The sequence below is a fragment of the Phocoena sinus genome, chromosome 10, assembly GCF_008692025.1.
Source record: "Phocoena sinus isolate mPhoSin1 chromosome 10, mPhoSin1.pri, whole genome shotgun sequence".
In the NCBI taxonomy this organism is placed as follows: Eukaryota; Metazoa; Chordata; class Mammalia; order Artiodactyla; family Phocoenidae; genus Phocoena; species Phocoena sinus.
Window position 1 is genome coordinate 10,467,987 of NC_045772.1, and position 137,201 is coordinate 10,605,187.

Consider the following 137,201-nt stretch of genomic DNA (forward strand, 5'->3'; position numbering starts at 1 on the left):
AGGTCTGACCGGGACATTAACAGCAATGATAACAGCTGCCACTCGGTGGGCACGGCCGCTGTGACTGGTGTGCACGGAAGCGGCGCCCTCGTGACCTCACTGAATCCCATTTATCAATCGCGGTCTCAGAGGGTGATTGGAGCACGTACGCAGTAGAACCAGAAATTGAACCCCGGGCTTGGCTTCAGCTCTGTCGTTCCCGTACCATGTTCCTTTGGCGCAATTTTATTATTTTTTAAGCTTTTATTTATTTGCGATTAGCTATCACACACCCCTGGGAAACAATTCAGAAAAGCACCTAACATTGAAATCCCTCCACCCCCGTCACTCACCCTCCAGCCCACTCCCGAGGCAACCGCTGGTCCAGGTTCTTGCATGTCCAGGGCCCCCTTCCCACTGCGTTTTCTCACGCTGTGTGTGCGTGTGCATGCATGTGACTCCTCCCCGAGAGGTTTTGAGCATCTCTAAGCACGTACGCCAACCATACCTGCTGTTATCTCTCTGTCTCTCTCTCTCTTTATTTTTGTATCTTTGTCTTTATTTATCTATTTTATTTATTTTTGGGTGCATTGGGTCTTCGTTGCTGCGCGCAGGGTTTCTCTAGTTGCGGTGAGCGGGGGCTACTCGTCGTTGCAGTGTGAGGGCTTCTCATTGCGGTGGCTTCTCTTGTTGTGGAGCACAGGCTCTAGGTGCGTGGGCTTCGGTGGTTGCAGCACGTAGGCTCAGTAGTTGTGGCGCACGGGCTTAGCTGCTCCACGGCATGTGGGATCTTCCCGGACCAGGGCTCCAACCCGTGTCCCCTGCATTGGCAGGCGGGTTCTTAACCACTGCACCACCAGGGAAGCCCTATTTCTCTTCTTTTACATAAATAGTGGCACGCCCCACACCCAGATCTGCACCTTGCTTTGTTTACTTCACAGCACATCTTGGAGATCTCTCCACATCAGCACGTAAGAACGTCCTCACTGCTTTTTATAACTGCTTGACCCTGGAGCAGTTATAAAAAGTTATAACTGTTACAAAAAGTTATAAAAACGTGGTGGGGAATTTATTAAACACTTCCTACTCCCAATGCGGCCGTGAATGTTCTCGTACAGGCGCAGACTTTGACTGAATGAATGGATCAGTGAAGGAACGAGTGAAGGGGAGAGAGGATGCCCGAGGTTGGGGCCTGGGTTGTGGGGGGATCCTGGGCGTGGGGCCAGAGATACCTCCAAACCTGTCTTTCTAAGGAAATGGGAGAACGTGAGAATCTGCTGGAGTCCTGAGGGTCACTGCCAGCTGGGTCCCAGGTGAGGGTCTCTCGGCAGGACCGCCTCGGCTCCTTGTCAACAACGCAACAATGTCACACTGCTGGTGAAGTGTGCCCGCCATGAATCACCTTTCACACCTGCTTGGCCAGTGCAGCCAACCGCCCCCCTCTTGAAGCTAGAGATGCCTCCGCTGAGGTCACCGGGCCAGTGGGTGGCCAAACCAAATGAGCATCTTTGGGATGCAGGCTACATGCCCTGCCCTGATGGGGGAGCTGGAGACACAGAGATGGCCACTGACCTCGTTGAACCATGAACCACAAGGGAGCTTGGAGACAGTGGCCGACCGGGTCCAGGGTGCCAAGAGCTGGGGCGGGTCTGGTTTGGGAGTTCGGGGAGTGGAGTTGGAGGTCCAGGCAGGGATCCACACTGCAAGAGCTCAGGGACTTTGAGAAGGTGTGATTGGCACCCCTCGTGACACAGGGGGGAGACTGGAGCTGCCGGATGGTGAAGGGGCAACAATTTACGCAACTTCTTGCCCTTTCTAGGGACCTCCAACCTTCCTAGCCCCCTTGGGAGGAACCTCTTGATCTGCTTAACTAGGGAAACTGAGGCAGGAGTGTGGAGGTGACTTATCCAAGTCAGCCCAACAGAGGTGCACCCAGACCCCCCCCCCCACACCTATGCCCCAAGGAAGGGACCCAGGGCACCTGGTCTCGGGGCAGTTTCCAATGAGAAGATCTTGGTCAGCTTGGGAAGCCCCTGGTGCTATGAGAGCCACGGACCTGGACTCCAGCTCTGTGACCTCGGCGCTACTGAGTCCCAGCCCCCTCACCAATAAAATGGAGGTAACTGCGCACCTCCCTCACTGGGCTGTTCAGGGGACTAAAGGAGATAGTGAATGCAAATGCCTATTCCAGGACCTGGCACACAGTAAGTGCTCCACAAAAGGTAGATATCTTTCTGTTTGGGCAGGTGGCCTGAGTAAGAAGATTTGGGCGCTGGAGCCAGACATGCCGTGATGTGACTCAGTAAATTACTGACCTTGGTGAGTCATGTCCCCTCTCTGATCCTCAGTTTCCTCCTCTGTAAATGGGCTCAGCCCTTCAAAGAGTTGTTGTCTAAAAGTCTGCTCAAGGCAGGAGCTCCCTCAATGTGAGCTCCTCCTTTCCCTGGCCTCAGAGTCCGCTTGTAAAGTCAGATGGGACGCTGGGATGACAGGGATGACTCACAGTTACAGCCTAGGCTCTTTTATGTGCCAGAAACTGCCATTAGCTCCTAGCACCTCAAGCTGGTTGCTGGGCTTCCAGGCTGATTTACGGGGAGACCCAGACTTTTGCCCTTTGGCGTGGGAGTGAGGGTGAGGCTGAGGCTGTGGCTGTGCCCTGTCTTGAGGGTGCCTGGCTGGGTAGTCATTCACTTCCAGTCAGTCAGTCAGTAAGTCAATCAACAAACATACATCATACCGAGACTCCATGTGTTCTGTGCTGGGTCCTGGGGAAACAGAAGTGAATCAGAGCTGGTCCCTGGCTTGAGGGGCTCACAGTCTAGGGGAGCCATGTGGAGAGAACATGTCAAGTAGAAGGGCTGTGGAAGCCAGAGTGGGCATCTAGCCCCATCTGGGGGACCTTGGAGGTGGCAGGTGATGACTGATCTGAGTCCTGACTCTACTGGGTCTCCCAGAGGAGGGGCGGGGAGTGGACAGGTGCATGTGGAGGAGAGGGGTGAGGACAGATGAGTGCCTGGCTGGGCACCCTTAGGAGCTGCAGGTGCCTTCGTGGAGTGGAAACCCAGAGCCCAGGGATCCTGAAGGGGCAGGGGCTCATGTGCTAATACTTGATCCTAGGGCAGCAGGGGCTCAGAGCAGGGTTTCACAAAGGGAAAACCCTGTTTTAGAAAACCCACACTGGTGGTGTGCAGATTGGATGGGAGGGGAAAAATCAGAGGCTGGGGACTGGGATAGATGCAGAATGAGGCATGGGCTTGGGGACAAAGATAGGCAGTAGCATCCAAGGGTGGTAAAGGGGTGGCCAGGAGGAGAGGGCAGTACCCCACGGCCACACTGGGCTCCTCCCAGACTGCCAGCTGCCCCCACCTGCTGGGGTCGAGACGGCGCAGGGGCAAGTTGGTGAGAGCTTGCTAATAAGACACTCTTTTCCAGAGGATTTATCATAGAGCCCCTGAAGGGGTCTGGCTTTGTACCTGGCAACACATCCCACCCCGAGAGACGGGAAGTCTCAGGATGCCCTGAAAAGTGACAAGTGGGGATCTGCCAAAATGGGAGGAAGAGGCCTGGATTCTCACAGAACATGGGGTCGGGGTTTGGACCAAGTTTAACCAGATCTCCTGGGAATGGCAGGGGGCAGGGACAGCCAGCTGACTTCTGAGTACTAATAATAAAATAATAGCTCCTGTTTTTGAAATACTTACTGTATTCTGGGCCCCATGCCATGCATTTTACTTCCATCATTTCACTTAATCCTCATCACCACCCCATAACAATTACAACCACCACAATGAGGACTAACATTTTAATTGCATTTTACTCTGTCCCAGGCACTCTTCTCAGCATTTTATATGTATTGGCTCATTTTTGAGCTTCACAACACTCCTGCGGGGTATGAAGTACTATCCCCATTTTACAGATGAGGAAACTGAGGCACAGAAAATTTGTATAACTTGCCCAAGTTTGCAGAGCTAGGAGCTAGGATATGGATGGAGGGCTGTCTTGGTCCCCTTACCCCCCGCCACTGACCTCAGCCCTTACTCCTTCCTCATCCTGCCTCTCTCAGGCATCATGGGATGGGGAGGGGAGGGTCTGCATCATTAGTGCCTTCTGAGGTGACATTGCCCCCCACTTCCCAGAGGAGCTGCAGGTCCCTGGAGCTGAGGGTGAGATGGTCCCAGAGCCCCTGGATGGGGTGGGCCTGGGGTGACTGAAGCTCTAGGCCTTAGAAAAAGGAGCCAGAGTAAAGTCTGACAAGGTGTAAAGAGTAAAGGTGACAAGGAAGTGACAAAACTTCTCTGTCCTCCCCTCACAGCCTCTGTCCCCCTCATGGCTCCCCACCCTCTGTGGCCTGACGAAATTCAGTGGGCCCTTGGTGGGCCTTTTCTCCCAGCCCCAGTCGGCCACTCCCTTCTCAAAGCATCCGCTCCCTCCGGTTGCTGGGAACCTACTTACTGCTCTTCCTTAGGGTCCTGTCCCCCTCTCCAACCCCCCGCCCCCACCCTGCTACTTGCCACCCTGAGACCAACTCAGAGCCTTCACCAACCCCCCCCGTGCTGATGATCCCACAGCCCCGTCTTTGCCCAGACCTCCGTCCTGAGCCAGGGCACCGCCCACCTGAAACTCCCCAATGGCTCCCCACTGGGTTAAGAATGAAGCTAGAGGGACTTCCCTGGCGGCGCAGTGGTTAAGACTCTGAGCTCCCAATGCAGGGGGCCTGGGTCTGATCCCTGGTCAGGGAACTAGATCCCACACGCATGCCACAACTAAGAATTCCCACGCCACAACTAAGGAGCTGGTGAGCGGCAACTAAGGAGCCCTTGAGCCGCAACTGAGGAGCCCACAAGCTGCAACTATGACCCAGTGCAACCAAATAAATAAATAAATATTTTTTTTTAAATTATTTTTTTATTTATTTATTTATTGCGGTACGTGGGCCTCTCACTGTTGTGGCCTCTCCCGTTGCGGAGCACAGGCTCCGGACGCGCAGGCTCAGCGGCCATGGCTCACGGACCCAGCCGCTCCGCGGCATGTGGGATCTTCCTGGACCGGGGCACGAACCCGTGTCCCCTGCATCGGCAGGCGGACTCTCAACCCCTGCGCCACCAGGGAAGCCCCAATAAATAAATATTTTTTAAAAAAGAAGAATGAAGCTAGAGCTTGGATGCAGGGTCCCCACCCTCCTTGCGGATTGAATTCTATTCTAGCTCTGGCCTGTTCCTCTGGCCTCATTTTGGATCCCTGTACGCACTCCAAACTCCAGCCAAACCCAGCTGCTCTGTCCCTGAATGGGCTTTCCTTTCCCATCTAGTGCCTTTGAATGTGATGTTCATTTGACCTGGAATACTCTCTCCACCCTCTTAGTCTAGCTAGTTCCTCCTCAGCTCCAGGGCCCCCTCCTCCAAGAAGCCTCCCCTGACCTCCCAGGCTGGGTTTGCTGCATCCTCTGTGCTGATTGTGGCCTCTTGTAAGTAACTGAAGCGGAACAAATTGGAGGGAAGACAGGGCCTTGATAGCAGCCTTGAGACTGAGGCTGCCCAGGTCTGGAGTTCCCAAGAAAGGCTTGGGTTGCAGACAGACAAAAACCAAGGACAAGAGATCAAAGACAGAGATCAAGCTTGTCACAGGAAAACATGTAGAAGGAGAAGACAGGAGAGCTGAGGACAGACCCTGGGGAACCCCAACATTAGAGGGCGGGACAGAAGAAGAGAATTCTCAGGAGACTGAGAAGAAGGAGGTGGAGAGTTAGGTGGAGAAGCCAGAGCACAGAGAAGAAAGCTAGCTCCCAGTGAATCACCCCCCAGCATCCATGATCAGGGGCTGTCCCCTCCCCTTGACTATGGGCCGGCCCTGTGACTTGCTTTTTTTATTATTATTATTTACTTATTTATTTTGGGCTGCATTTGGTCTTCGTTGCCGCGCGTAGGTTTTCTCTGGTTGCATCCAGCGGGGGCTACTCTTTGTTGCAGTGTGTGGGCTTCTCATTGCGGTGGCTTCTCGTTGTGGAGCATAGGCTCTAGGCACGCAGGCTTCAGTAGTTGCAGCACGTGGGCTCAGTAGTTGTGGCTCGTGAGCTCTAGAGCGCAGGCTCAGTCGTTGTGGCGCATGGGCAACTAAGGAGCCCTTGAGCCGCAACTGAGGAGCCCACAAGCTGCAACTATGACCCAGTGCAACCAAATAAATAAATAAATATTTTTTTTTTAATTATTTATTTATTTATTTATTTATTGCGGTACGTGGGCCTCTCACTGTTGTGGCCTCTCCCGTTGCGGAGCACAGGCTCCGGACGCGCAGGCTCAGCGGCCATGGCTCACGGACCCAGCCGCTCCACGGCATGTGGGATGTTCCCGGACCGGGGCTCGAATCCGTGTCCCCTGCATTGGCAGGCGGATTCTTAACCACTGCGCCACCAGGGAAGTCCAGTGACTTGTTTTTTATTAATTTGATCGGAAGACGTGCCACAGCACTTCCAAGCCTGAGTCATAAGAGGCTTGTAGATTCCACCAGCATCACTTGAAACTCTCTAAGGGAAGTGAACTGCCATGTAAGAAGTCGGACTACAGACTGCCCTGAGACTGCCATGCTGTGAGGAAGCCCAAGCTAGCCACGTGAAGTGGCCACGTGGAGAAAGGGAGAGATCTGTCCTGTGGCCCCCCAGCTGCCACCTTCACCCCAGCTGAGGCACCAGATATACGAATGAAGAAGCCGTCTTGGACGTCCAGCCCAGCCACCAACGACAGCAACTGCAAAACAGACACCAAGAGAATGGTCCAGTTGAGCCCAGTCCACCCACGGGGCCAGGAGTGATAATAAAAAACTGTTTTTCTAAGCCATTAAGTTTACGTAGTTGATTACACAGTAATAGATCATTGAACCAGTTGGTAATTTAATACCTGAATAACCCTCTGTGGTAGACATTATCATTCCCATTTAAGAGATGGGAAAATAAAGCCCAGAGAGGGATGTGACTCTGTGAGATTCATGTAGCCAGCTGGAGGCAGCAGTTGGGGTTTGAACCCCTATGGGGTTGTCTGATACCCCACCCTGTGCTCTTTCCGTAGCACATACTTGGCTGTCTGAGGAGGCCAGACCTAGCAGCCAAACCTTGTAGTTTCGGCCAGATTCCCTGTGTGACAGGTTATTGGGGTTTTCCCCAGGAGCCTCACCTGGGCACCTGCTGGAACCCTGGATTTTTTTTTTTAATTAGATGTGATTCACACAGTCAAATGCACAAATCATTAAGTGTGCAAAATGGCAAATTTTTACATGTGACCACTACCCAGGTCAAGATACGCTACACTTCTGGCACCCCAGAAAGTCCCCACTAGTCAATGTGCCCCACCCTACCCGGAGCCCAGATGACTATCACCATAGCGACAGTTTTGCTCGTTCCTGAACTTCCTGTAAATGGACTTTTCGTGGCTGGCTTCTTTCACTTACATTATGTCTAGAAGTCTCAACATGCTGTTGCATGTAGCAGTAATTTTTTTTTAAATTTTGCCCACGCCACGCAGCATGCAGGATCTTAGTTCCCCAACCAGGGATCGAACTCGTGTCCCCTGCAGTGGGAGCTCGGAGTCTCAACCACTGAACCGCCAGGGAAGTCCTAATAATTCTTTTTTTATTGCAGTATTCTAATGAATGAATATGCCACCATTTGTTTATTCATTCTACTCTTGATAGACGTGTATTGTTTTCAGATATCGGTTACTATGAGTAAGGCTGATATGAATATCTTTGTACTAGTCATTTTATAAACCTAAGCACTCATTTCTCTTGGGTGTATACGCACAAGTGGAAATCCTAGGTCCCAGGGTAGGTGCGTATTTAACTTTATGAGAAACTGCTGGGACACAGCGTAGGTGCGTATTTAACTTTATAAGAAACTGCTGGGACACAGCGTAGGTGCGTATTTAACTTTATAAGAAACTGCTGGGACTTCTAAGATCTCACGTAGTGTGCAGTGCGGCCAAAAAAAAAAGCCGACAGTTCCTCACTGTGCTGGTACCAAGAACACTCCCACCAGCAGTTCGTGAGAACTCCAGTTTTTCATATCCTCAGACACTTGGTATCATTAGTCCTGTTAATTTGAGCTATTTTTTAGTGGGGTGGGGTAGAAGTGATCTCTCATTGTCTTTAAGTGGTTCAGGTGGGGCACCTGTTCATAGGTTGGCCAGAGTTTTTGGTTTGTCCAGGCAGCCCTGCCTGAGGAGAGGGTGGCGTGGGAGGGAGCCGGTGAGGAGGACGTTCCCATAGCCCAGGTGCTACACAGGCAGCCCGAGTTGGGCTGAGGGAGTCATGAAGACAAGAGGATGGACTCGAGGGAGGTCTGGGGATGCTGGCGGGAGACAACAGAGCGTGGTGAGGATGGGCAGGGCGCTGGACTCAACCGGCTGGATACGGGGCTGCCCATGGGATGCTCCTTATGAGACAGGAAGTCCTGAGGCAGGGCAGTGCCAAGCCTGGGTGATCTGATGGCTCAGGGTCCTGGTTCTTCTTTCTTTCTGCTCGGCCATTTTTAGCACATTAATGAGGCAAGATGGTGGCAATATGGGGACTTCATCCAACAGTGTCCAAAGGCTGGGAGAAAGAGGCCTCCCTTCCTTGTGCCCCACCCCGCTTTTGGCCGCACCATGCGGCTTGTGGGAACTTATTTCCCCTACCGGGGATTGCGCCCCGGCCCTCGGCAGTAAGAACGTGGAGTCCTCACCACTGGACCGCCAAGGGGTTCCCTCCTTGTGCTCCTTTTTAAGATCAAGGCAGACCTTTCCAGATGACCCCCTCCAGCCCTCCACCCCAACCAAGACTTTCCCTGGCATCTCATTGGCTGGAACTTCAACGCATCCCATCTCATTCCTAAACCCATCACTGGCAAGGGAATGGGGCACATTTCCCCCACAGCCCACAAGCTTACTCCCCTGCGGGTCATTCCCTGAACGTACCAGGAAGTTCACAGGGCATCTGATCATGCTGTTCCCTTGGAACTGGAATGCCCTTCCCGATTTTTCCATCTAGAAAAGTCACATTCCAAAGCCACCTCCAAAAACCCTCTCTGCCCTGTGGGCTGGGCTGGGGGTCTCCTCTGGGTTCCCACAGCCTTCCGGGACCCAACCCAATGTGACCTGTTTTTGTGGCCTCGGTGCAGGGTAGGGCCAGTTCTTGTTCAACTCTATACACCCAGTGCCCAGCCCAGAGGAGGTGCCCGAGGGTTGATGGGAAGCGCATGGGGCCGGCTCAAGTTATCCCCTCATCTTCATTACCTTCGCCACAGCCCTGCAAATCGGAGAGCCCAGGCTGGACTGGCAGTACCTCGGAACTGGGGCCTCTTCTCAGCCCCACGTGAAGCCACAATCAGCACAGCCAGCCAGCAGGGATGAGGCCTCCCGGCCTGATGGGCCTGGGGTGGCCTCGTCCACTGCTCCCGCCCCCAACCCTGCCAGGGCTGGACAAGCCCTCTGGGCACAGCCTCAGTATAGGACTGGGGCTGAAAGGTACCCATCTGATGGAGAAGCAGATTAAGGCTCTTAGAGAGGGGCGTGGCTCGCCCAAGGTCAATCACCGGCAAAGCCTCAGCTCCAGTCCTCCCTCCAAGGCTGGGCCCAGCGCCCACTCCCGGGCTCCTCAGACGGAGGGGCCTTGTTAAAGGGCAGATCCTGACTCAGTAGATCAGGGCGGGGCCTGGACTTGGTGTTTCTAAAAAGCTCCCTGGTGTCACTGCTGTTCCTGCTGGTCTGCAAACCCCACGTGGAGCTGCAAAGCCTGGTGGAGGAACCAGATTCTCAACCCCACCCTCAGAAGCCCACATGCTGCCCCTTCAGGAAGGGTGGAGCGCTGGCGGGGGCGGGTGGTGAAGCCACTTTAAGAAACCCCAACCTCCATTACCCTCCCTGCCCAGCCACCCAGGACACCAGAGCTGCCGGAACATTTTATTAAGTTAAGGCTCACAGAGCAGGAGAGAAACGCCTGCCTGCACGGGGTGGTCCCCGCAGATCCGTGCCCAGCACCCCTCAGAGGAGGGGGTGGGGCCATGGAGACAGCTGCTGGCTCCCTTTGTCCATCTGTCCCTCTGTCCAGAGTCCCAGGGAGTGGGTCCCCCCAGGGCAGGAAGTAGTTAGTGGGAGGTAGGGTAGAAAGAGGGTGGCTGGCTCCCGGCCTCTCCCAGCAGAGTCAACCCTGCCATAGCTGCTGCTGGGCCTCCGCTAGACCCCGGGCCAGGCTGTGGGCCCAGAAGCCCAAGCAGGCGTCTGGAGACACAGGGGGAGCCAGTGTTATAGAGGCACACGCCACCAGGAATTGCTTTTTAAAAAGTATAAAGTATTTGGGGGAAAAAAAAAAAAAGGAAAAAAAATCTATATAAAAATCTCTTCACATATAAAATCCTGAAGAAGGTGCAAGGTAAGACCCAGTGCTAGGGGCGCGCTCAGATACGCAGAGGACGTGTGTGCGTGTGTGTGTGTGTGTGTGTGTGTGTGTGTGGACGTGTGTGTGTGTGTATAGTGGGTGTGAGTACATGTGCGGCCCACAGAGGGTGGGGAGAAAGCTTGGCTTCTGACGTCCATCCAGCAGGGAAGGAGGGAGATTGGTCCCCTTGGGCTGGGGGTCTGCAGCAGGGCTGGACCACGAGGACCTAGAAGACAAGAGTGGAGGAGTCTACTAATTAGAAAAGATACACACACCCCAGTGTCATAGCAGCACTATTTACAATTGCCAAGACACGGAAACAACCTAAGTATCCACTGACAGATGAATGGATAAAGTATACATATACAGTGGAATATTACTCAGCCACAAAAAAGAGTGAAATAATGCCACTTGCAGCAACATGGATGGACCTAGGGATTATCACACTAAGTGGAGGAAGTCAGACAGAGAGAGACGAATATCTTATGATGTCATTTATACATGGAATCTTAAAAAAAAATGATACAAATGAACTTATTTACAACACAGAAAACAAACTTATGGTTACCAAAGTGGAAAGCAGGGGTGGGGGGAGGGATAAATTAGGAGTTTGGGGTCAGCAGATACACACTGCTATATATAAAATAGACAAATAACAAGGTCCTACTGTATAACACAGGAAACTACATTCAATATCTTGTAATAAAATATAATGAAAAAGAATGTATGTATGTATTTCTGTATATAACTGCAGCACTTTGCTGTACCCCAGAAACTGACACAACATTGTAAGTCGACTACATTTCAATTAAAAAAAACAGTGTGGGAGTCTGGCTTAGGCCAGGCAAGGGTGGCTGGCAGGTCCTTCCAATGCCTCTTGGCCCCAAAGGCTGGCCAGATCCTCTCCTCCGGGCTTCTCCCCAAGCCTGGCCCACAGGGTGGCCTCTCCGGAGTGCCTTAGGAAGTCCCCAAGGATGTGTTAGAAAGAGGAAGCTCCAGGTAGACAGGGCAGTAGGAAAAGGCATCATAAAAATGTTTCACACCCTGCCAAGTCAGGGATGACCGTGAGCAGAAGTAGGACAGAGCACGGCCTCCAGTGATGTCCGGGGTGTGAAGCACGGAGGAAGGAACGCTGTGGGTGATTAGTGATGCGCGCCGTGCTGCTGGGTCTAATGAGGGGGTGGCCACACCGGATTTGCCGCCCAAGCCCAGGCAGATCAGTTAGGGCACTGAAGCCCAGAGGAGGAGTGTGGACTGCTCGGGCTGTGGCTGTGGCTCTGTGTTAAGAAGCACCCGCTGTCGGGGCTTCCCTGGGGGCGCAGTGGTTGAGAGTCCGCCTGCCGATGCAGGGGCTACGGGTTCGTGCCCCGGTCCGGGAAGATCCCACGTGCTGTGGAGCGCCTGGGCCCGTGAGCCATGGCCGCTGGGCCTGCGTGTCCAGAGCCTGTGCTCCGCAACGGGAGAGGCCACAACAAAGAGAGGCCCGTGTACCGAAAAAAAAAAAAAAAAAAAAAAGAAGCACCCGCTGTCACATGGCGGGGACAGGGCGAAAATCAGACCCTGAACTCACTGGCCCACCTCGGCAGACACATGCTTAAGTTTACAAAGCAGCCTCTGGCTGAGTCTGACAGGTCCCCACGACAACCCCGAGTCGCTGGTGTCACTGCCCCCATTTACAGAAAGGGATACGGAGGCTAGGAGAGGGAAGTGCCCTGGCCCCGATGGCAGGGGGAGTCAGGTGTGGATGAGCCTCAGCTCACACCGCCAGGCCCCGCGTGGCCTCAGCCCCGCCCAGCCCGGGGCGCCCACCTCTACTCGGCCAGGCTGTTGCGCACGGCCTCCTTCTCCTGCAGCGCAGCCATGGCGAGGCGCAGGTGCTCTTTCAGCTGCTCGATCTCCCGCTCCGACCGCGTCTTAATGTGGTTCAGCTCCACGTACACGTCCTGGTACTTTCCCGAGGTGAAGCGCCTGTCCTGGGGGGCGGGGAGGGGTTGTGAGGGCACGAAGCCCTCCTTCCTGGCCCTGCCCACCTGCCGGCACAAAGCAGCCAGGCCCCTCCACTGCCCCCACGGCCTCCTCCCTCCAGGTGGCCCCCCTAGGTGGCCCCCGGCTCCACCCAGTGACACAGGTTTCGGCGTCATTTTCATCCCATTCAAGATGACAGCTGAGGCCCAGGGAGGTGAAGCTTTTGTCCGAGACCAAACAGCAGTGAGTGGCTGGGAGGAGAACCGGGTCAGCCTGGCCCAGTGCTTGGGCCCCTTCCATGAGTTTGGCTCACACACACTTCAGAGCCACCGACATGCAGCGGGTGTCAAAGACAAAGGGACATGGCACCAAGGGTGGGCCAGACTGGGCCCCGAATCCTGGTCCCCCAACTCCCAGCAACACGGCTTATCCCTCACTGCAACGCACGCTGCACACGTGCAGGGGTTTTGCTCTTGCCCACGGCTGTCACCCAGCACCCAGCGCAGTGCTGGGCACATAGTGGGTGCTCAATGAATATTTCTGACTAAATAAAAGCAAATGTGGCGTGAGCAAGTCTCTTACCTTTCTTAGCCTCAGCTTCTTTGTCTGTAAATGGGAATAGTGACACCTACGTGGGGGAGGCACGGGGAGAGCCTGAGGAGGCCAGGAGTGGCCGGCACAGAGCAGGTGCTCACAAGATGGGACACAGCTAGATCCAGGGGCTCCCCACCCCGCCGACGCCCTGCCTCGGCCGGCCGGGACTCACCTTCTGCATCACCTGGAGCTCATCCCGGAGGCACTGCACCTCCTTCTTCAGGTACTGCAGCTCATTCTCCTTCACGCGCAGCAGCACCTGGGGTCACAGGTGCCAGGCTGATGCAGGGCCAGAGGCCAGAGCTACCCTGGCTCACCGCACCCCTGAAGCATGGCTTCTCTCTGCCTCAGGCCCCTAGAATGCAGCTCCCAACCTGCACCGAGACCCATGTCCCCAGGAGCAGACCCCTCCAGGAAGTCCTCTCTGATTTCTCCTTGCTCTCTCACCCTGTCCATACAATGTGAGTGGGTAGCTTATGGTCACCTCTGCTGTGGCCTCAACACAGCGCCAGGCGCTCCACTTCAGGGCAAAGAGCACGAAAAGAAGCCATAGTGTGGCCCTAGGGTGAACCAGAGTGGGCTGGGCTTCCTCATTAAGCCCTCCCCGAACCCTGATGAGCAGGTACTGCTACCCTGACCTGACCAAGGAGGAGACAGGTTCAGCCAGGACGAAGGAGGCTTAAAAGCTTAGACTCTGGAGCCAAGTTGCCTGGTTCAAATCCCAGCTCCCATACTGACTAGCCATGTGGCCTTGGGCGAGACACTTGACCTCCCTGAGTCTCAGTTTCCTCACCTATAAAATGGGAACAGTAATGGCATCTTTCTCACAGGACTGTTAGGAAGCTTCAATGAATTAGCAGATATAAGGGCTTACAGAAGTGCCAGCCACAGAGTAAAGCTGTATATACATTTTTGTTAAATACAACAAAAGGCTAGGGTGGCCCTGGGATCACATACACATTTTTTCACCCCGGCTTCTCCCAGTAACGGAGGTGCTAGCTCCATTTTATAGATGAGCCACTGGGGCTCAGAAAGGTGAGGTGACTTGTCACGGTCCCACAGCAGGTGGGTGGCAGGACCTACCATGGGAGGGCTTTCACCCAGTCAGCCCACTAGTGCTGGGTGCACAGCAGGCGTCCTTCCTAGCTGCCCCGTCCTCTCCCGGCTACAGGGCAGACCCAACCTGTCTGGATACACTCCCCACACCCAGGCCCCAAGAACCAACTGGGCGGCCTGGCACAAGGGGTGGACGCACCTCCAGCTCACAGGAGCTCCGCTCGCTGCTGCGCCCGCAGCCGTTGCCGGTGCCCTGTGAGGCGATGAAGCTGCGCAGCCGGTCAATCTCCTCGGACAGGCGGGCGTGCAGCTCCTGGGAGGGGTGGGAGGGTCAGCGCAGGGGCGCCGGGATGCCCACGCCCCACCCCCACCCCAGCGGGGCCAGGCCCACCTGGTTGTGGCGCAGCAGCTCCTGGCCCTCCTGCTGGCAGCGCCGCAGCGTGTGCTCGCGCTCCTCCGCCTGCCGCGTCAGGGCCCCAATCTCCAGGCACTTCTGCGAGTACTGCTCTGACAGCACCTGCAGCTCCCGCTTCAGTGCCTCCAGATCTGACCTGCCCAGGGCAGAGGAGGGGAACGATGGCCCGGGCTCTCTCGCCCTCTGCCGAGCTGGGTCAGGTCACACAGACTCAAAGCAGCTTAGGGCTCCTGGTTCCCGCCCTAGTTTTGCCTTCAGCCAGCTCTGGGGCTGTGAACTGGTGACAGCCTCTCTGGGCTGCAGGCGCCTCCTCTATGAGGGGATGGGTCGGAGAAGCCCATCTCTAAAGCCTCCATAGCCCCAACATTCCACAGCAGAGGGGCACCTACTGGCTGATACTGTAGCCCAGCTCTAGGGAGACACTAAAGAGGGGAAGAGAAGGGTGGAGACTGAGACTGGCTAAACAAGAAGGGGCCTGAGAACTGCCGTGTGCACTGGCGTGCGGGTCTGGCTGAGGTCCCACTGCTTCTGTTCCCGGTGCCATGCGACCGGAGCAGGTGTCTCAGCTGGGGGCAAACTGACATGCCCTCTGCCAGGGGTCTTAGCACAGGTTCCCCCACTCATAATCAGCAGGGTGGACAGCTGGGCTCCTGGCTCAGAGGGAGCCCCTGTCCCCAGACCGCAGGGCCCAATTGCCATCTTACTGGTGCTGTTTCTGGAGGCCATCTGGGCCCTGTGGGAGACTCTGTGTCTTGCTCAGCTCCCGGCTCAGCTCCTCCTGGTAGGCCTTCTTCATGGCTTCGATGGCTGGAAGCAGGGCAGAGAGGTGGAACGGAGACTGGGGAGGGGTCAGCAGCAACAAGCTCCACTTCCTCCGGGACTCCATATGGAGACAGGAGCAGAGAGTGGTAATGCAAAGAGCACTGGGCCGGGCTGTGTCATGGACTGAGTGGCTTTGGGTAAGGTGTTCAACCTCTCTGAGCCTGTCTATCAAGGGAGGATGACAGTGCCTGTCTGATGGACCCTGCTGGGGAGACACCTCAATGTCTGACCACTGGTACCTCTTGTTAGTGATTTCTTGGTAAGACCCCACACAGTCCTCCCTGCAGAGCCTGGAAGGTTCTTTAACAAGGTCCATCTGCCTGGCCCAGCCTAGTGGTCAAGAACGCAGGCTCTGCGGTCGGTACAAATCTGTGTGACTTTGTGCAGGGGACTTAACCCCTCTGTGCCTTGGATTTCTTATCTGGAGAACAGGGATGACAACAGCACCTTCTCTCGTGGGTTGTTGAGAGACATGTGTAGAGCAAGCAGAACAATGCATGGCACAGAGAGACACTGGCCCCCACTGGTTTATTTTCAGGCTGTGAGCCCCCAAGGACTGAGTCTCTTTCCACGCTCAAACGGGGTTGTTGTGAAGATTAAACAAGTCCTGGGCTTCCCTGGTGGTGCAGTGGTTGAGAGTCCGCCTGCCGATGCAGGGGACACGGGTTCGTGCCCCGGTCCGGGAAGATCCCACATGCCGTGGAGCGGCTGGGCCCGTGAGCCATGGCCGCTGAGCCTGCGCATCCAGAGCCTGTGCTCCGCAACGGGAGAGGCCACAACAGTTAGAGGCCCGTGTACCGCAAAAAACAAAAAACAAAAGAAACAAGCCCTCACTCATAGTCTTAGCCAGAATTCCAAAATCCCAAAGCTCTGAACACTGGACTCTTTTGGTGGCGACCCCCAACCTGAACGGACACAAGGCTATTTGTGATCATGACTATCCCACTTAAGTGTGACTTTGAGAAATTTCCAAAATTTGCCAAAACCTTAGTGCTAGATTTCAGGGTGAAGCCCAGACCCTGCTGGGAGAGGATATTTAATATGCATACCAGGTTATCTTCCTAAAATGCAAAACGCACTGACCCCAGGGTTTGGGATGAGGGGCCCTGGGCTTGAGTGCTTGAAGCACTGGCAGGTGGTTAAGTTCCAGATCACGTGGCCTCCTTCATCATTTCCATTATTCTGCAAACCCTATGAAAGTGTCTAGGATGCCAGGCACACACAGCAGGTGTACAGAGAGGGAGAGTTGGCCAGCATCTTGGGCATTCCTGTTTCTGACTTGGGAGAGCAGAGGGAAGGGTTCAGAGAATGGCTTTGCAGTCAGAATGCTCTGAGCTCCAACGTCAGCTTCTGCCACCTCCAAGCTATGCCATCTGGGACAAGTCGCTAACTTCGTTGAGCCCCAGTTACCTCATCTGTGAAATGGGTTCACTCCCTCGGGCACTGCAAGGACTAAGGTTGCTCACGTGGGTAACGGGCTTGGTAAATCCTCATACCTCTCCCCGCTCTCCCCAGGGTCCAGACCACATGCCAAGTGAGACGGCACTCCTATGAGAGCAGGGTCTATGGCTGAGCGGTCTCTCCCCAGCACACGGCACGGGCCTGGACGTGGAGTTGCAGCTCAGGGCATGTGTGTGGCTTGCGGGGGGCTTCCCAGTGGCCGCAGGCCCCTGAGGGAGAGGAGTCACAACCCATGGTCTGTGAGTTGGGGTCTTTTATTGCCTCGGTTTCCTCTTTGCAAGCAGGGTTAGAGGCCAGATCTAGGGGCTCCTGACCCCTCACCCCAAGTTTGGCACTCAGGCCCTCACCTCTTATTTACAGGCCTCCCGAATCCAGTCAGGAGCAGCCTCAGCTTGGAGGTTCACGGGGCTGGGCCCCACTGTGCCGCTCCTGCCCAGGGACCTCACCTGAGGCTGTGGCTGCTGTCTCCTCGGCCAGGAGCCACTCCTTCTCCTGCTGCAGCCGCTGCAGCTCCCGCTCGTGGTGCCGCTGCAGCTCCTCCATCACCTGCTGGTGCGAAGACTCCATCTCCGCCAGGCTGCGTTCGCACGCCTCCTGCGGGTGGGAGGCCAGGCTGTCACGGGGCTGCCCCCATTGCCTGGATGGTGGCCCCTTCCCAGCCTGTGACAAGAAGTCTCAGGGGCAGGCCTGCCCTGGTCCAGGCTTCACCACCTCCTCCAAGACCCTGGCATCATCGGCCTGTATCTGCCCCTGCTCCCCGCCATCCACAAACCTCACCCTGTCATTCTCCTGCTTTGAACCCTTCTGAGCCTCCCCCATCCCACAGAGCCAAGTCCCTGCTCCAGTTTCTGACCCTGGTGGTCTCATCCCTGGCCCTCCCCAACCAAGAAGTCCCATAATTATAAAAAAAAAAAAAAAACACAACCAGTTCATGGCATGTTCACACCTCTGAGCTTTAGCTCATGTTCCCACTGCCTGGAACATTCTTTTACAACTTTCTCTTCCTGGGTAATTCACTTGGCCAGCAGACCAGCTTAAAGATCCTCCTAGCTCTGACTCTGGGCAGCCTCTCCCCTGCCTCCAAAGGCTCTACTTCTGCCAGATCGTAAATTCCCCCAAAAGAAGGAAGATTTGATCCAGCTCAGAGCCCCCGGGATCTAGGCTACGGCCTGGCTTGTGGCAGGTGCTGAGTAAGTCAGCTGAAATTAATGGCTTACTGCAGAATGGGGCTGTGTAGACAAGACAGGCACATTTTTCAATGATTGATAATACCCACTGCTGGGAGAGTCAGCCGCGACCAGGTGCGTGGAGGGCAGTTTGGTGGCGTCATCTAATTTTAACGACCCCTTCACCTAGGAGGTCCACTCCTAGGAATGATCCCACAGAAAGTCATATGTGTACAAAGACTCTTGGACAAGGGTATTCCCTGTGGCAAGGTTGGTAACAGATGAAAACTGGAAATAATCTAAATACCTAACAGGGAAGCCCTTAAATAAATTATGGGATTGAGTTTTACAGAGGACCCAGGCAACTGTTAAAAGACAGAGCTGCCCACATGGACTGCTGTAGAAAGTGTCCCAAAAATTAGGTGATGAAAGCTGGTTTCTGACAATACACATGGTGGGACCCCAGTCACGGACACAAGACACTTAGAGCTGTAGGTCTGAGTACATGTACATAAAAACACAGAGAAAGGTATGGAAAGATACTGTGGAAAGTAATGGTGCCCCAAAGATGTCTATGTCCTACTCCCGGAACCTGCGAATACGTTACCTTACATGGCCAAGGAGAATAGAGGTGCTAATCAGCTGACCTGAAAATAGGGAGATTATTTTAGATTATCCTCTGGGCCCAAGGTAATCACAGGGTCCTTGGATGTGGAAGAGGAGGCAGGGGAGCAGAGGGAGAGGCAGAAAGGACTACGGAAGGAGCTCAGTGGGAAGTGAGAAGGACTTGACTCTCCTTCACAGGTTCTGAAGGTGAAGGAAGGGGCCACGGGCCAAGGAATGCAGGCGGCTGCCAGACGCTGGAAAAGGTGAGGAAATGGAGCCTCCCCAGAGCCTATGGAAGGGAATGCGATCCTGTGGATGCCTGGATTTTAGCCTGGCGAGACCTGTGTTAGACTTCCACCCTACAAAACTGTGAGATGATAAATTTGTGTCTTATGTTAGTGGTAATTTGTTACGGCTGCAACAGGAAACTCTATAGATGTGCTCAAATGGTAACCAAGGCTCCCTGGGGTTGGGAGCAGGCAGAGGAAGGAGAGTTCACGTGTTTGTTTCTAACCTTTTGATTTGCTTGAATTATTTTTGAAAATGTAAACAAATTCATTATATAATTTAAAAATGTTTAAGATCATTAAAAAGGGAAGGGGAAGAGCCAAGGAAGAAACTGAGGCACGGAGGGCCAGTTAAGAGGCTGCATTCTCCCCCATGCCACAGGGCACCTCACGGCCGGTGGGGACTGACCCCCACCTCGCCAGCAGCCATATCTGGGGGCTGCATGGGCCAGTTTGGGGGAAGGGCAAGGGTCAGGTCCCCAGGGTCCAGGTGTTCTGAGTGGTGGTCAAGGGATACCTGTCCCACTGAGCCTCTGTGCCTGTCCTCTGTGTGTGCCCCCAGTAAGGGCAAGAGAACATGGCTCTGGAATTCCACAGACTGGGTCCTAGTCTTGGCTGTACCATGGAGCGAACTCGAGCAAGCTCCTTTCCCTCTCTCAGCCTCAATCTCCTCATCTGTAAAACAGACCCCATAAGACCAACGCAGGAGGGTCCCTAAGGTAAGTCAGCGTCCACCTGTAGAGATCACCGACCTGTAGAGACCGGAGCACTATGGGAGGTGGGACTGCTGTTCTTAAAGAGCTAGATCAGGCAGGCAGACCCGGCAGCCAATAGGGCGTCTGGAGGCTGACGTCAGGAGGTGGGAACCAGCCCACGATGAGGGGCTCCCAGAAGGCCAGGCGCTGCTCCCTCTGACCTGCCTTCCCGAGGGCCCAACGTGTTGGCTGCCACCTCCGACATGGATCAAAGTAGATAAAGAAGTACCCGTGGCCCCCACTGCAGTAAGCACCCACGGGGTGAAGCGCCAGGCCCCCGGCTGCTGTCCTGTGGTGGCAAGCCCCACAAGCTGGAAGAGGGGTGCCCACTCGGCCTGATACCAGGCTGGGGAATCCCTCCCCTGCTGTCACCTCTCCAGGGTCCAGTGACTCTCCGGCTGCCTCTCCAGGGACCCGAGGGGATGCAGATGGCTCGGCTCCTCTCCTCTGGTGCCCCTCCCCCACCCCGTCTCCCCATTATGTCCTTCTCACCCCCCATTCCTCCTGCCCGTCCCAACCGAGCAGGACGAAATGCTGACAGCCTTGGGATGCCCAGTGGGCGCCTGGGGACCAGGAAACCTGGACTGCAGACACAGGTCTGCTGCCAGCTGCAAGGTCTCGCCCCCTCTCTGGGCCTCAGTTTCCCCATCTGTAAGCTGAGAAGTCAGAGCAGTGCTTTTCAAACTTCATTTTAGTGACAGAAACCTTCTTCCAAAGGGAATCTAATGCAGGTTCTAATAGTAAAATGGACAAGGATGGAGCTGCTCTGGTACTGGTGACTGTGAACGAACCCACCCAGAATGGACCCTCCACAGAGCAAAGTCTGAAGCCCTCTGGATGGGGGTCTCTGAGGTCCCCAGATGCCTCAGGTGGTGGTGGTGTTGGACCTCACCCTGTCTAGAGATGCCCCACCTTCCTCTGGCCTCAAGGGAGCCCTGACAACACTGGGCCCTCCCTTTCCCCCTTCCCCATGTCAGGTGATCCCCAAGCTAGGCCTCTATATCACACCCCAACTCCCCTTGGCCCTGGTCTCCCTTCAGCTGAACGTTCCATCAACCACTCAGCCCCAGACGGCCCTTGGCCTTGCATGGTGGCCCCAGCTCCCAGCCGCTCCCCTCTGCCTTCCTCGGGGCAGTGGCCCAGCCTTAAGCTCACCTCCCTCCACATGCCCTCCTATATCCCTCTCTTCTTCGGCAAAGTCCTAGCTCCTGATGCTGGCCCTACCCCCTCCCAAGCCCCCTGCACTCCAACCCCACCTTCCCGATGTCACTGTCAGACCCCAAACCTCCTCAGATGTGTGGGATGCGATCCCAGCTCCTTAGCTTGGCAGTGGGGGTCTCCGCGATAGGCACCCACTGGCCCTCCACCTCCTGCTGCAGCCCACGCTCCCACCCACAGCTCCAGGAAGACTTCCTGAGAGCCCCACGCCCCCTCAGAACTTCTAGAAGGTCCCCCTGCCCAGAGCCTGGGATCCCAGCATTCTTTTTTGCTTCAGTCAAGGGCGTGCTGGCTGGGGGCAGCCGACTGTCAAATTTTTAGGAATTCTGTGGCACGGTTATTTAGCATACCCATTATTAGAAATTATATAAACTTATAATTAATTGTTACATTAAAAACAAAGCTGATACTCAAAATTCATCACTTCCTAATTATTTCACTGCATTTTATTAGTAGCTATGCTTTGAGGTTATCTGCGCCTCCTGTATCTATAGGGTGGAAATGTCATTATGACGGCGGGCACACAGCTTCCCAACTCTGTGTTCAGGGACATCAGCCATAGCGGGAGTATTTACACCATGGAAATTGGTAAACGTTACAAATCAGGGCTTGATTTATTGTTTTGTTGATTGTCCAGATTTAAGCAAGAGATGAGAAAAAGCTAAAAATGCTCACAGTACAGATTATACTTCAAATCGGCGCGCCCTATCTATGACCACCACGCTGTGCACAGAACAAAAACCTGAGAAATATTCTTCAAAGAGTATTCTCAAATAGTCGCAACAGATGACTATCCTCTAATTCAGCAAAGAAGTTGCGATGACATCGACCGAGTAAAGTTTCAACATTTGTCTTGCTGTCTCACTCATTCACACAAACAAGAAGGCCAAACGACATTCGCGTGAGAACGACACTCGTTTGTCGGCTGGCTGTGGATACGAGCATTCGGAAAAAATCAATGAAAGTATTCTGAGAAAAATCAATTTGCTATACGGAATTCACAATAAAGAACATCACATACTTCTCATTTGTAAGCTGCACACTAAACATGCTTTACGTCAGTGAAATTTACCATGAACATATACAAGTGTGTCAGTGTGTACACACACACGTATTTTTTCTGGAGAGCTAGTTGTCCCAGGCATAACAATCAAAAGTGTCTCCGGACACGGCCAAATAGCCCCAGGGGAACAAAATCAGCTTGGTTGAGAGCCGCTGTCCTAGGCAGACCATGCGTCTCCCGAGGGCCACTGGAGGCGCCCATGTCCCGCAGACCACCTTGCGCAGGGCCTCGGCCTGGCAGGCATGGGCAGGATTTCCCTGTGTTTAGGGAGCGACTTCCAGGGGCCTGCCCATTAGGAATCCCACTCTCCACCAGGCCCCCTGTTCCCAGACGTGCAGGGGAAGGGGTCTAAGTACAGAGGATCACGGGGGGTCTCACACACAGGCTCTGCAGTCAGCCTGACCCGAGCTCAAATCCCACCTCTGACATCTGCAGGCAGGTTGACCTCAGGCAAGTCACATAACCTCTCACAGCTCAGTGGCCTTGTCTGTAAAAATGGGCACAGTGCTCACGTCCACCCGCTGGGGAGATTAAATGAGATGATGAATGTCAAATGCCTCACACGGGTTCCGGTACACAGGAAGGGCTCCCAGAATATTAGCCATTTTCTCACAACATGGCAACCAGAAACCTGCCCCCACCCCCAACACAACAGCTTCTTGGCCTTACCTGTGAGATGTAGCCTGGGGGGATGTGGCCGTCCTCCTGGGACTTGGGTGCACTTTGAGGAGCCTCCCCTTGGAGACGCCGAGCCTCCCCTTGGAGACGCCAGACCTCCAGTTGGGCACGAAGGGACTGGACCTATTGTGGGGGTGGGCAGGAAGGCGAGGTCAGTGAGGGCCTGAAAGTGGGGATGTAGCTGATGGGAGGAAGTGGCCCTCGTGTGGAGATGCAGGCAAGGGGGACATTCTAGGTGTTTCCTGCATGGCCAGGTCAGAAACCCAGGAGAATGCTGGCCCAGAGTAGGCTCGATAGGGCTGGGAGCAGGACACCGCGGTCACCCCCACGTTACGTAGGTGGGGAGAAATGCCTTGGAGCCTCAGTTTCCCATTAGTAAAACAGTGATGAGGTCTACCCTATGGGACCATGAGACTGCTGTGAGGATTACATGAGCCAATGGAGGTAAAGAGGGCCTAGCACAAGGCTTGGGATGCAGAAGGTACTCAATAAATGGTCTCTCCCTTCTCTTCCTATTCCCTTCTATGTGACTGCTGAGGACAGAACTCAGATGGGAAAACAAAAACAAAAAGTCCCCAAGGTCCAGGAAAGAAGATTCTAGTTCATAAGGAACCGGGGGGGGGGGGGGGGGCGGGGGCAGGGTGTCAGTGGCTCAGGGGTGAGCTCCCCATCACTGTAGGTATGCAAGATGAATGCCACAGAGCGACTGCAGGGATAGGAAGGGTGTCGGTAGGGTGAGGAGGCTCCCAGAGGCCACTGCCGCCTACCTCCCTCTCCAGTGCCTCATGGGTGTCGCTTGGGGCCCCCCGGCGCTCCCCGCGGCTTTGGTTGAGCAGGGCGGTGAGAGGTACCCGCTTGTTCTCCCGCAGGGGCAACTTCTCCAGCTCCTGCCACTTCTTCTCGATCTCCTCACTTAGCCGGTTCTGCTGGTCCTCAGTCAAGGGGGCACCCAGGCCCCGGCGCGGACCCTCGCCGGCCGGTGTATCCGTGGCCCTGCTGTCCGTGGCCTGGAACCACTTGCGTCGCTCCTCGGAACGCTGGGCCAGGTCCCGCTCCAGCTCCTCCTGCTTGGCCGGGCGGTCGAGAGCGCGGGCCGGGGTGCGGGCCCGCTGCGGGGAGCCCTGAGTCAGCGGGGAGAGCTCCACGTAGTCCAGTGACTGCCGCTGCCCGTCCACCTTCCGGGGGCCGCCCCAGCCGATGACCTCAGAGCCTGCCCGCTGCTCCCCCACCTTCAGGGAGCCCTTCGGGGTGCCGTAGCTGTGCAGCGTGTTCTCCTTATTGCAGTCTGAGAGCCTAGGGGGCCAGCAGAGCCACATCAGGCGAGACCTTGCCCTCTTGGTCCCAAAACAAGCACTTCCGCAGTGTCGCCCGTGCACCGGGGCCAGGGGACAGACCCCAGTGGAGGAAGCAGCTTGGAACTAGAGCTTCATCATTAACAGACCCTGGGAACCATCCCAGCTCTGCCACTTACCGGCAGAGGGTCCAGGGTACCTGGCCTCTCTCTCTGAGCCTCAGTTACCTCATCTGTGATATGGGACAACAGTGCCACGCACAGGAGGGACTAGGTGAGCAAACGTGTGCAAAGCGACCAGGAAGCCCTTTGAGAACGTGATCGAAGCATTAGTATTAAGGGTGTGCTGTTCGACAAGGCCCTAGGTGCAAGAGCCTCACAGTGGAATAGGAGAGATGCCCAGGGTCACTGCTGGTGAGATGAACGGTGGCCTCTGGGTGGGTGCAGAGCACAAACTGTGGAGACCCGTAACGACTGAGGCAGTTCCCTTCTTCTTCCATAGCAATACTGAGTACGTGCTTACCCGGCCAAACACTAAAGCATCCCTTGCGGCTACACGTGGCCGTGTGACTCCACCCTGCCCAGTGCATACGAGAGGTGGCACGTTTTGAAGGACCAGGCGTGCCCTGGCCTGGCTCCTGGCTGGGACCCATGAGAATGTGGACAGTGCTCTGGCGCAGAGGCAAGGCTGTGGGCTGCTGTGGAGCGAGAAAGAAACCTGTCCCGCGTTTAAACCCGTGTTTGGGGTTTCTTTGTTGTAGCAGCGGAGCCTATATACTAAATCACGGTCCAGCTGTACAGTAGCTGAGAGTTTACAAGGGGCCTCCGTGCACGTCCTCGCATGACACACCTCGGTGTGACAGGTGAGGAACATGAAACTCAGGCCAGACGGCAACTGGCCTAAGGTTGACCAGCCAGGGTGTGGCCAGGCAGGTGGACGCGCACTCAGCACCCCTCGATACCACGCTTCCGTGCCTACTGCCCAGCAGCCAGAGTCCCAGCCCCTACGGGCATCTGGGGTTTATCCTGTGTGGGGCTCTACCACCAGGTCACGCGATCCTCCTGCCCCTCTACCCACAGTGACCTCCACAGGGAGTGAGCTCCCCACCCAGACTAAGTAGCCATCCCCTCTCCCTGACACAGGCTCAGACACAGCCCCTGCGGCACACAGCCAATCAGCCACCTCATGGGGCTGTGACTCACCGGCATCCTCTCCAAAGAGCCAAGGCCTCTCCCCGCCTTTTCAGGATGTGGGGAGATAGAGAGGGACAAGAGGCAAACCTCAAATCCTCAACGTATTTCTGGACGAGTGCCGCGGATACCCCCTGCCCTCTCCCTCTCCCTATTCTGCTGGTGGAGAAACTGAGGCCCAGCAAGTAGAGCCACAGGGCCCTCAGGTGAGTGCCGGAAACCCACTCAGGATGCGGGGGTAAGTGCCTCCCCCCAGGCCCCGGTCCAGCCCAGCACGTACTTGGTGACATCTGGGGCTGAGGTTGGACGCACAGTCTTCCTCAGAGCCTCGATCCAGTTCCTCCGGATGCCCGAGGTCATGGCCGACAAGGTATAGACAGCATCTTTGGTCTGTAAGTCCACCCCACAGGTAGGTTGCCACCTGGCCAGCCCCCTTGCTCCCTCCCCACTATGGATTCCAAAGAGGTGCCCTCCCCTCCCAGGTGGGTATCTAAGGTCTTAAGCCTGGAGGTGAGCAGAGCATGCAAAACCTCCCCTCCACTAGCCTCAGGAGAGCCCCATCGGCTCCAAGATCTCTCCAACATCTGAATAGCCCTGCCAACGATATCCTGGATCGCCCCAGAAATGCTCAGCGCTGGCAGCAGGGCTTCTGACTGGCTCTGAGGACAGGATCTCCAGGTGAATGAGTGATAGGAGCCAGTCCGGTGGGCCACGCCCCACCCCGACACCTCCTCTGGGGGGCCCTCCAGGCATGCCGCCGCCCAGCCGCCCGCGGGCTCACGTGGATCTGGAAGCCATAGTTGCGCTGCACCGCATACTCGGTGACGTCCGTGCAGCAGCGCAGATCAATCTCACCGTCCAGCTCATCTGCCTGCAGCAGGAGGGCTCACGATGGTCCCTGGACTCCAGGGACCCTACCGGGACCCCCAAGCCCCTTCCAGGTGTCCCCCGGCACCTGATGGGGGAGAGAGCCCTCCCAGCTCACCGTCTCACCTCCTCAGCAGTGGAATCCCTGTAGTACTTGAGGCTTGAATCGGTCAGCACAAACCAGTGCTTCTTCCACTGTGAAGGAGAGACGGTGGTGAGGGAGGGGCTGCAGGGGTGTGGAATGACGGCGTGCGTGCGTGTGCGCACCATTCCGCGGGCATCCTGGGCGCTGCCAGGTCAACCGTTCTGCTTGCAGCAGGGGCCTGGCACCCTCACCTGCTCTGCTGAGGGGTGGGGGGCAGGGGACAGTGCAGAGTCACACAATCCCCATTTGAAGTAAGCCCCCCCATTTCCTCTCTGCGGGGACAGCATCTGTGAAATGGGTCGGCTTTTCCTCAGTAACCACACCCTTCTTTTCTTTCTCGGGGCCCTTCTCTGATTTGTTGACACTTCCACAGGCTTCCTGATAACTTTCCACCAAGATCACCAAGGCTCCTACATGCAAATCCCACCCAGTGCAATCCAGGAAGGGGATATGACCTGTGTAAGGTCATTTGCCTAGCAAGTCGGGGGCCAGAACTTCAAAAACCTTTTTCCGTACACTGACCCCAGATCAATCACCCCAGTGGTCAAAGACAAGTCTACCAGAGAGCAGGACTGGAAGGGTGCCCAGGGAGAAGCGTCCGAGTGCTGGTCGTATTCTGTTTCTCGATCTGGGTGCTGGTTACATGCGTGTTCAGCTATGCGAATACATTATCTGTACGTTTATGATGTGGGCTTCTCTCTGCTCCAACCAGGATTAGGTTGGCAGGACACGTAAGAGAGGGGTGGGGGCATCAGAACAGCCTGATATGAAAGTGCCAAGCTCAGCCCACCTCTGGGCTTCTGACCGTTCACTGGAAGGCCAGTCGAGGTCCACCCACTGCCAGGGTCAGTGCATGTCCTCCTGGTGCTCTCCCACATCACTAAGCCCTTGTTTATTGCTTCAAGTACTTCGTTTTCTTTCCTCAGGAAGGCAGGAAGTTTTCAAGGATGCGCCAGGATGATACTTTCTACTTCTTTCCACACTGCCTCCCCTAACAAATACGATTTTAGCATCCAAGAGACCAAGGTTACAACTATTGTATGCCTTGCTAGCTGTGTGTCTTTAGTCAAGTGTCTCGACCTCTCTGAGCTTCAGTTTTCTGACTTATAAAGTAGGGCTAATAAGACCCTAAGCCTCCTAGTGAAGTTAGAAATGCCTAACCCTCCCTGGAACGTCTCTCATGGCACTTCGCATAGGGTCAGGCACTAGGTTGTTGGGGATCGTTCTAAGAGGCTGGCCTTAGAACCACCCTGCTCTTCTGAATGGCCCGAGCGGCTGCTCAGGACAACTGTCCCTTTGTAAAGTGGGTCAGGGGTTCTGTGTCAACTGATCTCTTTGGCCCCTCCAGGCCTAGTCTGTGACTGCCTGAGATGGCAGCTGCATGGGCCTCAGGTGCCCCGAGTTCTAGGCCAGGGTTTGCCCAAGGTGCTGCTAGGCCCGGAAGAGATTAAAGCCCTTGTGGGCCTGTCTCCTGTCTGTGCACCAAGGGGTTGGGCTGGCTGAACTCCCAGGGCCCTTCCAGCTCGGACATTCCAAAACCCTGTGAAAGAGAATGAGTGACGGCCAGTTCTGGGTGGAGCCCATAATCTCTGCCCTCCAGAGACCCTGGGTGGGGGAGGCCGGGAAGGGTCACTGGCAGGGTGCCCAGCCTTGTGTGAGCCTGGAGCCCAGCCACCAGAGGACTGGCAAGCAGGCAGCGGGTACGAAGGCTGTAGGCTGGAGGGAATAAAGCATGTGGGTAGGAAACACAATGAGATTCCCTTTGGCTCCATGCCCTCCCCGGCATGCGGGCTGCACACAGACCCAAGCCACGGGCGCATGCAGGACCTGGGCGGGGAGATGTCCCTTCTCAGGCTGGGTGGGCAGGAGGCCAGCTCCAGCTTCAGCCTGGCAGCCAGAAGGGTAGAGCTGGTGAAAGGCCACTGTCCCTTCTGGTTGTAAAGATGCACACGTTAGAAAAAGGGAAGGGTTATTAGCTGAGGCCCAAGCAGGCACTGGGGGTTGTGTGGGACCCTTTACATGCTTAACCTCTGTGGCTCCGTTATCCACCCTGGAAAGAACTATTATTATCCAGTATGTCCATTTCACAGATGAGGCCACCGAGGCCAGAGAAAGCTGTGACTCACCCGATGGGGCCCCAGGTTGGTGAGACTTCAAGAAATGTGGTCTGAGCCCCACCCCCAGGGTTGCGGGGAGCTGCTGTAAAGCTGAGTCTTTGGGAATCTGTACGTGTCTCAGGCTGGATGATCTCTGTGGATCCTTCCATCCCAGACCCTTGGAGACCCAGCCGGGGTCGTCAAGAAGTGGGAGGGCTGAGGGGCTCTTGGTGAGAGGAGGGGATGGGGTGCAGGGTGTGAAGCACCAGGAGGCCGCCATCCCTGGTGACCTTTACAGACTGCAGACTGCTCCAAGGGGCTGAGATGACTAGCAGCCTCTGCCCTCCTACCCCACAGCCCAAGGCCTTCTTTCCAACAGGACAAGAAACATCCTACCCTCAAGGCTCCCACTCCGGCCCCCACCCTGTACCCTCTCCACCCTGAAGCCAGGGTCTCTAGAAAGCCGGACAGGCCAGGGAAGCAGCTCAGCCACCTGGGCCCTGCAGCATCCCCACCTCCCACCCCCCACCCCACCCCCGCCTCAGCCCTCCTACCTCTCCAGGTTCATCCAAGATTGACATCCATCCCTTCTTGAAGTTGAGCAGATCGGGCTATGGGGAGAGGAGGGGGCAGATGAGTCAGGCCCAGCAAGAACCAAAGGGGCCTGGGGAGGAAGGGGGGCTGCCCATCCTGCCCCCGAGTGAGGGAAGGCTGAGGGCCCAGGTAGCCCCCTAAATCCAGGCAGGCTCCCCAGCCACTGAGGCAGCCTTGGTCCCTTTCCCGAACATCCGGCAATCTCTGAGAGGTGGGCTGGGTGACTGGCCACCCATCACAGACCTCTGAGCGCCCTTCCCACCAGCCGGCTTCCTCACCTGAGAGTGGGACAGGGGGCAGGAGATCTCTGAATGTAAAAAGGGACCCTTAGAGGGCTCAGAGGACAGCAGATCAGCAGGGCTGAGCGAACCGTCCAGTGCTTCTCGCTGACGAGGCCCCAGCGGCCCGGCAGGACAATGCCTTAACGCTCCTACCCGTTCCCAACCCACTAACCCTCCCATGGTCCAACCAGCCCTGCATTTCCCTCATCTCTTGGAGAGCCTGAAAGATGGAGCCAGGCCCAGGCTGAGGTCAGAGACCTCCTGGTCCCCCACTACACCTCTGGAAGGGCCGGGGAGATGGCACCTCAGTCCCAGCAAGCCCTACCTGCCGGGTGCTGCTCAGGGGGGCACGGCCCCGGGGTCTGGGGGCTCCCAGCTGTAGCATGTTCCACGGGGGCCTGTGAGCTAGGTCCCCCCCCAACCCTAGATGACGAAACTGCTCATCCAGGCATTTTCTCTGGCCAGGCCTATCCACAGACCCTCCCTGCCTGCTGGGGAGACTACTCTCTCCTCTAAGTCCCGGTCCGCCTGCAGAGGTTCAGCTCGTGCCCACTGGCGGGCCAGGCTGGCAGGCAGGGAGGAGGCGGCCACCTGTTGCCATGGCTCTGAGCCCACCTATCAGCACCTGCATCACAGCCTCACCAGGCCAAGGTGTCCGGTTGCATGGAGGGAGCGGGTGGCGTGGCTCAGTGGGGTGGGCGGCGATGGCGGTGGCGGCTGGAAACCTGGAAACCGGAGCCACCTGACCTGGCCACCTCCCCTGACCCGCCCTCCTGTCAGGGAGCCCCATTCTCCTCTTCCTCAGGTGGAGGAAGAGACCTGAGAGGGGCTTGGGCCAGCAGCCTGGACATCCTGAGCCGTGGCCTTGGGACCAGGGCCCCTGGATCTCGGCAGGCCGGCAGCCCAACCCCTGCATCGCAGCCCCTGCCCGGAGACCTGTCTCAGGGAAGGGACACAGGCTCTGCCCAGACCTGGGAAACCCCAGGCTGCGTATGCCCTGTCTGCTCTCTCTCCTTCCCCACCCTGTTCCCCACGTGGGCCGGAAGCCACTCAGGGTGGTTCCAAGCTAAGACTGAAGACCGGTAGCCACGCTCAGGGCCACCAAGTCACCTGGGTCCACATGCAGATGGAGACCCGCCCCCGTGGCCCCAGGGGCAACGTGCTGAATAAACATCCACCCTCCTCTACCTCCCTGATCTAAATTCCTGTGCTTCCGAGGCAGTCCGCACCTCCACCTCCTGGCGCTGAGAACGAGAAGCCAGGCCTTCTGGGATGGACCACGGAGCTGGCATCGCTGTGCTGACCCGAAGAGAGCCCCCGGAAAGGACAAGCAGATAACCCAGCCAATCGGACTGAGCTGAGCCAGGGCTGGGAGATCAGCCGTAGGCTTCCAGAGGCTGAGGGAGGGCAGGAATGACAGGCTGGGACCCTGAGGGCTGCCTGGGAAGTGGGGTCACGGTGACCTTCCTAAGTCACATGCCCTCCCTGAGCCCGGCTGCCTGATGTGGCTAATGATAGAGGGGCCCTGCCCTCCCCCTCGGTTCCGTGAGAGAACTGAATGGGCCACACATGGAGACCCCAGCACACACACCACACACATGCCGCACACGTGCCGCATCAAGCATGAGATGGTGCAGTGACCTTGGGGAGAGGAGCTTTTAAACCTGCTGGCAGGAGAGGTCCTGAAGTTACCCTGGAAACCCCCCAGGGGTCAAAAGGTCTGATAACATAAATCTCCTCCCCTGCACCTTCACGCGTGGCTCCTCAGGCCCAGACACCATTCCTCCTCCCGCAGGAAGCTCCCTTTCTCCTTTTTCCTTTCCGGAGCACTGACAGGTCCTCACAGTGGGCCCTCGTTCCTTTGGCCACAGGTCAGCACTGCCTCCCGCTGGCCTAGACCATCGACACAGCCTCCTGTAAGAACACTCTGGCAGGGGACCCGATCCAAAAGGCCGAATGTCACAAGCCGCGTAAAACCTCCAGGGATGGCTCCAGACGGCTTCAGAACAAGGTCCAGCTGCCTTAGGATGGCACAAAAGCCTCAACCTGGACTCCCCACTGCTTAGGGGGCCCCATGTTTATGTCATCACACATCCTCTCTGATGCCCAACACATCAGGACTAGTAGGGCCCTCCACACATGCCTGTGTCCTCTGCTTGAAATACCAGGCCGCCGCCTCCTCCTCCTTCGACCAGGCAAACCCCTTCTCATGCCTTAAGACCCAGCTTAATTGCCACGGCAGAGGCCCCTTTCCCAGTACACACCACACACCACACCAGGCGACCTCCCACGGCCTCTGTTGCATCTGTGATTGTCTTCAAGCCATTTACTTATCCCTCACAGGCTACACTAGAAGCAACTCAGTCAGGGAGTTCATGCCCCAAGACCCGAGGACTCAGGGAACATTCATAAAAATTTCTTTCTTTCTTCTTTCTTTTTTTTTTCTCTCTCTTTTTTTCCTTTGGAACCAGGCCCCTGTTCTACGCCAGGAAATAAGCTGTGAACAAGAGATGTGGCCCCTGCCCTGGTGAAAACTCAGGGCAGAAACAGACAATAAACAAGTGCACAGGTATATAATTTGATGCCGGGTAGCAGCTGGGGAATGAAGCTCCAGGGGCAAGGCTGCACCCGGCTAGCGCAAAAGGAGGTGGGGCAGATCCTGACTCCAGGCCTGGCTCCCTGAAGCCTCTAAGCATTTACCCAGTCACAGCACCTTTGCCACTTGCTCGTTCAGATTCCTGAGGTCGGGGAGATGGGACCAGGAGAGAGGAAAAGGGTATGAAGAAGAAACAGGAAGGACACCGGCCTGGAGCAGGCTCAGGTCTGAAAGCGGCTAGGATGAATCCGGTAAATGCTGTCAAAGGTGATTGTGAGCCTCCCCTCCGCTCTGAAACCTCTCATGGCTCCCCAGTGCCCCTGACCAAAGCCCAAGCTGCTCTTCCTGGCCTCTGAGGCCCTCCTTCCCAAGTCCCTTTTCTATGTTTTCACCATTTAATTCCCCAAATATGGCCACCAGCCTTTGTCCACACTGTTCCTCCTCCCCCAGTCCATCTCCACCTGACCAAGTCCTACAGTCACAGGAGGACATCTCTCTTGGGAAGCCCCCTCCCATCAGCAGGGATGTGCTGTCTTCCTCCACATGCTGCTTCTAGCAGCCTTACCCTTGTTCAGTGTGTGCTTCCCCAGGAAAGGCAACTGTGTACATTTCTTATCTCATCCTGAGAGAAGACTGGGACAGACCTGGTTACAAACTCTGGCTCGGCCAGGGCCGAGCTGTGTCACCTGTAACTTCACCTCTCTACACCTCAGTGTCCTCATCTGTTAGATGGGGAGTTACCGTCAACCTTCAGGGTTCCAATGTGGTAATGTGAAAGCACCCAGTTCAGGGCCTGGCAGGCACCCAGTCAGCAATGAAACCACCCCCCACTAGCCTGCTGGGGGGGAGGGGGCGGGCGGCCAAGACACTGACTCAGCTCCTCCCCCCACATCCCTCTCTACTCCTCCCTGACAGGGAAGGGGAGGCTGCTGACAACAGGAAGGGCCAGCAGAGAGGTAGCAGGATGTGCAGAGCCTGAGGAAGTCCAGGCAGTGAGCAGGTCATCACACTCACAGGGGCAGGGCCCCTGCATACAGCACCCTGCTCAACTCTCCCCACCCTCCTCATCAGGCTGTCAGAGCCTCCCTAAGTCACTTGCCAGAAACCAAAAGCAGTCCTGCCCCTCTCTTCCAGAACATCACAGTCAAGGGGCCAGAGTGACGTGGAAAAGGGCTACTCCTTCCCTTACAATCAGGGTAACCTCTGGCAACTCACCAACGCCCCTCCCCAAGCCTCAGTGTATCCAACTGTAAAATGGGGGTAATGGTGAACTCAGCTATGAGGTGCAATATGATAAATAAGGCGCATGTATTGAGAGAGCTTGGGTAGGGCTCATCCCAAAGAGAAAAACAAATCCCTGCCATCGTGTTCCCCACCCCCAAGAGCGGGCCTGCCCCACCCAAGGTCCCAGCGCCGCTGCGAAGTGGCAAGCCCGAAGTGGCAAGCCCGAGAGAACATGGTATCCTGCTGCTTCAGAAGTCCCAGGACAGGCTCTGGTCAGGATGGGAAGAGGCGGCCCCTTCTCACCCACCCAACCTCCGGCCAGCGCCCACACAGGCGCACAGCCTTCCCAGGCCCACATCAGCGCGACCCATCCGAACCAGGGAGCGCCTCTCTCCAGGCCCCGGCGAGACCCAGATCCAGGCCAGGCCCATCTCCGCTCCTCCCGTGGCCCAGAACCCTGAGAGACCCTACGGATCTGGCAGCTTAGGAGTATCAGATCAGGTTTTCACCAAGGGGGGAGCTGGAAAGAAGAAGGGAAAAGGCCACCCGGAATCTGTCCGTGATTGGTCCCGCAAAAGTGAGGGGGTGGTGCCTGGGAACGAGAGTTCCCATCTTCTCGGGGGTTGCCCGGGCTTCTGGCCCAGAAAGGTGAGGCGGAGGCCGGGGGAAGGTGAGGCAGGACGGCCGGCCCGTGCCGCCGGGGTCACCCAGTCTTCCGGCCGAGACCTCCTCTCGCCTCCGAGAAGTGAGGAGGGGGCTGACCAGGAGGGGAGCGGCTCGGCTCTGGCTCTGGCCGTTGCTCTCATCCGGACCTGGGGCGCAGAGGGGCTGCCCCCCGGGGAGGCACTCACCGTCATGGCGGCACCCCGGGGCGGCGAGAGCAGGAGGCAGGAAGGTGGAAAAGGCTCTCGGGCCGGGCTCAGCGGCGCGGGAATCCCGCCGCCGCCGCCGCCGCCGCCGCCCCTCTCGGCCGGCCGCCGCCGCTCGTCCGGCCCTTCCCTTCCCCGGCGCTGCCCCAGCCCCTTCCATCCGCCCATAAAACTTTTTTTTTTTTTTTTTTCAAACTTCCTGGGAGGACCCGGGCGGGCCAATGGGCGGCGGGGAAGCCGAGACAAACAGTGGCGGGGGCCGCGAGTGGGCCAATAGGAGCGCGGGAGGGGCCCAGGGGCGGGGCCTGCCGCGACGGGACGGGTGAGCTGGGGCAGTCGGGGCGGGCGGATGGGGGCGGATGGGGGCGGAGGGAAGTGAGGGCGGGCCGAGCTCTGACGGCGGGCAAGCTAGGAGGAAGGAAGGGCCTGGCGTGCAGGTGACTCCGTCGGGCCACGACTAGGTAGTGCGGGGTGGGGGCAGCCGGGTGTGGCACCCTCGTCGTCCAGCAACGGCTTCCCGACCCACGCCAGCCGCCGGACGGGGGGATGGGTCCATTAGGCCTCGGCGCCTCGGTTTGATGGCGACATGGGCAAAGCACACATTACTACCAATTCAGCGGGTCCCACACGCCAAGCCCTGTTCGTTACCCATGTAATGGACTTTCATCCTTACCACAGACCCGACAGGTGATATCCTTGTCCCCATTTTACTAATGAGAAAACGGAGGCTCAGCGAGGTGAGCCAACTTGCCCAGGGTCACACAGTAAGAAGAGAAGGGATTCCTAGGAAGTAATCTAAGCACAAAGTGAGTTCTGGAATTGGTAGGACCTTTCCTAAACGTGCCCTCCTCACCGGGGGTCTTTCTCGCCTTAAGAACCTCATTTTGGGTTCTTGGGTGTGGGCTATACCCGTTTCTCACTTTCCCAGAACACTTGGTGGTTTGTAAGAGTACATTTGCCCTGCAGAATCTCCTCTAAGCCCGCAGCTGAGGAGGTACTGTGGTGGAATTTGTTGCTAACTGCATGAGGTGGCTTATGGGGCATTGTGATTTAAACCCTGTATTACCTTAAGCAAGGTCCTTAACCTCTCTGTGCCTCAACTTCACCCTCTGTAAAATGGGATAATGCTGTTATCTCACAGGCTACTGTATTAAGTGTTAATTTAAGTAAAGCACCTAGAACAACCCCTTTAGCCCTAGTTAGCTCTCCTTAGGTAGGGGCGCAGGGGAGCTTGGAATAATTACCACTTCAATGATTCTGCCATCTCAGTTTGGGGTTCAAAAATTATTGCTGTCATGATTATAATCACTATCTCCATTTCACAGATAAACAGAGGCCCAGGGAGCTGAAGTTTTCCCAGCATTTCCCATTGGAATTCTCTCCTCCACCCTGAGGAATGAGACCAAAGGTAAGTCCTCCTAGACACTGGCCTTCTGGCATCCCTGTGCTGAGTGTTCCCACCCTACCCTGTACCTCACTCAGGCATTTGGTCCTTGGGAGAGTGCATGGACAGACAGAACACCTCAGCTACCACCAATGCCCTACCGCGGTGGCGTGGACACCTGGCAGTACCAGCCTCCTTGCTGGTTTCCTGGCCTCTGGGACTCCCTTCTAGTACCCTCAACACGGTGATGAGAACACTCCCCTGCTCAGAGTTCTTCAACACTTCTCCACTGTTGATACACACATCCTTGTGCCCGCAGTCATGTCCACTATCATCTGGCCCCTGCCTGCTGTCCTCTATCATTAGACACACACATTTCACATGCTAGGGCTACACAACGCTGGGAAGTCCCAGAATAAGCCAGGTCTTCTGTACCTCCCTAACTGCACATGTTGTTCTGTGCCACGCCTGGAACACTTCCCTTCCTGTCCTCTTATGCCCCAACACACACACACTCACTCTCTCGCTTCCCTCCCTCCACATGTTTGTTTTTCTGGAAAATTCCTCCTTACCCTTCAAGTCTCAGCCCAAAGGAAGCCAGAGTGCCCCCAGCACAGACTTAGAAGCTCCTTTCCCAGGGCTGCCTGCGTGAATTCCCTGCCCAGAGCTCCCTGCATCTGTACACTCCCCAACTCAAGTGATGACCACACAGTGTTCTAATCAATGATATGTCCGTGTCCTCACAAACTGTGAGCTCCTTGTGGGCAGGAACAGAGTGGCTTTTGTCTATATCATGGTAAGCCTAGGGCCTCAGCCCACATTAGGTCCTTAGTAAACATTGGTCGAGTGAATGAATGCACAAATGAAGGAATGACTGCCTTATTGCAACTTGCCCCGGTAAGACAGAGATGGCACAGCTTCAGGGACCCAGGATTGACTTATTAAACAGAGCCACCAAACCTTGGGGTTATCCAGTCTCAAAGCGTTACTCTATTGAAGATAACAGCGTGAGGCTCAGAGAAGGGAGACGATGGCCCAAAGTCACACAAGTTAGGGGCAGAGACAGAACTCAAGCCCAGGCTTCCTAGCTCTTGACCTTGGACTAATCTCACTGTCCAGCCCAAGAGATGTGTGAAGCTGCTTTAAGTAACTGTCTGGGTGGCTCCACTAGCAGTTCCATCTCTCAGCTCCTGATTTTCCTCATTCCCAGGTGAGAGAATAGCTGCAAATTCATTGAGCCTCAGTTGCCACATCTGTCCAATGGAGAAAATCTGCAGAGACTCTCAAGGCTGCAAGGAGGACTCAGGGAGATACGGATGCACAGAGGTGGGGGGCTGGGCTCTGAAGTCGGCCAGAGCAGGGTTCAAATCTTAGCTCTCCCCCATTGTGTGACCTGGAACAAGTGAGTTTCATTCCCTCATCTATGAAATGGACAATATGAACCGTACCTAGTATGCCTAGTGGTGAGGATTCAATGCAATCAGATGTGCCACGCACTGAACACAGAGCTGAGCACATAGTAGGTGCACAATAAATGCTGGCCATCATCACCATCATCATCATCCCAGAGTCCATTTCCCCATTTCTCTACCCCTTTTCTCCAGCCAAAAACTTACCTGCCCCCTCCTGCCGGAACTGCTGTGTGTTAGTGACCCTTAGTTAGGTTGATAAGGTAATTCCCGCCCATGGCTTGAAGATACCACTCTGCCCAGATAACCACGTTTGCCTGGTTACCCTTGTGCCTTAACCCCCAAAGAGCAGCAGCAAGGAAATTAAGAAGTGGATGGAGAAGCTAGTGTTTGGACGCCCCCCCCACCCCATACCCCACCCCGTCACACCTCTGTGCATCCTGATTTCCCTGAACCTTCCCTGCAGCCCTGATCATCTCCATAGATTTTTTTTTCCCATTAGACAGATGTTGCAACTGAGGCTTGGTGAGTTTGGCTGCTGCCATTCTCTCATCTAGGAATGAGGAAAATCAGCAAGAGGCCAGTTCCTCTAAACCAGGGGTCCCCAGCCCCCAGGCTGTGGACTGGTACTGGTCCTTGGCCTGTTAGGAACTGGGCCGCACAGCAGGAGGTGAGTGGCGGGCAAACGAGCGAAGCTTCATCTGCCACTCCCCCGTTGCTCCCTATCGCTCCCCGTCGCTTGCATTACCGCCTGAACCATCCCCCCCACCGCCTGTCCATGGAAAAATTGTCTTCCACGAAACCCATCCCTGGTGCCAAAAAGGTTGGCGAACACTGCTCTAAACCATAGCTGTGCAACCTCGGGCGAGTCTACCTCACCTCTCTGAGTCCCGGTCCCTTCATCTGTAGAATGGGTATACAGGCTGTCAGCCTAGAGCTAGACCCCAAGCTGATGAGAGTATGAGAGTCAGCCTGTCACCGAGAGAAGAGACCCCATGAGCCAGGCTGTGGCTCCTGGAGATGGCCAGGCCTCTTCCCTCCCACCGTGAAGGGGGCAGGAGAGCACAAGTCACAGCTGCCTCCCCTCCCCGCCCTTGAGAAAACCACGAACCAGAGGCCTGAGTGTTTACAGCCCTCTCTGGGCAGGGAATGGGTTACGTAATGCCAGATGTTTGTGCAACTGGCTCAGACCCAGGTCTGAGACACACTTTGCAATCCCAGAGCCCCTCGCAGGCCCTCCCTCCCTCTCCCCCTTGCCCCGAGCCTGGCTCCCCTTGGCCTATTTGCTGATTGGGAGCTTTCAGCTGGGTGGATTATTCCATCACCCCTCACCCTGAAAGCTGAAAACAGCCCCAGCCTGGTCCTGCAGGTGGGACGTCCCCCTCGCTGCAGAGACCACGGAAGCTCTGGGCTCTGCTTCCAGCTCTCCTTCCTCACATGGGGCCTCCACATCTCTCACTCTGAGCCCCTACTGGCTTTTCTTTGACTGACACCAGCCTCCTCCCTCCCCTCCCCCACTCTCCCCACCCTCACCCCAGCCCCACCCCACTGGAGCCAGCCTACCCTTTGCCACCTGAGGACCCCCAGAGACAGCAGGAACGGATTGAACAGCGTGGGACGGTCCCCGGGCATCCGCCATGAGGTCACCAGTCGGCCCTTGAGTGGGCTCTCAGCCTTGCCCTCCGCTGGCCTCTTGTCTGCCTGTCAAACAGGGTCCAGTGTTGGCCCCCACGTCCCTGACAACAGCCTCCCCTGCCCATACTGCCATGCCCACCTCAAACGCCCAGGGTTGCCATCTTTCTCCTCTCCCAGAACTGCCGAGGTGGACTGCCACATGTTCACACCGCGTGGTGTTGGTTGACAGGGCTCCTGGGGCTCAGCGCCCTTGGGGATGTGCACTTCTCCACCCTCAGGTCAGACCCCAGGTGGCCGGCGGGAGGGGAGCGCGGACCACAGATGTGTATTCAGCCCGCATAAGGTTTTCAGATTATTTTGCATTAGGTTCCAGTGTTAAATAATCAAGTAGTTTAACACATAGCTACATATTTCCAGCTCCTCTTGAAATATCTAAAGATGGAGAAACTCTGGGCTCCTCTTCCCCAAGGCAACAACCCTCTAGAGCCAAGGGGTCGCTCAAGGGCCCCCTGATCCTGAGTCCCCCATCTGCCTACTCTCCTCCCCTTTGTGAAAGGAATGAGTCACAGACTTCTACAGCCACACACCCGGCAGAGTCCCCAGCGCACCCTCTTCGGAGCCATCCTTGTTGGGGAAACTGAGGCCCCAGTGAAGCAGAGGCATTTGCCCAAAGTCACAGAGCAAGTTACTGGCAGAGGCAGGGCAGAGCCCAGGTGTCCCAACTCTTCAGAATCCAGAGATTCTCTGGACGTGGGACATGAAGCATCAAAGCACAGATCCAGGGGGCTTTGGGGGGAAGGACTGCCTCCACCCTGCACCACATGGCCATCACAGCCCTGACCACTAGACCGTGGGCTCCTTGCTGGTGCTTCATTTCGCCCCTGGCCCACACCCAGGCATACACAAGGTGCTCACGAAGGGTATGTGAATGAATGAATGAGGCAGTTATCAATTCTGTCCAGTCCAGACTTCCTGCGGGGGGATTGAGAGGTTTTCTGGGTTGCTGGGGCAGGCCAATTTCATGGAGACTAGAGGGGGACACCTGTATTGCTGTTTCCTCTTTGTTCACAAAACTCTGGCCCCAGGAAGTATGGAGAAATAACCCAGAAAGAGGAAGAGCAAAGTTGCCGGAGTCCCTGTGAGAGCCAGAAGTGCTTTTAGTGACCAGTCCCCGTCCCCTCCCATTTCACAGATGGGAAGACTGGCCCACCAAGCAGTTAGAATGCTGCTTCTACTATGCGAGGCCACGCAGGCAATCAGGGCAGAGCCAGGAAGCGGTGTTGGGGGTAGCAGAGAGAGCGCTGGGTAGGGGATCCTGAGCCCTGGGTCCTAATTTGAGCCCAACCACTGACCAGCTATGTGATCTGAGATGACTGCCTACCCCTCCTTTCCTCATCTGCACAGTCAGGGGTTGGGCAGAATCCCTCCAGCTCTGACTAGCGGCAGGGCCAGACTTGGGGGCTCCAGACTGCCAGACAGACACCCCCCCCGCCCCCCACCCCCGTCACACCCGGCTTCTCAGGAAGCGGCATGGGGAACAGCAGAACAACAGCAGGATTAGAAAAGCACAGCCTCAAACCGCCTGGTGTTCTCCTCGCCTCCCGCTGCCCCAGGCCCTCAGCTCTGACCTCACCTCTCTGGAGGCTGCGGGTGATGAGAACAGTCTGTTTGGCAGGTCTGTGGGGAGGGGAGGGGCAGAGCATGTGCTCCAGCTGCAGCCAGGCCTCAGAGCGGCCTCGGCGGGTCCCACCCCTTGCACACATCTCTCCCGCCCCAGGACCCTGGAGCTCCTCCAGGCCCAGCTGACTTCTGTACCTCCTTGGCCCTCTTCAGTGCTCCTCTGGCTCCAGCTCCTGGAAGCTCTACCCTTTCTCCCAGCCTGGCCAACCCTCCAGAATCAGGAGGACCTTGCCTTCAGAGACCATCAGGGCCAAACTGCCATTTGCCCAGGGAAGGGCAGCGACCTTTCAGGGCATCCTAGCAAGTTGAAAGCAGAGCCCTAGGCTTCTGACCCTAGGACTGTCCACCCACCCAGATGCAGTGGCCCTGCTGCCAGCTCATCTAGAGCCCCTCTTCTCGATATCCCCATGGCAGAGCCAGCCTTGGTCTGGATGACCCCAGAGCTGATCTGAGGACCTCAGCCCACCTCCAACCTGATTTCCCTTCCCTTCCCCTCCCTCTGTGCCCACACCCATGACCCAACTACCGAGTCTGCCTGCTTCTGGTCAGTCAGTGAGTCTTGGCCTCTGCTTCCTTCTGACTCCTCAGGCTCCTTTGATTGGAACTGGAGGTAAGAAAGAACACAGCTTAGGTCAGATTATTCCCCAGGTTCCAACTTGTTATGCATCCATTCATCATCCATCCACCTAACATCCATCTAGAATCTAACATCAATAGACCCATGTATCCATCCAACCATCCAGAATCCATCCTATGTCATCCACCCACTCATCTAGCCAACATCCATTATCCCAATACATCCATCCTCAATTTATTCATCATCTATTCATCCATCCTGTATCCACGGGACTTCCCTGGTGGTGCGGTGGTTAAGAATCCACCTGCCAGTGCAGGGGACATGGGTTCGATCCCTGGTCCAGGAAGATCCCACGTGTCGTGAAGCAACTAAGCCCATGAGCCACAACTACTGAGCCCGTGTGCCTACAGCCCGTGCTCCGCAACAAGAGAAGCCACCCTAATGAGAAGCCCGCTCACCGCCACCAAGAGTAGCCCCCACTCACCACAACTAGAGAAAGCCCACGCACAGCAACGAAGACCCAATGCAGCCAAAAATAAATTAATTAAAAAAAAAACTATATCCACGTATCCTTCCTCAATCCATCCAACATCCATTCATCCATCTACCCATCCTTCCAACATTCATTCACCATCCATCATCCATATTCCACAACATTTACCCATCCATGCAACATCTGTCTATCCAGCACCCATCATCTGTTCCATTCATCACCCGTCTATCCATTCATCCATCCACCCATCTGTCATCCATCCAACATCTGTTTCTCATTTGTCCAACATATATCATCTATCCATCACCCGTTCATACATCTGTCATCCATCATTCATCCATCAACTACCCACGGACCTACCCATCCTCCGTCTGTTTCTTGCAAGCCCTCAAGCATCCATGTATTCACTGGTCAACCAGCCACTAAGCTCATCTCCTTTGTGTCAGACCCTGGGCCAGGGGCCAGAGGTACAGAGATAAAGTAGGTGCGGCTCCTGCCCGCATGGAGCTCATGTTTTTTAAGGGAAAATGACAACTGAGTGTGACCAGATGAAGAGTAGCAGAACTACCAAGCCCGGAAGGGAAACCACCAATCCAGGGGTGGTGTGAGTATTCAGGGAAGGCGTCTCAGAACAGGGCGCTGATCTAAGACTCAAACAATGAACAGGTGTTTAGTGAGTGAAGAGGGAAGGGAAGAGCTTCCTAGCCAGAAACAGCAGGCACAAGGGCAGGGAGATGTGCTCACAGAGCTCTGCAGCCAGCTCAGCACAGCTAGAGGGCAAATCTGGGGTGGAAGGCCAGGAGGCCTTGAATGCCATGCCAAAGATTTCCTAGAGGTGACCAGCTGGAGCCCCAGCAGGACCTGGTGAATGCCTCTGCTGTGTCATCTGTGAAATGGCCTGAAGCATCTGGTGTTCCTGCCCCTCCCCAGTCACCATCTCCTAACCACCCAGGGGCCCCTGAGCCTCACCATGGAGTAACTCTAGCTAGAGAATCTCTCCTTCCTCCCTCTTCTCTTTTGACCAGACCAGCCTGCAGCATCCCAGCGTCTACTGGGACACAGCATCTTCTCCTTGAGCTGCCTGTGGTGGTCCACCTGCCTGCCCAACAAGCCTGATAGCAACCTCTCATGTGGGGCCCCAAGTCCCCTCTTGGTCCCAAGGGCAGGACCAAGCTGGCTCATCCCTGAATCTCTGGTGTCTGTGCATTGAGCTGATCAGGGGAGAAATCGAGAGCAGCCTCAGGGAAATGCAGGGAAGGGGGCTCCCTAGTCCTTCCATGGGTTCAGAGGCTCCACAAAATAGTGGTTAAAAGCTTGGGCTTTTCCAAGACATGGAAACAACCTAAATGTCCATCAACAGATGAATGGATAAAGAAGATGTGGTGTATATACACGTGGTGTACACACACACACACACACAGACACAGACACACACACACACACACACACACACACACTGGAATATTACTCAGCCACAAAAAAGAATGAAATAATGCCATTTGCAGCAACATGGATGGACCTAGAGATTATCATACAAAATGAAGTCAGAAAGAAAGACAAATGTCTTTTGTCTTGCAAACTAGTATATACAGGATGCATAAGCAACAAGGTCCTACTGTATAGCACAGGGAAATATATTCAATATCCTATGATAAGCCATAATGGAAAAGAATATGAAAAAGTATATATATGTATAACTGAGTCACTTCGCTGTACAGCAGAAATTAACACAACATTGTAAATCAACTAGACTTCAATAAAATTTTAAAAAGTAAAAACTCGGGCTTTGGAGTCAATACTTTGATCTCACTTCTCTTGACTTATACTTGTGTGACCCCCAGCAAATGCTGAATGAGTCTGGGCCTCGTATCTAGCTGAGGCACATGTGGCAAAGCATGCGAAGCCCCAAGGCCAGGGCCCGGCACACCATAAGCCCTCCCCTGTCATCCGTGGGGGAGGCGGTACTGGGCCACACATTGTGGAGACGAGGAGGGTCTGGATGAAAGAGCAGGAGCTGCCGCATCGCCCCAGTAGTGCCTGTCAGGGAAGTAGTTGGTCCCGTTTTACAGAGGAAGACCAGGACCAAGAGAGTCTGGGTGTCCAAAACCACCTGCTGCATTCCTGGTGAGCTGAGGCCAGGTTGCAGGGTTCCGGCCTCCAGGACCCTTCCCACTGACCATCTTAAGGTAAATGCTCTGGGCAGCACCAGAGCACCACTGACTCTGTGACCCTGACCCTGGGCCAAAGAGACAGGAAGGGATTTGGTGAGCACCTACTATGCACCAGGCACTTGGGCCTACTTTACATATAGGCCCCCATTTAAGCAGCTGTCTCAGCAGCCAGCTCAGCCCAGTGAGCATTTATGCAACCCCTTCTCTGTGCCTGAGAGGAGCTGTATGGGCCAGAGAAAGGTAAGTGAAGCTGTCAAGCTTCACTCCTGGACTTTAAGGAACTTGGAATACAGCAGTGGCGAGGGGACACGACCACGCTGGCTACAGTCCCAGACAGGGCCAGGTAGAAGCCACCAGAGGCAACACAAACCAAGTATTGTAGGGCCAGGAGGGGAGAAGGGCCTGGCCAGTGCATCTTGCTTGAGGCCTCAGGGTGAGCTGCACAGAGCAGACCCAGGGTCCACCCCTACCCCGGGCCTGACTAGCTGTGTGATCTTGGGTGAGTGGCTTAACCTCTCTGTGTCTCAGTTTCCTTGTCTGTAAATAAATAGTGCCTTTCTCATCAGACTGCTGTGGAGATTAAATGAGGAAAATACCATAAAGCATCCAGACCAAGGCTTAGCACGCAGTACATGCTCAAAACAAGTGCTCTCGTTATCACTGTGCAGTGTGCTAGGGGAAGATTTTGGTCAGGAAGATTGTGTGCAGAAGCTGAGGGGAGGCCTTTCGGGACACTTGTGTGCGGTGGGACTGACTTTCAGGCTGCCCCTGGGAAGTGAGGCTGACTTACCTCCCATTGTAGCGAGCTGGGGCCCTCTGCAGGGCTCCTGCCCCTCAGCTGGCCTGTCTCCTCCAGACCAGCCATAGTTGAGGTCTCTGGTCCACTTGTCACTTTGGTCTTTGGCCACTGGGTGGAGATGCCGGCAGGGCTGGGCAGCTGGGCGGAGCTCTGGGGCCACTGCCCAGGGCTGTATCCATTGACCAGAGTAGCTCCTGCCCCTCCTTCAGACTGGGTGTGTCGCTCTGGCTCCAGCTCCAGAGTACCCTTCGTGCCTGGGGAAATTGTGCCCGGCCCACCCCAGTGTCCGGCCGAGTCCCGGCGGGGCAGCTGGGCCTGCAGGAGCTCCAGGAGGCCTTCCCAGTCCAGTCTCGGAAGAGTGGAGGCGAGCGTCGGCTCCCCGGAGTGGGTCCAGGCCCCCTCTCTGGGGGCCATGAGGAGGCCCACCAGGTCCCTCCAGTCAAGCTCGGGCTGCCTCTCGGGGCCACGCAGGTGTGGACAGGCTCCCTCAGCCCCCCAGCCCGTGGCAGGGGGGGTCTCAGGCCTCCGGGGTTTCGAGAACTCTCCTGGGCCTGCCCTGGAGCTCTCTGGGGGCCTCATAGGCTGGTGAGGACTGGACAGCTCCTGCAGGCTGCCCCAGCCCCGCTGAGCTGGCCTGCCAGAGGGCTCCCATGGCCCAGCACTGGGGGGTTCCTCCCAGGCCTCTGCCTGCCCCCTGTGGCAGGGGGCGCCAGCCAGCAGCTTCCAGCTCTCCTCAGATTCCCTGGGAGGGCCCCTCCAGGTTTCCTCTGGGGCTCTGGCAGCCCCCTGCCTGGGCCCCCCAAGTCCTAGCCAGCCCCCCGGGCCTGGGCCCTCCTGCCTGCCCCAGCCTCTCTCCAGGTGTCCGTGTGGGTCCCCGGATCCTGGCGGTCCCTCCAGACTCTGCTGCCCTCCCAGGGGCCGTCTTGGGCCCGCCCGGCCTCTTTCCAGAGGGCTCTCTGTCCGCTGCTCCCTCTCAGGAGTCCTGGCTGACGTCCTCGGGGGCGGCGAGGACCCCTGGAGCCGCCGTTCCCCCTCAGGCCGCCTCTCGGGGCTCCTGGGATGAGGGGGCTCTGCTCGGCTCCGCCGGGCCGGTTCTGCCTGCTTCGCGAGGGGCTTGGTTACCTGAGGATGAGGTGAGGGAGTGGGTGAGGCTCCAGGACCTTGACTGGGTGGTGTCTGTCTAGGAGGACAGGAAACTGGGGTCTTAGCCAGGCTTCAGGGAGTTGCAAGCTCTGTCCTCACGGCAGGCTGGATTAAAGCAGGTCAAAAAGTACCTAGGGTCTCTGGCTTCCCTCCCTGGGGGTGTCAGCCCTTCCCTCTCACCCACCTTCCTCAGTTCCAGAAAAAGATCTGCAAACAGCTGCTCACTTTCCGGACTTCCCCCTCCCCCCCAAGATATTGATTCCAACCGGGGCTATCAGGTGCCGGAATTTCCACCACCAATACTCCATTCACACTGGGTTGGGCCCTGCCATCTAAGAGTTTCTTTAAAAATACCAATCCCCACCCTGGAAGAGACAGCCCTTAGAGCTGGACTGACGTAGGGGGAGGTTTTCCCTGAAAACTTCTCAAGATGGCAGGTGCCTAATGAAGGACGGGGACAGCATGGAAGGGCCATCTTCAAGATGGACTGATGGGGTCTGGCTCAATTTTGCTGGCTCTTTGGGAGAGGGAGGAGCTGGACGCCCATGATTGGGACTCTGACCCTTTCGTAAAGAACCTCCCTTCCCAGGACCCCCGCCCAGCACCTGGGGGAGGGGAGAAGCTGTGGCTCACCCCTTGGGGGTGCAGGGGCCCCGGGCAGGCTGGCAGTGCTCACCTCCCTGCTGAGGGCAGGGCTGGACTGTCTTCGGAGAGGTTGGCTCTGAACTTGGCTGGGCCGCTGCGACCGCCCCTCATCCCGGGTCTGGAAGGCCCCCGGTGCCTCGGACTTCCTATGAGCAAACGCACCGCCCCTCTGAGGGCCCTTGGGACTGCCCCACTCCCGGCACCCCAGCTCCTCTACTCCCACCCCCAGTGGAAGAGATGTAGCAGATCCAGGGACCCACCACAAGCTCGTTGAAGGGCCTTAAGTGAGGGAGGATCCTTTCAGGGCCTCAGTTTCCCCTTCTGCAAAATGGGGATAGTCGACACTGCCCTATTCTACCTGCCTCATGGGGCTGTTGGGAAGATGAAATGAGAAAAGGGGTGGGCAAAGGTCGGGGAGCTCAGCCTTGGCCTTGACCGCCTCCTGTCTCACTCAGTACTTCCTTTCTGGCCGCCACCCCACTGGCAGCCCACAGTTCACCCTCAGACAAAGGCTAGACTGGTCCTTGTGGGAATTAAGATTTATTGAGCACCTACCGTGTCGCAGGCAGTGTGCATGCGTGATCATAATGGCAAACATTTATGGAACACTTCCTGTGTCCCAGGCACTTGTACTATCTCATTTCAACTCCTGCAATCCATGAGGTGGAGAAAGGAGAGGCAGAATGTCATATGCCCCCATATTCCATTCTTTCTGCCCATTTTCTATCCATATGGTAAATTTTGGACTTCCCAGGCCAACCTGTTTTTCCCCTCAGTACTAGCTGCAGCCATCTAGCTGTTGGTTAAAGAGCTCTTAGCAAGATCAGAAGGAAGAAACATCCTCTTTTCCCCACAACTCCAGAAAAGCCAACATAAAACCGTCCATGCAAATGTCATTTCTAAGACACCCAGATTTCAGGCATTGTTGCCACGTCCGACGAAGACAACCTCTAAGCTGTGGAAAGTCCCTAGTTCCAGCTAGTTGTCTTGCTTAATAATCGTTAGCCATGGCTGTTAATATTTAACGTGACATCTCTGTTGAAATGTAGGAACATTAAACAGAATCTGGATACATCTCTCCCCTCCCCTGTGTAAGGGGGTCAAAAGAAAAGACCTAACCACTCCACTGGGTATTTAGGATATTTATTGCAAGAGGGTTTGAGAGTCAGACTTCATCTAAATTGGCAGATGGAGCTGTGTCTCTGGTGGCTGAACCAAACCAGAAGGCTGGCAAAGATGACCAGGTACTGACCTTGACCCAGCCAGTGAAACAGGAAGAAGAATCTCTCCTCAGGTCTGAGCCAGGACCCATACCCTGCAGTCTGCCTCCAGCTTGGGGACTAGGCTGAAACTCTACAGAGGCTTTAGAAAGTGAAACAATTAAGGCCTTGGGCTTTGTTCTTGTCTTATGGCTTTTGCCAATGTTATTGGAATCAGATCCATAAACTAATTTGATTTTTTAGCCATTCTTAGCATTGGACTCACAGGAAACCAGTTCCCTGCTCTGGAGTAACTGTTTCTAAGTTTGACGGCTGCCTGATCAGGTTCAATTTTTAATCCAATTTCAAGCGAGAGAGTTTCCTTGCTCTGTGAGATCTGATGCCTTAGAGTGAATTTCCCTCAGAACCGGGGTGTAGGAGCCTCTGCGAAGCAAAAACCCCAACGTTGACTAGGTGGGGAGGATAATGGCAGAAACTACCCTGTGCAGGGTGGCGAGGCAAACGTGCGTTCTCTTCCGAATGAATGCATTTTCCATATAAACTCCAGCTTGTTCAGTGAGCATTCCGTCTGAGAAGGTTCCCCCCGTGTGGAACGGAGAGAGGGGAGAGAAGAACTCAAGAAAATTCTGAGACTTGGACAGAGACCCAGCCTCCTGATGCTGAAGCAACAGTATTTCCTCGGGCCACCTGTTCCTGAGGGTTGGTGTGGCTCTGCACCGAGGATGACAAAGAAGCTTGGATGGGCTCTTCCACCTCCAGAGGGTGTTAAAGGACAGCGACCGTCAAGTCAGGTAAATTCCATGAAGGCTCTGTTTTGAATTCAAGATACTAGGAAATGCTTATATGATTCTAAGACAAGAAATTCCAAAGGCATCAAGAGGGCAGGAATGAAGATATCGAGCCAAAATTCCTAACACTTTAATGTGATAATAGCCCTTTGAGAAAAAACGTCCAGCCTCAGTTAGAGCAATGCTCGAACAGAGTAGATGCTCAATAAATACATGTTGAATGAATGCATGGGAGAAAGTAAGAGTACAGCTCTATAGCCACCCACTCATAAATTTCAGTCTGTCCCTTAGAGATATTTAAGTAGGTTTTAAAATTTTATCTTCAGAGGACGAATGGTTTTCTACTTGGAAAAAATGCCATACAAGAGGGAAATTTTTAATTACTCAGTAGAGTCGTAAAGCCTTGGTTAAAAGCAAATAATCTACTTCACCAAAATATATATGCTAAATATGCAATTTTTATATATCAGTCATACCTCAATAAAGCTTTTAAAAAAAGGTAAATCTACTTCAAAGAGAGCAAAATAAAGTGAATAGAAGTATCTGTGTAAAAACAATTAAATGATTAATAAAAGTATAAATATTCCAGACTTCTACTATAAACGCTTTATCTCTCTAAAAGTTAATCACGGTAAGAAAAAAAAAGAAGGAAAGAAAATTTAACTTTGGTTCAAAGACCCTGCTGAGTCATCAGGTAAAGTCAAAGGTATGCAAATTGACATCAGACCAAAAATAGTCATCATAAAAGGCCAAAGACAAAGGGGGTTTTCAGGGTAGTGAGACTATTCTGTGTGATACTCTGATGGTAGACACACGTCATTATACATTTGTCTGAACTCAGAATGTACATCACCAAGAGTGAACCCTAATGTGAACTATGGACTTTGGGTGATAATATGTCAGTGTAAGTTTATGGATTGCAACAAGTGGACCACTCTGACGGGGGATGTTGATAGTGGAGTAGCTGTGCACGTGTAGGAACAGGGCGTATATGGGAAATCTCTGTACTTGCCTCTCAATTTTGTTGTGAACCAAAAACTGCTCTAAAAAAATGAAAGTATTTTTTTTAAGAGGCCAAAGAAAGAATTACACTAACGCTGGAGACCACAAAGGTTGTCGCCTGGGTTTTAAATGGATAAAACTTACTGGAAAAGGAAATTTGAAGAATAAGAGGTAAGGTTTCTCGTGCAGATTCAAATCTAAGAGAAAATGTTTTCTAAGGGACAACAAAGAGAGGAATTGTGGATGCAAAATATTACCCACTACTCAGGGTGATGGAAATGTTCTAAAATTATGTGGTGGTGGTGGCTGTACACCTCAGCCTCGGTAAATATGCTATAATTTATTGAATTCTACACTGAAAGTTTTGAGACTTTCAGACCTATGTTTTTTTGTTCTCTTGAACTTAGCGAATGGAATTTCAGCCCTGATCCTTAAAGACTCTGAGGCTGGAACTGCTGGAGAAAGAAATCTCAGCCAGATCTGGTGGAAACACTTCTCCCCAAGACTGGGGCAAAGCAGACGTTCTGCTGGGTTGTAAACACCCGCATGAATGGAGCCAAGGAGACTTGTGGGATCCCTGGACTTCAGGTGCTGTCGCTGCGTCCCAGGAAAGGAACATTTAACCTCTAAAAAAAGTCTGTCATCCTGTGGGTTCTCTTATTTAAAATATGTGGCTCTGGCCATACGTTTTAAATTGACATCTCTGTTTTCGGAAATGCAAGGGACCTGTGAGCTTTCTTCTTTAAGGCAGAAAAAAAGTCTGGGACACTTTCTTCTCCCTCACATAAGGTGTAAAAAAATAAATAAATAAATAAACAAATAAACCTGTGACTCTGGATCAAACAAAGGGTTTGAGAATTTAACCTCATTTAAATTAATGTACTAATGTTCTAATTTTACAGATGAGGAAACTGAGGCTCAGGTAGATTAAATCACTTTACCACATCACACCAGTTGGTGAATGGCGTTGACCCAGGATTTGAACCCAGCCTGCCTGACCCTGGTCTTCGCTCTTACCCGCTAGGCTATGCACAATATCACTTAATTGTCAAAAACAACTCCTAAGGTGTGGAAACAGGTGAAGTGATTTGCCTAAGGTCACATAGCCAGTAAGCGGCAGGGCGGGGGTCTAAACACTTTCCTGGTTTGGAACCTAAGCCTGTGAACCTTTTACCTGTCCTGCCGCCGCCGAGCCTCCGCCCCAGCCCACCTGGCTGCCCCAGCCCTGGGCTCACCTGCGCTCTTGCCCGAAGAGGCGCTCCACCTCTGCGCGGCCAGGGCTGCGGGTGCGGCCCCCGTTGCTGCACTGGGGCCCTGGCTCCCTCTGCGCCAGCCTCCTGGGTGGGGGCAGGTCGGCCAGCACGGTGTATTCCTCCCTCTCCAAGTTGTGCCTGGTCTCACCCGGGGGTGCCGAGCCCCGGGAGCCCCCCGAGCTGCCTGGCGGAGGTGAGGGTGCCAGGAGCGCTAGGTCACTGGGTGGGTGGCGGGGTGGAGAGGAGGCTCGAGGGGCATCCCGGTGCCCTATGCACACTTGAGGGGGCAGCACTGGGGAGCCACGCAGAGAGTCGGTGGAGGGGACCAGGCTCTCCATGCTAGTCCCAGTGGGGTCCTGGAAGAAGAGGGAGGGCTCGGGGGCCTGGCGGGGCGGGGACGAGAAGGAGGGTGCATCACGGTGCCCAATGCACACAGGGCTGGGGATGTGGAGGCGCTCGTGCAGAGAGTCTGTGGAGGGGACAAGGCTCTCGGTGCTGGCCCTGGGGAGATCCTGGAACAAGAGGGAGGGCTCTGGGGCTTGGCGCGGCGGGGAGGAGGCCCGGGGTGCGTCACGGTGCCCGATACACACAGTGGGGGGGAACTGAGGAGGCTCGTGCTGGGCGGACTGGTTCTCAGCATCTGACGTGTCTGGGAGGAAGGGAAAGGGGTCAAATTGGGTGTGGCGGGGGGGTGAGGAAGCCCGAGGGGCATCCCGGTGTCCAATGCATACGGCTGGGGGCATATAAGGGGGGTCATGGTGGGGCGATTCACTCTCAGATGCGTGGGGGTCTGGGAAGAAGGGAAAGGGGTCATGCTGCAAATAGCGAGGAGGCGAGGAGGCTCGAGGGGCATCCCGGTGCCCAATGCACACAGGGCAGGGGGGCTGGGAGGGCTCCGGAGAGGTCTGGGGTGCACCGCGGGTAGCAGGGTGCAGAGGCGAGGAGGTCCGGGAGGCACTGTGGTGGCCTGGCGGGTGGGAGGAGGAAGTGGCCCGGGATGGTGAGTTGTGCTGGGTGGGGCTGGAGGAGCGCTGGGGTGAGTCACGCTGAGCTGGTCTGATGGGAGATGAGGTCTGAGGCCTGTCGCTTTGGGTTGGCCGGAGGGCAATGGATGCCCAGGGAACTTCACTTTGCTTGGAGCGAGATGGGGAAGAGGTTCGGGGGCCATCACCCTGGGTTGGCCGGAGGGGAAAGGAGGCCCATGGAATGTCTTTGTTAGTACGATGGGGAGAGGAATTCCTGGGATTGTTCCGCTGAGAGGAACGATGGGGAGAGGAAGGTCCGGGATTGTCCCTTTGGGTGCAGCCCTGAGAGGAGGAGCTTCCTGGGTTTTCCCGCCGTGAGGAAGAGGATTTGGGATTGTCCCGTTGGGCACAAGAGGTTTTGGGGTTGTCCCTTTGGGTAGAAGAGGTTCTGGGAGTGTTCTGTTGAATACAAGAAGGTCTGGGGTTGTCCCGCTGGGGAGTACAAGTAGGGGCAGGAGCTTGAGGGCTGTCCTGTTGGGTAGAAGAGGCTCTGGAGTTGTCTTGTTGGGTGGCTCTGGGGGTAAAGGAAACTTGAGGATTATTTCGTTGGGTGGACGAGGTTCTGGGGTTGTCCCGTTGGGCGACTCTTGAGGGAGAGGATGCTCTGGGGGTGTTCTGTTGCGTGGAAGAGGCCCTAGGGGTGTCCTGTTGGGTGGACGAGGTTCTGGGGTTATCCCGTTGGGCGACTCTTGAGGGAGAGGATGCTCTGGGGGTGTTCCGCTGTGTGGAAGAGGTCTTGGGGGTGTCCTGTTGGGTGGACGAGGTTCTGGGGTTATCCCGTTGGGCAACTCTTGAGGGAGAGGATGCTCTGGGGGTGTTCCGCTGTGTGGAAGAGGTCTTGGGGGTGTCCTGTTGGGTGGACGAGGTTCTGGGGTTGTCCCGTTGGGCGACTCTTGAGGGAGAGGATGCTCTGGGGGTGTTCTGTTGCGTGGAAGAGGCCCTAGGGGTGTCCTGTTGGGTGGACGAGGTTCTGGGGTTATCCCGTTGGGCAACTCTTGAGGGAGAGGATGCTCTGGGGGTGTTCCGCTGTGTGGAAGAGGTCCTGGGGGTGTCCTGCTGGGTGGATGAGGTTCTAGGGTTGTCCCGTTGGGCAATTCGGGGGGGAGAGGAGGCTCGGGAGGTATCGAGTTGTGTGGAAGCAGAGCGATGGAGAGAGGAAGCCTGGGGGGTGGCACTTCGAGGACCACTCTGTGGTGTCGCGGGAGAGACCGGGGTCAGCGCCGACCGGTGCCGCTCCAAGAAGTACCCACTTTCTCCCCGGAGCTTCGCCCAGTGTTGTCCGGCGCTTCGGTTCCCACCACCAGAGCCTAGAGAGAGAAGAGGTAGGTTCAAGGTAAAGGCAGAGGTCTAGGCAGCTCCCACAGCCTACCTTCCTTTGTCCCCTGGGACAGATGGTTGGGGCAGACCCCACACTGTCTCCTTAGAGGACCCACTTTCCCTATCACACAACTCCACGCCTCTGAGCAACAGATTGGAGGAGGGCTTAGATGCCACTCTCAAGCTGAGGTCAGGAATTTGAAATTGAAAACCAGGATGACTCGGTCAAAGTGGGGTGGGCTCTAGAGCCGAAGGTCACATAGTCTGGGGGTTCACGAACAAGTTAGAAAAGAGGCAAACTCGTAAAGAGCAGTTTTGAAAATAGTCTGTGAGGGACTTCCCTGGCCGTCCAGTGGTTAAGACTTCGCCTTCCAATGCAGGGGGTGCGGGTTCAATCCCTGGTCGAGGAGCTAAGACCCCACATGACTTGCGGTCAAAAAACCAGAACATAAAACAGAAGCAATCTTATAACAAATTTAATAAAGACTTTAAAAATAGTCCACATTGGGCTTCCCTGGTGGCGCGGTGGTTGGGAGTCCGCCTGCCGATGCAGGGGACACGGGTTCGTGCCCTGGTCCGGGAAGATCCCACATGCCGTGGAGCGGCTGGGCCTGTGAGCCATGGCCGCTGAGCCTGCGCTCCGCAACGGGAGAGGCCACAACAATGAGAGGCCAACGTACCGCAAAAAAAAAAAAAAAAAAATAGTTCACATCAAAAAACCTTTAAAGAAAAGAAAAAGAAAGAAAGAAGCATAAAATAGCCTGTGTGACCCCAGAGAGGGAGAGCTAGATCGAATAGCAGCTACCAACAAATTTTCATTTCTGTTCTACTTCCTGCAACTGGGTTCCGAGAAATTCTCCCCTCTCTTCCAGTGAGACTTGTGTGATCGCTCTAAAAAGTTCCTTTTGTGAACCAGCAGCATTGGCCTCACCCGGGGGTTTGCTGAGAAATGCAGAATCTCAGGTGCACCCGGGGTGCACTGCATCAGAATCACGTGTTAATAAGGGTCCCAGGTGATCCGCATGCACGTTAGTTTAAGAAGCCCTGATCTAAGGGATTCATGTAACTTCGCTAATCAGTGACCCCCTCACAACTCCCATCCCCGTGAAGGGGCCGCCATGATCATGGTGTCACCCTACACCCCCCTCAGTCCCTTGGTCACCAAGCACGTGGTGGCCACCAGCTGTGTGCATGTCCCTGGGCTGGTACTTCAGGAGAGAAGTAACAGGTCTTGTGGCCGTGTCTTGAAGGAGCCACGACTGCATTCATTAAAGTCCGCACTTAAGAGTCCCTCTTCTCTGGGGAGTTGCCTGATGGCCTAGTGGTTGGGATTCTGCACTTTTACTGCCTTGGCCCAGGGCTCAGTCCCTGGTGGGGGAACTGAGATCCCACAGGCCACGCAACGCGGCCAAAAAAAAAGAAACCCTCTTCTCACACTTTGAAACCTCTGCCTCCTCCAAACTCTCTGAGCTGGTGTCACTGAAGTCTTGAGTTTCCAGCACCCATCGAGGAACTGGAACCACGCACAGAGCGCTGTTGGGAATTCCCTGGCGGTCCAGGGGTTGGGACTCGGCGCTTTCACCGCCGAGACTGGGATCTAGGATCCCGCAAGCCAGCGATTCGGCCAAAAAAAAAATTTGCCTTGTGGTTGCGTGATGGTCTGATGCCCCACGATGTTCCAAATCTGCACGCTCCTCTCATTCACCTCTTCCCACCTCCCCGCTCTCAGCTACCCTCCTTTCTCACCTGGATGGTTGCAATAGCCCCCCAACAATGTGCACTCTGGGCCCAAGGTCATCACACCCATCCAGGGAGATCCTTTCCAAAAGCAAATCTAGCTAGATCACCCCTGCTTACAAGGAGAGACGAAAAGCTGTCACAGATGGGAGAAAACTGAAAGACACGGTAACTAAACACAATGTGGGATCCTGGATTGGATCCTGCAACATAAAAGGGACATTTGTGGAAAAACGGTGAATCCAAACTACTGACTGTAGTTTAGTCAGTAGTATTGTTACCAGTATTAATTTCTTAATTTTGATAATAGGGCTATGGTTATGTAAGATGTCAACACTGGGAAAACCCGGGTAAGCGGTATAATGGAAACTCTCTGTACTATCCTTGCAACTCTTCTAAAAGATTTTTAAAAATGCAGGGCTTCCCTGGTGGCGCAGTGGTTGGGAGTCCGCCTGCCGATGCAGGGGATGCGGGTTCGTGTCCCGGTCCGGGAAGATCCCACGTCCGCGGAGCGGCTGGGCCCGTGAGCCATGGCCGCTGAGCCTGCGCGTCCGGAGCCTGTGCTCCGCGTCGGGAGAGGCCACAGCAGTGAGAGGCCCGTGTACCGCAAAAAAAAAAAAAGGCAAAAACTTCAGGGGCTCCCATCTGCACTTGGAATAAAATCCAGGCATTTCCCATGTCTGGCAAGGCTCTGCCTGCCCCCACCGGCCTCCCAGTGCCCTGTGGGTAGGGGCCTCGCCTTCTTGTTTACTACTGTGTCTACTGGGCTTAGGAAAGTGTCTAGCACACCATAAGTGAGCAATAATATCGTGCCACCACCTTCCAGCTCTGAGTTGCACCTCGTCCTGGAGTCTTCCCACCCTCTGAGCATGTGCACTGGCTGAGATGGCGTTTACCACCACTCCCAGTGGCTCACAGCTGGGTCAGCACCCCCAGCCCCGGTTTCTTCCCTTTCCCACCCATCACAAGCATCCCTTGGCGCCTGGCCCACCCAGGATCTGACTTCATTCCTGCAGCCCCCTTAGTGAGCACACAGGGCAGGCTATGCAGATGTTCTAGGGCATCTGTGTTTTGTCCCTCAGCAAGCCGGGCTCGGCACAGCCTGCCCCATGGAGTGTGTCTGCAAACTGAGAGGTGCCCCGAGAGGGATGTCAAGGCATTCCCAGCATCTTGGACTTGGCTAATTCCCCCCAGGCCGTGGCCTCCTGCTGCATTTGGGAACCTGCCGCCAGGCAGACAGTGGTGACTGCCTTTGATCAAGCAGGTCACATAGTGAGGGTCCCCCCACCCCACGGCCCCTGTGTTTAAGAGCAAGAAAGCAGGGATTTAGTACAAAACCCCATCAGCTCTCAGGCCATTCGCACTGGGGAGGTGCTTCTTCCCATACACACTCTCCCCAGGGCCTGATGGGGCAGGGCAGTGGAGACTGGGGTGCTGACAAGATCTGATGAATGTTTTTAAAGGATGGCTCAGCTGCTGGGGGCAGAATGGACTAAAGGGGCCTGGCAGAAACAGGAGATCTGAAGGCGCTGTGGCAATAACCCCTGGTTTGGTCGGGGAGCAGTGGTAAAGATGGCAAAAAGGAGACATATTTGGGGTGTGTTTTGGAGGTGCTGACCAGAGTTGCTGCTGATTGGATGTAAAAGGTGAGGAAAGAGGAATCGGGATAACACGAGATTTGGGACCTGAGCCTCCGGATGGGTGGTGACATAGAACAGATTGGAGGAGGAACAGGTTGGGAGGGAGGGTCAGGTTACTGGTGGCCCCCAACACCGGTCTCCTCTGCACCCCCTTCTCCTACACTCCACATGCTCCTATCACCCCGTCTTTCTTCTCTCCGCGAACCTGCCACCTCTGCCCACTCCTTAAGGCTCTGCAATGGCTCTTCCTTCTGTTTCTGAACTTAGATCTCAGCTACAATGTCGCCTCCCCAGAGAGGCCCTCCCTGTCCACGCAACACTTGCTCTCACAGCCTCCTGTCTAACTGTCCAAAAATCAGTTCCCACTCTCTTGGACTTGGAAAAGATGCCATGTCCTCCCCCGTGCAACACATGGGGGCACCTGGCCAGTTTGCCCCATGCTGGGATGCTGAGCGGCCACTTGGTTAAGGTGGTGTCTGCCAGATCTTCCCATCCTTAAGGGTGCCTTTTCCCTCTGTAATCGATATGTAATCCGAGGGGCGATACTCTGAGACCGTGTGAATATACTGTTCCCTGACAACCCTTCACCCAGGAATTCAGCATCAGTCGGCGATTCATGCCTAAACCAGTTATCACTACAGTGGCTGCAACAGTCTCTTAAACTGCCTCGCCCTGCTTCAGTTCATCCTTCACACCTTGCCCTAGTGAAATTCTTAAGGCACAGGACCAATTACATCGCTCCCATTCGCAAAAACCTCCTGTGGCTCCCTGCTACTTACAAAAGAAAGTCCAGACTCCTTGGCTAGACTCTTGAGGCCCCGCATGGTCTGGCCCAGCTATATACCACCGTCTCTGCTAAAGCTGTGCATACCAGGATACTCCCTTTTCACACCTCCATGCCTTTACCCAGCTGTTTCCTCAGATACAGTGCCACGTCCAAAAGGTGTTCCTCTGAGTCCTTCCTTGGCTGGAATGAAGCTCTTTCTCCCTGGACCCCGGACCTACCCCGACCCCCACCCCCAGCCCTTCTCACAACCCCGCACAGCTGTTTCTGCCCTTCCTCTGTCCTGAGCTGCTGTTTGTCATCTCCCATCTGTTTGCTTTACTAGATGATGAGCTTTTCGGGGCAGGGACCATGTCTGGCTCTTCCTGAATGCCCAAGGTATCTAGCATCAGGTCTTACACATGGTGAGTGCTCATGTGTTTGATGACTGAATGCTACAGGAGCCGTAGGAAGCCAAGACTGCCTTCTGGGGTTAGGACATGGATGCCCCGCCCCATATCTCTAAATCCTGATGATGCTGAAGACACAGACCAGGAGGCAACACAGTGCAGTAGTGATGGAGGGCCCAAACTTTGGGGGTCCAGCATCCTGGGTTCACATACCAGCGAGACGCTGACCAGTGTCATGGGCATCTGTGGGCTTGGCCTGACCAGCAGCCTTCTGCCTTTCTCTGGAAACAACACCTCCTTGATTTCCTTTGGGCCATCTCCTCTCTTCCACTCTCAGACCATGAAGTTTGAACAGGGGGTTGATCCCATCCCTGATCTCCAGGTTGGGCACATGACCCATGCTGGGTCCCAGGGAGAACCCTTCCTGGGACTTTAGCTATATCTATCGGGAAGATTGTGCCCGCTTACTGTGGGAGTTGAAAATTAGGTAGGATACAGCCTGATACCGCTGCTACTCATCCTGCCACCATCAGGGGAGGATCTGAGAATGAAGAGAGAAGAGCAGACACCAGATTTCTGATGCCATTTGCACACCTGGGTCCAGCCATGCCCGAAGGCATTCCTCTAGACTTTTACTCAGCCAGTTTCCATCACTTGCAACCTGAAGATCCTGACCCACCAGTTGCAAGATGATGTATTTAAAGCAGATTGCATGGCACATTGCCTGCCCCATAATTATATGGGGACCGTTACTGTTATTAAGACTCAAGCTGTCAAAGTAAGATGTACCCAGGGGCCCACGTGGCCAGAGAAATGGTTATCTGGTTCCCAGGCCCCTGGCCATCACCACACCTGTGGTCACAGGGACCAACCTGGCCTGGAAGAAGGTACTCACCCTCCTTTCTCTGGCCTGCAGTGTCTCCTCCTACAGGGGACCGGGTGAGGAGAGGAGGAGCCCTTCGGGCACTGTCAGCCCTTGGCCCCTCCTGTGGCTTCCGTGGGATCATCACGGTGAACTTGTCCCCACTGGGGGCCTCCTCTTGCCTCTCAACAGTGTCCCAGTCCTGCCAGGGAAGGGGAGGAGAAAGCCTGTTTGGAGAGCAAGGAGAGAGAGCCCAGGGCCTACACTCCCAGCATGAGATGGATAGATGGAAGGAAAGGGAATTGACATTGCAAGAGCACCTGCTGTATGCTCAGGACTGTGCTGGGCTCTTGGAAGGTGTGAACTCAGTGAAGGTTCAATCAACCCTGTGCAGTAGGTATATCCCTTGGTGCTAAGAACTTGCCCAAAGTCACACAGCTGGGAAATGGTTTATATGGGAGGGGACTTGAATCCAGGGTAGTCAGACTCTGTGTGGTAGGAGGGCCTTCAAATGGCGGTCCCTGCCCCAGAGATACCCCCAGGATCCAGAGAGAAGTAGGTAAGTTCAAAGTCTAGCCCCAGGGGCTTTCCTGGTGGCGCGGTGGTTAAGAATCCTCCTGCCAATGCAAGGGACACGGGTTCGAGCCCGGGTCCGGGAAGATCCCACATGCCGCGGAGCAACTAAGCCCGTGCACCACAGCTACTGAGCCCGCATGCCACAACTACTGAAGCTACCACGCGCCTAGAGCCCGTGCTCTGCAACAAGAGAAGCCACAGCAATAAGAAGCCCACACACCACATTGAAGAGTAGCCCCCGTTCAACAAAACTAGAGAAAGCCCGCGCGCAGCAACAGACCCAATGCAGCCAAAAATAAATAAATAAATAAATTTATAATAACAAAAAAACCCCTAAAGTCTAGCCCCACCACTTCCCAGATGTGTGGCCTCAAGTAAGTCACTTCCCTTCTTTAAGCCTCAGATTTATTGCCCCAAAACAGGGACATAAAACTCTCCACCTCAGAGTGGGGTGGTGAGCCTTCCTGAGACAATGCTTTTAGGGCTGGATCGTTTTATTCTGAATCTTATCACTTTCCCCTGGGGTCTCCTGGATAGCCTGCCTCTTCTGTCCCGGGACAACACTTTGAGGGTCGCATGTCCCAAGAAGTTCCCCTGAGTCTCCTCTTCTCCTGGCTAAATAGCCCCCAGCCCTTGCCAGGCCCTACAGCCTGCTCCCTTTCCTCTGACCCTCGGATATCTATGCCAGGGCTGGCCATGGGGCTTAGCAGTGGGTGACCAGGGCAGGGCCTAGGTCCAGTCCCACTCCTGATCTGGATACCACACCCAACATCCTGGCCCTCCGTGAACTGAGAGTTTTTGGCAGCTGGAGCCCGTTGATGATGCACGAGCTCCCTGTCAACTGAAACACCTGCCTCCATCTTCTCAGAGCCAGACCCTCAGCCCCCTGGGCTGGCCCTGCAGAGCCCCCGGTCCCTCCCAGGTGCAGGGTCTGGGGCAGCCCAACATGCTGGCTAAGGCTCCAGAGGACCTCGGCCCCATTCCCTGTTGTGAGAGGCTCAGCCCCGTCTGGGGGTTTGCGTGGGACCCCAGGGCTGGCCCAGGGGCAGACACCTGCTCTTGCCCTGGCCTCCCGCCCCCCTCTCACCACGGAAGACGAGTCGCTGGTATCATCAGGGGCTTCGCAGTCAGGGCTGGAGCTGGTACCAGAGTCAGGGCTCTCGTTGAAGTTGCCGCAGAGGGAGGAGGCCAGGCCCTCCAGGTAGGGTGCTGCCTCGGGTTCCTGGCTCCTGGGGGTGGCTGTGAGGCCCTCTGCAGGGAGCCCTGTTGATGGGCCCCTGGGAGAGGAGACAGACCCATGACTTTTTCCCTCAAAGTGATGGGAATTAAGGAGTAACACCCCACCACCACCCAGGTGCACACACACCTCACTTTTGAGTGGAGGAGGGAGCTAACACCGAGGGCTGCCTGTGTTCTGCCCTTCACGTGGGCTGCCTCGTTTAGCTCCAACAGCCTCCCTTCGAAGTGAGTGTAAAGATTCCCATTTTACAGATGAAGAAACTGAGGCTCAGAGAGGTCAAGGGACTGGCCAAGGTCACAGAGCTAGGAAAAGGCAGAGATGCACTGTGAACCAGGGCTGTGGCCTCAACCCCCACCATGTTACTGGAGCAGGAGAGAGGACCCCAAGCTCTGTAAGACTAAGACAGAATCACGCTGGGCTAATAGGGGGCTTTGAGAGGGAGCAGGGCTCCAGGGGCAGTGACAGGGCCACCGGTCTGGATGCCGAGGGAGGGAGCTGTAGAGAAAGCCCTGCTTTAAAGAAGCCAGTAGGTTAGAGCTGGCAGTATCCCCAAAAAGTGACCCACAATGGACACCAAGGGGGGAAAGTGGTGGGGAGGTGTGATGAACTGGGAGATTGGGATTGACGTATATACACTAATATGTATAAAATGGATAACTAATAAGAACCTGCTGTATAAAAAATAAATAAAATTCTAAAATTAAAAAAAAAAAGAGTGACCCACAAATTGGCCTATGGGACAGAAATGAGTGATGACCCTTAAAAGAGGTCTGTGGTCAAATAAGTTTGAGACATATTACACTCTTCTCCTACCTTCCCCACCCAAAAGCACAGTGCCTGCTAGCAAACTAAAAGCTCTGACAAGTCCTGCAAAAACAATATTCCAATTTGTTTATACCAGACTTTCTGAAACATATTTGATGGCAGAGCTGTTTTTTTGTTTTTTTGTAAAATAATGCCTACCTATGAGGAACACATGTTCGCAAAACAATGCTGGTTTGATTCAATCCCTCTTCTTTTTTAAACAGGGAAACTGAGGTATAAAAAGAGGGAATAACTTGCCCAAGGTCCCACAGCCCATCAGGAAAGGAGCTGAAGCTGGAACCCAGGTCTCTAGATCCTCAGCCATGTCCTCCCAAGGCACCATGGCCCCAAAGAGGGACTTCGGTCCAACTCAGGCCCTGGGGTGGAGGGAATTCCAGAGCCTAGGGGCAGTGCATGGTCAGGTAGGTGGGTGATAAAAAGCGCCCCTGGGTGCTGAGACTGTTTAATCTTTTAAAGCAGTGCAAAGGGAACCAGGAAATGTGAGTGGGCTGTGGGCCATGCCCACTGCAGGGTGGGTGCACGCTGCTCCATCCCCTGAGCTAGGGCCCATGGAACATGCCCACTGCTGCCTGTACCCAGGCCGAGTGGACTGACCATGTGACCCACGACAGCAGCCATCACAGACGGAGGCTGCCATCAAGAAGGGGTGTGGGGTGGGATGGGTGTGGGCATCCAACCCTGGGGACCCCTCCTCAGGCCCCAGGGCTCTACCTACCTTTCAGGCCCTGGCCCAAGGCCCGAACCCACCACAGACTGGCAGTTGGAGGTCGAGGCACCGAGCGGGTCCTCAGGGGCGGCTGGGCGGCGCGGCAGGTCGCAGTAGGGCGCCTCAGCACTTGGAGGGCTCCCGGGCTCCTGAGACAGTCGGAGAGGAGGCAGCTCGTCGCCCACGTGGGGGCTCCCCTCCCCCTGTGCAGCCCCTCCCCCCACCAGGCGGTGTGGAAGAGTCTCCAGACAGCTCCTCCTGGGATCTCCACTTCTCAGGGAGAGCTGTCCATCAGCCTGGAAGTGCTCCTTGGGACCCAAGCTGGGGGCTGGCAGAGGTGCAGGTTATGTGCATGCGCACGTCTACAGGTATGTGTTCGTATAAATTCCTGCGTGTGTGCAAGTATGCGCATGTGCACGCATGTGTATGCATGTCTGGTGGGTACACTGATGTGTGTGTTTGCGTAAGTGCATGTACGTTTATTTATACGTGTTTATAAACACGCATTAGCATACCCACCTGACTTGTGTACACAAGCAAGCACGTGTGTGTCGGCACATAGGTATGAGTCTGTGCCTGAGGATGTGAAGTGCACTAAAGGATCCAAAAGGGTCTTCTGTTGCCAGAACTCAAGGATGAGGAGGGAGAGGGAGCATTAAGCTAGTCCGGAGGATGAAGGAAAATGTTTGAGGCAGGAAGAGGTAGTCTGAGGGAGGAGGAGCTGGGAAGGGAGACCTTGGAGAAAAGGAGAGATGTGCGCTCCTAAAGGAGGGCCAGGGGGCTCCAGGGCTGGAAGGTCAAGGCTCCAGGGGTTGGGGTCAGGGCCCCCGAGCTGGCTGAGGGTTTCTCTCTCCCTCCTGCCCTGAGCAGGGCCACACCTGCAAAGGCTGGTGCTGGGCTCACCCGGGGGAACGGCTGCTCGCCTCCGGGAAGGCCCCCCCATTCCTCCCCACCTCCCAGGGTGGCAGGGCCCTCCCCCGGGTGAGGGGGACAGCGGCCACGGCACCCTGCACCCCGCCTCCTCTCGGATTACCTGGGCGGCGGGCTCCGGCAGTGGCGGCTGGCGGCTGTCAGCACCCTCGTACCCGGGGGGCTCCAACTCAGGCCCCCACGCTGCTGCCCTCCCAGGCCCCGACTCTGGGCCGAGGTGGCGGCAGCCGAGGCAGTGGAAACCTTAGAGGGGCCGGCTGCGGGAGCAGGGGCCCCTCATTACTGTTTCATAAGCCGGGGCCCAGCCAAGAACAATGCAGGACATGAAACCGCAGGAACCCGATCCTCGAGGCTCACCTGAGAGCGGGGCCGGGCGGGGGCCTGGGCCCGGGCTCCCTGGGGACCTTGGAGCCCAGAACCGGGGCGGAGGCCACAGCCTGGCCGCAGCCCTGGGGTGGGCACAGAGTCTCCGGGTTCCAAGAAGGCCGCCACTCTGGGACCTGGGCAGTGCCAAGGAGTGGGGCTGGGGTGTCTGCCGCACCATCCAAGCCAGAGAAGGAAGGCCCTTCTGGATTCAGTTTCGCCCCCTGCCCGGGAGCCAGATTCTGATCAGCGCTCCATAGCGGGAGGTGTCAGATCTGCAGCCCGGCCTGGCGCCTTGGCTACCCTGGGGACCTTGCCGCGTGAATAAGGAGGGAGCGGCACTCTGGGCATCATCGAGGGGTCCCAGCCCAGCTGGGCCCGGCAGGAGCCCCAGCCTGTCGTGGTACCTCCTCCCTGCCTTCACCTCCAGCCCCCGTCACTACCCACCATCCACACGAGTAGGCCCAGCAACTAATCCCCAGCTCTGATTTCCTGTCTGGCGGGTCAGCACGGGCTCTGGCCTCAGACAGTCATCAGGCCCAATCCTGGCGCCTCCACTTCCCAGCTGGGTGACCTCAGCCCAGTGACTTCCCTCTCTGAGCCTGGTTTCCTCATCTACAAAACGGAGGTGATTAATGGACCCACTCCCTAGGGGTGTTATGAGAATTAAATGAGTTAATATGAGTAAAAGGGCTTAGAACACCACCAGGTCTGTACATCTTAAATATAATAAATAATGTAAAAACATTCAATAGAATTTTATTAGCGTTAAGTCAATAAAATGTTAAAGACACTTAAGAATAGATGCATTGAAAAGGAATGTGTGGGGCCTGGCATACAGCAAGACCCTCCCCGCTCCAACCAGAACCTGGCCATGACCTGGTCTAGGCTGTGTGATTTCCAGGGATAAGGTCTCCTCACACCTCCCAGCCTGGGAGACTCAGCTGAGAGCAGAGCAGAGATGCATCCAGAGCCCAGGATCATGGGGAGCTGGAGCAAGCTTCTGGGAAAGGTTTGCTCTGTGACCTGGGGCCCTTTCTGCATTTTCTTTCTTTCTTTCTTTCTTTCTCAAATTTATTTATTTATTTATTTATTTTTGGCTGCATTGGGTCTTCGTTGCTGCGTGCGGGCTTTCTCTAGTTTCGGTGAGCAGGGGCTATTCTTCAACGCGGTGCGCAGGCTTCTCATTGCGGTGGCTTCTCTTGTGGAGCACGGGCTCTAGGCGCGCAGGCTTCAGTAGTTGTGGCATATGGGCTCAGTAGTTGTGGCTCACGGGCTTAGTTGCTCCACGGCATGTGGGATCTTCCCGGACCAGGGCTCGAACCCATGTCCCCTGCATTGGCAGGCAGATTCTTAACCACTGCGCCACCAGGGAAGTCCCTGCATTTTCTAACATAGGTGACGATGTCAGAACTGGCTCTAGCCCCAGGTGATACCTTTATCAGGCCCCTCAGGGATGAGTGTGTGCTGGAGTGTAATTAAGGATCTGGCTGGGGGATGCTTTTTTAACACACAGATTTTGGGACTCTACGCGTTTGAAACTGTTCATCCATGAGCAGGACCGTCATCAGCGCCAGATCCTGATGACCTGAAAGCCTCTATCTCCCGCAGAGGTCTGGCTCCTGAGCGCCTCATATTAAGTAAACTCCTCTCATCTCCAGTGTGTCCCCCAGGCAACTCCCACTCACCACCCCAAACAACTCCAAACGGGCCTCCCATTCCAAGAACTCTGCCTCAGAAAATAACACAGCAGTCAGCCATGTTCCAGCCTCTCCACGTTACTCATTTACCAAATCCTTTAGATTCTCCTATTCAGTTAGTTCTGAAATGTGTCCATTTGTCTCCATGTCAAAATCTCCAGCATCAGGGACTTCCCTGGTACTCCAGTGGTTAAGACTCCATGCTCCCAATGCAGGGGGCCTGGGTTCAATCCCTGGCTGGGGAACTAAAATCCCACATACCGCAGCTAAGCCCTCGCGCCACAACTAGAGAAGCCCGCGTGCCGCAATGAAGACCCAGTGCAGCCAAAATAAAATTAGTTAATTAAAAAAAAAGTCTCTGTCACCTCTGATATGAGTAATTGCACTTTTTCCTCATTGGTCACCTTGTTCACGCTCACTCCCTGCTGTCCATTCTCTGTCCTGCAGTCAGAGTGACTTTTGAAAATGCAAATCTGATCACATCACTCCCCTGTTTAAAATCTTTAGTGGCTCCCCATGCCTCTCAGGAAAAAGTCCAAGGTTCTCAGCATGTCCACAAGTCCCCACAGGCCGGTGAGACCCAGCCCCCACCCCATTCTCCATCCTTGGCTTCTCTCCACCCTCCAGTGTGTCTCCTCCTTTCTGCCTCAGGGGCTTTGCACTTATTGTTCCCTTCCACTCCTCTTACCCCAGCTTCACTGGTGATGCCCTCATAGCCCTTACCAAGCAGTTAAAGTATCATTTCCTTCGAGAAACATTCCCCGAATGCCCTATCATTTACCCTCATGCCACTTGCAGTTCCTTTACAACATTTATCACAACCATGATTAAAAAATTATTTGCGTGATTACTTTCTTAGTCTCCATTTCTCTTGCTAGACTACAAGCCCATGAACCAGGAACTGTGTCTGTTCTATTTGTCACTGTTTCCCCAATATTTAGCATAATGCCTGGCACATTTTAAGCACCGATTCAATATATGTGAACACATGAGCTGGCCCAGGGTCTCAACTGGGAAGTGGTGGGACTGAGACTAGAACTCAGACCTGTCTGAATCCAAGCTTCTCCTCCTGTTCCAGGCTTGCCATCTCCCCACCCATCGGGAGAAGGTCATTTGCATGGGAGATGGACTCAAAGGGATTTCAGGCAACTGTTCCCTGAACTTGGGGGTGAGGGTAGGGGAGCTGTTTTTGGAGGTATCAGGACAGGTAGAAAAGAATCTCCCAGGTTGACTTTTCTGGTCGGGAAGGAGGAAGAAAGGAAACGAATGTGTATCGAATTAGGCACATGTGACTTGGGCTAAGCAGGGCCAGATGCCCTGGGTGAGAAGACTTGTTGCCCCACTTTACCCATTAGGAGAGTGAAACCAGAGCAGTCAATGACCCAAGGTCACACAGCGGTAAATGGCAAACCTAGGACTGGAACTCTGGTCTGCTTGGCTCCAAAGCTGAACAGCAACTACCTTATAATGGCCACCTCTTAGAGGCTAATGCCTGCATGGAGATGGCGGCCAGGCTCAAGGGGAGCCTCAAGTCTCACTGAGAATGACACAGAGCCATGAGGGGGTCAAGGCTGCAGCGCCCTTGGAGACTCACAGTCCCGTGCTTCTCATAGCTCTGGGTTTACTTGGACCAGGGCTTAGCCTGAAACCTCATCCATCACAAAGTGAGAAAATGCCTCCCCTTTTACTCCTTCAGTACCTTCAAGGAGAAAGTCTCCAGTGGATGTGTGTATCTTTAATGGCTAACACCTACCAATCTCCCTTTTTAACAGAGAGACAGCAGGGCTCAGGCTCAGAACCTTTAGCTGACAACACTTTCTAGTTAGAATTTAGTGACATTTCTGGGTTGGTTTTTTTTCCCTCTTTTATTCTTTCCTTTGAACCTTCTATATAAAGGATATGATTCTAGTTTTCTATTTGTGGTGGTGATGTAAAGTTTTGTTTTAATATAAGTGAAAAAATGCGTATTGATTTAATGGACAGTACGGTAAGTAATAGCTTATATGAGGCTTGGCAAAAAAATCATAAGAGCAGGAGGAGAATAACTGGCATTTGGGAAGCATTAACATGGTCCCACCACCTCATTGTACAGACTGGGAAAACTGAGGCTCTGACCACAAGGAAGGTCAGTGTCTGAGTTCAGCTGCAAGTTAGTGGCCCAGCCAGGCACCCCCATCACAGACTCCCCTGTCCCAAACCACCACTCAGGAAAGCCTGCCTACCTGATGCCTTGCTCTGTGGGCCTCCTCAGGGTGGAAGCAGTTTTGACAGCATCTCTGGGCAAGCACATTAGCTTCAAAGTGGTCACAGGGGGCATTCCCAGCTAACCCCTCCATATCAGTTGAATCAGGCCAGGGCAGCTCCTGCAATCCGATGGTGGGGCCTGGGAAGAATTAGGGGTCGGGGGGAGGCAAAGACCAGCTGACTGGCTGGCAGCCCACCCGGACTCCAGCCCCAGCTTGCCCCCAGACCGCCAAGGACCAAGGAAATGAGGTTATCCATCAATTCTTTCACCTGTTCACTTATTCACTCAACAAACACTCATTAAGCACCTCCTAAGCACCAGGCACTCTGCCAAACATTTGACATGTGATTTCTAGTCATTACTGCAGTGTTGCTCAAAGTGTATTTTGAGGACCCTGCATTAGACTCAGCTGAGCTGCTCATAAAATGCATATCCCCAGTTCCTTCCCTGATCCACCCAGCCAGAATCTCTGGAGGCGAGGCACTTATACAAAGCATTTACACAATGCATTTTATACATGTCTCCTAGGCGATTCCAATGCACCCCAAAGTTTGAGTACCCTTGCCTTACAGTTATCCTGCACTGTAGATAAAATTAATGATAATTTCAGATGAGGCAACTAAGTCTCACAGAGATTCCATAACTTGTTCAAAGGCCCAGTGGCTGAACTGGATTCAAACCCAGTCTTTGTGCCTCCCCATCCTCTCAGAGGTGGGCGTGAGGGACACTGGATCACACTGCCAACTCACACAGGTCCCTTGGGAAACCCTGAGAGTGAGGCAAGTGGCCAGCCAGGTATTTTCAGAACTGAGAACAAAATCATGGATGAAAGTGAACAACATAAGGTCACTCTGCAAGTCTGGAAGAGCTCAGCCAAAGAGAACCCCTGGTGTTGTGCTGAGCACAGGGCTCTTCCTCTGGGCGCCACTGAGGGCTCCAACCCCATGCCCTGGCGGGGCGGGGGAGCCCCGTCAGAAGAGTGACTTGAAGATGCTCTCCTCACCCCAGCAAGCGGGGTGGGGTGAGAGGAATCCATATCCCCAAACACACATGCACCTTACTGTGACCCCAGGTCGTCTGCTCATACCTGTCGAGTTTCCTCCAAAGCGTCGCAGGGGATCTGGCCTTAGTTGCCAATCTTGGCAGAGAGCTGGGGAATTTCACATCCTCCCCTGGGGCAACCAGGGAGAAGATTCCTGGCTCCTTCACCACCAAACCTGAGGAAGTGGCAGGGCACGGTGGAGGTTGGGGGCACCACTGGCACTTCAGTGGCCCCGGGGTCTCCAATTCTCCCCGAGCTGTTATCTCCCTGCGTCGTTCCCTGTTCCCAGTAGTGCAGAGAGTAGGCATCCGTCCTGCCCAGCCTGGGCGGTTCCTTCCCAATCCCGCCACATAAAGGAGCAACGCCTCCGACTGAGAAAGCAGCTTAATCCCCTGTGGGCGGGTGTGGGGTGCTCTTATACACATGCCCCTCACTGCTCCCGCTTCCCCCTCCCACCCCCAACCAATTGGCAGAATCCTTCTCTAAAATGCACTTTAGGTGTGGATATAACAATGAAAAACCTTCAGCGGACATGCATGCCCCACCCGGGGAATGGACCCCTGGACCTCCCTCCATCCAGCTAGTCAGACAGTCCCTCCTCGTGTCCCTCAGCCCTCTACCTTTTCCCACTAGCCTTTCCTCCCTCTCAACCTTTCCGCTCGCGGTACTAACCTCGGCTCGGGTTTCCACACACAAGGGGGTGCTGGGGTGAGGTGCCAGGGGTCACAGCCTTTCTATTTTAACAATGAATCAGAACGTTGCCTGGAAGGTGGACGAAGACCACGCCCCTGCCGCTCTCGCATAGGCTCTTTCTAGGTGCTTCATTTACATGAAGACCTTGGGATTGGCCAACCCGAGGACAAGGGGCGGGGCGGAGGCGGGCGACGCCCCGACGCCTCAGAGTGCCAGACCCGCCGCACGCTCAGCCAGAGCAGCAGTGGCAGGGTTCCCAGGGGGTTCTTGAAAGGGCTGGCACTGGCGGTTCTGGCTCTTTTTAATCTCTCTCCCTTCGGTTCGTTCCCGCCACAGTCTCCTAGGCTGGCTTTGGCTCTGCGTCTCAATTTTCTTATCTGTAAAATGGAGGTGGCAGTAGTACCTGTGAGGATGAAATGAAATGCCCAGGGGTTTTCGACCATTTGCACATCCATTTGCACACTTCCACTGATGTGGAGCTCACTCACAAAATGCAAAGCTCCTTCTTTTCTAAGCTAACATTCTGCACTATGCCAGCTTCTATTCCAAAATCTTTACATCTATGAGGACGTAGTAACCTGAAGGATTAAGTACCAAGATCCTCATTTCACAGCAACTAGGATCAGATGAACTAATTCGCCAGTGTCACCCAGCTAGTAAGTGGCAGAGCCAAGACTAAAACCCTGGTGTGTCTGGACTCCACTGGCCAATACAGAGCATCCTCATTCACTAGTTCAGACATTCACAGGTACCTGGTACATGCCAGGCCTGTGCTAGGCACCAGGGATATGGTAACATGAATAAAACGTGGCTCCTTCTGAAAGGGGGAGCCCACTGACCAGGGGGAGAGACAGACCCCTGAACAGGTCATCCTGGCACAGGACGGAGTGGGTGAAAGCACACCTTCATAACAACGATAATGATTTTTCTGCCCAGTCCCAATTACCGTAAGCAATACAGGGAGCAGCGAGGCTCTAGCACTTGTAGTGAGGCCATGGGATCCTGAGGCAGTTACTTGACCTCTCTGAGTCAGGGGGTGGGTGGGTGCTTGGTTTGAGTTTGAAACTCTGGGTATGGCCCCAGCTCTCTAGCCCCCACCAACCAGTAAAATCTGGGGCCAACTCAGCGTGGCACTCCTGACACTTCAATTCATTCAATACTTACAGAGCCCCTACTTTGTCTGTTGTGTGTGCTGAGGACACATCAGTGAACAAAAGAGCGAACCTCCTATTTTTGTGGCACTTACATTCTAGTGGAGACAAACAGATCAGATCCCAAACAAGATAAAGAAGCAATACATGGAGTATGTCGGCTGGTGATAGGTGCTAAGGAGAAAAATGAAGGGGTTGGGGGGTTGGAAGTGGCTGGTGTGGGGAGAGCATTATTTTTTTTTTTTGCGGTACGTGGGCCTCTCACCATTGTGGCCTCTCCCATTGCGGAGCACAGGCTCCGGACGCTCAGGCTCAGCGGCCATGGCTCACGGACCCAGCCGCTCCGCGGCATGCGGGATCTTCCCGGACCGGGGCACGAACCCATGTGCCCTACATCGGCAGGCGGACTCAACCACTGCGCCACCAGGGAAGCCCAAGAGCATTACTTTTTAAATAAGGTGGTCAGGAAGTATTTACAGCTGGATCTCATATATATACACATATATATTTAGTCAATAAAACAATTCCAATGGCTCTATTTCTTACTTAACATTAAAAAAAGCCAAAAATAATTTGGAAAATGTTAAACATTAAAAAATAAATAAATAAGGTGGTCGGCGATGGCCTCTCTGAGATGGCGACCTTTAAGCAAAGACCTGGAGAAGACGTGGCAGTGACCCTGCAGGTCCTGGGAAAAGCATTTCAGGCTGAGGGGAAAGAAGCAGTGAGGCTGGAGGGGAAAGAATAAGGAGGTGAGGGGGAGAGTCAGTGGGTGGGATTGGTGGGCTGTCCTGAGTGCTCTCCGCAGCTCTGGAGCTACCTGGTTGCATTCCTCCAGGGCAGGGAAAACAGTTGCGGTGGGGGGATCGGGGTTGGGCAGTAGCCAGGGTCCTGAAGGGGGCCTGTGAGCCAAGGGTGTGTTGGGACGAGTGAAGGGGTCTGTTGGAGGGAGCCCCCTCCTGTGGGCGACAGTGGTACCTTCATCCCTGTGATGGGAAGGGCAGCTACAACCCCATTGTACAGATGGGAAACTCAAGACTCAAGCAAGTTGCCCAAAACTACCCAGACCCTCGATGACAGTGCCTGGTCTGAAAACACACTCTTGAGTTCTGTGGGATGGCTCAGGGCATAATGGTGGCAGCCAGGGCAGCGTCCCACTTGTCACCATTTAGCCCCAGCCTCCCATTCCCCTTTCTGCTCCCTGAAGAGTCTGTGCCTGCTCACCTCCACCCCTTGGCTCACGCCCTTCCCCTCGGCGCAGACATACCTCTTCAGAGATTTGGGGAAGCAGAACAGTAAGTGACAGTTCTAATCCCACTCTACCCACCTGAGCCTCAGTTTCCTCACTGATCAAGCGGGAAGGGTCATCCCAGGCCTCCGGGCTCACAGGCCTGTTGGAGTGTCACATGGTCTGGGCAGGCAAGGTGGTGATGCAGGGGGCTGTGACCCAGTGGAGCAGGGGCTGGAAGGTATAAGTCTCTAAAGCGGTCGTCAGGGCTGGCTCCAGCCCAAAGCTACCTACCCTGTAAATTGGTGATCCAAAGCCTGCAGAAGCTGAAGCTGGAAATCTGAACTTTTATATAAAACCTCAAAAAAATTTTAAATATGGCTAAGTCAAATTGTTTTTAAACATTATGTGAGTCAAATCAAACTAATCCTCAGGACTTCTCTTTTATGCAGTGTCTCTGAAATGGTAAATCACAGATTTTCATCCTTTAGTTATGGCTTAAATGCCCACCCCCTCCAGGAAGCCCTCCCTGGCTTCCCCAGCCTTAAGTGAGGGCTCACTCTGCCGGGCTCCTGTGCAAGACTCCCGTTGTTCCTGGGGTGTCTTTCACATTGTCGACCACGTGAGTGGCGCCCCCTGGAGGTAAGATCCTGGATCTCCGCCTCCCGTTTCTTTGGGTTTGTTCAGCTAGTCCGGCAGTGTTAATGTTGGTATCTAGGGTGTAACTTATTTCTTTGCGGAAGGACCCATGGCTTGGGTATATCTACCTTCTTGATCCTTCCCTGGAGATGTACATGCACCCAGCCAGAGATGACCCTCAGCTTAAATCCCAGCTCCAACTGAGAGACAGTGAGCAGTTAGAACTCAGCTAAAACAGTGTCCTGGAGGACATCAGGGTAGGGTTGGGGGGCATCTCAATGTGCCTCACCTGCAAAATGGGCTTAATGGAATTCCCTACCCTGTGGGGTTATGGTGAGAACTCAGTGAGTTGAACCAGGTAAAGAGTGACTGGTATACAGTGAGTGCTCAAAAAATGTTATCATCTCTCCTCCTCTCTGTCCCTATAGAAACAGCTCAGGGACTGTAAGTCCCTGGAGGGCACGGACCACCCTGTCTTGCTCACCAGTGTATCCCCAGTGCTAACCACCCAATACTGGTGCTTTACTAAGCACTTCCCTACCGGTGCTCAGTAAACACTTGAGAGAGCACACGGTGCCTGCATGAGAGGAGCGTCTACCCAACCCTCCCCTGGATTATTGCTGGAGGGTCTTGGAGCTTCCAGCCCCCCTGGTGCACCCTGACGCTGCCACCAGGGAGATTTCTCTCAAATGAATCCCTGACTCTGACTCTCCCCAGGCTCAACCCCCACTCCCACATCGGAGGCTCCCGCTGCCCCAAGATAAGGGTCCAGATCCTTAGCTCAGTATCTGAGGCCCTTAAGGGTCTGGTCCCTGCCAGCCTCTGCAGCTTTCGCCTCTCCTCTGACCACCCCTCCCCCACCTTTGCTCACCAAGGGCTCTCGGCCTGCCCATCCCCTCTCCCATCCACCTGGCCAAGCCATCTTCCAAGATTCCTTTCAATGTTGCCTCCTCTCTGTTCTGTGGCCCCTGGGCCTATACTTTATTGAACCGACCTCCAGGGTGATCTCTATGTGTCTGTCTCCCTCATGAGACCTGAGGATCATGTCTTATTATCTGTAACAGGGTAACTTTTGATGTAACTTAACCTGAGACTCAGTTTTCTCAACTGTCGAATGGAGCTAGTACCCACTTCACAGTGCTGTTGTTGAGTTAATGTCATCACTGGCACATTGGAGGTGCTTGGTAAATTTGTTTTCCATCCTCCTTCTTTTGGTTATGTGCCAATCATTATGGCTAAGGGGGAAGGGAGAGGGCAAAGCTCACTGGACAGGGAAGGTTTCAGCAAGGGCCCACGGGAGATGGTTGTGGCGATCAGGAGAAAAAACTAGATTCGGAAACTTGCAGACAGGAAAGAATGGCACTAGGGCCAAGAAAATCTGAAAAAGATTATTTCAAGGGTTACGTGGGAACACCTGTGAGGAGGGGGAATGGGTCCAGTGTAATCCAGCCAGGACTGGCCAAAAACCTACAGCGATTCAGGTCTTGTTTCAAGAGCAGAAACACAGAAATGACCGACACAACTTCCCATTCAGAAAGCTCAGGGCCTGGCTGGGGGGAAAGAGGTAACCAGGTTATAATACGTTCAGTGTTTAAAAGAAAGAAACGCAAAGTATCCCAGGAGCCCAGATGGAGAAATGACTGATTGCCAGGTATCAGGGGAGGCTTCCCAAAGGAGGCAGCTCAGAGCCGAGGTGAGAAAGGCGGAGGGCAGAGTGCAAACACCTAAAGGGCTTCTCTGGCATCTGGAGGAGGCAGATGTTTGCTCAGAACAGGACGGCTTTTCTTTTTTCTTTTTCTTTAATAACTATTTATTTGGCTGTGCTGGGTCTTAGTTGCGGCAAGTGGGATCTCTTAGTTTTGTTGCAGCGTTCAGGATCTATTTCCCCGACCAGGGATCGAACCGGGCCTCCTGCATTGGGAGCACGGAGTCCTAACCACCACTGGACCAACAACGAAGTCCCAGGAGGGCTTTTCTAAGATGGACCTGCTCACAAAAGAGCAGGCAGTGAGCCCTCCAAGCTCAGGATGAATTGGGAACCCCTCCCCAGAGTCCTCCACATAGCTAAAGGGAGGGCAACAGCTCAAGTCTAGGGAATATCAAGGTCAAGGGGTTTTTGGAGAGGAAGGAAGCTGAGGCTTAACATCAAATCCCTCCCCTCCTCAGTTTCAGGCGCTGGCGGGCAGCTCCACCCGGCCTGCTCACCTCAGCCCCCGGGGGAGAATCAGGCCACCCCAAAACGGATCCTATTAGGAGAGTTCTTTCCTCTACTGAGCAGACGCCTGGCTCCCAGTAACCATGGCCATTGCTCCTTGTTTTACTAGCACAGGCCTGACCCATCTGGGAAGTTCAGTGCGGTAACAGGAACATCTGGATGAGTGTCTGCTATGGCTTTAGTTCCACAGTTGGATCTCCTCTGGACAGCCCTTTACATATTTGGCTCCGGTGTGAGAATCTGCTGCTTGCACCCCAATACCAATTCTCCCGTTAGTAACGCAATGCCCAATTCTTAGTGGGTACAAGGTTTTCCAGAACAGACCACGGACCCCAGCCTTCCCTGCAACTGGGAGCTCCCTCTTCCTCCTGCCCTAAGCCTTTGCCACCTGTCTAATAGCACAAGCATCAAGTGTTCCTAAAAGGAGGGCCCTGACCTTCATCCCTTCCTCCTTCCTGCAGCTGAGGGGCAGATATGATGGCTGAAGCTCAGGCAGTCATCTTGGACCACGAGGTGGAACCCATGTGTTGAAAATGGAAAAAACAAAAAGCTAAAAGCCTGCCATCTCCACTCCAGGCTAGCTACCTTCCATCTTTGTTAACCTGAGAATTCCTCTTACATAAGCCAGTTATTTTAAAATCTTGTTTCATATTATATGTAGCTAAATCTAATCTTCCCTGATTAACCTCCTAGAGGTCCCAAACCACAGGGCCCACAGGATGGGGAGCGACAGGAAGAATCCAGGTAGAACACAGAGAGAAAAGACAAGTTCTCCAGAGAGTTCTGACTCTATCACTTTCAATCTTAGGATTGGCAAAAATTACCATGATTCAATTTCCTTGGTCTGCTGGTTTCCGAGGGCACACGTGGGAGAAAGTGGATGAGAACTTAATACTAGTAAACATTACAAATGTAGGTGTGAGTTGTAAAACATCCTATGTCATTGGGGGTGGAGAAGAGAGCCCGGCATGGTGTCTCAGCGGCAGCCACGCACACACGGAAGACAAACCTGGGAAAGTCAGCCGTGGGAAGAGGTTCATGCACGTGGTCTCCCTTCAGCCTCCAGGCAGGCCTGCGAGATAGGTGTCTTATGACATCTCACACATGGGGAAACAGTCCCAGTGAAGTCAGCAGTGAGGAGCTCACACAGTGGGCCAGCGGCTGAGCCAGGACTCAAACCCCAGCCCGGCTGTGTGTGCGAATTCCCCGGGCTCATCTCTGCTCCTGATCACAAGGGGCTGTGAGGGAAAGACTCACTGCCCCGGGGCAAGTACCAGAACCACCTGGACAGCTTGTACAAGCTCTGCCCTCTGCCCTGGATAGAGGAAGCCGAACGGGGCAAGTCGCCCCACCCCAAGCACGGGGAGGACAACAGGAAGGCAGCAGGGAGAGCAGGTGGAAGGAGCCAAGAAGCCAGGTGACCGGGCCTCCCAGCCACAAGCCCTGAGCTTCACATTCCCACGGCCAGGTGTGGCCTTCAGACCCGCAGCAGCCAGCACCAGACGGCGGGCTGATGGTGACAGGGGAGAACGCCTGCCCAGTGCAGGGCCAGGGCTGCTCCTGGCAGCCCTGCCACGGGGTGAGTGGAGGGGAAGGCCGGCTCTGCGGACCCCCGATCCCTGCTCCCCTCCTCCAGGAGCCCCCACGCCCCACGGCTGAGCAGAACCTGCGCTCCCCTCACACACACTCACTAGTCCATCAGCTGCACAGGGACCTAGACCTCATGTGTCTCACTTTTGCAGTCCTAGTGTCAGGGCCCGACACAGCTCCACTAATCAGGGTGCAACCTGAAATTCCTGTGCCCTGGCCCAGAGTCACAGGAACCAGTCAGCGCAAGTGGGGTCTGACAGTCTCCAGAACAGATGCTCCAGCTGTCCTCACTGGCACCACATCCACCTGAGGCAGCTGGACCTGGATTCTGCCACCAGCCCAGCTCGGTCAGGAGAAGAGCGGGGAGTGTGAGTGACGTGGGTCACTAACAGGCTGGTTTCCATCGGCTCTGAAGCCGCACCTGAAGGTCTCCCTGGAAGAAGTGTGAAAAAGCAGCAGGCCTCACCGAGCACCAGTCAGCCTCATGAGGGGCCTGCTCTGAAAGGGCCAGGCTTTCAGGCGAGTGGAGGTGTATTTTCTTTACAAGAGACTAATTGCTCCTTCTTTGTGGGGCTCTGTCTGGGAGCTGCTGGAAGCCTGGGGCAGCTGCCCAAGTTTGGGGGGGTGAGGAATACTCCGGGACTTCCCCGTCTCCACCCCTTCAACGTCAGCTAAGGAGGCCAACAGGGCCAAGGAGAAGGAAGAGGCAAAAGGTCCCAGCCAGGAAAAGGCAGAGCCCAGCTTTGCTCAGCCACCCGCCCGGGTCCCAGAGCCACAGGGAGGCCCTGGCCTCTAGCAGTGGTGGCGCCGGCCTTCACCCAGGTTGGGGGCCCGGGCCTACCACTAACGTTTAGTGCCCACAGGGAGGACTGCTGGACAGTGAGGATGACCCACACCCCAGCAGCTCCCTCCACCCCAAACGCCTACCCTCGGCATGCGGCATGGGGGCCAGGGACAAACCGTCCACACGTGCACTTACTTTCACAAATGTAATCAAGGTTCGGTGGGGTACACATTTGGGAAAATGCCCCAAACATGGCCCTGGAGGCTCCTCCTGGCGGAGGCCAGCTCTCAGCCGCCTGCGTCGGCTGGAGTCTAAGCCCCAGGCCGGAGAGGTGCTGGCCTCCCAAGTTTGGGCTGGGGAGTCAGCGCCTGGGTGCAGGCTGGCTTACGGGACAGCCAAGCTGGGACAGGACAGGTCCTTGCAGCCGAGGCTGGGGCACGGCCTGGGTCTCAGGACTCACTCCCCGCTGTGCCGCGCTCGGCCTGTTAGCCGGCGGCGCTGGGTCTTACTGGTACGAGTGGCGCTTGGGGGCTTCTTGGTGGAATCCTGGGCCCGGCTGGGATGTTTCCTCTTGACCTTCTTGCGCCTGTGCGCGTGCAGCAAGGCCGTGAGAGAGGAGATCCTGTGGGAGGGCGGAAGGCTGGTGAGGCTCGGGCCTCAGTCTACCCTGGGGAACAAGGTGCGAGTGGAAGTTTGGGCAGGGTGGTGACTGATGGCCCAGCTTATGGAGGGGAAATCAGGACAGGCCATGGACGCCATTCCAAAGGCAGCACGCTCTGTCCCCAGAGGGCCTGCCAGCTCCTCAGCTCACAGCAAGAAAGGCCCTTACCCCAGGCACTAGGGGTACCCAGGGTCAGACATTCTCAGGGGGTGGAGGTGGGGGGCAGTGAGGGAGACCACTTGACAAGCAGAGCAGAGGGCTGCCCAGGGTCCCACACGTGCCCCACACCACCCACCACAGGCGCCCTCACAACGCCAGCCACAGCAGCAGGCTCACAGGGGAGGACAGGCCAGGGCTCACCGCTGGGACAGCAGAGGGTCTCTGGACTTCCTGCGTAAGGCTCTGGTCGGCTTCTCCACGGATGACTCCCCATCCTCAGACCTGTGCCCGGCCCCTTGCTAAAGAAGCACAGGAGAAGGACTGTCACAGGGAGCGGTGAATCGAGGGGCCTGGGCACCCTGAGTAGTTGCGGCTCTGTCGCGCGGGGGCATGACCTGCCGCCTCCCTCACCTGGGTTGGGGCTCAGAGAAGGCCATGGGCAGAAAAGCCACGTGTACCCTAAAGCAGGGATGACACGGGCAGAGCTGGATTCCAAAGTTCTCCACCACCACAGCCTACAGTGGACACACTCAAACACTCACAAATGAACGAACTCTAAGACGGAGACGAGACTGGTCTTCGCATCAGACCTTACAGAAGAATGAGCACCAAATACAAGCTGAGTGTGAGCTCAGAAAGGATGTGATAAAGGGGTGGCCCTCGAACTTAAGGACACCGTAACCCATGCTCGGGGCTGTGGTTTACCTGGTGACTGTACGTGCACACGCATATAAACTCCTACGCGACCCAAACACAAGTTTAACTGAAACAAACGTTTCATAAGACAGCACTTGCTGTGATGCTTTCTGATATTTTCAATGATATTGTGTTCCTTTTCTTTAAAAAAAAAAATGCTGGTTGGAATTTGCTATGACTCCCACCCCACAGATCAGGGCACAGAGACATACCGTGCAGGGAGTGATCACTATCAACCGCTCTCTCGCGTGCTTCTAGTGGATCCACCACTTTTATCCTCCACAGTGACCCCACGAGGCAGCTGCTATCATCAGTGACCCCAAGGCAGTGGTGAAGAGAAGCAGACAAGGGAGAGAGACCTGCCCAGGTTCCCACAGCCACTAGTGGTGGAGCTGGCCCCTGAAGCCCCAGGCTCAGGGCTTTTGTCCAGGCCCTGGAGGGTGCCCCAGAGGAAAGAGCCCCTCACACTGGAATCCCATGACATGGACCCGCACTTAGTGAGCCCCTGGCCAGCTAGGTTGCCCCTGTGTCCCCTCTTCCCTGGGGTCGCGAGGGAGACCCACCTCAGGCGGGGGCAGTCCGAGCAGCCGGGCCGCTGAGAAGTCCAGGTTGCTGATGGTGGTCACAGTGACCGTGTGGTTGAGGTGGTTGTACTGCACTGGCTCTGTCTTTGCTGTCACCAGCCGATCCAGTTCGTCTGCCTCCTCTGTGCGAGTGGGCACAGAGCCAGGCCTCAGCCCCAGGGCACAAGTAAGCAGGCTCCAGCCACCGCCCCCTGCCCCCAGCCCTGGAGTGCAGTGGCCCCCCTGCTCTATCGGAGGGCATCCAGGAAGCCCCCAGCTCCAGAGCCTGGCCTGCAAATGCTGTAAATGACCCCCAATTCTTCCCTTCACGCTCCAGGGAGACCTCAGACCGCCTGGTCCCCACCAGGACAAAGTTGGAGCCACAAGAGGAGCTGCTGCTTCCCCTACCCCTCCACCCCCAGTCCCTCCAGGCCTCAGAAGCTGGCCTTTCTGCTCATGATCAGTTTACCAAGAGGTTTGGATCTCCTCCTGGTCTCTGATCCACTGACGTTTAGAGACAGCTGAGGACTACCCCTGGCTGCCAGGTCACCACCAAGATCCCTAAAGCAAGGGACGTCAGCTTCTGTGCAGCCCTCACACCCCTCCCCTCCCACCCACCAAGGCATAAATAAACTCAGCCTGTTGGCTATTCTCCAGGACAGGCCAAGGATGGGATTACCCAGCGCCTCCTCTCTCTCAGCCAGCATCTTCAAGTATTCCTGGTGGCGCTGAAACCAAAGGGAAGGGAGGATGGTGAGTATGGCCTTCCTGGTGGCGCTGAAACCAAAGGGAAGGGAGGATGGTGAGTATGGCCTCCCAGCCCAACCTCAGGCAGAGGTGCTGCTCACCTCCAGGGTGAGTAAGACCACGGCTTGAACAGAAAGGCCAGGAGATCTCACCCTAAACCTTCCCCAGACCTGGGCCCACGGTGTCTCTATCCGTATAAACCGCTCCCCAGGCCTGCCCACACCTCCCCTCATCCCTGCAGGTGCCCCTTTTCGGGCCATCGAGGCTGCAAGTCCCCTGGAAGTCAGAGACACTCTCCTGCCCTCTCCCTCTGCACCTCCTCCCGGAGCTTCTTCTGCTCCTCCTTGAGCCGCTTCTTGATCTCCTCAATGGCTGCCTTCTTCCGCTCCACCTTCCGCTTGTGGAAGCCTGTCAGGTACTCCCTACAGCAGAGGGGCAAGAAAGAAAGTCAGGATACAAGGAAAGAAGAGCTTGCTCCAGAAAGAGAGAGAAAAAAAAAGAAAACCTAATACTGCACTCACCATGTGCCAAGCACGATTCCAAAAATGTACGTTAACTCATGTAATCCTCACAGCAACCTGCGTAGTAGGTACACAACCCCATTTTACAGATGGGAGACACTAAGGCACAGAGAGGCAAGGTTACTTGCCCAAGGTCACAGAGAGTGTAAGATAGGGAAAGAGAGGGAGATGCTGCCTCTCTCCACTCACTACCCTCCAGGGCTCTCAGCTGCCAGCAACAGGGCCAGGTGGTGGGCACAGGCTGAGGGCCTCTGAACCTAGAACAGGTGAGGGTCCCTTCTTCTCTGGCAAACTCCATTACTCAGTGAATTAAGCCACTTCTAGTGGGGCTTTCAAGGCCACCCTCACCCAGACCTCCACGAACTCTCCATTGGACCAACCCCCCATTTGCCCAGGACTCCGCCCTGGACTCATCTGTAAGTTGTGCTGATGCCACCTTGAGTTTCTTTTTATTATTTATTTAATAAATAAATAATATTTATGTATTATTTTTGGCTGCTTCATTGCTGCGCGCGGCTTTCTCTAGTTGCGGCGAGTGGGGGCTACTTTGTTGCGGTGCATGGGCTTCTCATTGCAGTGGCTTCTCTTGTTGCGCAGCATGGGCTCTAGGCGCATGGGCTTCAGTAGTTGTGGCACACAGGCTCAGTAGTTGTGGCCTGTGGACTCCAGAGCGCAGGCTCAGTGGTTGTGGCTCACGGGCTTAGTTGCTCCACGGCATGTGGGATCTTCCCGAACCGGGGCTCGAACCCATGCCCTCTGTATTGGCAGGCGGATTCTTAACCACTGCGCCACCAGGGAAGTCCCACCCTGAGTTTCTTGATGCTTCTTCAGCATTTCCCTCCCTCCCCCTATCTGATCTCAGCCCCTCTCATCTCTCTAGAGCCTGCTGCACCATTCCCATCTGTTCCGGGGCCCAACGCTAGGCTTTTCGCTGACCCACTACCATATACCCAGGTGGCACTCTGAGTGGGGGACATGTGATGGGCCGGACGCTAAGGCTTAGGGGTCCGACTCAGGGATCCCGAGGCCTGGCGCGCACACCCCGAAGGAGCTTAGTAATCGCCTGGCGAATAAATGAATTTAAGCCACTCGTTTCATTCACTCATCGTTCATCAAAAACAGCTGAGTCTGCTGCGTGCGGGGCCGCCGGGCTGGGCTAGGGAGGTCGAAGCCACCGCTCGGAGACCCGAGCTCCCCGCTCTCGGGCGGCGCGTATAGCAGCGCTAGACTGGCTGGGGAGCGGAAAAGAGAAGTAAGGGCGGGGCGGACGATTCCATTCCTCTGGGCTGGGGGCCCAGTGCGCCCGCTTCCTTCCGCGGGAGCTTCGCACCACGCCCAGAGGGCGGGACCGGAAGGGCCCTCCGCGTGAGCGTGTGCCGGCGGACCTAGCCTTAGCCTTGCCCGGCGGCCCGAAGAGGATACGGTCCAGCCTTGACACTCACCGCCGCTTCTCCTCGTCGAAGCTCAAAATGAGCCGCGGCCGCCGGCCGTCGCCATCTCGCCTCTTCTTGTTGCGGCCCATAGCGGTGAAGCCTCGGCGGCGCCGCTCCCTCTCACCTGGCACTTCCGGTGTAGCGTTTCCAGCCTCCCGGAAGTGCCCGCAGAGACGCCCCGCAGTTCCGCTCGCCAGGCCCCGCCTTTTAAAGGGGCCGCCCAGCCCGTCTCCCTGTCCCTCTCTTCTGCCTGTAACAGGCAAGATTCCTGCCCTCCCCAACCCACCCCCGCGACTCCCAGCCCCACTCCCTCTCTTAGACTAACAACGGTGAGAGCGAGACCCAGAGGTCCCAGCGCCTAGCACGGTGCCTTGCACACAGTAGGTGCTCAAAACAGAGTTATTAGTGAATGGCCCAAGATTGCTGATCCTTCTTTTGATTTGGATGTCAACTCCGTGGTGGTCTCCAAGAGCACGTTTCTGGAGCCAAACTACCTGGATTAGAATCCTGGTACCCCAGTTACAGCTGTATGGTCCTGGACCAGTTGCCTTCGCTGTGTCTCAGTCACCCTGTTTGTAAAAGAGGACTAATCATAGTGACTTGGTAGGTATTGTAAGGCAGTGGTTTCCAAACGTTGGCGTGCATCAGAATCCCCTGGAGGGTTTGCTGAACCCCAGATCGCTCAGGCCCACCCCAGAGTTTCTGATTCAGCAGTTCTGGAGTGAGCCCCAGAATTTGCACTTCAGGCAGTTCTCAGGTGATGCTGTTGTTGCTGATCCACAGACCAAATTTTGAGAACCCTGATTGTGAGGGATAAGTGTGTTATGCAGCGTGTATGTATAACATAATACATGCCACACATGTGTTTGCTACACAAGCCATCACCCTTCTCTGTGCCTCAGTTCCCCAAGTATGGAGTTGGGATGTAGTAACACATCCTCTACTAAAATTGAGGGCATGAATGTGAAGGCAGTAAGTAAAACACCTGAAGGGGAATTTTAGTAGCTGGGATTGTATGCCTGAATCCCCCATTCTCAACTCATCTGTGCTGTGTACTGCAGACAAGATGCTGCCCTTGCCCTTAAGGACTCATGGGTTCACAGGGTCAATGATCATTACAGTCCCGGGGATGACACCTCTGCTGTGAGATTCACGGGAGGCTGGAGGAGCTCAGGGTTGGCTCTTCCAGTGTGGAGGGCTTCCCAGAGGAGGTGACCACAGAACAATCTGAGAGTGTGGATAACAGACTCTTAGGACCCAATGCTCTTCTTTGACAAGTGACTGGAGCCCAGAGAGCAAGTAAGCACACACATATTGAGTGCCTACTGTGTGCCAGGCACACAGAGAAGGCAACTGTTATCTCAGAGAGGGGAAGCAACTTGTCCAGGGTTACACTGCTGTTCTTTGGTAAAACTGAGACTTGACCTGGGTCACTGGCCTCATGGCCCAGCATCCTGGGGCGCTGGCCTGAGGGATCACTCTCCTGGTAGCAGCACACCCCCTCTGGAGGGCAAGACGCAGACACTGACCATGAGTTTTGAAAGAAGCTAGGCACACAGTAGGTGCATCTCTCCACGAATGTTGAACCCATTCCACAAGGGTCCTCCGCCTGAGGGATTCCACATTGGGCACTGAGAGAAAGTTATCCTCAAATACAGGGCACAGCAGGGGACTTCAGGGTGATGAACAACTGCCCCTCTGTCCCTCTGCCACCCTATAATGGCCATGCCCCATGCCACCCTTGGCACCCTCCTCCTGGGAGAAAGCATTGCCTTGGATGCAGTGATGCCCCCCACAAAGATGCCCAGCGAGCCGCCTTATGTGGAGGTTCAGAGATAAGTGACTTAAGCAAAGTCACCCCATTATTAAGTGGTGTGCAGCGTCATCCTCAATTGCTGCCCTGTGTGTGGAGTGGTTCTGCCCTCCCGGAGCTTCCGGTCAGGCGCAGAGACTGGGGACCGAGTAAGGAGACACCTGCTTATGCAGGACCTCGTGTGGGGAGCTCTGTACAGTCCACCCTCGCAGCCCACCGGGCCCGAGCTGCCAGCCCACGAGTGGTTCAGGGAGGTCACATCTGCGAAAGCTCCCAGTGCAGAGTGAAGCTCGCCACTTCGGGCCCACGAGTGGTTCAGGGAGGTCACATCTGCGAAAGCTCCCAGTGCAGAGTGAAGCTCGCCACTTCGGGCAGGTGCTGTTGCTCCAAACTCTTCCCTGGGAGTTCCAGGTCCCCTTTACTCCAGGAAAAGAGATGCAGGACTGGCAACCCCACCCAGATTCCAAAAGCTTGAGAGCCATTTACTGCAACTCATGGTCTAAAACACTTCCCTTTTTAAGTCAGCTTCTCCTTGACATTATTTTTATGTTTATTGAGCACCTGCTGTGTGCCAGGCACAGCAAGAGGTGGTACGTTCTCCGTAATAGAAATGATGATGAAGATGATGAGCCAAAAGAATAACGGCAGCTGCCATTAATTTAGCTCTTTACACGATTATCTATTTTGAGGTATGAGTTCCATTTTAACGAGGCCCAGAGATGTGCAGTCACTTACCCAAGGTCACACAGACAAGAAGAGCAAGTGCTGAGGGTTAAGCTTGAGTGGTCTAAGGGCAGAACTCTGCTTAGTTTCTCTGGACCCAGTTTCACAGGCTCTTGAGACACACCGAGTCTTAAAAGAGGTGAAGGGAACCAACAGTTACGGAGCTCCTACTATGCGCCAGGCACAGTGAAGTTCTCTACGTTATCTCAGCCGATCCTTGCAACGGCCGCACAGGGTGGATACTAGTACTAATGCAATTTGATAGATGAGGAAACATGTTCAGAGAGGTTGATTCACTGGCCCAAGGGCACACAGTGATAGAGCTGGGGTTTGGACACAAGTCTGTCTGACTCCGAGCCCAGTTTCTTTCCTCCACCGCCAGTGGTCTCTCTCCTTATCTGCCCCAGGGCTTTCCTCTGTCTGGTTGTAGTCGCAGTCCTGGAGCATGGTTGAGTTCCGCCAGTGTAGAGAGAGTAAGTGGCATCAGAGAAAGGCAGTCAAGAAGACACTTTCTCTGATGTCCAGCAGAGGGCGCGCCATCCACAGCCAGACTTCCAAAGCGTTTCTCTCTGGGTGGCCAGTTGGGTGCCCCAGGAGAGCCTGGAGATTGGGTGTGGCTCATGGCAGCTCCCAGCCTTTGCGCTCCATCCTTCTTGGCCCTCTTATAGAGATGTGCCCTCCAGCAGACCCACTGAGATGGGAATCACCCACCCAAAAGGGCCAGGTGAAAATAATGACCCCCATTTTATGGATGAGGAAACTCAGACTGGGGGGTGGAAGAGACCTACCCAGGGTTCCACAGCTAGTGCTGGACTGTCCTGGAGAGTGAGATTTGCCAGGCTCCCACCCAACACATACCTCAGGAGACTGCCTTGGGGGTTGGGGGTGCCAACTGAGGTCCTGATTCCAAGCCTTCTTGGAACATTGGCTCAGTTCCCAGGGGCTGTTTCACAGGGAAGTAGGGGGCCCTACAGCAGGGAGCAGAAAGGAAAAGGTGCAGGGGAGTGGTCGGTCTGCAGAGTTGCCCAGCTATCAGCTCATGTCCCATCACTTGCAACAAGTGAATGTGACTGCCCTCCAAGGTAACGGAGCCTGGCCGGTCTTGGAAAACACGTCCTCTGGAAACCAGCAGAGGAGAGGCTCATGGAGGCCTCATCTCAGGGAGGGTGAGTCTCCCGCACTCTGCGGTGCAGGGAACAGGCTGTGTGCAGCAGGAGGCCTCTGAGAACCTGAAGGCGGGGCTTCAAGTCGGCCCACGGGCCTCTACTTGTAGGTTCTCTGCAGGGGCTGGCGTATCCTGTCACCGACCCCAATTCCTCCTATACAGAAACGGGCCAGCAGGTGGTGACAGGTCTATCGCCCAAGCCCATCTTCCCTATGTTGGGTTGAGGGTCCTGAGGAGGGCCACAGAACCCGAGTTTCCAGACTAGCACCCTGGTTGCCCGTACACTGTAGCATTGAGGTGTGTGGCCTGGCGCCACAAAGCTGGGATGCCTGGGGAGCCCCAGAAGGCTCAGCCGGGCCTGGTAGAGACCAGGGAGTCATCACTCAGAGCCTGTTTACTCCCCTTCAGATTCGGGGGATAAGATCTCAAGAGGTAGTGCGGCAGCGACGGGAAACACTCCACTGCGTGTGTACGTTGTGCCAGGCCCAACACTCATCCTCCATCACACACCTCATTTCATCCTCCCAACAGTCCCACGGTGGTCTCCGTGCTATCATCCCCCTCATATAAATGAATAAACCGAGGCTCAGAGAGGTCAGTTAAGGCCCACAGGGGCACACAGCTGCTTTCCCTGCATTGTCTGAACCATATCTCTTTCTAGTTCATGAAAACAAATGACAGGGGCCCCAGGTATTCCTTCCACTTCCCCCTGTGTCGCCCCAGATACCATGGCATGAATCAGTCTGTCCTTGCCTCTCTTCCCCCGTTTTCGTTTATTTCAACATCTTTTGTGCATCTACTGTGTGCTCGGGCCCAGTGAGTTGGGAGCTGTTTGAGGGCAGTGACTGGGTCTTATTTAGTACTGAGCCCCTCGCTGTGTATTGAGCTCTCTGTTCAGCCCAGGGGACCCAGGGGAACAAGATGTCACTAGCACTTAAGAGGTATGCATCGAGGGAATGCCCTGCCGGTCCAGTGGTTAGGATTCGGCGCTTTCACTGCCATGGGCCCGGGTTCGATCCCTGGTCAGGGAACTAAGATCCCACAAGCCGCACAGCGCAGCCAAAAAAAAAAAAGGTATGCATGCACCAAGGCAGTGAATGGAAGTGAAGAAGGGGCAGAGCCTGGGGGAGTCGGCGGAACCCTCCTCTTCCACACCCACACACACAGGAGGCTGGTTCAGGGGGAGCAGAGGCAGCTGCCTTTATTGGGGGCCATGGGCCGGCTGGCTTCACTCAAAGGCCACGCACTTGATCTTGAAGTCGCCATCGGCCGCCAGGTAGTTGATGGCCTCCAGGTTGAGGCGGTTGGGGAACTTGAAATCGTATCCACCAGGCAGCTGGATGGTTAGGTCTGCCTGGTCGAAGGAGACGCACACCTGGGGGTGGAGAGGAGCAGTGAGCGTGTGGACCCCACAGCGGGAGCCTCGGCTCTGCAGCCACGGCCTGCAGGTCCTAGGCCCCCCAGAGCCCTTTCCTCACATAGCCCTGACAACAGCCCCGCTTCATGGTGAGGCCCTGAGGTTGGGAGAGGGGATGATGCTTACTGAGGATCACACAGCAGGTGACTGGAGGGAGGGGATATGGGGAGGGAGAGGAGGGGGGGCAGGGTGGGACCCAGGTCTCTAGCCACTCAACCCAGCTCTGCCCCAGCCCACCCAGGGCCCTGACCCCACCCCCAGACCCCAGCCCACCTCCACAACACTTCCAGGCTGGAAGGGGAAGACGGACTCCCGCTGCTCAGCCCCCCAGGCCCCGCCATCCTTGCTGTTACACACGATGGTGTTGGTGTCCCCGTGCGCGTCGAAGCGGGGGTTGAAGTGCAGGCACAGGTTGTTGCCATCTTTGCCCATGTTCAGCACGAAGCTAGGGGATAGCGGGTGGGCTTGAGGCCGCCCCCTCCCGCTGCAGCCCCCTCAGGCCGACCAGTCTGTGCCACTCAGTCCACGTTAATGGGCCTCACCGGGGGAACGCATGGAGCCGAGGCAGGAAACCTGGATTCTAGCTGTGCCCTGCCACCTCCTTGCTGTGTGACCTTGAGCAAGTCCCTGCTCCATCTGGGTCTCAGTTTCCATATCTGCACAGTAGGGGCTCCACAGGAAGTATCTCTTAAGGGCCTTGCTATGCTGACAGCCAGGACTCTTGTAGACATGAATTTGTGTCCCTGCCCGTTTGGTCAAGGTCAGAGACTCCCTCCAGATGGTGACCTCTGGGAGGGCAAGTGTCCTGCCTGTCTTGTCTATCTCTGTATCCCTGGTGCCCAGCATGATGGTGACACACAGTAGGTGCTCTGTAACCGTGGGGCGAATGAACGAATAACAATAATGCATTTGCTGAGTCGAGGTAACAGCAAGGCCTCCCTCTGAGGGTTTAGAAAGAATGACATGAGCAGTGCATATGAAGCGTGCGGCTCTTTATACTGTCAGCTGGTCATCAACGTGTGAGATGACCCAGCATTTCACCTCCACACAACCTCCCCCCTCCATTAACTGATTAACAAACGAGGCTCAAGGCGGTTGGTTGACTGGTCCAAGCTCACAAGGCTGCGGTGAAACTAGGCCAGCTGGCCGAATGAATGATGAGCTAAGGAAGGACGGAAGGAGTGAAAAGTCGAGAATCAAGAGCGCAGGATAAAAAAAAAAAAAAAAGAGCGCAGGATACACGGACCTCAGAGGGCGGGCAGCGAGGGTGACACCCTTTAACTCCCTCTCCCCGCCCCGCTCAGCCTCTGGTCCCGCCCACAGCAGTAGGGAGGGGAAGGCCAGCCGAGGCAGCTGACGAGGCCGCAGCTGGTTTAGTTTAAGGGGGCGACAACGGTGGGAGCGTCCAGACTCCGCGGAGGAAGTGACTCACCCAGAAGACGTAGCCTCAGCAGCCGCCGATATTAACCCCGCCCCGCCGGAGGGAGGAGCCGGGCCCGGCCAGCCACGCCCCTGCCAGACGCGGGGCGGGACCCTCGAGCTCCAGCCCCCGCCCCCGCCGCCCGCCGCCCCCGCCGTCGTTCCCTCACCTCTTGGCGTCCGGGGGCACCTCGCCCCGCACTCTGAGGCACTCCCCAGGTTTGAGATTCAGGTTGCTGGCGACCAGACCCTGCGCAGACAAGACCCCGCCCAGCCGGGTTAGAGGACGCAGGGTGGGAGGGTGGCAGGTCGTGCCCCGCGCCGGGAAGACCAGGCCTGCTCTGACCAGGCCGACCCGAAGGCTAAGGAACCCGGCTGCAAGTTCTAGACTCTCCTTCTTTGTGTGGTCCTGGGCAAGTTTCTTGTGTGTAACATGACTGAGGTTCTAGAAGACAGGATCTAGAAGCTTCTGCGGTTTAGCCCAGGGATTTTAGATGCAGAGTAGCCTGGGTGGTGGAGTGCTGTGCTCCATCGCCTCATTGAATAGATGGAGAGAACCAGGCTCCAAATGCGTCACACTGCGAGTTGGGGGCAAAGGAAGGTGAGTGAGGCGCCTGCCCCTCTGCTGGAGAGGAAGAGGCCTGGGGCTGGGCCATCCCCCACCATCCCCTTCAAGCTCCTCTGTGCAGAGAGGGCCAGGGGCTGGAGAGGAGACCCCCTAAGGAGCACAGCTAGACCCCTCTAAGAAGGGAGAGCAGCCCAGGGCGGGAGCCTGCAACCTGGCTCGCTCGGGGTTAACAAGAGCCAGCGCAAAGCTTCACTGGTGTGAGTGGTTCCTCCTGCCAGAAACTTGAATCCTTTCCCTAGGGGCTTGCAGAAGATTCTTGCTGCTTTCTTGCTCTTTTATCACAGCCCCCACCCCCCAGCTTGGAGGAACGGTTGAGCGGGAATTCCCCCAGCCCCCACCTGACCAGCCGGGACAGAATCACCCGCCCCGGGCTAACCCAGGCAGGCTCCCTCCCGGCAGCCTGTTTCAGATCCTGGCGACTTTTACAGCTCGGGAGCAGAGGGTGACTCTGCCCTGGCCCAGTGACGGGGACAGCTGCAGGGGGGAGGGGACAGGAGGCTCTTTGGGGGGAAGGGGGAAGGGATAGTGGCCTGGGCACCCTCAAAATGCCCCACTCCACCTCCAGTCGGCTACACCCTTCCCACTCCCACTTCTCAGAGAGCTGCAGAATGTAAGCCCTTGGCAGAAATAACTGCTGTCAGACCCTGGAGGAATCCAGAAAATTCTTAAGCCAGAGAAGGCGTTGGGGAAGCATGGAGCCCACCCCCATTTTACAGACACGGCCACTGAGGCCCAGAAAAGACACTTGTTCAAGGCCACACCACAAGAACTAGAACCCAGATCGTGATCTGCCCTCACTATGCCTGGCTGTCTGCTCCCACGCCATCTCTGGGCCTTGTGGTGGGGTCCCCATACTCACACAAGCCATGACTGAGGAGAGGAGGATGTTCCTGGAACTTTGGGACCAGCTGTCTGAAGACTACCCGAGAGATGGGCCACAGCCCGCTCCCACCCTTTTAACTGGACCAGACCCGGGTGAGTCCCGCCCCCTGGATGCTGAGCCAATTGTAACTCAGAAAGGAGATGGGGGCCACGGGAGGCGGAGTCAATGGAATTTTGAAGCCAGTTCTGGAACACAGATGACCAATCAGAGTGGAGACCCCCCCCATTCCTTCTTAGCCACTCCCCCACGGTCCAGGCTCCACCTCCCATTCTCTTACCCCTTCCCAAAATTATGCTGTGGCAAGGATTGGGGGAAGCCAGTGGAAAATAGTTTGAGGATGAGCTAGGCCCAAGAGTTGGCTGGAAGAGGGCCAGGGCCAGCTAGCTGAGCTCAGGGGGTCCCCCATAGAAGGCGGCTGAGGAGGTGCAGTGTCCTTCAAGAATTAGATCTGGGGTTCGTGAGGCTGCTCCCTGGCAGGGGCCAGGGCGTGGCCCGCTCTGGGCGCCTCTGCAGAGGACCCAGGACCCATTAACTACAAAGCCCTGCCCCTGCCTGGGCCTCCCTCTGAAGCAGAGGTTGCGGCTGCTGGTCTCGTGCTCCTCACTAGCGCTAAAGAAAGGCTGGGCCGGTGCCAGGCTGGAGGCCACCGCCCAGGCTCAGGGCTCAGGCCTCAGGCTTCGTTCCGCCCTCCCGAAGGGTCTGCCGGGGATCCTCCAAGAGCCCCTGCCTGACAGCCTCTGTCCTGTCCGAGAGGCTCAGGCCTGGGAGAGGGCCCAGGGTGAGCCAGACCATGAGGGGATGGGGTCCCCGGTCTGTGCACCCCCATCCACTCTCCTCACATTTCTCCCTCTGACACCCGGCACAGCTTTCCCTTTCCCCATCTGTTTATTTTGCTGAGTACCTACTATGTGCCTGGCCCTGAGCTAGCCTCAGAGGATTCAAAGGTGAAGCCCTCAGTCCCTGTTCTCAAGTAGCCCACTGTTGGGGCAGAATCTGGCCATGAATCTAATTAAGAAGTAGCGTGATGCAGGCTCTGAGGGAAGTCATGAGCGAGCACCTTGGTGGGATGGTCCAGAATGGGAAGAAGGTGGGTCTTGAAGGATGGGTGAAGAAGCAGGGACTGGCATTCCAGCGTGGGCAAAGGCTCAGAAATGAGAAGGCACAAGTCTGGGGAACAGTGAGCATCTGGGCATGGCTGGAGTTTAGGGTGTGCTGGGGAAAGATGGGGCATGAGGGTGGGAAGCCAGCGGTACCTGGATCATGCAGGGCCTCACTGAGGGGTTTGGGCATTGTTTTATCTGAGGGTGCTGGGGAGCCACCAAAGGTTATAGGAAGAGTGAGTATTGAGGCCAGATTTAGGCTGCAGGGAAAATCACTGCAGCAACAGAGTTGAAGGTGGGTTGGAGGGGTGCTCACCTCACACTCAGAAACCAGGTAGAGGAAGGAGCGCGGGGAGCACTGGGTGAGGTGGGGGGCTTGCTAAGAGAGTTATCAACAGGACCGCCTTCACGTCACTGTCCCCCTTCTGAAATCACCAGCACTGAAGAGGGAAGAAAATGTGGACCGGGGGTGACTCACATCTGGAGCAAACCTGCCCTGCCCTGCACTGCCTCCCCAGACCCCACCTTCCTCCAGATGACTGAAACCCACGCTGGCACAGGAGGAGAGGGGCTTCCCAGGGCTGAGAGGCAGGCCCAGAGAGGTTGGGTCGCACCCCTTGCGAGCCCCTCATCCCTCCTCCCAGAGCAAGCCAGCTGCCACGAAAACCAACAACAGAGCTTCACTTTTTCCTCCAGGGCCTCCCCCAAACCTCAGCATTAGGGAGGGGTTGGGGGGGGTGCCTAGCTCCACTGCCTTTCCTCTGTGCTTCCCCTCCGAGGCCCACAGACACTCTCTCTGCCTGGTCAAGGAATGGGGGCATTTCAGGAGGAGTCCAGGCAGTTGTTGCTGTGACTGCCATCAGGTGGGACTGGCTGGCTGTTCCAACCCAGTAGTTGGGCTCTCAGGGCCTCGGGAGCTGCTCCTCCATTCTTCCCCCAACCTGGAAGACGGGTCCAGCACCAGGAAGTGTTTGCTGTTGGATGAAGGGCTGCTTTACTCCTCTCTGGCATCTGGCCTGTCGAGGGCTGGTAGAGAGATGGAGTGGCAGGGTGACAGGGTGTATAGGCTCCCGGAAAGGCCCCTTTGGGAGTCTGGAGACTTGGGTTCTGGTTCTAGCTCTGCCACGCCCTCCCCAGGGCATCCTGGCAAGCTGCTTCTCCCTGCTTGCCTCAGTCTCCCCGTCTGTGAATTGGGGATGTGCAGCCCTGCTCTCCTGCATAAGGTTAGTACAAGGTGGAGTTCAGGTCTGTTGTACTTAATAGATGATTATTTTTTTCATAGAGTCTCAGAAGGTTTTAGCCTTACCTCTTGTCTCTTCTCCCAGGCTGAGTTCACCTTCCTGGGTCGGCACTTCTGGGAGGCCTCCCCCTCACCACCCCCCCCCATCCCTTGGCAGTCTCCTCCTGCCTAGGCTGCGGTGGGGAGTCTCTCCAGAGTCCAGTGACCCCTATAACAGGGGCCGCAGTCTTCCTGAGGCAGGGACCAGGGACAAGGTGCATTGTGTGCCCCCCGCCCCCATCTTGGGGCCTCCTATTGGTGACGCCTACTTATCTGTCAGGCCCTGTGCCCGGCGCCTCACTTTCATACATTATCTCATCTCATCTTCACCTCCCTCCTGAAGCAGGCCACGTGGGTGAAACTTCTGCACAGGGAAGCTGCTCTGGGGCCCTGAAATGAAGCCGACGTTAGAATCAGAGAAGACGGACAAGTCCCGATTTGGGGACTACCTGGCTGTGACTCTAGCCTTGGTCCTTGTCCTCCCTGAACCTGTATCCAGGCCCAAAAGGTGGGAATGTCACCCATCTTGGAGGGTAGCAGGATTGCAGGAGTGATGTGAGAGGGGCTGCACGTCAGCTCTCTCTCCTGCATCCCCGAAGGCCAAGGAGGGCACCCACCCCAGGGACTCTCCTCCCCCTCACTGGCCTGCCGCAGAGGCAGCGAGCTCTCTGGAATTCCTCCATCCTGCAGGCTGGTGCTATGGGCTGGACCTTGGCTGCTGCCATGAGGAATGAGCTGAACTTGTCCAGACAGGGGATCCAGGCCAGCACGGCCCTTCCCAGCCTGCCCACTCCTGCCCTGCCCCCCCGTGAAGGCCGTGCCTCCTCCAGCTGGCAGTGGTGGAGAGGGCTGACAGGCCCACTGAGACACCATCCACACCCCCAGGCAACCTGGCTGGCTCAGCTGGGGAAAGTGTGGGTGGTCAGAGCCTCCAGAGCTCCTTCATTTAATGATGCAGAGACCACCCAGAGAGCGTGGCCACGTGGCCAGGGTCACACATGGAGCTAGCGCTGCAGCCCTTTCATCTGCTGAGCCAAGGAGAGAACACTGTGGTCTGGGGATACCTGGACCTCAAGATGATCTTTTCCTCCTGCTCCATGAAGGAAGGACTAGTTGGGGGCTGCCCCCAACTTCAGATACTTTTCCAACCAGTTTGTGCTGGAGCCCGCCTCCCCACTTACCCACTCATCCAGTCCCACCTCCCTGCCTTTGCTTATGCTGTTCCACCTGCCCCAGACAGCCACCTCCCCAAACACAGTACACTCTGTCACTTTTGCCTTCCCACCTGGTGTTTGTCACCCTCTGAACACATGCCCCAGCTCGCCTTTGGGGAACACTCCTCCTCTCATACGAGGGCTGGGTGGGGTCCAGACCCTGTCATTCATTAGCCCTCCAGGGCTCAGGCGTGAGTCTTTTATATTTTTTTAAACGTTTGGGGGGGGTGTGTGTGTGACAATTACAGACTCAGAGGAAGCTAAGAGTTTTTTTTAAAAGCTTAGAAAATATTTGAGACTTGAAGAAAAAAATGTGTTGGCCCCAAAATTCTAAGACTGAAGAGCTGAAATTAATGAACGTTTACTGTGCTCAAACCTAACACTTGGTAGTCATAAAAATTGTATTACCTTGAAAACAATTTTGTGGGTTGAATTTTCTTCGAAAGTGTGCCCAGTTCTCTCTAGAGGTTGGTCACTCCTAAATTAGATCCCCATAGCCAAATAATGTCTAAAACAAAAGCATAAAAATATTTGGAAAAATGTATAGCAAAAACACCCCATAAATATATTTAATGGGGCCTGTGGGTACATTTTAATGTTTTCTATAATGTGCTTGGGACCTGTGTATCAGGAGAGTTTGGGGCTGCAAATAACAGAAATCTCAACGAAAACTGCATGAAAATTAAGGAAAATTCACATACCAAGCAGTCTGGAGCTAGGAGGTTTCCATGGTAGGTTAATCCAGTGGCTCAATGAAATCAAAGATCGGGGTTCCTGCATGATCATGGATTGTGGCCGTGTAGACGGTCCTTGCTCTTCTGCACAACCACAGTCCACAATTCATCCTTGCTCTTAGGACAGACAGGCTGAAGGATTTGGGATGAACTGTCTTCACATCTGCAACAGACTCTCGAATGAGTTAAAAAATGTGATTTGGGGAGTGTGACATAATAAGAAATGTATATTTGGTCCATGACCCTAGTTCCTGACACAGAGTTCCTAAATCCTTTGGAATTTCCTAAGTGATATGGGTGCCTGAAAGAGCATCTTTTGTTCTAACATTTTGGTCTCTGACCCCAGGTCCTGACACAGAGCTCCTAACTCCCTTGGAATTTCCTGGGTGATAGGATCTTCTTTTGTTCTAGTGAGGTGACTCTTGGTGGGTACCTGGATGGCTTCAGGAGGGGGGCTGGTCACCAGAAAGACCAAGCAGTGATCAGAAGCTTGTAACTTTCAGCCCCACCCCGCATCCTCCAGGGAGGGGTGAGGGACTAGAGACTAACAATCAATCATGCCTGTGATGAACCCCTCCATGAGAATCCCCAAACCACACAGTTTGGAGAGCTTCTGGTTTGGTGAACACATCCACATGCTGGGAGGGTGGCACACCCTAACCCCACAGGAACAGAAGCCCCTCACTTTGTACCCTCCAGGACCTCACGCTATATATATGTCTTCATCTAGCTGTTCATCCGTAAGCTTTATCATATCTTTATTATATAATAAAACCGTATTCGTAGTGTTTCCCGAGTTTTGTGAGCCATTGTAACAAATGATCAGACCCGAGAGGGGAGCTGTGGGAGCCTCTGATTTATAGCCAGTTGGTCAGAGTGCCAGGTGGTGATGACCTGACACTTGTGACTGGCATTGAAGTGGGGGAAAGTCTTGGGGGACTGAGCACTTAAACTGTGGGGTCTGCACTAACTCCAGGTAGTGTCGGAATTGAATTATTGATAGCTTGTAGGATACCCAGTCGGTGTCTGCAGAAAACTGGTGAGTTGCTTGATGTAGAAAACCCACACATTTGGTGTCAGTACTGTATCCTGTGGGCAAAGGAAACAGTTTTCCCTTTCAGCTGGTGTCAGAGAAGTGGGATTTGCTACAAAGGCCCTGGCTCATGGAAACGTGTGGTTTGGGAAGAGAAAGTGTGAAACGGCGCGGGATGAGGAACCTTTGATTCCTATGTGGTCACGTGGTCACCCATGGTATGAGCAGCAGCTGTGCTGCATTGTCTAAAGGTAAACGTGGGGGAAATCCCCTGGCGGTCCAGTGGTTAGGACTCCATGCCTCCACTGCCGAGAGCCTGGATTCAATCCCTGGTTGGGGAACTAAGATCCCGCAAGCGATGCATTGCAGGCAAAAAAAAAAAAAAAAAAAAAAAAAAAATTTTTTTTTTTTTTTTTGGCCATTCTGTGTGACACGTGGGATCTTAGTTCCCCGACCAGGGATCGAACCCGTGACCCCTCCGTTGGGAGTGTGGAGTCTTAACCACTGGACCACCAGGGAAGTCCCAAGATTATGTGCTTTCTTTTATTTTTTGCGGTACGTGGGCCTCTCACTGCTGTGGCCTCTCCCATTGCGGAGCACAGGCTCCAGACGCGCAGGCTCAGTGGCCACGGCTCACGGGCCCAGCCACTCCGTGGCATGTGGGATCTTCCTGGACCGGGGCACAAACCCGTGTCCCCTGCATCGGCCGGCGGACTCTCAACTACTGCGCCACCAGGGAAGCCCTATGTGCTTTCTTAACTAACTAAATAAATAATTTTTTAAAAAAAAGGTTAACGTTACCAATGGAATTTAGACATGGCGCCAAGTCCTGGGGAGCTGGCTTACTGATGCATAAGGAATTGCGAAAAAAGTAAAACTTACAGTCCTGTGGTTATGCTTATCTGTAATAGCTAAGATGAAATAAAAAGAGTGCTGGGTGGGACTCTGATGCTAGACCAAGCTCAGATTTCAGTGAATCTGAGCTTCGGCCACTGTTTCAGAGCCACCCCCAGAGGAAAAAATTATGGCAGGGACAACAGAAAGTACCCCTAAGGCCTCTGGTCACCAAGAAAGTAGTCAACATGCAGGGGTGGGGGAGGAGGGAGGCAAAACTAGGTAACTATTGAAACCAGGGGGTATAATGTGAAGGAGTTGTTTCATTTTGTGGATTGGTGTCATCAGCTTCCTGAAATATTAGCTGGGAGTCCAGGTGAAGGCCATATGGTATTCACTGTGCTGTTCTTAGACTTTTTCTGTTGGTTTGTAACTTTTAGAGGTCTGGAGGAAACAACCCCAACAAGCTCTTCCCATCTTTCTGAAGCAGAGTCACAAGCAGAGAAATATACTGGGCCATGCTTTGCGATCACATAATAGCTGCAGCCGCTTTCACACCCAAAGCCCAGAAGAGTGAGAGGATGAGAGGGATGCACCTGGAGGGTGCTGGACCACCTCATGAGGCAGCCAATAAACTCTCTTACGCCTTAGCCAGGTTGAGCCAAGTCCGTCACAACCAGAAGTCTCCACAAGAGCACATTTGCTCCCACTTCCTGATGCAGCCAGGCTCAGTCAAGTACTCCCTCTTCCCCAGAAGAATCATAGTGAAGAGAATTTCCCAGACCTCCAAGTCCTACCCTCAGCCAGCTCACAGACGGCCACCTGCTCTGCAGAAGGCACTGAGGATGCTCGAGGCCAGCAGGGCACACGTTCACAGCAGCAGCTCAGGTGTGAAGGATGCCTGAAATGGAGCGGGGTGCGCAGCACCTCACCCGAGCCTCCTGGAGGGTGAGGACCGGTCTCACACCTGTCTCCACAGAGAGGGGCCGCAGCCTCCCGGAGTCAGCCCACACAAGTTCAGATCCTGCCTCAGGTGATCACACTTTCCAGGGGTGTGCCGTCGTGTTTAACTTAACACCACCGAGGAGTAAAGTGGGATGAGTAATGCAAGCTTGCTGGATTTTCTGAAGGACTGAGACAGACTGGTATATAAAGACTCAGTGAGGCATAAAGTGCCATTGTGCTAAGGTACCACTGCACACAGAGAATACTCTGCAACTGGGGCAAACCATTTCACGAAGCGAAGCGGGTGGGCCAGCTCCGGGGAGAGCAGGCTCAGGCAGGGGCTCCTCCCCCCGCCCCACCCTGGACACAGACTTCAACCGACAGACACTCCCACTCGCACTTTATTAAGATCGGGAGGACTGGTTACAACAGGGTGGAGGTGGCAGGGAAGGCCCAGCCCCCATCCCCACCATCACTGGCACGCAATAATAAATAAACAGCTGGGGGTGGGCGCGGGGGAGAGGTGGCACAGCAAACACTGAGAGCACGGGGGGGCGGGCCACAAAAGCCCCCCTCCCAAGCTGTGACCACCGTCAACACTGGTCTGGTACCATGATCAGGGAGGGTGGGGCTCTCAGCTACAGAAGCCCCCAGAGCCACCAAGTGGCCCCCTTTGTGGAGGACGGGTGTCTTCAGCACTTGGACCCGTATTTATGAACAGAAATCTGGACCCCTGGCTGGTCCAGTCAGACCCAGATTGTCAAGAGGCCAGTCTCTCAGACTTCCGGATTGTTCTATTCAGGATCCAAGAGACTAATGGGTCATTATTACCTAGGGTCCTGATTGGTCTACCCAGGACCTAGGACAAGAAAGGGTCATAGTCGCTTAGGCTCCCAACTGGTCCACTCAAGACCCAACAGCAACGAGTCACTATCACTTAGCCTTCTGATCGGTCCATTCAGGGCTCAGGACAATAATGATTCATGGCTACCTAGACCTCTGATCGGTCAATAGGAACCCAGGGCCAGGACCCAGGAGCAGGCAGAGCCCTAGAGGCCCCAGGGAGGAGGTAGGGGATTAAGTGCTCAGGGTTGGGGGAAGTCCTCACAAGGCAGCAGAGCCCAGATTTAAACAAGCGGAGGTCACAGGGCAGGATATAAGGCCACCTGGCTGGGTCAGGCCAGGGTAAACCAGTGGCAGGGAGGGGGCAGCTTCTGGGACAGAAGAGTGCCCAGCCACTGCTGGAAGGGGGTCCGAGGGCCCTGACATCTTCCCTGGGTTCCAGCCCCACCAGGGTAGAAACTGGGGCCAGGGAGCTGGTAGCCCTTAATGCAGCTCTTGGCCCATCACCTCCATCTACAGGAACCGGGTGAGCAAGGGTTGCAGCCGCAGTTGCTGGTCAGGTGGGCTCAGTCCTCCAACCCCTCCATCATGTCCGCGATGCTCTCCACATAGTAATGGGGCACGAGGTCGTGCTGGCCGGCTGCCAGGTAGGTCTGGGCCTCCTCCAGACTGGAGACGCCTGTGAGCGTGAGCACGGTGGTCATGCCACAGCGGTGGCCGAAGAGGATGTCGGTCTCCAGGCGGTCGCCCACCATAAGTATGCGGCTGGGGTCCACGCTGAAGTGCTCTGTGATGCACTCAAACATGTAGGGGCTGGGCTTGCCCACCACCAGGGCCTGGCGGCCTGAGGCTGTCTCTACGGCAGCAGCCAGGCTCCCGGTGCCTGCAGGGACATGGAGACTCGGTTAATGCAGGTGGCAGCGGGGAAAGCACCCAGGCCCGGAAACTGGAATTCCCATCGAGGCAGCTTGGCATGGGGGTCAAATTAGGCACTGAAATGAGTTAAAAGGCCACCTGCTTCCAAGTCTTAGTGTAGGGGTTAAGGGCACAGACTCTGCAACCAGATGCCTGCATTCACACCCCATCTCCACCTTTCTTGGGCAGGCTACTTAACCTCCCTGTGCCTCAGTTTTCCCATCTCTTGTATGGGGATATCAATGGCAGTATCTCACGTGGGTATTGTAAGGCCTGAATGAGCCACTGCGTGTAACCGGGCCTGGCTCAGTCAGCCCTGCGTGCCGTTCACAATTTTACCCAAGCAGCCACACGCCTTTGGGCAAGCCAACCTCTCTGAGTTTCCCTAGACTCACTGGAAAGGGGGATCCAAGTAATGCCTACCTTCAAAGAGGTGCTGTGAGCACCACAGGGGCAAATGCTTTGGAAACAGAAAAGCCCTTAACAAACAGCAGTTGTGGTCATTGCTACAAGAATGTGTGCTCCTGGCATCAGAAACTGGCACAGCCCTTTTGGAACACAGCAGGGCACAGAAATGTTCGCACCTCTGACCCAGTCAGCCTCCACTGGGAAAGTGATCACACGGCGAGAATTCAAACTGGAGACAAACAGCTACATGGTTGAAGATGTCCGTGGCCTCAGTAACTATAATAAGCAAAATTGTGGAACACACCCAAGTGTTTAACAATAGGAGGACTGTCTAGAAAAGGCTAATTCCCAGCCCAGTACCATCCTGTCCCACACAATGAGTCCACTGTGCCCGTCTCAGGGGTACATCTTTGTGCCAGAATGTTCTACCTTCACACTAATGATGAGCACATTCTAAAGTGCCAGGGGCTGTGTGGGAGCTCACGAACGCCCATTTTACAGATGAGAAAGCCGATGTTCAGTGTCGTTAAGTAACTTGTCCAGGGTTGCACAGCTTAATAAGTGGCAGATAAAGGATATGCACTCAGGTAGGTCTGACCCAGACACATGCAGGGCCAGCCTGTACGGGCTTGCGAGTGCTGAATGTTTCATTTTCAGGAATTCTGAAATGAGTTGGTGGTTAAACAAAGCCACTATTAAAAGTCAACTTATATAAACTTGACAATCAAGTGAAATATGTTTAAAACAAAGGTAATAAATTCTCAAAACTCATCGCTTCCTAATTATTTTACCATTATCTATGCTCTTGAGGTTACTTGCATCCTAATGATGGAAATATTACAGAATGGCGTGTACATATCTTCCCAACCCCATGATAAGTGACTTCACGTTGGTAGGCTGAAATCAGCCACAGTGGGGGGAGTACTTACACCACAGAAACTGGCAAAAGGCGTAAATCAAGACTCTTCCAGTTACTAGACATCAGTACTCCACTGGTCTGACCCCAAATGCTCTGGGCCTCCTGTCTCCCTTCTCATAGGGGATGACACTCAACTTGATTAAGCCCAAGACACAGAAGGTGCACACACAGGAAGAATCCTCAGCCCTGCGGCCCCCAGATGAGGAGGAACTTCCTTAGGATCAAGGCAGAGCTGGCCCAGAGCAACCCTGTTGGGAAGGTCTCCCTGACTTCTGACCTAGAACTCGCCTGCTTGTTTTCCTGAGAACTGGGTAGGGAAGAAAAGCCATTTGCCCTGTTAGTTAGAAATTCCTTCCAGGATGGGAAGGGCTCAACTGCGTCACCCCAAAGTGATTTTCTCAGCTCAAGAATGGTAGCTCTGGGGACTTCCCTGGTGGTCCAGTGGGTAAGACTCCGTGCTCCCAATACAGGGGGCCTGGGTTCGATCCCTAGTCGGGGAACTAGATCCTGCATGCATGCCGCAACTAAAGATCTTGCATGCCACAACTAAGACCTGGCACAGCCAAAATAAATAAATAAATGAATAATAAATATTAAAAAAAAAAAAGAATGGTAGCTCTGTCAGCATATTCCTTTCCTTTTTAAAATAAATTTACTTATTTATTTTTGGCTGTGTTGGGTCTTCGTTGCTGCACGGGGCCTTTCTCTAGTTGCAGCGAGCAGGGGCTACTCTTCGTCGCTGTGTGCAGGCCTCTTGTTGCGGTGGCCTCTCCCGTTGCAGAGCATGGGCTCCAGGCGCGTGGGCCTCAGCAGTTGTGGCACCCGGGCTCCACAGCGCAGGCTCAGCAGTTGTGGCGCACGGGCTTAGTTGCTCCGCAGCATGTGGGATCTTCCCGCACCAGGGCTTGAACCCGTGTCCCCTGCATTGGCAGGCAGATTCTTAACCACTGAGCCACCAGGGAAGTCCCAGCATCTTCCTTTCCTACCAGGTCGGAGCCGATCCCTCTTGGCCCCCCATGTCCCACCTCACTCACTCAGCCAATATTACTGAGGCCCAACTATATGCCAGGCACTGTGTGAGGCACTGGGAATAGAGCAGTGAATGAAACTAAGATCCGTACCCTGGGTGAGCGAGCAACTACGCAGGGGAGTCTATGAACATAACTGTGTCCTCAGACCACTACATCCCACTCTTCTCAACAACCTGTCATCCAAGGCTGGCGTATGTTTTGCTGGTGATGTATTCCTAAGACGACAGGCATTTCTATTTGCCATCTCAAGTGGTTGCCACATGGTAGATAGGTAAACACACAATTTAGGAGACCCATAGGGACTGGGGAGGGGGAACTGGGGTGAGATTAGCATTATTTCAGATTTTATGCATATTGGGGCCTTTATTAGTGTTTTTATTCCACTTTGAAAGCTGCATGATTCAGTTGTGCCCAAACAGGACACCAGCGCTGTATTTGTTAAGCTCTGTCTCCCCCTCTTGGCTGTGGGAATAGACCAGCAGAGCCGGCGGGCAAAGCCAGATGGGTGGTGAGACCCAAGGGGCACGCGTGGGCAGGGCCTGGTCTCTCCCCAGCTCCTCCACACCATCCTTCCTGAGCCCCTGGGGGAGTTTCTGAACCCAAAACCTTAACCTGAGCTTTGAGGCCTCCAAAGAAACTCACTTTTCATAGCATGGCCCAGGGCAGGCAGGAGCTAGTGCAGCTGGGAGCCCTGACTGGCGCCCTCACCTTGGATTTATGGGGAAACTGAGACTGAAGCGGTCATGCAGCAAAGCTAAGACGGGCCTAGAACTATAAGATTCTCAGCCTGGAACTGGTTCTGCCATGGCTCAAGCCCTGTTCCATTCCCTAGTGCCCTGTCCTGCAAGATGCCTCCTCCAGGAAGCTTTCCCAGATCTCCTCAGCTCTAGGACCTCCCTGCCACCCATCTTAATACTGTGTCTACTCCTCAATCGATCCCACCCTGCCCTCCTAGGATTCGGTATCAATCGAGTCAGCGGCCAGCAGGGAGTGAGTCATGGAGATCTGTCCCTGCCCTCAGCTTACTGACTGGTTGTCCACACACACGCTACCGTCAGTTAGCCTCTGCTACCACCTGCTCTTGTCTAACTTGAACCCTCCAAGATGTAGGAGGCTCACTTGCTCCTGCTTTCTCTGCAGATCTGAATTCCCAAATGACAGCAGTGAAGAGTGCCTTGGATGGAGGGGGTGGGGTTTAGAGGTTGGGGGTAAGGTGGCCTCAAGAGCCAAGCTCAGATCCTCTTGCTCTTTCTTGGGTGGCTCACTTCCCTTCTCTTAGCCTCAGTTTAACTGGGAAATGGGACAATAATTTCCATCTCCAGAGTAATTCTGAAACTAAATAACAGACACCAAGGTGCTTCATAAAGCTCTGTAATAGGAGAGGTCTTGGATACAATTTACATCATCTGAGCACCTACTGTGTAGCAGGCACTCATCCTGATCACTCTCTCCTCAGCGAAACTGTCATGGTTACTATTCCCATTTTACACCCAGGGCAGAGATGCTCAAAGGTTACGTAACTTAACAAGATTACAGAGCCCTGGAGCTGGAACTGGAACTCAGGTCAAACTCCATCCACCTTCTGTGCTCCCCGCACACCTGCCTTCAACCTGCCGCTAGAAACTCCTGTTCCAAACCTCCAACGGTGGCGGGGGGAATCCTTCCAGGCTTTGTCCCCAACTCTCCGACCTCACCCCGATGGCGGGTGGGGAAAATGACAGGAGCCCTTGAGGCTGGTTCAGAAAGGCTAGGATTGGGAGTCGGGGCCCTGGATTCCGCCTGCAACTCCTTGAGCCACAATGGGCCTCAGTTTCCTCATCTGTCAAACCGGGACCCCACTGCTGCCCCTCACAGGGTGACGGTTGCAAGAATTACCACATGTGGACATGAAAGCATCCTGGGCTCTTGCTGGGTGGGGACCGCCCTCACATCCCTCCTGTTCCCCACCTGTCACCTGGATACGCCCCTTCCCCACCCCACTCGCAGGAGTGGAGGCATAAGCGCCCTAGCTCAGTTTCCCCGCCAGCCCCGCGCTCACCGGGAGTCCGGCTGCCGTCGCTGAGCGGGTGCCACGGGTCGCGGTCGGTGGCCACCAGCAGGCAGTCGGGGTCGCGCAAGTGCGCGCAGGCCTCGCTCAGCTTAGCGAAGGAGAAGTGCTCGTCGTAGCCCACCAGCACGGCGCGCACGCGCGGGGCCGAGCCCGGGTCCTCGTCGGGGTCCCCCGCCAGGCGCAGCCCCGCGGCGCGCAGCTCGGCCCGCAGCCCCTCGCCGCCCAACACGAACACCGCGCCCTGCGCGTCCGGCGGCCCGAGCAGGCGCTGGCGCAGCAAGCGCGCAGCGCACAGCGCGGAGCTGAAGAGCTGCTCGGCGCGCAGGCCCCCGAAGCCGAGGCGCGCGAAGCGGAGGGCCAGCTCGGGCCGCGCGCGCCGGCTGTTGTTGCTCACGAACAGCGCCGCCTTGCCAGCCCGCGCCAGCCGCTCCAGCAGCTCCGGGGCGCCCGGCACGGCGCACTCGCCGTTCCACAGCACCCCGTCGCAATCGAAAAGGACCCCCTGCGCCCGGCCCAGCACGTCGCGCAGGGCCGCGCCGTGCAGCCGTTCGCAGCTCGCCATGCAGCCGGCTGGCTGCCCGCACGCTCGCGCCGCGCCGCTCTCTTTCCGCGAGCACGGCGCGCTCGTCCGCAGCTGGCTGGTTTCCGGCACCTGCCAATCGGCGCGCCGCAAGGGCCAGGGGGCGGGGTCATGGCCTGGCCCGCGGCCAATGGGGGCTAGAGTCTCGGGGAGGAGCTGGGCTGCGAGCTAAGGGAACCTGGAGAAAAGGGCGGAATCGCGGCCGCCAACGAGGGAAAGGGACCAACGACGGCCTAGCCTGGTCCTTCGTCACTCCCCTTAGTTCCTCTGGGCCTGTAGTCGCTGAGCTTCAGCCCTAACTAGCTTCTTGCAGGGATGGGAGGCTGAGAGACTGACGCTCCTTTTGACCAATAAGGAGTTACAAGTAGAAAATAGGGCCCGCTCCGCGTTCCCCAGCCAATCAGAAGCTTAAGACGGCTGGTTGCTAGGAGGAAAACAGATGCTAAAGGAGATGTTATCTTTGGGTCAAATCTCATTGCTCTCTGAACCGTGATCACACCAGTTACGAGCGAAGTCTTGAGAAGAGTGTGGGTGTGTTGAGGAGAGAGGCACACGGTGTCCTCTCGGACGCTGGAGCCCTTGGTCTAGACCAGTGGTTCTCCACTCTGGCTGTGCGGTGGAGTCCCCAGGGGAACGAAATTTTTTTTTTTGAGATATAATTTACATACAGTAAGATGTGTAGATCTTAAATGTACAGTTCCATGACTTTAAAAAATATATATTCGTTTATTTATTTTTGACTGCTTTGGGTCTTCGTTGCTGTGCGTGGGCTTTCTCTAGTTGCGGCAAGTGGGGGCTACTCTTCCTTGCGGTGCACGGGCTTCTCATTGAGGTGGCTTCTCTTTGTTGGGGAGCACGGGTTCTAGGCGCGCAGGCTTTAGTAGCTGTGGCACACGGGCTCAGTAGTTGTGGATTGCGGGATCTAGAGTGTAGGCTCAGTAGTTGTGGCGCACAGGCTCAGTTGCTCCGCAGCATGTGGGATCTTCCCGGACCAGGGCTCAAACCTGTGTCCCCCGTGTTGATAGGCGGATTCTTAACCACTGCGCCACCAGGGAAGTCCAGTTCCATGACTTTTGAGAAACGTTTTTTAAAAATACCACTGTGTTGCAGGATCCCAGAAATTCTAGTTTAATTGTTTTGGGTGAGACCCGGCATTTCAAATTTTCTTTGCTTTTTTAATTACCCAGGGATTCCACTGTGAGGCCAGAGTGGAGAGGCACTGGGCTAGAGGCAGTCTGTCACCCGAGGACCCTGGAGCGGGAAGGAGACAGAGCAGCAGTAGCCAGTTGCCCAGGGTAGTGATGGGACCCAGCTGCCTAGGTCCCCACTTGGGGAGGAATGTGTCACAATTCTGAGGTGGTCTGCCAACCTCTGAGAAGGTTCTGAAGACGTGTCTGACCCCCAGGAGCAACTGGAGCTTCAAAGACCTGGGAAAAGCCACACCCTGTCACTCAGGCTCTGAGGCTGATATTTTCTGTGCCTCAGTGCCCTGGGCATTTGCTCCTGGCCTTTGCATAGGTGGTCTCCTTTGCTTGGAATGTTCTTCCTTCTTCCCTTTTTTAGCTGGCTAGCTCCTGAAAGACTCCCCCTCAATATCATCTCCTCCAGGAAGCCTTCTTGGCCTTCACCCTACACACACACACACACACACACACACACACACACACACACACACAACCAGTCTGGGTTAATTGGCTTGCCCCTAAGTGTGCTAACATGGGTTCCCAGTGCCATGACACTTGATTCTTTTTCTTTTTTTTGGCCTTGCCACGCGGCTTACGGGATCTCAGTTCTCCAACCAGGGATTGAACCTGCGCGCTCGGCAGTGAAAGCGTGGAGTCCTAACCACTGGACCATCAGGGAACCCCCATGACACTTGATTCTAATTGTCAGTTCTCCTGCCCATCCGTTCCCAGGAGCTCCTAGGGCGTAGGGCTGAGTTGGGACCTAGCCCAGAGTCTGGCACAGAGCAGCCTCAGGGAATATTTGAGGACAGATCCATCCCTGCTCCACAGGGGAGCCTTCCTTGCCTTCTCCGGGAACAGAGAACACCACAGGTTGGGGGAAACAGCAAGCAGTCATCACTTATAGGGCACTTCTGTGTGCAAGGGCGGTACCTTGGTCTTTACAAGTGTGTCTCTTTTAATCCTCAAACCAACATTTCTGTGGTGGAAGTTGTTAAATGTTTTCACAGATGAAGGAAACTCCAAGAAGTTAAATAAACTGCTCAGGATGTGAGGGACAGATCCAGGCTCTGGAATCAGGCAGACCTGGGCCAGGTCCATGCCTCACTTGCCATGTGACCGTGGTCATCTTCTGAGCTTCAGTCTCCTCACCTGTAAGAGGTAATGGGATTTACTTCCCTGGAAGAGGATTAAATGGAAATCATGCATAGAAAAGCACAATGGGTAGCACAGAGTAAGTGCTAAAAATGTTGGCTGTTATTATTTCAGACAGGGAAAAAGAAAGGAGGCAAAGAATAGGTAATTTTTTCCCCTTTATCAAAGTGGCTTCTTTATTTCAAGAACAGAAAATAAAACTATCATTTGGGCAGCTGCTCCAGTTTTGTCCAAAATAATTTATTTACCAGCCTTACAAAAAAATATGTTGGCAAGAGAAAAATAAAAGTCCTGTAGGAGCAGGGAAGCCTCTCCTTCCTTCCGGCGGCTCCCCTGGGACCCTGCCAGAGAGTGGGGAGTTGGCTGAGGGGCGCCCCCAAGCCCAGGGTGGATCCAAGAGTAAGAGGTCTGGAAGTGGAGGACTGTCCTGAGTCCTCCTTGCCGTGGGGGCCGACCCAGCGGACACCGAGGCACTTGTAGGCAAAGGCTGGAGGCCCTCACCCCCTTGGGAGGGGTGAGGGCTGTGTCCTGGGAGGACAAGGTGGGGAGGAGGGGATGCTGAGGGCTGTCGGGGAGAAGCCGCCAGCTCAGTCGGTCTCTGAGGCGAGGCTCCTGGGCCGGGGCTGAGGGGGGATAACCGGGGGAGTGGGGGCCCTGCCTGCAGCCTCAGGGGCCCCTCCCTCCTCTGCGGCCGCCCCCAGGTCCACATCGGCAGGTGCGCTCAGAGAGACTGGGACGAGGGAGACTGGCCCCGGGGAGGCCGGGCTGGGGGAGGCTGGTGGGGGCCGGCTCTGGCGCCGGGCAGGCTGGGGGGCAGTGGGGGGCAACGGGGGTGGCACCATGGGGGCCCGGAGGCTGCTGCCAACCAGACGGCGGGGCAGAGCCCGGGGGGTCGCAGGGCTGCCAGAGCCAGGGGGCGGGGGTGGGGCTGGAGGGGAGCCGCGGGTGCTGGAGACCTGGGGGGGCGGCATAGTGGGTCTGGCCGGCGCTGGGCGCTTGGCTGTGGAGGAAGGAGAGGGGCGGTTAGGCATTCACACTGCCTGCGGCAAATCCCCAAGCTCGATGCCACCTTGGGATCTTCGAATCTGCTGTATCTGCCGTTTGCTCTGCCGGGAACAGTTTCCACGCTGGCTGCTCACCATTCGGGCCTCCGTGCACGTCTGTCCTCAGCTAGAGGGCCCCTCCCCCGCCCTGCCCCAGTTACTGGCATATTTTCCAGTCGTATTTTCTTCATGGGACTTCTTGCCCTCTGAAATGATCTCGTCAGTTTTAATTTTGCTCGATTACTGCTTGTCTCCCTGACTAGAATGTAAACTGAGTGAGGCCAGCTGACGTCCAGCTGGCTAGCGCAGTGTACGTGCTCAGTGCAGAGCTGCTGAATTAAGAACTGCTGCGTGTTCCACCTGCCACCTGGGTCCTCCTCACTTCCTCTCAGAAGCCCACCAGAACTGCCGCACCCCAGCGCTCAGATCCCCCTGCACAGTCCAACCTCACAAGGCAGCCGAGGGGCTAGGTGGGGCAGGACATCTGGCCCCTGGTCCTAGCTCTGTCTCCACCCACTGGAGGGCCTGGGCAAATCACTTGCCCCCGGGAGCCTCAGTTTCTTCATCGGTGAGATAAGATGACAGCCTTGACCTCCCAGGGCTGACGTGAGGACCAGTGCAGGTGATGCTGTGACCGTCCTTTGACTTGTGCTCCAGTGAGCAAACATCCTGCTTGCACCCCATCCAGGAAAGGTGGCTAGAAGCCCCCTCCCGTAAGGAGATCCCTGTGCGACCTGCCAGCTCCTGCTGGTCCAGAGGCTCCTGATGCTGCTCCATCTACTCCCATCCGGGTGGAAAACTCTAGAGCCTCCTGGGCTGGGTGTCCCAAGTGTCCTAGTTACCCTGGCAGACTCTGCACCTGAACCCTCGGCCTCCTCACCTGCCTGGCTTTAGGCCACCTGAACAGGTGAATGCACCAAAGGGGCTCAGAAGGAGGCTACCAAGCCACCACTACCACCACCACCGCCCTCCTTCGCTGTCTTTTGAAGACCCCATCCTCCCTCTCCACTCTGTGATCCCTGGTCTTCTTGAGGGACTGAACTCCACCGCCCCCAACACTCAATCGCTGACCTTTATCGAGCATTTACTGTGTGCTGGGTATGGGCCAGGCAGCACCATTTAATTCTCCAAACAGCCCTACAAGGCAGGTGCAGTTATTGTCCCATTCCACAGAGGAGGAAGCTGAGGCACAGACAGGTGAAGTCACCTGCCCAAGGTCACAGAGCTGGAATCTGAACCCAGAGTGTCCGGCAGCAAACCTGGGCCCTTAGCCACCTGGATTCCTGGTCTCCCCTGGCTTTCTGAAAACATGGGACAGTCTGGGATTGCCCGGCCCCTCTCCCTGCCCACCCTCTGCCCCCCTTCTCCTCCCACAGCCAACTCACTCCTCCGAGCCATGTCCTCTGTTGGGGTCGCTGCCTCCAGGGAGCTCCTACTGACCTTGGGGGAGGCTGGTCTGCGGGGTGCCTCAGACTCTGCCCTGCGAGGGAAGGAGAGGGTCAGGGTCAGCCTTGGCCATCACCCAGAGGACTCCTGGAATCCTGGGGAGATTCCCAGCCAACAGGCTGAGTTTGGGTCCTCCTAGGAGTTGTTCTCCACCACTTTGTGGCTGGGCCTGGGATCTGATAAGACGCTTCTGGCATGGGCCAGAGTTTGTATCCACTGAGCCCTGGCTGCTGTGTGACACTGCGACAGTGTCTGAGGTCCCTCATGTGACCAAGATGTGGGGTAGAAAGCAGGGCCTCCCCTGTATCTCAGCTCTCAGCCTCCATGTGATCTTTACGGGATGTTCTGGCCACTAGAAGCCAGAGAACGGACGAGAAGCAGGGGAGGAGGCCAGGGCTCATTCCTGGCTCTGTTCCATTGGCTACTCCTTGGGGAGGCCTTTCCTGAGCCCCCCTTGCCTGACTCCTGTTCCCTACTCGACCCCCCGACCCTGCTCTACTGTCCTTCGTAGCACACATCACCGCCTGACATTATACTGTGTCTTTATCGGTGTTCTGGTTGATTCTGTCTCCCCACTCCCTGGAATGCGAGCTCTAAGGGCAGCATTTGTCTGTCTTGCGCATCTGAGGAAATTCATGGTTTGGGCCCCAGCAATCTGTGATAACTGATCAATACCCGCTGGGTACGGAGGAAACATGGCACCATGTTAAACCTCCCGATTTAAAGGATCAAAGAGAAGACTGGAAGGTACAGAATTTACACATTCCAAAATGATCAGTTCCCTAGTTCCCTAAATCTCCAGGGTCTGAAACAGCGCCTGGCACACAGTAGGTGCCCAGTAAAGAACCATATAACACAGAAGGGAACACATCAGAGGTTGAGAAGAATATGCCTGTGAGGTCTCTATCCTACCCACTCCAAACTGGGAAACCTGGTATTTGGGATGAAAATATAATAATTATATTTCCTAAAATGCTACTGGACACCCTGAGAGATGGTGTCTCAGGCTAGGCATCTCAAGGCCAGGACAGGGGCCATTCACACCCATCAGTCCTTACCTTTCCTTGAGAGCCACTGAGGCTGGGGCAGGGGCCGGAGCCAGAGCTGGTACAGGGGCCGGGGTGGGTGTGGCAATCGATGGAAGCTCCTCAGAAGCCGGCCTGTCGCTGACCTTGTCCTGGGGTGCAGGCGCTGAGAACAGGCCTGACACGTTGAAGTTGATATCTGCAGACAGAAGGGAGCAGATCTGAACTTACAGAGCTTCCTCAGGCCTCCCCTCCTCAGCCGGTGTTGGGACCACTTTCCCTTTCTCTGGATGTTGTCTGGACCATGTTTCGCCTTCCCACTCCCAGGTGGGCCTCACAAGAATCCCACGAAGCAGGCATCATCACCCCCATTTTACAGATGAGAAACTGAGGCTCAGAGTGGAGGAGCCATTTCCTCCAGGCCTCGTGGTGAGTTTGCAGGGTTGCCAGGGACTGAAGCTGAGTCTGGAGGGCACCAAGCTGGGCAGATGAAGGCACGAAAAGGGACACGTTCACAAAGGCGGGAGCTTTACCTCCAGGGAAGAGGGTGTCTGCATTCTGTATCAGAGCCTCGACCATGCCCACCACCTGGATGGATGAGACGGAGGCTGCATCCAGCTGGGCCAGGTCCCTGGGACAAAAAGAAAGTGAAAGTGAGTCATCATTTAGCAAAGTCTAGTGACCCCAACTCTCTGGCCCTGTGCTGGGCACTGGGGACACAAGGATCAGGTGAATAACCCCTCACATATCACAGCTCTTTACAGTTTACAAAACATTTCTCCGTTTATTATCTCATCTAACTCCCAAAGCAAACATCCTCAATGTCTGTCTCGTTTCTCTCCAATTTACAGATGAGGAAATGAAGGTCCAGAGTGACTTCCTAAGGCCCATCTCTGGAAAGTGGGGGGCGGGGGGGGGGGGCGCGCTAGAATCAGATCTCTGGGCTCCCAGCTCCCCGTAACAGGCCACCAAGCACCCCATTACTGCCTTTACCCAGAATGCCTATCTCCAAAGCCCCATGAGATCCATGATCCCTTTGGCCGCTCGTCACAGCAGCCTTGACAATTACTCCAAGGATGGGGAAACTGAGGCCCAGGGGAAAAGTAAGCAGCAGATGTTGGGGGGGAGGGGACTGCCACCTTCCCCCCAACCTGTGGCCACTCACCCTTCTTTCTCAGGGGGCCACAGCAGGTTGGGCCCCAGGACAATGGCGATGTTGCTGGGTGTCATCTTGTTCACCTCCTGCGCCTCGGCCAGCAGTGCCAGGAACTTCATCAGGTACCTGGGGCGTGGGAGGGGGACTTGGACCAGGGGCAGGGCATCTTGGGCCATGAACACCCATGGATGCCCCCCGAGACCTGAGACTTCTCCAGCCTGGGATTGCCAAAGAGTGGCAAAGACACCACACAGGACGTTTAGGAACATTTTTACTAGTTACGTTAGCTGACCTACTGAACACCACCTACGTGTCAGGCACTAAGTTGAGAACCTCCCAGCCACCCTACAGAGTAGGGACTGTTATGCTCCAAGTCTTCCACATGAGGGTGCCGAGGCACAGAGAGTTAAATTGCTAGCCTAGGACCACATAGCGGCAGAGGTGGGATTTAAAGCCGGGTGGTGTGGCTTCCAGGTTCAAGGTATGTGTTCAGTTCCATGTCTCGTATAACAAAAATACAGTTAATACATCAAAGTGGTATTTTCCGAAATATTGCTTAGGACAAGGATACCAGCCCATGGCCCTGAAGTGGTAGCTGGGCCTTGGCTGGGGGAGGCCTGGGTGTGGGCTGGGGGCTCACCTGAGGTTGCTGAGGTTCTCACGGGGCAGGCGGCTACACACCTCCTGGAGGGCCTCCAGCCGGGCTCCTGGCTCCTTCAGGCTGTGGACGGGGCAGAGACCTGGTGAGCCCGCCCTGGGTGGCCCCTCTGTAGCCTCATCCTCCCCAGCACCTGCCCCCCGCCATCCTCACCTGGCTGCCCTCATCCAGTCATCATAGAGGTCAAAGGTCATCAGGGGCTCCGGCAGCTCCCGCAGGTAGGACTTGAGGGCACCTGGAGTGGTGGCGGGGGCTCAGATGCAGCCCTCCCAGCCCCCAACTTTACCCCCAGTCCTCAGCTCTCTCCATGTTAGGAACCTTTAGCTCTTGTTCACACTAATGTGTCTAGGTCTGATCATTTCTTTGGGCCACGGGCCCTTTTGAGAAAATGATGAAGCCTAGTGATGTTGTCCGCAGAAAAACATACACACGTTTCAGGGGGCTCACCATGAACCTCAACATTAAGGACTCCTATGTCTCCTCAGATGTCTTCTTGGCAGGTTATCAGGCCTTAAGCCAAACTATCATGGGATCATTTCAGGCAGCTTCAGGGAAGGGATTTGGGGGGAAGCCTCTCCACCCAGGGCTCCTCAGAGCAGGTACCTGCCACAGCGTGGGGGTCAGAGCAGAACTCCTGCAGGCTGCAGGGGTCCGAGGCCATTGTCTGCTTGAGGCGCTTCAGCACCGAGGCCCCGGCGGCCAGACGGAAGAGGCCCTGAGGTGCGAGAGGGGGCAGGTGGGGATCACAGAGGGGTGGGCGGGGCAGGACACCCCGGTTGGGAGGCCCTGGCCCACTCATGGCCTGGAGTAGGCCTCGGGGGCCCACTGGGCTGGTGGGCAGAGTGAACACCACCGTATTCGTGGTTCCTCTCGACTCTTAAGGTCTAAGATTCTGAGCAAAAGGGGAAGTCTAGGGGCTTCCCTGGTGGCGCAGTGGTTGGGAGTCCGCCTGCCGATGCAGGGGACGTGGGTTCGTGCCCCGGTCCGGAAAGATCCCACATGCTGCGGAGCGGCTGGGCCCGTGAGCCATGGCCGCTGAGCCTGCGCATCCGGAGCCTGTGCTCCGCAATGGGAGAGGCCGCAGCAGTGAGAGGCCCGCGTACCGCAAAAAAAAACCAAAACAAAACCGGGAAGTCTGGGAGGAGCTCAGAAAAGTCGTGGGGAGACAGGAGTCTGGTTAGAAGTGAAAGGGAGATAGGAGGCCCAGCAGGACTGTCCTGAAGCCTAGGTCTGTCTTTGGGTGGGGTCCACCTCCTAAGGGTCTGTCCTTAGGAAAGCAGCCGATACACCAGCACGACCGAGGTGCAAAGGATGGATGAGGGCAGCGTGTGGCTGTGACTCGTGGAGTCTCCGGCTTCACCGCCACTTTCTCACCTGCTGGGCACGTCTACCCATTGGCCTCTGCCTCCCCCTTGCAAAATGGAGCCAATGAGGGCTCCCTCCAAGGGTTATTGGGATAATCCAATGGAACAAGGGGCGCAAAGGGCTGATGGCACAGTGCCCAGCCCATGTGAGCATCATTAAGTGGGAGGTGGAATCAGTTCAGCAGGAGGCCACGCCTTCTCCCGGCACCTGTACGCTAATGGTGAGATTACAGGTGCCAGCAACAGCCAGCGTGTGGGAGGTGTGGGACCGAGTGAGGGCCCTGGTGTTCCTTCCCCACCCACTCCAGTGAGCCCCACCTCTTCCTTCATGCTCTCAGAAAGCAGCATCATGACGCAGGCTTCGATGGGCAGGGCGATGTCCCGGCCCAGCTCTCGCAGGTGGGTTCCCAGAGGCATCCCATACACCCTGGAGAAGGGGGCGGCCATCATCGAGGGGGAGGGGTCTGCAGGGACGAGACAGATCAGCGGCCCAGGGTCCTCCCACCTCTGAGCATCGAGGTCAGGGCAGACAGGGGCATCCCCAGACGTTCTCAAGGGGCTACCACCTCCCTCCTGACCACCCATGCCACACATCCTGAAATTATCCAACACATCTCTTGAATCCGCCCACCTCCACTGCCCCCACCCCAGTCCGGGACACAGTCACCTCCCTCCTGCCTCCTAACAGGGTTCCAGTCCTGCCCCTTCATTCCATCCTCCACGCAGCCGGAGCAATCTCTTCATCGCAAATCTAATTGAGCGCCCCCCTGCTCAGAACTCATCCCTGGCTCCCTGCTGCCTTTCGTGATGGAGTGCAAGCTTCTTAACGTGCCCCAAGTAGGGTGGGGGTCAGGGGTGGGGGTCGGGGCCTGCCCGTGTCCCCACCTGTTTGGCTGTGGTTCTCCCTCAGCTCAGCCAGGGCCGTGTCCAGCGAGCTCAGAGACTTGCGATGGTAATCGGCCTGAATCTCCATGAGCTATGGGGACAAGGGGGCACCCCCGGGGGGAAGTGAGGGAAGCTGAGCCTCCCCCAGGGGCCACAGACGCAGACACCCCTCCCTCCCACCATCTTGCAGGGGGTCTCAGTGGCCCCTGAGCTCCGGGTGGCAGGAGCCTGGTCTTGGACTCACGTGGATAAAGTAGTTGGCATAGGTGTCCTCCTTGGTGGCAAAGTGGTACAGATCGGCCAAGTACTCGTCCTTGGGGACAGAGAGGGGAGGGCTTATACCAGCGAGGCTGGGGCCCAGCGGGGAAGCTTGGAGGGGATAGCAACTTGCCCAAGCTGTACGGGGAGGGTCACAACCAGCTCTCCTCTCACTGCTTACGGTTTGCTCCTGGGGCCAGCCCGCAGGGACCCCTTTGAACTCTTGGGGGGCTTTTACAGCTTCTAGTCCTCTTCTCTGTGTCCCTATATCCTCAGCACAGTGCCTTGTGTTACTCACCCCTCATTTGTTCACCCACCCTTCGTTCACTCATTCACTCACTTAGCAAACGCACTGAGACTCCGGTGAACAGGCGGCTCTCCCTCCCAGGTGTTATGCGTATGGTATAGACAGAAGTGGCTACAAGGTGATGGTTAAGTACACAGACCTTGGAGCCTGACAGCCTGGGTTCAAATCCCGGCTCTGCTGCTTCCTAGCTATGTGGCCTGGGGCAAGTCACGTCACCTCTCTGAGCCTCAGTTTTGCCATCTGAGAAATGGGGACAGCAACCACCCGTGCCACCACCACACACGCAGGAAGTCCAAGTGCCCCTCACCTTGCACTGCTCCACCTTCCTCTTCAGCTCCTCCTCCTCCTCCTTCAGCATCTCCGCCTTGTTGGCTGTGGTGGTGTAACTGCCCGGGCCGCCACCCAGGCCCTGGCCACTGCCTGAGTTCTTAGCTGCCTGACTGAGCCTGGGGATGATCCCAAGGTGGGGTGGTTACGTCCCCATCGCATGTCCAGAGCCAAGGGCCCCTCCATAGGCCTGACCACATAGGATTCCGGAATTTATAGATGCAAATCCCAGAGCTGAACTGGCCTTGGGTCTCTGCCCACCCTGGGCAGAGTGCTCTGGCGCACCCCCTGGTGGTGGGCTTGGTGATCATGGCCACGCACCTCCAGAGTGGAGGGTGGGGCCCCTCCCGCCATCCAGAGATCTTGGAGGATTGTTTCCCGCTATCCCGGGCTTTTGGGTACCCCAGCTGACACAAGCACATGCACATACGCGCACAGAGGCACCCTCACATGCACTGTCCCCATATGTCTTCCTAAGGACCAGGCGTGCGCACAAGGACACACACTGGACTCGGTGGGCCCTGCAGCGTCCTCCTGGTGGGGGAAGGGCCTCGAAGCTCTGTGGCCACATCCGTAGGCTGAAGTAGGCGTGAACCTCACCTAGAGGCTGTGGCTCCCACCTGCTCTTGAGTGTGTTCCAGTCAGACACCAGCTTCTGCAGGCTCTTCTTGTGCTTGAGGATGGCTGGCAGCTCCTCCTGGGGGCGGGCACAGGAAGGGTTCAGCGGGCTGCGGAGGTGGGAGCTGGAGGCTGGGGAAGCTGGGGGCAGAGGGAGGGGGCAGGGTCACCTCACTCAGCCTGTTGAGCGGCTGCAGGACGTCCCGCTCCAGGGTCATCTCAAACTCAGCCAGGATGCGAGCAAGCTGGTTCTGAATGGCACAGCTCATCTCCAAGGCCTTCCTGTGGACACAGCACCCAGTGGGCCCGGGCCCCCACAGCCCCTCACCCCCCTCTGGAGAGACTGGGCAGGGGGGCCTCCTCCCTCCCCATCACCCCCTGTCTCTTCTATCTCTCCTTCGTCTTCATTGAGCCCAACGCCCTTGCAGGCCTGGCCACCCTCACTGACCTGGACACTGTTCCCAGCCCAGACACTCTTCCCAGCCTGGTCATCCTTCCACCGTCGATGCCCTCCCTGACTGGGACACTCTCCTGACCCAGATCCCTCCTTGGCATCTCCAGGTGAGGGCCAAGGTCCCTGTCCGTGCTCACCCCATGCTGGAATCGGGGTCCAGCTCCTTGAAGCTCTCGGCCATCGTGGTGGACAGAGCCATGAGGGGAAGCTTCTTCTGCAGGGAAGGGCAGGGCCGGCTGTGAGCGTGAGCGCGTGTGCTCGCCCACTGGGTTGCTTCCACGCCCCTGCCTGAGCACATGGCGAGTCTCCTAGGGGCAGAATCCCCACCAAGGCCCTGGGCGTGGACAGGGGAGGCGGGAACCCAGGAGGGCCACGGACACAGGTGACAGTAGAAGCAGGAAGATGACAAGGCACGGTGGAGGTGACAGCTCCCCGTAACCATGTACAAAGCCTCCACCCATCTGAGGCCCCCCTGCCCCCTCCCAGAAGGCACATGATTGGGCAGGAAGGAGTAATGGACCAAGTCCCATCACTGAATGGAAAACTAAAAACAGAGGGCATGGAGTTTGCCCCAGTTCACAGTTAGAGGGAGGGCGGAGGAGCCAGGAACACAACCTCAGAGTGGGCCCTCTCCCCTGCCGTAGGGCATCTGTGGCTGACCTAGCCCCTGCGGAGCTCAAAACCCTCCACGGTTCCCTATTGCTCTGGCCACACGGAACTGTTGCCCAGTTACAAGTTTGCCCCCCCCCACATTCCTACCTAGCGTTGTAGAGAGCACCAGCTTAGGTCAGGGAGACCAGAATTCGAATCTCAGTTTTGCCACTTACCAGCTGTGTGACCTTGAGTGGGTCACTTTACCTCTCTGTCTCTGTTTCCTCCTCGGTACACAGTGCTAATAAGGGCCGCCTCCTCCTAAGGTTGTTTTCACATTAAGTGAGGCAACGCATGGAGATATCCTAGTAACAGACTAGCAGTAATCAGTCCATAAATACTGGCTACTGGTTAACACCAGTGAGTAACGCTCAAAATCCAGCTCAAATGCCACTTCTTTCAGGAAGCCCTCACAGACTGCCCAGTTGTGAGAACCTGCTCTGGGTGCTGATTGGACAGAGAGGTTCAGGTGCTGTCAGAAGCCTGGCTGTGGCTCAGAAGATTGGTGCAGGCGGGCGGCGTCAAGAAGGGGATAGGGAAGAAATAGGACCTCATGAGTGGGGTGCCGGAGGAGCCTTGGGACAGAGCAGTCTCCACCCCCTTGGTGTCAGAGACTCAGACTAGTGGGGAGACCCCAGCCCCGACCCCGCTGCCCCACTGGACAGAGGTGTCCTGCCCAGGCCCCTCCTCCCTGGGACCCCCACTCACCACCCGCTTGTCCATGTCCGCCCCGCTCTGGCCCTGCAGACAGGCCTGCAGCCGTTTGTGGACATTGTGGGCTGCTCGCTTGGCCGGCTCCAGTCGCTGCTCCACCTGGGAGGGGGTCCAGGGGTTATGGATCGTGGGGGGCTGTTGTCCCCCATGCCCCACTGTCCTGTTCTCCCCCAGAGCAGGAACTACCTTTCTCTTCCCTCCTCCTGGGGACCCCATTGCCAACAGCATTGGAATGACTCAACTCAGGCCCCCGACTGGCATCCCTGCCTGGCCCTCTGCTGACAGCCTGCATGGGCCTGCCCTGCCACCCGCTGCCGGCCCAGGCACATACCTGCTGCAGGTCCTCCCCCAGGAACTCGGCAGTCTCCGGGGTGCTGCAGGGGGAGACAGCTTCTGCTGAGCTGGCCCAGGTTAGGAAACCCCCGCCTCCTCCTGCCCCCCCACTGCAAACAGGGCACCTGAACCTCAGATGCTTCCAGCGCCCCTCCCAGTCAGGCTGCCCTGGGTGGCCCGCCTGCCTCATCCCCGTCGGAACACATTCCATGGGGGCGGGAATAGGATACCGGGCTTTTTCCTCCTCCACCCAGGGCTGTGTCCCCAGAGAGGGCGGACGAAACCGAAGCGGGGACTGGGGGCGCCTCTCTCTGCTGACCTGGGGAGAGGAGGCCCGGGCTGCCCCAAGAACAGGAAGTGTGCGAGCTCAGACTCCTGGGCTGTTGGTTACAAAGGGCTCTGGACTGTGGTGGTGGGCAGGTCCTGGGCCCCTGCCCGGGGACACGTGGGGACACTAAGGCTCCGAGCAAGTCGGCCTGACTGTCCACGCTCATATAGGCATCTGTGCCAGTGTGTGCCTACAGCAGGCCTGTGGGCACCCAGTCCGCTCCCCTGAGCCCAGGGAATGAGAAACCCCCAGCGCAGGGGGAAGAGGAGAGAAGACAGGCCCTGGGAGCTCCCCAAATTTCCGCCCTCCACACCACCAGCTCAGGGACTGTGGTGGGAATGTGGGGATGTTTCCACCTGAGGCTGAGAAAAGCAGAAGCAAGACAGAGAAGCAAGGACGCCTCTGGGCTGGAGGACGGCAGGAAGAGGCGCAGGGCAGGGCAGGGGCGGCCCCTCCTCCCATCGCTGCCAGGACCCTATCTCTGCTGCTCCCCCAAGGTCTGGGGCCCTGACCATCCCTCCCCCGCAGGCAACCAGAGATGGTTAACAGTCCCCCCTTGTACAGAGGGGACAAGTGAGGCCAGGGAGGACCGTCCACTCAGGGGCTCGTGGAGACAGAGAAGACCCAGCATCCTTGATCCTCCACCCACCCTCCAGTCAGGGGTAGGGGTGCCCCTTCCCCCAAAAGTCAGCGCCTGCCCCTCCTGCTCTGGCTAGGAGAAGGGATGGCATTCAGAGGGGAGGAAAAGAGATGGCCAGTCAGAAGGTGGCTGTCCAGCTGTCCTCAGTCTCCCCCCCCCCCCCCCGGCCTCCCACCTCCTCTAGGGTCCTGCCAGGTGAGAATGGGACTGGAAGGGAAGGGGTTGACACTCACCGTCCCAAGCTGCCCGTGTGGGCCAGCTGCCGCATGCGATGCAGCTGCCTCTTCATCATCTTGGGGGCGGGCTGGGGGCTGCGGGGTCACGGTGGGGGTCGAGGGCCCGACAGCCCCCGGCCCAGCCTGCCTCTGCCCGCGGCGCCTCTCTCGCCCCGGGTGGGTGGGCGGCGCTCTCCGCTTCCTGGGCCAGCCGCGCTCTCGCTGCAGCTCACTCTCTCCTCCCCCGCTGGCGACTCCGCCCCCGGCCCCCAGGTCACTCCTCTCTCCAAGTTTGTTTTCTCGCTCTTTCGCGTCTTCCGGGCCCCCCAAGGGCGCCCCCCTCTACGGCCCCGGCGAGTGTGGGTCCGCCGGCCGCCTGGAGATCCACAGGTTGTGCGCGCGGCCCCTCCTCCCCGCTCCTCCCCGCCCAGCCCCGGTGGCGGGAAGCAGGTAAGCCCGTTCCTGCCACCGCGCCTGCCCGGCTTCCTGGGTTCCTGCCCCACCCTCCGGCCTGCAAGCCCTGGGTATAAATAACCTTGGCATCCTCTTAAAGGGAAAACAGCGTTCCATGTTTAGGAGGCAGAGGCCAAGGACAGGCCCATCTAGGCCTCCCAAAGGATGCTGTCCTAGACTCCCTTCTGGAAGGACCTCCTGGCCACCTTGAGCTAAAGGTCAACCCCTGCTCCCCTGCTGGAAGATGGGCTGGAGGCTTTGGCTTCCTGGGGCCACGCTGCTGCAGCGTGCCCTTGGACAACTCCCTGGAACTCTGGACTCACTGTCCCTAATGGCCTGTGGGTCAGCTGTCCTGACGCTGCCCACCTGGAAGAGTGGATAAGACACTCCTGCCTGCTCCTCCAGCACCCATGCTTCTGCTCCCATCGCCCTTTTCACGGGGGTCCCCACCACCCTCCAGCCACAGCGAAACCTCCCAGAGCAGTTCCCTGACACCCTGCTGTCTTCCAGCCCCAGCCACGAGTTTCCGCTGTCTGTGAAATCCCTTCCCCGGCAGACTTCCTCAGTCCCTGCCCTAACTTCTTGTAAGGCAAGGACGTGGATACTGCTCTGACCTCCCCAAACTCAGTACTGTAGTAATTTCTTTGGCTCTCCACCCAAAACACACCGGGACATACAGCAGATGCTCCATAACTGCCAGTTAATACAAGATGAGAGCCTTTGGCAAACAGTAGGCTCTTCTTACTCTGAACCCCTGTACCCCTTGGGCATCAGGAGCTCCGGGGTGGGGAGATGGGGGGAGAGGGAGGGGCCTGGGGTAGGGTCCTAGCACACCTACTGCACTTTGCCTTGTTGGAGTTTCAGTTCAGTTTGAGGGTTACTTGAGCACCTACTGTGTGTGGGTGGGCAGACTGGGCACTTCTGAGGGCAGGACCTCCACCTCAGACATCTCAGTGTGCCCCGGGCCCAACATGGGCCTGGCACACAGTGGGCACGTGCTGGACACTGGCCACCCCTCCAACTCTCCAAAGGGAGAGCCAGGCAGACCCTGGTGGGATGGGGAGGGGCTGCAAAGGGAACCTGAGTGTGGAATCCTGGCCGGAAGTTGGGAGGCTCCTGGATCAAAGGCTTAGGCCAGGATGAGGGGATTGATCCCAGGCTAGGTTTCCTTGCCCACTTCCCCTTCTCCCAGCTGGAAGGCCCCTGGAGGGGATTCTAGGGTGGGCAGGGCTTGAGGAATGCCTCGATGGAGGGAGACATCAGAGTCCAGTATAGACTTGGCTTCTGTTTTTTATTTTTTTTTGGCTGCGTTGGGTCTTCGATGCTGCGCATGGGCTTTCTCTAGGTGCGGTGAGCGGGGGCTACTCTTCATTGCGGTGCGCGGGCTTCTCATTGCGGTGGCTTCTCTTGTTGCGGAGCGCGGGCTCTAGGCTCACGGGCTCAGTAGTTGTGGCTCGCGGGCCTAGTTGCTCCACAGCATGTGGGATCTTCCTGGACCAGGGTCCGAACCTGTGTCGCCTGCGTTGACAGGCGGATTCTTAACCACTGCGCCACCAGGGAAGTCCCGACTTGGCTTCTTAAAATGTGGCGCTGCGCTTTGCAATGTCTGGGTTCTAGTCCTGGCCTCTCCACCTCCCTCACTGGACAGATCCCAGAACTTGGTGGTGACTCAGTTTCCCCTGTCTCCGCAATGCGCACAACCTACTGTGTGCAGAATTAGGAAACTGAAGACTCCCAAGGCAGCAACTTGACACCAGGTGCCACTGTCCTGCCATTTGGGAAATCTCCAGGCTACATGGTGTCCCCATCCTGTTCCAGCCCTGCCTCTGGCCCAGACCACACTGGTCTGGGCTTGTCCACTTCCCCAGCTGTTCTAAAGGTCCTTGAGGGCAAGGCCTGGCTTCTACCCCTGTCCCTCTTAGTCTTGCCTGGGCCTGAGCCCCCAGCTGCAGCCTGGGGAGGGGTCAATCTATGTGGGTTATAGCAGCAGCTGCTGTGGAAACAACTGAGCCGTATAATCAGGCCACGTGAGCTCTGGGCCTCCCATCTGGGCTCCAGACTCCCCTCCAGCCAGACCCAAGAGCCTTTGCAGGAAGGGCACCTGGCTCCTCCATGTCCAGCCTGGATGGGGCTGCTGTACCTTTTAGCTGGGTGAGGGGTATGTTTTTGGGTATATTTAGGCTCGAGCACACTCAGATGTTGAATCGTGAAAAGGTTGGAAGCCCTGAAGTTTGGGTCATTGGCTGTTCTTTCGAAGGATGTTGTCATCAGAGACTTCTGGACTCAGAGGTTTCAATCAGTGGATATTGAGATCATAGCTTTAGAACTGCAGATGCGGAAGGGGACCTCAGAGGTCACCAGCCAACCCCTTCTCTAATGACTTGCTGGGTCTCCTCCTGAGGAGGGCCTGGGCCTTGTCTGGCTTAGGCTGAAATCAGGGGCCTAGCAATATGCCATAGTCACAGGAGCTCAATAAACACAGCCGACTTGAATGGCAAGCAAAGACATCGCATCGATGGACGTTTATTTCCAACCCAAGAGACAGAGCTTACTGGTGTGGATGGAGCTGGCTGGCTGGGCTCAGGCTCTCACCAGCTGGGTGACCTGGGGTGAGGTAGTTCACCTTTCTGAACTGTGTCTCCTCGGTAGCTTGAGAATAATAGCATCTACCTGATGGGTTGTGAGGGTTAAATAAATTAATTTGTAAACTACTTAGGACAGTGCCTGGCCCTGTTTATTATTCAGCCTGCGAAGTCAGTAACGGAAAGACCTTTTAACCCCCATTCCTGCTCAGTTTCCCCCTAAATGTGTCCTGCAGCCTGGGGTCAATGGCATTTATTGTCATGTACTTCAGCACATCCTCCAGTGAGGTTGGTGTCATGTGGTTTTATTTATTTTAAAATTAATTAATTTTTGGCTGTGTTGGGTCTTCGTTGCTGCAGGCGGGCTTTCTCTAGTTGCGACGAGCGGGGGCTACTCTTCGTGGCGGTGCACTGGCCTCTCATTGCAGTGACTTCTCTTGTTGCGGAGCACGGGCTCTAGGCGCGCCAACTTCAGCAGTTGTGGCATGTGGGCTCAGTAGTTGTGGTACACGGGCTTAGTTGCTCTGCAGCATGTGGGATCTTCCCGGACCAGGGCTTGAACCCGTGTGCCCTGCATTGGCAGGGGGATTCTTAACCACTGCGCCACGAGGGAAGCCCTCGTGTGGTTTTATAGGTGAGCAGACCCAGGCTCCTGGCCCAGGTCCCTAGCCGGCTAAGTGGTAGAGGCCAAGTTAGAAAGCAGATCTGACAGGCTCCAAAGCATCCATGTGCTCTCCTGCTGTACCAGATGGCACTGCCTGAAGACTCTAGAAATGCTGGTCCCTGTCCGCCCCCCCCCCCCGCCCCCCCCTTAATCCCTGCGGCTGCTTTGGGGGGCCCAGAGGCTTCATTGCAGATTGTCTGCCAAAACCCGCAACGGTCTGGGAAACGTCTGCTGCTCAAGCTCCAGCAGGATGTGGGCAGGGAGGCCAGTGGCTGGCACTGAGGCAGTGGTAGCAGGGGTCAGCTGTGGGGCCGCGGGACTGAACAGGAACATCCCACTTCAGACACTTGAGAAATTGTTTGTGGCCGTATCACTGCTGCCCTGCAAGGGGAGGCTTCTGCCCAGAGCAGTTAGGCATGTGCTGTCACTTCTGGGGCTCCGAAAACTTCCTTGCCTTCTCCTCCAGCCAAAAGGACTTACTGGGGAACCCCAAGTGGGGCTGAGGCACGGGGACTCCACCGCAATCCTGACAGCCCTGGAGGGCGTGTGCCCTTAACCCGGGCCCCAGAGGACGGCAGCTAATGGGGGTGGGGTGGGGTGGGGGTGCGATGTGCAGTCAGGGTGGCTACCTCATAGGACTCCTGGTCACACCTGGGCCCTAACATATGCCCTCAAGCACTTTATAAGCTCCCTGAGCCTCGGTTTCCCATTTTCACAGGGCAGCTGGAGGGAGGGGCTGCGTGCTGGCGGCCTAGAGCAGCGCTGGGCTAGAGCCGGCTCCCCTCTTATCTGCCTTGCTGGGCCCGTGTCCCCGCCAGGAGGCCCGCGGAGAATGGGGGCAGGGGCATCAAGAGGACTGCAGGGACAGGCTCCCCAGGCGAGCGGTGGCTTCTGTTTCTCTTGGCTGCTATGAACAGACGAGCCCAGTGTGCTGTGGTTATTTAAAAAAAAAACCAAAAAACAAAAAAAAGAGCTGCTGCCTTCAGCCACACAAATAGAAGTGGAAGTGTGCCTTCAAGGCCTGGGAAGTCCCACTGCTCCTGGCGTGGGCGGGGGTGGGGGTGACCCTTGCAGAGACAGAGAACACTCCTGCGTGTACCCCCTTCCAGCCTGAGGTCTCCAGGGGCTCTGGACCTGTGTCTGGATTGACATGCAGTATTTGGGGGATGCCTCCTCCAGGTGGTGAAAGCAAAGGGTCCCCTCCTCTGATCAGACATCCCCTCTAGCCCCTCAGACAGGTGCGGGCTCCTGCGGCAGCTCCCGTGTGCATCTCCCTCCCAGCTCTCAGCGGTCATGCTCCTGGCTCAAGGGTCCCGTGCCAGGCTGTGAGCTCTGAGGACAGGGCTGTGCCGGGCACAGGTGCTGCTCAAGAGGCACTTGCAGGACAGACAGGCAGACAGCTGGATGGGTGGCCTAGGAACAGGGAAAGGTGGTCAGAAAGACTGAAGGGATCTCCCTGTCCCTGTGACATCTGGGTCACTCCAAGCCGACTGGGGGACCCTTTTGCCCAAGGACTCTTCAGAAGGCCTCTGAGGGGCCTTACAGCTCACTGGGTCCCTCCCACCTTTTCAAACAAGGAACCTAAAGGCCAGAGAAGGAAGCACCTTGTTCAAAGTCTCACAGCAAGCTAGAGGCCCCACTGGAAGAGGCCCAGGCTCCCAGCCGGCAGGCACAGGCTCACGCAACCTGTAGAGTGCGTGCCCCTGAGGGTGCTTCTGGGACCCCAGGGGTACGCCACAGGGAAGAGGGTTTTGTTTCATTTAAAGGAAGAAGCTTCCAACAAGAGATTATCTTTCGGAGACATCACAAGGGTTTAGGCAGAGTCCTGCCTGGCGGGCAGGGAGGGGAACAGGAAGGAGGCCACGTGGCTGAGAGGTCAGGGTGTCTGGGGGCCTGGATGCAGGATGGTGGTCACACTGTGGGGGCAGCGGGGAACTGGATATGCTGGCTCTGAGGCCTTGCTCCCTCTCCTGTGCCCTTGACAGCACGGCCCACGTCGAGGAGCTCTTGCCGCGCACTTCCAAGGGTCGGCCTGGCACAGAGAAGGGCCCTCATTTGCAGAACTGAAAAGAGCACGCAGGCTAGGCTGGCCTCCAGCACTTCTCAACAGCATCTATGTAAAGGTGTTCAGCGCCCAAGTTCACACTGCGAAAAACTAGATTAGACAAAGGGAAATTGATATCTTAAATGCAGAACTTCCACCGTCTGCTAGAAGGGAAAGGGCGGGCAGCCTTCCCCAGATGTCTGTGAGCAGGAACCCTCCCCAGCAGAGCGCAGAGGGCACGGAGGGCGGGCTCCCCACCACAGAGCAAGCCCTGGACTAGCTCCTTCTGGCTCTGCTCCGTGCTGGTTGGCTCCCTCACCCGCTAGCCTCTAAGCCACTCCCCAGCCTCCCAGTTAGAGAAACACTGATAACCCGGTGGGGACGTGCAGGGTCCGTGGGCCTCTCCGGAAACAAGCTGGAGCTGGCACCCTGCTCCCTGGGAGTAGCCTCTGGGGAGAGGGAGCAGCTGAGGCGCGGGCCTCGGTGGGTGCTGCGCCGCAGCTGTGCTTTGGGGGCTGAGTGCAGCAAGAGGAAGTTGTGAGTGGCCAGGGGCCTCCCCCTCAGCGTCTGCAGCAGCTGGGGCTCCTGGCAGGCCCGAGCAGCCGCTCGCTTCCAGCCGGGACGGCTCTGCGCCCACCACAGCCCTGGGTCCTCTCTGGTGACTCAGCAGTGGCCACAGGCCCCTGAGCTGGGCCTCTTCCGGTACAGGGACTGGGAGTGGTGAGCAGAGGAACCGTGGCCTGATCTCCAAGGAGAGGCAGAGGGGTCTGCGGGGCAGCCCCGGGGTCCTCCCACTCTTGGACCCCTCCTGACTCCCTCTACCTCAGAAGGACCACGAGAGCTGCTGGTCCAGGAAAAACGACGTTTTATTTCCATAAATACTCCTGCTCTCACTCACACACTGACCCCACTTCTGCCCATGGACAGACGGATGGACAAAACCCAATGAATGAAAGAGACACACTGAGAACTCCAGTGCAGGACATCCCTTGGCCAGGGGCCTGGGAGCCCCCAGCTGGGGCCACCTGTCTCTCCCACAGTCCCCCCGGAGGCCTGACAGCAAAGGGGCCAGGAGAGTGGAGTGAGACCCCCAGGAGGAGTGGGGGAGAGGTGGGGCTCCCCTCACTGGGCCCCCTGAGACGGTGACCACAGGGCCACGCAGAGAGAAACGCTAAGAGAGTCAAACCACACACCCGAGAGTGCAAAGAGCTGGGGGTGCAGGCGTCACGCCCCCCAGTCACCCGGTTCCTATGGAGGAGGCCTGAGCTGGTCCCGGCTCCAGCACGGCCCCAAGTTATGGCTGGGCCTTCCCATAAGGCATAAGAGACAGGCAGGGATGACCCCTCCCCAGGCTGGGGTCGGGGCTGGGCCTGAGGTCCTGGCCCTTGCCCGACAGCCATGCTTCTCCCCCACGACCCCAAGTCCTTCCGGGGCCCGTGTGCAGCACTTCCCTGCTCCAGCCTCCCACCTGTGACGAAGGTCCCCACCAGTGCAAACCGAGGCCTAGCCTCCTGCTGGGTTTGGCTCAGCAGGGGAGAGGGCAAGGAAGGAGGGGGCCACAGTGGGGAGGGGAGAAGCACCAGACCCAGGGGAATATGGCCGTGGGAACCCAGGCTCAGTGGTGGCCAGTCCCGTTGCCCCTCCTCTCCCCAGCCCCTCTCTGTTCTAGAGGCTCCCCCAGGTCTCCGGTGGGGGGAACTGATCCACGTCCCCCATCTCGTTGTAGGTCTGGTCGCCCATGGTGAACAGCAGCTTGTAGCGGAGACGAACCTTCTCCTGAGGCAGACATGGTGAAGGCAGAAGGGTCGGACGGGGAAAAGAGGCTGCCCCACCCCACAGCGGTGCCCTGGCACAGCTGGGCCCCTCACCTTCTGGGGGTTGGCAAGGAGCAGGACCTGGGTGATGGCTGAGGGGTGGACGATGGGGTTGAATGCTGGCAGCTCTGTGCCTGAGGGCGGCTGCAGCTTCACCTTCATGATCTGCGGACAGGAGGGCAGGATGGGGCACAGCTAGCCCTGGCTTCTCGTCCCCAGTCCCTGGGGAACAAGGCCCAGCCTCCTGCCAGCTGCTCCTCTGGGGGCCCTTCTACCCCCAACCCCCCAAGAAGAGAGAGACAGAGACACGGAGACAGAGACCCTACCCCTGCCCTGGAGAGCTGGCTCCCCATCCAGCCCCAAGTCACCCTGCCTTGAGGAGGGGGGGGTCTGCCCATTGTCACCTTGGGGACAGCTGACTGGAAAACAATGTTGCGGATGGGCTGGGGGGCGGTGCTCAGCATGGAAACCACCACCACCAGCACATCGGAGCGCCCGGGCAGTGGGTCTCGGGCGAAGTGGAAGAGGACCCGGAAGCCATGTTGGTCATACACGGTCACCGGCAAGATGCTGCCTGGCAGAGGAGAAGGGGAGAGGGCGATGGCGGGGGTGGGGGGTGGGTGCCAAGCCTGAGCCCAAGCACATCCGACCAGCTCCCCACACCCGGCTGACCCCGGGCACTCGCCGCTCTGCTGGGGATGAAGGAACAGACCCAGACCCAGGCTGTCGCCTTGACCCTGGGCAGCAGTGCAGTCAGGGGCACAGTCCGGGGCTCAGACAGGCAGGTGGGCTTCCAGTGTGACGTGAAGGCAGAATGCCCACCCTGGAACTGCGTCCCAACCAGGCTCCTGAAGTGCTGGGCGGCTGCTCCCCGAGCGCTCGAGTGCAGGGCTGTGCCTGCTTCACTCGTGCTCTCACTGTGTGACCCTGGCTCAGCCACTCTGCTTCTGTGAGCTCAGGGTCCTCCATACTGCTAAGACGGTGGCGCCACTACCTGGCTCCTGGGGACACCAAGGGGGTGACACCCTCGTCACAGTGAGCTCACAAGATGGACAGCGCCGTCTTCATCAGTCTGCTCACAGCCTGGTGCCGTGAGCGGCCCTTTTGCTCCCAGGCAGAAGCCTAGGCTTGGCCCTCAATCTTTATCCTGTTTTGGTTTTATGATCTTGGGGAGTCCCACAAACCTCCCCTGTCCTGGCCCTGCCTTCCCGGGGAGGGGCGCAGGGGCCATCCATGAGAAGTCCTCTTGCCTGGGTCACCCTGGAGTTGAGAACGCAGTTTTTTGACACTCTGGGACCAGTGAGAAAACTGAGTCCTGGCAAGAGGAAGGGTCTTGCCCAGAGGCCCCGCTGAGTCGGGCAGGGCTGGGAGGGGAGCCCTGCCTTCCCGCTGGCTGCCCCAGATCCAGCTCCTGACAGCAGGCAAGGCGGGTGGGGCCGCGAGCTGACCCAGCCCAGCCAGTACCCGCCGTGCCCTCGCCCTACTCACTGGGTTTGATGGACTCCAGAGGCACAGTGATGTTGGCCAGCGAGAGCTCCGTTGGTGTGGGCTGCCGCAGGGGCCCAGGGGCCTCGGGGGACACGGTGTGGAGGAGGCTGGTGGCGCCGGAGCTGGACAAGCTGCAGCTGCTTTTATTCTGCAGGTCCCGGAGTGTGAGCCGGGGGGCTGGCTGCTGCTTCTCCCTTATTGGGGGGTGGTGCATTGAGAGGTGAAGCTTTGGTGGCCAAGAGACGAGGGGCACAGGAAACGCTGGGCTTCCCGGCTGTCCCTGACGGCTGGCTCAGACGCCCCCCGTCTCTCTGGCCTTGGTCTCCTCACCTTGGAGCGGGCAGCTCTTGCCCACCCCACCCACTCGGGGTCAATGCCCTCGTCCCTGGCAGCCCTCTGGGCCTTCAGTCTTTGTCAGGTGCTGGCAGGCCAGGCCTAGGGGAAGGCGTGAGTGGGGCACGGTCCCCTCTCTCTCATACCCTCCACGCCCTGTTGGATGGGCCCTGCACCTGCTGTGGTCACTGCTGTGCCCCTCGAGCCCAGGACAGCACTTGGCACCCGGTGGTGCTCCGGCAGTGCTGCTCACGGGGACAAAGCAGCACCGGGCCTCTCCCTGATGGGCCTGGGGCAGGGGCAGGGTCCGGGCAGGGCGTGCCCTCACCACCGCACTTGCTGGGACTCTGGGGGCAGCGACTGCTGCAGGAGGGTCTTCCCCAGGAGGTCCAAGTCATCCAGGCCACTGCTCGTGGGCAGGGACGTCTGCGCCGGGGGCCGACTGTCCACGTTGGGGGCCGGAGCGGGGTGGGGGGGCTCCGTGCCATCAGACGACTGTTGGGCATACAAAGGATGCGGGTGGGTGAGGCTGTGCTGAGAAGGTGTCAGGTCACCTGGCACTGCCCTGAGGCCCCTGCCCCTCCCGGCAGGAGACATCTGGGGAAGCAGCAGCAGGGGTGTGGACAACATTCCCGCCAGCCTGCGCCCCTCTCACCCCAGGGCCATCGGTGGGCCAGGCCTGGTCTGGGATTCTACTCGAGAAACCATCCCGTTCCAGGGACCTCGGAGTCACCCTCAAGAGAAAAGGAACGGGGAACCCCCATCTCAACCCAAGAGAAACCCAAGGCTGAGACATGCAGGGAAAAGCGCTGTGAGGGGAGGCCCGTCCACCTTCCCCCATCCTGGGATGGGTGCCTCCGCCCCCGGGGCCACCCCTTCCCCCAGCCCTCCTGCCCACCCGTCCCTTCACTGCCCCTCAGGCTGCCTGTCCCAGCTGCTCTGACCCTGGGATGGGCCCCTCCTACCTGGAAGCTGTTCCACCCAGCACCATCCAATCCTGGGCCTGAAGTGGGTGTGGGGTCGCTTAGGCCTGCAGGGAAACAAGACCGAGGTAAAGCAGCTGGATTTGTGAGCAGAGGCAAGAGAGCCGGGGCGACTATGTGCTGAGTCAGGGTTCCCTGATTGCTACCCTCCCCCTGCACCCCCTCCTCCGAGAGGCTCAGCTCGAAGGGGACACGCCCCCTTCCCCCCCAGAGGGAACCAGCCGCAGAGCAGAAGTGGAAACCAAAGACCCCAAGAGCCCATTCCCTGGGCCGAAACACACTTCCTCTCTTGCCACTCAGAAGCCAACTCAACTACTGAGGTCAGGACTTTAACCTTCGTTCATTATCGGGCAGCTGGGAGCCGGTGTGTGTGTGTGTGTGTGTAGAGGGCGTGGGAGTGTGTGGGTGTGGGTGTGTAGAGAGCGTGGGAGTATATGTGTGTGTGTGTGTGTGTGTGTGTGTGTGTGTGTGTGTGTGTGTGTGTAGAGGGCGTGGGAGACACCACGTGAGGTCCATAAACTCAGATCCAGGCAGGCAGGGGTCAGCACCCTGTGCCCATCCAACCTGGAGGGACACCCTCTGAGCATCACAAGGGCACTGCGGTGCAGTGAACAGGGCCCTGGGCCCAGGCCCGGCCCAGAATCTGAGCAACCGGGGGCAAGGTGCCGGCTGGGCCGCAGGGTCCGAGCACACCACGTGGATGGCCTGGGCAGACTCTAAAGGCCCTGTCTGCCCTGGCACGTGCCAAGGCTGGCTGACTGGTGCAAAGGAGGGCGGTGGCCCTGCTGGAAGGGGCCTGCTCATCATCCGCTGGTCGGTAGAGGGCAACAGGTCACCAGCCAGTTTGATCTCTGCCCGCCCTGAAGCACACCCCCAGCCAAGTTCACCCTGGTTTTTAAAGAGAAGCCAAGTTATCCTGTTTGTAGCAAAGCCTGAATAAGTGAGGTCCAGCCTGACAGGCAAGGGTGAGGCATGGGAGGCTGCAACTGCTGGGTCTCCACCTCTGGACACGCCTCTCTGAGGCCAGGGACAACACAGTGGAGGCTAACAGCCCCGGGTCAGGCACTGCAGACATGAGTCTCAATCCTCACACAGCCTTACAAGGTTCTCATGCCTTCTTTAGAGATGAGGAAACGGGTGCTCAGAGGAGCTAAGTAACCTGCCCACAGTCACACAACTGGAAAGCGATAGAGTCTGGACTTGGACAGAGCAAGGCCTAATTACTGGAGCTCAGACACAGCTCTGCCACCCAGCTGTGTGACCTTGGGCTGGTGGCAACTTTCCTGTGCCTCGTCTGTAAGATGGAGACGATAGAAGCATTTGCATCAGAGGACTGTCGTCACTACCGAACACGGGACAATTCAGACGCGGTGCCTGCCCGGCGCTGGGACGCCCTCTCTGGCAGACGGGAAGTGCGTTTTGCTTACCCCACCCCTCCCCTCCCCCTTCCTGCCACAGAGAACCGTTTAGGATGAGCCCCCTTTGTGGTGCCGAGGCTTCCTCCACGCCCCCGAGCCGGGGAGCTGGGTGGCTGCTGCCCTGCCACTGCTGGTTCTGGTTCCCACATTTTCTTTGCTTTGAGTAGCAACCAGAGGAAGCTGGAGGCTCAGGGCTCCGCTGAAGCGACCTGGGGACAGGAAGTGCAAAGCACACAGCGCCTTGCTGGGGTCTGGGCCACACGCTCCCGCTGCCGTCTGGCGCAGGCTCTGCTGGGGAAGACGAGCCTGTGTGTGCTTTCTGGTCGTGGGGCCATCTTGACCTCTCAAGCGGGGCCAGGGTCCTCTCTCCCGGAGTCAGCCCTGGCTCTGAATGAAGAGGGCGCAGGTGGGTGGGACTCCTCAGGAAGCCCCCGCAACACCCTGTGGTCAGGGCCTCCTCGGGGGGTGCTGGCTGACGGGCCCGCACAGGGGAACTTGGCCTGGTCTGCTGACCCCCTTGTCTCCTGCTCGTCGCTCCGGGCCCTCACTTCCCGTTCCCGGCTGACGAGCTGAGTCAGAGCAGCTATGAGTGAGGCTTCAGGATCTGAGGGCCTCGTGCAAAGCCTGGTGCCCCGTCAGGCAAGTCACTCAGCCTTTCTAAGCCTTGCTCTGGTATCTGCAGACCAGGGACGTTGCCAGCACCGTCTTCTGGGCTGAGTGGAGGGTGGGCTAAGACACAGCAGTGCTCGGAGGCCGCGGTCAGGGGAGCCCCCGCCGGGAGCCCGGCACACCATCGCTTCTCGGAGTCCGTCCGGTGTGGTTTTCACCTCAGAACTAACTCAGGAGAACACAGTCTGACTTGGCTTCCAAGTTAGTTTCCCAACGTATCCTCCGAGACTCCCTCGACAGGGCCAGGTCTCCCTGACAGGCCCGATCACCTCTGTTTCTTCACGACTTCGGGCCATTGTGAGGAGGCTGCTCTGAGGCTCTCCTGAGGCTACGCTCTCAGGGGGCGCTGCTGCACCTGAAAGCTGCAAACTCTAAAACTGCTTGGCCGGCTGGGCGCCCTCTGCTTCTTCCCCAGGGACGAGCCTGCTCCCCACTGGCCTCTGGAGCCCCGACCCCGCCATAGTGTCTGCAGGCCTGGCCTGGGACCAGCGTGGCTCACAGAGTGCCCTGTGCTCCCGCACGGGCTTCCCTGCAGCTTCCAGAGCTCCCCACCTCTTTCTCTCAGTGGCGAGGAAATACTGACTTGCCTGGGGAGCTCCCAATTCTAGGCTCTAACCTGCTACAGGGAAATCCCTTTGTTTTCCCTCAGGCCACCAGAGCCTAGGTGTGGCTGGCTTATCAGAGGTGATGCCAGCCTTACCGTTTAAAAAAAAAAAAAAAATTTTTTTTTCTTTTTTTGGCTGCGTTGGGTCTTTGTTATTGCACGTGGGCTTTCTCTAGTTGCGACGAGCAGGGGCTACTCTTAGTTGCGGTGCGTGGGCTTCTCACTGTGGTGGCTTCTCTTGTTGTGGAGCACCGGCTCTAGGTGTGTGGGCTTCAATAGTTGTGGTGCACGGGCTTAGTTGCTCCGTGGCATATGGGATCTTCCCAGACCAGGGCTCGAACCTGTGTCCCCTGCATTGGCAGGTGGATTCTTTTTTTTTAATAAACTTATTTATTTATTTTTGGCTGCATTGGGTCTTCGTTGCTGTGCGCGGGTTTTCTCTAGTTGCGGTGAGCAGGGCCTACTCTTCGTTGTGGTGCGTGGGCTTCTCATTGTGGTGGCTTCTCTTGTTGCAGAGCATGGGCTCTAGGCGTGCCGACTTTGGTAGTTGCGGCACACGGGCTCATTAGTTGTGGCTCACGGGCTCTAGAGCGCAGGCTCAGTAGTTGTGGCGCAGGGGCTTAACTGCTCCACGGCATGTGGGATCTTCCTGGACCAGGGCTCAAACCCATGTTCCCTGAATTGGCAGGCGGATTCTTAACCACTGCGCCACCAGGGAAGTCCCACCAGCCTCACCCTTTGACTGTAGGACCTGGCACAAGCTCTTTCATTTCCCTGAGCCTCAGCTTCCTCAGCTGTGAAATGGGCCTGATGCCTCTCCCCCATCCTCCAGAGGACTCACAGGAGGAGGAGGAACACGCTGACCTGACTGCGCTCTGAAAGCTACCTCGTGTGCTGGGGGCATCACCCCCCACCTGCAGCAGAGCCTGTCCTGCTCTGGGCCCCGCCCCTTCCTCACCCAGAGACATGAGCTCATCGTCAAGTAGGGAAACTGAGGTGCTGGGCTGCTCCAGGCTGGCCTGGTCACCAGGGCGGGTGGGCGTGGCTGGGTCAGTGGTGCCCACCGGAGGGAGATCCAGACCTGAGAGGTCCAACAAGGCCGAGGTGCTCCCTGGGGTGGGAAAGGAGAGTCAGGCCAGCCTTGGGCGGAGGACACTCCGCGTCCCTGGGGTCTGGGAGCAGCGAGCTTCCCCTCCTTGGCCCCACTCCCTCTGCCCCGAATCTGCTTGCCAGGCCTCTTCTTTGGCACATGGTGTCCCTTCCTCACAGAATGTACTTCCTTCTTCCCTCTCTCTTGGCCAATTGCCTCCCATCCTTTAAGGCCCCTCTTAGACTCCGATGTTTCTGTGTAGTACCCCACCCCCACCTCTCCCAAACAGGGCCAATTCTAACCTCTCCGGGGGGGCCGTCACTTTACCCTGAGTGGAGCCCAGCCTGTAATGCTGATGTATCAAACCCTCCGTGCCCACTTCTGATAATTAAACTAAGCCTCGGGGGTGTGACCTAGCCGCACACAACAGGTGCCAGACTTGTCAAATGAAAGAAAGGCCTTCCTTCTTCTGCCTGTCCTTGCCAAACCCTCGGCTCCCTCCCCTCCGACTGCATCCAGACCTCTTCCCCCGCAGCTGCAGGCTTGGCAGACTCCACCCCCAGCTCTCTCAGCGGGGGCCTCCCCCATCTTAAGGGGCCACCAAGCTCTGTGACCAGCACCCTAGCTGGGACCCCATGGCCCTCCGACTCGGGGGCCCTCCCAGCTCTCCTGCCACCTCCTCACCAGGGATGGAGGCGGCTGTGGCATCGCCGTTGACCTCCTCGCCCCGCACCAGCTGCTTGTACAGGTTGATGACCTGGGTGAGGTTGTCGTTGGCTTGCAGGATCTCCGCTGGAACAGGCAGGAGGGGAGAGGCCAGGCTGAAAGAATGTGGGGGCCTCCGGGGGGGGGGAATGAGCACCCCACGGTCATCTCAAGCCTCGTGGGAGGGGCCCGGGGGCAGCCCACCTCGACTCCTCAGACTAAGGCCCTCTGCAACCTGCCCTCGCCCAGTCCCCTCCACGCTGCCCCGTGCTGGCCCCCGACCACACAGGCGTGCCCCGGCCTCCAGGCGGGCTCTGCTGTCTGGAGACCCCCGGATCTCTGCATGGCTTCACCCCTTCCTACTTCAGGTCTTTATCCAATTCACCTCAGGGAGGCCCTCTCTAACCCCCAGCCCGCACCACCAGTCCCGCCTCTGTTTTTCTCCACGCTCCTTACCACCGTCTGACAAACTGCCCCACTCACACCCCTGCTTTACTGTCTGTCTCATCAGGCTACAAGCTCCATGAGGACTTGGCTCTGTTTTTGATCACTGCCATACCCCCCGGGCCCAGAACAGTGCCTGGCACAAACTAGGCCCTCACTGATGTCACCTCCTGGGGGTCAAGGCTTAGACGGATCTGAGCAGCAAGCCTCTTGGGTGGGGACCAGATGCGTGGCACACGGGAGGTGCTCAGGGAACTGCTGAGGAACGGAGGCTGAGACTTTACCTAGCCTGCTGCCCGAGAGGCCCTGGCCGATGTGGTGGCACAAAAAAGGACGAGACCCTGACGTGTGGCCCTAGCAGGAGCCACGGGGTCCGGCTCTGGAAGCGCTCAGGCCTGAGGGATTTGCTCTAGGTTTCGAGCTCACCCTTACTGGGGAGGCAGTGTCTGGAGGGAGAGAGCCTCCGGTCCACCCTGGCTCTGCCACCGTTCTTATCTCTGATCTGGACAGGTCACTTCCCTCCCTGAGCCCCAGTTGTGAAATAGGGACAATTCTCCCTCCTGTGCAGCTTACGGGCAGTAAAGAAGGTGTCTGTGAAGGGGCTTGACCCAAAGGGTCTCTAAAGCACATCAGCCCCTGATCTCCGCTTCCTTCTTCCTCAAAGTGGAGAAACCCAAGGTCACTGCTGGAGAAGGGGGCCCCCTGGTGGCACCTCCTTCCAACTGCAGCTCACCTAAGGCCTCGTCATTGTCCTCCGTGTCGCTGGCCAGTCGGAAGAGTGTGGGCCGCAAGCGCTCACAGCGCTGGTACAGTTCCTGGGGGCAGCAGGGCGGGCAGGTCAGGGCCGGCGGGGGCCCTGCAGTGCGTGGGGGTGGGTGGGGGCGGGCGCACCTTCATGAGGTCCTCGCTGCTTTGGGCAGCCGCGCCGCCCTGGCTGTGGTTCATCACCATCTCCGTCAGCAGCCTCACGTTGCTGTTCACCTCCTCGATGGCGCTCACCCGCCTTGAGATCTTCTCCATTCGCTTCTGGTCCTGGGGAGGCATTGGCAAACGGCCCCGGAGCACCTGAGTCAGGCCTGGACCTGAGCCAGGCTCTGTCCCACACCACCCTCTGCTGGGTGTGAGATCAGCCCCTGCTAAGGGCCCTTCGGGCCCAGGACAGGGCACTCTGGTCCAAGAAGCCCTTGATCAACCCTGTGTTCACTTTCTCTCCTCTTGCCAACGCCCCCTGGACCCAAGCCTCTGCACGAGTCCATCAGAACCTCTAGGGGTGGCCCAGGATTCTGGGTTTCCAACACACTCACCAGCTGATTCTGGAGGGCTGGGAGCTAGATTTACACCTGTGGTTCTACATAACCCTCCCCCTCTCTGTATTTGTCCCTTGAAAGGAGGTTCAGTACTTGAGAGTGAAAGGGGACCTTAGCGGTCACAAAGTACAACTGAGAAACTAGTGCCGTGACCCCCTTGAAAGGCCGCTGCAGCAGTGACCCTGCCATCCCTCTCCCACTCTGCTCACCATGCATGCTCCTCCCTTGTGGAATGAAAGGTGGGCTTGTGCTGTGCCGTCTGATACAATCGCCCTCCTCGAGAAGAGCTGCCCTTTCTCTGGGCTGTCAGAGCACACAGCTTGCCCTAAGACAGCCAAGAGTGTCTGCCCTTTGGGTCTCTGGACTGCACTTTTTTGATGACATACCCTTATCAATAAAAAAGATTTCAGCATGCACCCACAACACAGGTATACATACTTATAAAATACATGTATATTATTCTCTCTATATGTATATGTATGTAAAATGTACTATACTTTGAACATAGTAAGGCCTAATTTCCCTCTAACTTTTACAGAAGAGGTCTTCAGCCTCACAGAAGCCAATGCAGGTCGGCTTGGCTGCTGGGAAATTCTTCCTTCCACACGCTGCTCCTGGCTCTGCCTGCAGGGCCCCCGGACTCGGTCAGCTCTTTCTCTGCTGTCACAGCCCTGTAGCTGGGCCACTACACACACGTACACACGACCTCCCTCAGTGGCTCAGCTCAACGTCCCATCCCGCCACCTCCTTGCACTCTGGCCTTGGCCATCACCTCCTGCACCATCTCCTTGATGAGTTTGTTGGCTGCTCGGAGGTCCTCGGGGTGGGAGCTCTTCAGCAGGCGGGCCAGCATCTGTGGAGACAGAGGGACATGGCTGTGACGGCAGTCCCTGGGCCTGGGGTCCCGTGCTGGCTCCTTTTCCTGGTGGTAGGATGTGAATAAGTTACTAAGCTCTCCATGGGATGGCAAGGATCTGACACCTTACAGGGTGGCCGTGGGACAAGTGACACACTGCACGTAAGTGCTCTCCGCAGCGCCGGCAGAAATAAGCTTTCCAGAAATGGTGCGAAACATTACTATTGCTAGAGAATTCTTCTAGAAGGATGTACAGGAAACTCAACCTTTACCCCCTGGGACTAGACCGGGTAGAAGAGGAGCTTTTACTTTTTATCCTACCCCTGTGCTGTTTAAGTTCTTGCCCATGACCACATGCTTCTTTAAGAAAAAGCTAGTAAAATCATTGTTGAGAAGGTCACAGACATAAAGACAGGCAAGCTCCTTCCTGATCAACCTATGAAATGCCCTCAAACCAAGCCCAGGGCCACCAGCCTCAGGCCTGCATTTACTAAGTGAAGGGCACTGCGTGGGCAGCACTCAGCATGTGTAAGGGCTCAACACCCAGCGCCCGTCACCCACCACGGCGGTCGTGCTCAGCGCAGCCTCTGCTCCAGGGACAGGGCCGCCAGAGGCTGGAACCCACTGACCCCCAGTGGGCCTGGAGTCCTCATCTGGCCCTCCCTGAAGCCTCACCTTGGATTTCTCCTCGTCTTCAAAGATCACATTCTTGGGCCGCGGTGGAGGAAGGGGAAAGGTGGCATCATCTGGAAGCTTGGGGTCGGCCTTCACAATCCCTGCAGTGGACGGCGGTGGGGAGACCGTCTCAGGGTCTGGGGCGGAGGGGAGAGGGGGATGGGGGCAGGCAAGGGTAGGATGGAAGGTGGAGGGCAGGCTTTCTCCAGCATGCTGGCGCTGCACTTTGGGGGGTCAGGGCCTGCTCCTGAACTACCATGCCAAATAGTGTGTGTGCGGGGTCGGGGGCAGTTAGAAACCTGTATTTTGAGGCCGTACCATGGGGACCAGTCTCTGACTCAACCCCATCTTTTCCCCATCCAAGCTGGCCTCAGGCAGAACCATAAAGAGGCCCCACTGGCTCTATGTTCTTGAGAAGTTAAAGGGCAGACCTAGGACCTTGCTGCCAGAGCCCCAGGGAGGAGGTGGTCACACCCCACCTCTGGTGCCTCACCCTGCTTCTTCAGCATCTGGTAGGCCTCTGCGATCTTCACCTCCTCAGGGAGGCCGACCGTCCAGCTGTAGAGAAGCTCCAAGATCTTGTTCTTCACCTTCTCCGACGTCCGAGAGCCCAGGTACTTCGGGGATGGAAGGGAGAGGCGGCTTTGACATTGCCCGGCCCCACTCACTGTAGTCCCAACCCCAGCCTAAACCTGGCTGCGTCCCCAGGACTCCTTCAGAAACCGCAGCCTACGCGACCCTCCCACCTGACCAGCCTGAGCTCACCTCCTGGCCCTGCTGCTGCCCACTAGCTGTGCGAGCCCTGGGTGTCCCAGTGCCCCACCTGTTGAGTGGGGATGACAGCAGCAGCGCCATGCTGGGGAAGCAAAGCTGACACAGATAAGGCCCGGAGCCCGGCGCCTGCTCTCGGCCAGCTCGTGGAAACCTTAACTGTGACCTCAGGAAGGAGGAGCCACCAGGCTCCGGGCTGACCAGGGAAGGAGCAGGTGTGGAACCGCTCGGCCCTGGGCTCCATTCAGTCTCCCAGCAGCAAACTCGGCAGAGGGAACCGGCTCTCACTCCGGTCATCTCCTGAGAAGAGCTGCTGGGTCATTCAGCTGCTCTGGTCAAGGGATGCATCTGAGCAACGATGGGCGAAGAGGTGGGCTCTCACCCAAGGGGCATCAAACATGTTCCTGCCCTAGGGGAGGACTCCTCAGGCCCATCAGAGGCTCTGTCACTCAGGTTTGGGGCCTCAGCATCCAAGGCCTCAAGGAGGCCACTCTTGTGAGGTGGAGACAGGGAGACCCTCCACTAGACACCTAGGTGGGGTGCCGTGGCCAGGTCTGCAGGGAGAGACCTCAGAGCCCGAGCAGTCCGCGCTGGGGAGGCTGTTCTGTGTTCAGTGCACTCATTCCTCCCTAAGCGCCAGGCAGCTCCGGAGCTGGCCGGCCACCAGGCAGCCTGGAAGCGTTCTTCCTGGAAACCCAGCCGTCCCGGGCTCAGGTGTGAAGGGAACCCTGAGAAAGGGTCTGTGTTTGTGTCGGGTCAGGATGAGGCCAGTCAGTCACCCCTCCTCAACCGCCATCTGACAGCGCAGGTCTGAGCGTGCGCTGGGAGCACCCACCTTGGGAGACACGACCTTGATGAGCTCGTTGAGGAAGCGGAACTTGCCCACCTCGTCGTGGAACCTCTTGCCGCAGCTCTTCATGCATGTTTCCAGCACCTGGGGGGGGTGGTGTGAGGTGCGGGGACCCCCAGGGAGGATCAGAGGAGGTACCCTCCCTCCCACGCCTCAGCCAGGGCCCAGAAGCCCAGGGACCGGCAGTGAGAAGGGGGAAGATGACTCTTGAGAAAAAGAGGATTCTGAAGTTCGGAGACCCCCTGAGATTGGTCACCGCCCGCTGGGGGACAGGGTTGGGCCACCCCGAGAGCCTGGCAATGCCCAACTCGCAGCACCGGCTTAGCCCCTCCATGGCTTGGCCATGTCTGAGGACCACTTGCAAATTACTTTCTTACTATTTTCCTTCGATGATTTTTTGAAACGTAAATAGGCACCATCAAACTCAGCCTTATCCTAAGCTAGATGTATGTGAAATCAGAGGACTAATGTGTATTTCAG

General features: G+C 56.2%; 5 protein-coding genes and 1 long non-coding RNA gene across 21 annotated transcripts in view; 1 reads left to right on the plus strand and 5 right to left on the minus strand.

Annotated features, from left to right (window-relative positions):
• Positions 1-6,323: 6,323 nt before the first annotated feature.
• Positions 6,324-10,314, plus strand: LOC116761312. The gene is made up of 2 exons (XR_004351943.1): positions 6,324-7,795; positions 7,882-10,314. It is a non-coding gene; the product is annotated as an uncharacterized LOC116761312 (long non-coding RNA).
• TRIOBP (TRIO and F-actin binding protein) lies at positions 9,889-75,557 on the minus strand. Of its 8 annotated transcripts, none has more exons than XM_032647121.1 (26): positions 74,815-75,557; positions 74,133-74,195; positions 67,870-68,267; positions 67,243-67,372; positions 66,133-66,293; positions 60,927-61,066; positions 59,234-59,423; positions 57,604-57,772; positions 49,799-52,148; positions 45,585-45,699; positions 43,757-44,887; positions 40,252-40,329; positions 37,974-38,111; positions 28,608-28,664; positions 25,939-26,007; positions 25,727-25,816; positions 25,226-25,335; positions 23,231-23,756; positions 22,455-22,586; positions 17,137-17,284; positions 15,112-15,214; positions 14,384-14,543; positions 14,192-14,305; positions 13,109-13,195; positions 12,187-12,350; positions 9,891-10,603 (listed from the first exon to the last, which is right to left on the minus strand). In XM_032647121.1, exons 5-25 carry the CDS (start codon positions 66,244-66,246, stop codon positions 12,189-12,191), a joined length of 6,183 nt encoding a protein of 2,060 aa, XP_032503012.1. In that variant the 5' UTR covers positions 66,247-66,293; positions 67,243-67,372; positions 67,870-68,267; positions 74,133-74,195; positions 74,815-75,557; the 3' UTR covers positions 9,891-10,603; positions 12,187-12,188. The 8 variants fall into 8 exon arrangements, with proteins under 8 accessions (XP_032503016.1, XP_032503012.1, XP_032503010.1 ...); XM_032647119.1 differs by having other exon boundaries at positions 67,870-68,293; XM_032647120.1 differs by having other exon boundaries at positions 67,243-67,589; positions 67,870-68,293.
• Positions 75,558-75,688: 131 nt separating this feature from the next.
• Positions 75,689-80,421, minus strand: NOL12 (nucleolar protein 12). Its single transcript, XM_032647127.1, has 6 exons — positions 80,287-80,421; positions 78,640-78,745; positions 78,256-78,304; positions 77,577-77,719; positions 76,519-76,616; positions 75,689-76,119 (listed from the first exon to the last, which is right to left on the minus strand). Exons 1-6 carry the CDS (start codon positions 80,364-80,366, stop codon positions 75,954-75,956), a joined length of 642 nt encoding a protein of 213 aa, XP_032503018.1. The 5' UTR covers positions 80,367-80,421; the 3' UTR covers positions 75,689-75,953.
• Positions 80,422-85,153: 4,732 nt separating this feature from the next.
• On the minus strand, positions 85,154-88,424 carry LGALS1 (galectin 1). Its single transcript, XM_032646797.1, has 4 exons — positions 88,302-88,424; positions 86,985-87,064; positions 85,669-85,840; positions 85,154-85,353 (listed from the first exon to the last, which is right to left on the minus strand). Exons 1-4 carry the CDS (start codon positions 88,308-88,310, stop codon positions 85,207-85,209), a joined length of 408 nt encoding a protein of 135 aa, XP_032502688.1. The 5' UTR covers positions 88,311-88,424; the 3' UTR covers positions 85,154-85,206.
• A 7,428-nt stretch (positions 88,425-95,852) lies between these two features.
• On the minus strand, positions 95,853-117,393 carry LOC116760102 (pyridoxal phosphate phosphatase). 7 transcript variants are annotated; one of them, XM_032644402.1, is made up of 18 exons: positions 116,990-117,393; positions 115,787-115,829; positions 115,450-115,554; positions 114,228-114,304; positions 113,807-113,918; positions 113,639-113,715; positions 112,999-113,137; positions 112,371-112,439; positions 112,127-112,217; positions 111,560-111,705; positions 110,481-110,592; positions 110,031-110,112; positions 109,860-109,940; positions 109,229-109,345; positions 108,597-108,694; positions 108,097-108,262; positions 106,978-107,072; positions 95,853-97,190 (listed from the first exon to the last, which is right to left on the minus strand). In XM_032644402.1, exons 1-18 carry the CDS (start codon positions 117,046-117,048, stop codon positions 96,874-96,876), a joined length of 1,986 nt encoding a protein of 661 aa, XP_032500293.1. In that variant the 5' UTR covers positions 117,049-117,393; the 3' UTR covers positions 95,853-96,873. The 7 variants fall into 7 exon arrangements, with proteins under 7 accessions (XP_032500293.1, XP_032500290.1, XP_032500294.1 ...); XM_032644403.1 differs by lacking the exon at positions 95,853-97,190 and adding an exon at positions 104,695-104,890 and having other exon boundaries at positions 116,990-117,391; XM_032644401.1 differs by lacking the exon at positions 95,853-97,190 and adding an exon at positions 104,695-104,890 and having other exon boundaries at positions 106,967-107,072; positions 116,990-117,391.
• Positions 117,394-120,504: 3,111 nt separating this feature from the next.
• The window catches only part of GGA1 (golgi associated, gamma adaptin ear containing, ARF binding protein 1), a 23,478-nt gene continuing 6,781 nt past the window's right edge, over positions 120,505-137,201 (minus strand). Inside the window, exons 4-18 of one of the 3 annotated variants that reach the window (XM_032644394.1) lie at positions 136,707-136,805; positions 135,594-135,717; positions 135,101-135,201; positions 134,342-134,422; positions 133,154-133,294; positions 132,996-133,077; positions 131,798-131,905; positions 130,982-131,134; positions 127,315-127,379; positions 126,678-126,844; positions 126,017-126,210; positions 124,933-125,102; positions 124,583-124,693; positions 122,275-124,490; positions 120,505-122,083 (exon numbers count right to left, since the gene is read on the minus strand). In XM_032644394.1, the coding sequence (XP_032500285.1) occupies positions 124,380-124,490; positions 124,583-124,693; positions 124,933-125,102; positions 126,017-126,210; positions 126,678-126,844; positions 127,315-127,379; positions 130,982-131,134; positions 131,798-131,905; positions 132,996-133,077; positions 133,154-133,294; positions 134,342-134,422; positions 135,101-135,201; positions 135,594-135,717; positions 136,707-136,805 (1,707 nt within the window). In that variant the 3' untranslated portion in view covers positions 120,505-122,083; positions 122,275-124,379. Of the gene's footprint in view, positions 122,084-122,274; positions 124,694-124,932; positions 125,103-126,016; positions 126,211-126,677; positions 126,845-127,314; positions 127,380-130,981; positions 131,135-131,797; positions 131,906-132,995; positions 133,078-133,153; positions 133,295-134,341; positions 134,423-135,100; positions 135,202-135,593; positions 135,718-136,706; positions 136,806-137,201 lie in introns of those variants that run through there. The other 2 variants (XM_032644395.1, XM_032644393.1) reach the window with 2 other exon arrangements.

Coding starts and splice junctions, on each gene's coding strand:
- TRIOBP (XM_032647121.1), bottom strand. CDS start 66,246: ATGGAGGGGTTAGCTGGGAATGCCCCCTGTGACCACTTTGAAGCTAAT. Junction 38,112..40,251: donor ACCAGAAGCAGGCAGACTCG/GTAGTTGGGTCA, acceptor CCTGTTTGACAG/GCAGACAAGAGGCCAGCGGA. Junction 17,285..22,454: donor CCCCAGGCTACATCTCACAG/GTAAGGCCAAGA, acceptor TCCCACCCGCAG/GAGGCGTGCGAACGCAGCCT.
- LOC116760102 (XM_032644396.1), bottom strand. CDS start 114,651: ATGCCCTCTGTTTTTAGTTTTCCATTCAGTGATGGGACTTGGTCCATT. Junction 109,346..109,859: donor GAGAACCTCAGCAACCTCAG/GTGAGCCCCCAG, acceptor CCCACGCCCCAG/GTACCTGATGAAGTTCCTGG. Junction 107,073..108,096: donor TCAGTGGCTCTCAAGGAAAG/GTAAGGACTGAT, acceptor CTTCCCTCGCAG/GGCAGAGTCTGAGGCACCCC.
- LGALS1 (XM_032646797.1), bottom strand. Junction 85,841..86,984: donor GTGCCCCCGGACGCCAAGAG/GTGAGGGAACGA, acceptor GCTATCCCCTAG/CTTCGTGCTGAACATGGGCA. Junction 85,354..85,668: donor AGCCTGGAAGTGTTGTGGAG/GTGGGCTGGGGT, acceptor CTCCACCCCCAG/GTGTGCGTCTCCTTCGACCA.
- NOL12 (XM_032647127.1), bottom strand. CDS start 80,366: ATGGGCCGCAACAAGAAGAGGCGAGATGGCGACGGCCGGCGGCCGCGG. Junction 78,305..78,639: donor AGAAGAAGCTCCGGGAGGAG/GTGCAGAGGGAG, acceptor CTTTGGTTTCAG/CGCCACCAGGAATACTTGAA. Junction 77,720..78,255: donor TGAGAGAGAGGAGGCGCTGG/GTAATCCCATCC, acceptor CCACTCGCACAG/AGGAGGCAGACGAACTGGAT.